A 139,684-nucleotide genomic window follows, 5' to 3' on the forward strand; every position below is an offset into this window, starting at 1 on the left:
AATCCACTATAAATTGAGAAGACATGATTTTCTTCAAGGTTTCCTTAGAGGGGTTCGCAAAATCACAGAAACTGTAGGCTAAGATACACAATGCTTAGATCAGACTATTATACCTATGACAACCCACTATATGGATTTATTTCAACTAAACTCAAGTTAAACTATAGTTCTTTAGGTCAGAAAGTGAAAGCTCTTCCTAAAGACCCCTCTTAATTGTTAGCAGTTTATGAAAAAAAAACCACATTTCTATTTCCTAAACTAATTCTAATAAGCAAAATACACAAAATATATACACATATGTGCACATATGATCATAGGAGCATAGATTTAGGGCTGGATAGACTTTAAAAGCCATCTATCATCTACCACTCATTTATGTCAACCTACTAAATTAACTTTCTACAAAGAGACCTGTACAGAGAATAGACTGAACTCTTCTAATTCCTCATTCCTTAAGAAGGATTACTTATTAAAGAACAGAATCACTGACATACTAACAGTAAGAAAAACACCACTACCAAAGTCCAGAAGGCTCCATGTATTGTCTTCCCTCTCCTTATGAGACAGGTAAAATGTGATACAGAAACCTAAGAATATCCCCCAAAATCAACGTGTCTTTGGAATTTTAGGTTATCTTTCCAAAATATTTATAAATGTTCAACCCCAAGGAAATAAATCATCTAAAAGTTCTGATATGTATCCCTGCAGAAATGACCTTCTGAAGTCTTTTTTTTTTCCAAGTTACATTCAGTAATTCTAAGTGGAAGTCAGTTCCACTCAGGGTTGTTTTTTTTTTTTAATCTATAGCCCTTTGCTGCAAACAACATTTTATACAATATGTCTGTCTTTCTGGACAGAATTTTTAAAAAATCTCTATCTTTTGGACTGCAAAGCTTTTCTTCCCAGGGGACACTTGTTTCTGGCTGAGAGGCCAAGAGTCTTTGTGCATGCTCCACCTCACCCCACCCCACCCCCCAACAACTGATAGTCCCTAAAAAGGCCCTGTGCCCACTGATGGCCTGTTTTTCCTCAGAAGAAAATAGAAATACTCCAGTAAGTGGCAGAGGCGTGGATCCAAGTCGTCTATTCTGATGCTTGTACACTCTTTGGGACTATTACTGCAGTATATTTAAACAGAAGTGTATCAGACTGTAGCCAGAGGAAGCAAACTTGATGGCCTGCTTCACACACACACACACACACACACACACACACACACACACACAGAGCATTTGATCGATTCCCCTGGCTGGCCTGGAGCTGCATACATTAGATGATGGCACTGCTTTTAAGTGAAATAAGCGACCCCTGTTTTCTCTTCAATCACTCGCTCCCCATCTTCTTCCATCCGTTCCACCCTCCCCCTTCCTTGCCTTTCTCTCTGGGAACGACAGCCAAAACCACTTTGAAAGTGACTAGTGAGTTATGTCCACTCACTCTTCCATCATTAGCCCCCACATGGGCAGACTGTGCTCCTCATTATGGGGACCACCTAACGGACATGGGAGCTATGCTCATCACAGCCCAAGGCCGAAGTCAAATCACTTTAAAACCCAACACCCGATCCCAAGGGGAAACTTTGGAAATCCTTTCTAAAGGCTGGAGAAGCACCTGCTCTGGAGCTCCCATCCCCCACCGCCCCCAGAACCGGAGCCCAGCATCCTCAAGAAAGCTGCTCTCCCCGGCTAACCCTGGGGCATTCCGAGTCCTCAACCTGCATGGCAGTCTCAGTGAGGCCACTAAGGAAGCGGCTTTCTAAATCTCTATCCCACACAGGAGGTTTCTAACCTCTATGCCGCAGCAGTACACCCCCCCGCCCCGGCTGCTCCCCCAACAGACTCATTAAGAGAATATTCTACACCCTAGTCGTAGGGAAAGTTTCCAGCCCTTAAAACCCACCGAGGTACTTCCCCCCACTTCTCTCGTCTCCACACACACACACACAAACCACCCCTGCCCCCGCGGGTGGTTTGCACAGCTTCCCCTTCGGGGCTACCTTGTGGGGTGCCCGGAGCAATCGGTGAATCCCAGCCAGTTGGGTAACGAGGGCGATGTCCTCCCGGAAAGTGTACAGCGGAGGCCGGCTAGGCTCGGGAAAGTTGGTGCTGTTGAAAGGGTCGGTATCATCTAGGAACTGCACCCTGCAAACAAGCGTAGCCATGATGTATCCATGCAAGAAGCTGAGCCGGGCCAGGAGGAGGCAAGCCCTCCTAAGTTAGAATAGCCCCGAGGGCACAGGGTCAGTCAGTCCAGGCCCCCAGCGCTGCCCCAAAGCCCCCAGCGTTAGGCGGGCAGCTTGGAGACGTACCGCCGCCTTCCCCAGCTTCCCGCCCCGTTTCAGCCTTGGGCTCTGCAGCCGCAGCAGCAGGAGCCGGACTCTCAGCGCAAAAAGAAAGGCACGGACTGGCGGAGGAGTCCCCTCCTCCCGCCAGCTCCTGCCGCCGCTCCAGACTCCACGAGTCCAGGACTGGGGGCGGGAGCGGGGGAGGGGCAAGCTGCCCTTTTCTCTCTCTCAGGGCACCCGAGGTGGCGGCGGCGGCAGCGGCGGGTCCGGCGTGGGGTGCACGGGGTGGGTCCCGACCTGGGTTAGAGGAGCAGAAGGACAGTGAAAGGAGAAGCACAGCGGGAGCGGCAGCGGGGGCGGCGGCGAGCCCGCAATACACTGCACCAAAATGGGAAACCCAGTCTCTGACCGGGCTGGCTGGTGAAAGAAAAGCCCCAAGCCTGGCTGGAGCCGGTCCCCACGGAGCCCGAGCTCCAAAGACAGGCTCGCCGACGCCCTCCAGTGGGTCCGCGGAGCCCGCCTGGCTGACCGCCCGCCCGCCAGCCCGCTGGACAGCCTGGCTCGGCCCTCCGCCGGCTACGCGAGCCAGCAAATGGGGCCTGAGCGCCTACTACGCGCCGAGGCTTGTGTGGGATACACAGCAATCGATAGGTATCTGGGAAAGTCTTGTCCTTGAGAGCTTCATGGTTCGATCACTCTAGGGTCTACTTGCCCCATCCTGGGAAAGAGAAGCTGGGGGGGAGGGGGGGGGCGGGCAGAGAAGGAGCCCAGTTAGAAATCTGCAAACTGCAGTCGGTTAGTTCCAGGCTGATAAACTCAGGGCTGCAAACGTCTCCCGGGCTACGGGAGCGAGAAGAAGGGAGGGACCGCTTCCAGGTGAGGGGCAGCAAGCATGGGGCTTAAAAGGAATGGCAGAGACAATTTAAAGGAGGTAGTGCGCCTCAGATTGGAACTGAACGGAGGACGATGGGAAGGTGAAACTCCTTTCTTTCCCGTAGGAAAGAGATACGGAGGGACCTGAGTCAGAGAGATTTTATAGGAGAGATGCTCCATGAACACTGCATTTCATCCCAGGGTCAGTCTGTATGCCTGCCTGCTTGTGTCTATCTACTGCCCCACTGATCTCCTCAGTGTGGCTGGGCCACTCCCTGATCATGGAAAAGCAGGATTCAGGATCCTGTCTTCTGTTTTCTCTTCCCCTGCTTGTAACAAGTGGTCCCCTTTTACCTGAAAAACTGATCTTTCCCTTCATTCTGTCCTCCACACCCTTACTGAAGCAAAGTATTCCATTCATTCGTCCTTGTCCTCAGGGATCACTCCTGGGGAGGGAAGGGAGGGTCTAGCCTGTACCCTATCCCCCAGGTCCTCACTCTTAGCTGTCATACACTCCCTTAAAGTTAGGTGATGGTGATTAGTGGCACTTCCAGAGGTATTTGCAGTTTAATAACTAGATTTTTCATCCTTTGTGGCCCAAACACTAATTCTCTAGTAATCAAATTAGAGATACTTTAACAGTCACATAGGAGATTTGGGGGTAGGAAGCTTTTGCAGCATAGTTTAGCTGTCTACTCTTCCTATATGCCTCATTTCCACCCACCACCATACCCACCCTATTATTTTGCTGTGCTCCCTTACCCCTGCTGAGACCCAGAGATATTGTATGAACACAGGCTCTAGTCCCAGTGTGACCCGCGTTCCATGGAGGGATAGAAATATCTCCTCTAGCCTAAACCCATTTTTTCCTCTCTTTCCACCATTTCCTCTCCTCATTTAAGCAGAAAGCGGCTCTCCTCTTGCCTCCTGTCTAAAACTAACCACATCCCTTGTTTCTTCCATGGAGGCCTCCACTTCTCCCATTCCCCATAACTCAGTATAAGAGAGGGATTGAGCTTCTCTTTGCTCCCCATTGATCCACACCTTCTCTGAGCTTTTCACCATTTAAAATGTATTCTAATTGTCATAGTTGTTGACTATACTTTACCCCCCTCCCCAAATGACCTCGCTCTGATTCATCTTTTTCCTCTCTATGACCAAGCATGACCACTTGGCTTATGACCAGTAGGCTGAATACTTGATGGTGAATTCTTTGGCCATGGCACTACATGAAACAAAGCAAGATATAAAATGGCCCTCAGTCATGTGCAGCCTTCTACTTCTGCTATGACAGAGGCAGAGAGGAGAAAAGAGGTACAGATGCTAAGGATCACAAGTTTTAGATAATCTAACTTAGCTCTACTCTGGATGTGAGATCCTTGACCAATAAGTCAAGGGACAGTAGACCTAAGTTCAAAGCTAGCCTTACACACTTAACAGTGGAAGAACCCTGAGCAAGTCACATAACCTTATTTGCCTCAGTTTCCTCAACTGTAAAAAGGGGATAATAATAGCACCTGTCTTGCAGGGCTTTTGTGAGGACTGAATAAGATATTTGTAAAATACCTAGGATAATGCCTGCTATATAATGGCACTTAATAAATGCTCCCCAATAAGAGACATAATGGAGGAAAACAACTGGATCAATCTTGAATTTCTCACTATAAATGAAATAAGAAGGAAGATGCGAATAAATAGAAGGATGACATCCAACTTCTCCTTGGAGAAGCAAATAAGAGAATCAATGGTGTTGATTTTATTGTACATACAGAGTCAACATAAAACATTTCATGGAACTTTTTACATCTCTTTTTGCAATGTTTATGATAAGTATTTGCCCAAAAAAGGCCACCATGAACTAATTGCAGCTTATCCATCACCCTCTGTTGCAGAAGATATGAGGAAATTCTGTTAAGTACTCAATAAAATCCTCCAAAGTGAGTGATAAACATGTTTTGATACTCAATTCTTTGAAAGCAAAACCATAAAAAAGGCAAAGGTGGCAACAATGAGTTGGAGAGAAAAATGGCAAAATAGCAAAGAGAACAAAGAGCTTCCCCACCCCCAACTCCTCCAAACAGATGTAGAAAACATACCAGACAAAATCCTGATGGGGAAATCCAAGGAAAAAAAATCACAGTGAGTTATTTTTCCAGCTCAGGTCATTAAAAGAAGATAGGGAGTTCTTTGGACAATGGGAACTCCCTGAAAATTAGAAAGGACCAAAGAGAAGCTAATGATTCCATGAGACAATAAGAAATATTAGAACAAAGTCAAAAGATTGAAAATATAGAAGGAAATGTAAGATGTGTCAAAGCAAAAACAACAGACCTGAAAAAGAGATTGAAGAGAAAAAAAATCAAGAAACATTTGACTACTTGAAAGTCATGACACCCCCCAAAAAAAAAACCTATATTATCTCAAGAAATATTAAAGTAAAACTGCCTAAATCTCTTAGCATTCCAGAATCCAGGGAGTGAAAGAGGACAGGGTGTGCACCAGGACAAGACGAGGTCCCAGAGCTATACAGGGCATCATAATCTGGGCAAGGTACAGGAAGGGGTGTGATATAGAATCATTGTCACCTGGTACCCAGTTTTAGATCATAGATCCAGAATGGACTGAAGAGAAGACTATGCCCAGGGTTAGCATTATGAGGTGAGGAGGAGCTCCAAGTCCTGGACTGTGTATAGAGAGAGGAATAAATTAAAAAGCAAATAGCAGCAGAATGGCTCAGATCCTCAGGAGCAAAGCTTTAGTCTCAGTTCCAATATCTTAAATCTACAAAAGAATAATAATAAAAACAGGAATACCACATCAAAAGGAAGCCTACATTTTTGTCATTCTGAACCAACAAAGCTTCCCACCTAGCAGATAGTGGCTGAATCTAGCACCAAGGTCAGGAACTAGCAGAGCTCAGACCAGGAGGGCAGCAATCAGATTTTGCCCTAGATCAGACCACTTTAAGAACACTGAAAGCTTCCTGGTCCCTAGTTTGAGCTGTCCCTGAGATCCTGGAATAACATAATATTCAGCATCCCAAGATAGCAGCAACAGGACCACCTTCCCTGCAGAAGTACATGAAACCCTTGGTCTTAGGCCGTGGAAGAGCTCAAAAAGGATTTTGAAAATCAAGTAAGAGAAGGAGAGGAAAATTTGGGAAGAAAAATGAGAGTGATGCAAGAAAATGATGAAAAATGAGTCACAGCTCGGTAAAGGAGACCCAAAAAAAATGCTGAAGAAAATAACACCTTAAAAAATAGACTAGAGGGGCAGCTAGGTGGCACAGTGGATAGAGCTCCAGCCTTGGAGTCAGGAGGACCTGAGTTCAAATGTGGCCTCAGACACATGACACTTACTATCTGTGTGACCCTGGGCAAGGTACTTAACTCCATTTGCCTCACCAAAAAGGCCAAAAGAAAAAGCATCAATAAAAAAAATTTTTTTTAAAAATAGACTAGACCAAATGGCAAAAGAGGTCCAAAAAGTCAATGAGGAAAAGAATGCCTTAAAAAGCAGAATTGGCCAAATGGAAAAGGAGGTCCAAAAGCTCACTGAAGAAAAAAATTAGAATGAAGCAAGTGGAAGCTAATGATTCTATGAGAAATCAAGAAATTATAAAACAAAACCAATAGACATCATATTTCAAGAATTTATCAAGGAAAACTGCCCTGATATTCTACAGCCAGAGGGTAAAATAGAAATTGAAAGAATCCACCTCCTGAAAGAGATCCCAAATTGAAAACTCCCAGGAGTATTGTAGCCAAATTCCAGAGTTCCCAGGTCAAGGAGAAAATATCAGAAGCAGCCAGAAAGAAACAATTCAAGTATTGTGGAATCATAATCAGGATAAATCAAGATTTAGTAGCTTCTATATTAAAGGATCAGAAGGCTTGGAATGTGATATTCTGGAGGCCAAAGGAGCTAGAATTAAAAACAAGAATTACCTGCACAGCAAAACTGAGTATAATCCATGAGGGGAAAAAAATGATATTCAATGAGATAGAGGAATTTCATGTATTCTTGAGAAAAGACCAGAGCTAAATAGAAAATTTGACTTTCAAATACTAGACTCAAGAGAAACATGAAAAGTAAACAGGAAAGAGAAATCTTAAGGGACTTATTAAAGTTAAACTGTTTACATTCCTACATGAAAGATGATATTTGTAACTCATAAGATCTTTCTCATTATTAGGGTAGTTAGGAAGGAATATATATAGACAGAGGGCACAGATGTGAGTTGCATATAAAGGGATGATATCTAAAAAGTAAAATTAAGGGGTAAGAAATGTACTGGGAGAAAGAGAAAGGGAGAGGTAGAATGGGGTAAATTATCTCACATAAAAGAAGCAAGAAAAAGTTTTTACAGTGGTGGGGAAGACGGAGGAGGTGAGAGGAAATGAGTGTACCTTACTCTGATCAGAATTGGTTTAAAGAGGGAATAACATACACACTCAATTGGATATAGAAATCTATCTTACCCAATAGGAAAGGGGGGGGAGGGGATAAGAGAAGGGAGAGTAATAGAAAGGAGGGCAGTTGGGGGAGGGAGAAATCAGAAGTAAATGGGATGTAGAGAGTTAGCAATAATAACTGTGAAAAAAAATTTGAAGCAAGATTCCCTGATAAAGGCCTCATTTCTCTAACATATAGAGAACTGTATCAAATTTATAAAAATAAGAGTCATTCCCCAATTGATAAATGACCAAAAGATATAATCATTTTATAGATGAAGTAATTAAAGCTATCTATAGTCAGATGAAAAAATATTCTAACTATTGATTGGAGAAATACAAATTAAAACAATTCTGAGGTACTACTTCATACCTATTAGATTGGCTAATAAGGATAGAAAAGGTAAATGACAAACATTGGAGAGGATGTGTGGAAAATGAGACATTAATGTACTGTTGTTAGAGTTGTGAACTGATTAAATCATTCTATAGAGTAATTTGGAACTATGCTCAAAGGGCTATAAAACCATGCATACATTTTGATCTAGCCCATCAATTGGGGAATGGCTGAACAAGTTATGGTATGTGATTATGATGGAATACTATTGTACTAACAAGAAATGATGAGCAGGATGATCTCAGAAAAACCTGGAAAGTCTTGCACGGGTGATGCAAAGTGAAATGTACTGGGTACAAAATAACAGCAATACGTAAAATGATCAGCTGTGAATGACTTAGCTATTCTCAACAATACAACTATCCATGACAACTCTGAAGAACTTACAATGAAAAATGCTATCCATCCCTAGAGAAAAAACTGATGGTGTCTGAATACAGATCATAGCATACTTTATTTTTCTTGAATTTTTTCCTATGTTTACTTTCACAACATGACTATTATGAATAGGTTGTGCATGGCTACATATATTTGACCTATATGAAGGGAGGAAGGGAGAGAATTTGGAACTCAAAGTTTTAAAAACAAACTTAAAAAATTGTTTTTACATATAACTGGGAAAAATCAAATACTGAATTTTTAAAAAGTACACGGAACCCAAACCTAACAAAGTCCAAAGTCAGGAAGCAGGCTGTAAGGATAAGCAAACAAACAAGCAAAAAATTCTACCAGAAAAGGCTATTTTGATGACAGGGACATTTAAGACCCAAACTCAGAAGAAGTTAATGACAATAAAACATCTACAAGCAAAGCCTCACAGAAACAAAAACTGGGACACAAACTTAATTAGAATTCCTGGAAGTAAGAGTATTTTTAAGAGTATAAAGTGTTTTTTTATAAATGAAATGAGAATACTAGAAGAAAAATTGGAAAAAGAATTGATGGCTATGGAAGAAAGAATTGGAAAGGGAATTAACTGCTTAGCACAAGAGGTATAAAATTTTGCCTAAGCCATAAATTCCCTGAAAATTAGAATGAACCAAATAGAAGCCAATGACTCCATGAAACAAGAAATACTAAAATTAAGTCTGAATATTGGAGGAAAAAAGGACAAAATATGAGGTATCATAGGAAAAAAAATACAAGCTGAAAAATAGATTGAGGAGAAAAAAATTAAGAAACATTGTACTACATGAAAGTTATAACCAAACTAAAAAGAGCCTAAACATCGTATGTGAAGAAATCTCAAAAGAAAATTGCATCCCTTGGAATAGTAGAGCAAAGTGGAAATAGAATCTGCTTGTCACTTCCTGAAAGAAACTTCCAAATGAAAACTCAGTTTTCCAAAATTCAGAGTTATTAGGCAAAAGGAAAAAATACTACAAGCAGACCGAGGAGCAACAATCAGGATCACATACTTGATTCTTAAGCCCAAGAAGATAAGAAAAGAAAAGAAATGGGGTGAAAATGTAAGTGTTCTGATCCTTCTCTTCTACTGCTTCACTCTTAACATAGCCTTGAAATCACTGTTTTTTACGTTTTTTCTTTCCTTTCAATTCCCCCTTTTATGATCTTCCCATCAAAGATGAAGTTTATTTTGTTCATGACTATTTCCCACTTCTTAAACCCCTCTCTTCTCCTTAACTGGGCTCTATAGCCTTGGCCTGAAGTGATTGGTAGGGTAGGACAGGGACTCAGTTCAGGGCAGTATTAGATCAAAAAACCAAAAGACTTGTTCATTGTACTATCCTTAAAAATATAAAAGCAGAAACTTACCTAACCCTGCTCTCTCTTCTAGCTCTTCTCTGTTCCTCTCCTTTTGCTGCCATACTCCTTGAATGAGGCATATGCACTTAGTCACAGATTTCCAGAAAGACCTTCTTCAACTTGCTACCAGTTTGTTAAACAAGGGACCTTTTATGCATGCTAAAATTATACAAGATTCCTTGGTAGATAAAACAGAGATAATCTTGTTTGATGGTCCCCCAATCACCAATATCAAGAGATGCATAAGACAGGGAAACATGATCACTGAAGGTGTTTGCCTTTGTCATGGGGAAGGTCTGGTGAAGTCCAAGTTGAAAAGCAATTATAAGTGGTGTTATCTTCTAAATACACCTATTTGCTGATAACATTATGATGATTGTATCAAGTCTAAGAACACTGAATAATGTCCCAGACAGGAGCTATATATGCATAAAAGTCTGGCCGAACTATCCACACCAGAAAAACAAAAAAAAAACAGACTGAAGAATACTATGCAATAGTATGCTCAATGCTATGCAGTTGAGTGGTTCAGCTATAGAGTTTCTCCTTCAGGATAAATCTAATGGTATATCTAAAGTGGATAGGGTGTTCAGGAAGACTAGCTCCTCTGATGTGAGGGCTTTTTAGGGCTGTCCACATGTCACCCAACTTTCACCTATGGCTCCATGGAGCTATAACAGGCACAGTGGCCATATCCAGGTAAAACTGTCTCGGCAGATGGGTTGAAGGTAACTGACAGGCCTCAAACCTGTCAATGAGTTAGGGGATGTCTACTCCAAGCATGTGAAGACTAACCCCAATAGAATGGGAGATAAGAACAATTTGTTCCAAAGGCCATGAAAGTGACTAAAGCAGGCTCTGTGGAGCGCTTAGAGCTTGGTCAAACATCAAAGAAGTCAAGGTCATTCACTGCATCCTGGGCCATTGCCAGTCATCTTGACTTTTGTCCTGCCACTGGACTTCAATAATTCTGCAAGAGAAAATGAAGTTGATGACTTTTACAATTCTGCCTTACTTAAATCCTATTTACTTGAGAGTCAAGATGTCACCCCATGATGTCATTGGTTCTCTTTGAAAACAAAGGACAAACAACAATAATTTGTGTATCTGTACTATTGATAGATGACTGATGGGTGCTCCATTGGTATCCTTGCAATATAAAAATGGAAAAAGGAGGACACCAGCATATTGAGCTGCGATGAACTTCTGGAAAGATGTGGAAAAGAATCCTACAGGATATGCAAGCATGGATATATTTCCATCTATGTGAATGAAGGGGAAGTCCACATTAATTAGATCACAGATCTCTTTGAGTATTTTCCTCTCTATCCCAGTCCTGATCATCTTCAGCAACTTCAGCATCCATATTGTTGACTGAAAAGATACTTTGCACTCATAGTTGTACCTTCCCCTCCCTAACTGATCATTTCCTTTCAACATTATCTATGAACAGGACCATGCTCATCCCTCTGAGATTCAAAACTTGGCACTGTCTTTCAACATCATATCTTCCAATTCCCTACACCTAGAACCTCAAAATACATCACCTAGAGTATGTCCCTCTCCCTAGATACATGCTGGACTCCTCTACTGTGGACACAATGGTAGTTCCTTCATTGCTTCTCTCTCCTACACATTTAACCTCCTCAACCTTTTTGTTATTCTACTGAGACAACATCTCTAATCCTGGATTGCTTTTGCTATCTGCCCAAGGACCCACAAGTAATGAGTAGCAGTGCTGATGTTTGAATTCAAGCCCATGTCTCCAGATCTAGTGCTCTTGCCAATTCAAGATGCTGTTCCCCCTCTTCACCTCAACATGTCATTGACTCTGTATCTATTAACCCATTCTTTGTTCTAGATTCCTCTTCTCTAAAACTAGCCCTGTTCATCTATACTCTGGGGTCTCATTCTTCAGCTTCTAGCCTCTGTTCCTACACTCCTCTATTTCTTCTCAGCTACTTTCATAGCTCGCTTTTGAATGTTTTTTTCTTGTCTTCAGGTTTATAAGTGTCCCCTCTTAAACCATTCAAAACCGTCCTCATCTTACCAAGAATAGAGAAGGAACAAGAATATAAACACACAAACAGTTGAGACCCACCAAAAGCTGGAGAGATATTATAACTAGAATGGTTTCCTAGTGAGTTAAATCAGTTTCTGGAAGCCATAGAGTCTTAGAGCCAGTGCTGATCTAGATTGGTGTGTTGCACCCCCATCCAAAACACCTCTATCTTTAAGCTAGATAGGGTTGAGAGAATAAGAGATATTGATATCCTTTTCCACACCCTCACCTACCCCCATATGTTCTATATTCATCATATCTGAAGGCAGGGCCATCAAGACAAGCCCAGATAATGGATCCCAGGGAATCTGGCTTCTTCAGCCAACACTTTACCTAAATTGAGTCCCTGTCTCACTCAATCCACAATACATAATTCAGGCCAAAACCCTGCGGCCCAATTAAGGGGACAGGGCAAGTAGAGAACGGTTTAAGGGGTGAGAAATAGTCACAAACAAAATAAACTTCATTGGAGTACAGATCATAAAAGGTGGGATTAAAAGAAAAGAAAAAATGTATGAAATAGTGATCCAGTTCAGGACTCTGTGAAGAGTGAAGAAGCAGAAGAGAAGTATTAGGACAACTTATGTTATTCATGTTTACCCCATTTCTTTTCTTTTCCTATCTTCTTTGTAAAGGAATAAAGAAAAAGGAAAATCATAAAGATATAATAGAGGGAAAAAAACACAATCATTACTAAAAATGTGAATAGAATAAACTCCCCACAAAGGACAGGAGGATACTATGTGCCAGGTACTCTGCTAAGTGCTTTATAGATATTATCTCATTTTTGGAAGAATTGATTATGAAACAGACTTCAATAATGTTGTTTACAAGAAATATACTTGAGAGAGGGAGGGATAGAATTTGGAACTCAAAACTTAAAAAAAATTTTAGTTAGTTTAACATGTAATTGGGGGAAAATAAAATATTATTTTAAAAATACACTTAAATCATAAAGATTCACATGGAATTAAAATAATACAGTAGAATTTATTATATCTCAGCTGAATTTTTAAAAATAACAGGAATGGCAGTTATGATCTCAGACAAGGCAGCAGTAAAAAGACATGGTTTAAGGGAAATTACATTATGCCTGCAGGCATCATAGATAATGAAATTATAGTAATACAATCTATCTACACACACACACACACATGCACACATACACAGTCACGTGAGGAAACTGAGGAACAAAGAAGCTAACTTGCTCAAAACAAACAAATTAATAAATATCAAGTGCCTAATATATGTCAGGAATTGTGCTAAGTTCTAAGTCACACAATAAGTGTCTGAAATAGGATTTGAATCCTGGTCTTCCTGACTATGTAGAAGTATGTATAGGATGATTTTACATATATATGTGTATGTGTATATGTATATGTATATGTGTGGATGCACATGAGTGTGCATAGGTATATTTATGCACGTGTATATATGTACGTGTATGCATGTGTATGCATGCATGTGTGTGTGTATAAACACACACATATACACATATATTTATGTCTGATAACAACCGTCTCTGGTGAGTAGGAGAAGGAAGAAAAAAGGGGAAAAAAGTTACATGATAAGTTTATTACATATTTTAAAGGAATAGCAAATTGTTTATAATAGATTTGTAGTTTCATATGCAATCAACTTTTTTTACTATACTATGTTATGGAAATGCTTGTTCTAGTCTGTAAATTTAAATTTTAATTAACTAATTTTTTAAAAAGAATATATATCAGAAAGGCAGAGTTGGTTTGATACTAAAAAACTAGAAATATAATAGACTATATCAATAACAAAAACAATAAAAATCACATGATTATATCAATAAATGCAGAAAAGCTGAGACAAAATACAACTTATTTCTCTTAAAAGATTATGTATTAAAGAAATATACCTTTATTCTTATACATTTTTAGATGCTATTAAATTAAAACCAAGAGCTTACATATAAGAAAGTTATAGTTAAAGAAATACCAAATAGAGTAACATTGAACCATTTGAACACAAAGGGAAAATATTAAACTTGGCTAAAAAAAAACCTATAAAAGTATTTTAAAAATAAAACCAGTTCAATTACATATAATAAGAGCTGGTATGTATATATCTCGTTAAGGTTTACAAAGTACTTTGTAAGAATAAAATGAGGAGCAGCTAGGTGGTGCAGTGGATAGAGCACTGGCTCTGAAGTCAGGAGAACCTGAGTTCAAATTCAGCCTCAGACCAAACAGCTAACACTTACTAGCTGTGTGACCCTGGGCAAGTCACTTAACCCCAATTGCCCAAAAATAAATCAAATAAAATAAAATGAGAAAATATATATTAGTAGCTCCTTAAAAATAGTGCTTTTATTATCCCCATTTTACAGATAAGGAAACTGAATCTGAAAGAGATTAAGTAGCTTGTCCAGAGTCACACAGCCAGTAAGTGCTTGAGGAAGGATTTGAACTTGGGTCATCCGGACTTCAAGCATAGCATTCTATTTACTGTGCCACTTAGCTACCACCAAGACCATTTTCTTTGAAAATAGAACTTACTTCCTAGAAAAACAAGATATGGTAGAATTTAATCAACAAATTTTTTTTAATTTTAAAATTTAGCAACAAATATCCACAACTAAAGAGATCCTTACATGCAATAAAAGCAAAAATCCAAACTAACTGAACAAAAAGTAATTAACAAATATATATATATATATATATATATATATATATATATATATATATATATATATGTATATATATATATATATTAGTCTGTTTTGCCTTGCATTAAGATATAATAGCTGGGCTTTCTGGAAATGCCTGTAACTCTTGCTAGCTGGGAGGCTGTGACTGGCAAATTACTTGAGTTTAAGAGTTCTAAGTTGGAGTAGGGATAAAGCTGATCATGTGTTAGCCCTAAGTCTGATGTCAACACAGCAAGCCCACAGGAGAGGGAGGACACCAGGCTGCCAAAAGTAGAGCAAACTGGCCCAGAACAAAAACAGAGCAGGTCAAAGTTTCTATGCTGATCAGCAGTAGAATTGGGTCTATGAGTGACCTCTCTTCCTGAGATAAAGAAATATAGTCTTATAATATAAATATGTGTATCTATATGTGTGTGTGTGTGTGTGTGTGTGTGTAATACATAGAGATATAAGAATGAAGTTTATAATATTTTGTAACCATAATAGGAATAATATTGTTTAGGATAAAAAAATCTGTATTATAATTTCATCACAAAAAAGGTACAAAATAGTAAAAAAAATCATATCTACTATTTTCAGAAAGCATTTAAAACAAAAAGGTAAGAGCATCAAAAAAAATTTTAAGGGGGAAATAGGAAAGGAATCCCCAAAGGAAAATATATCATGAAAGCTGAAGTTCCCCCACAAAAAGGCAAAGGGAATAGCAATGATATCTGATAAAATAGAATTCAAATTGGAAAAAATAGAAAAGGACAAAACAAAGGAACTACACAGTTAAAGGAAAAAATTGTGTGTCCATATTTTATATGTGTGTATATATATACATATATACATATATATGTACACACACACACACATACATATATATACACTTGATGAATCAAACCATTTTACCAGGTGAAAGAAAAATTATCCTATAAGAAGAAACAGGCAAAAACATTGAGTAAGGTAACTCGATACACCACAATCGGAGTTTGGCAAATAAAACTATGAAATTAGTAATTAAAAATTGCAGCCTTAAGTTAATAAGTTGGAATTCATGGCTATGTGAAAAAGGTTAAATAGAAGAAGCAAGAAATATGCATCTTTTTCAGGTACACATGGAATGATCATAAAAACAGATAATATACTTGGTCATAGAAAAATATACAAATTCAAAAAGGCAGAAATTATAGATACCACACTTTCTGACCATAAGCTAATGAAATTACAATTCAATAATGTGAAAAATATTTTGAAAATAAAATAACAATTAAATAACATGAATAAAAGCTATAAAATTAAATGAAAATTGACAAATGTATTGAACAATAAAATAAAGGAATAAGAACAATAATATGATATTTAATGGAGCAGTTGGATAGGTAGTAAGAGAACCAGGAAAGAGGAGTGTCATGAAAACCTAGAGAGAAGAGAATATCAAGGAAATGAGGGTGACCGACAGTGTTAAAGGCTACAGAGATGAATAAGAATTGAGCAAAGGCCTTTAGATTTGGCAATCAAAAAATCATTAGTAACTTTGGAAAGAGTAACTTTGGGTAGCCATTAAATGATAAGGTTGGATGCCAGACTGGAGAGAATGAAGAGGGAATGAAGTGGAGACATCTATCATAATAGCATTCTCAAGAAGTTTAGTGACAAAAGGCAGTAGAGATATGAGCTGACAGATAGGAGGGATGGATGGATCAAGTGATGGTTTTTTGAGGATGGAAGAAACATGGCCATGTGGGTAGGTATTAGGGAAGCAGCCAATAGACAGAGAGAGATTGAAGAGAAGTGAGAATAGAGAGGATAGAGGAGACCAATCTTTTGGAGAAGACAGGGTAGAATGGGATCACTTGTGCAGGTGGAGGAATTAGCTTTGGAAAGGTGAAGTGGTACTTCCTCATGTGAGACAAGGGTGAAGGAGGAAATAGTGGCAGAAGGCATTTGGGTGATGCAAAAGGAAGAGAAGGGAAGAAGAAGGAGCTCTCCATGTTTGGCCTCAATGTTTTTCCTACAATGTGATGCAAGGTTCTCAGCTAAGAGGGTAGGGGTGGGTGGAAAGGGTAGCCATGGAAGGTTAGAGAAGGGATGAAAAGGTTCGTCAGAGACTCTGTAGTGAGTGGGAGAGCAGATGAATTAGGGAGATGTAAAAGGATTGCCTTGAAGCAGTAAGGGCCCAGTTGAGGTTATGTAACATAAATTTGTAGTGGATTTAGTCAACACAGTTTTGTGATTTTCTCCACCTTTGTTCAGGAGAAGAGGCAGCAGATTGTGGGAATGATGCAGGGCTGATGTCTGACAAGACTAGATCACTTAATTGTAGATTAGTAACCAAGCAAGTATCCTTTTCATCAACATGTTGTAAATAGGCAAGCAATAGATAGAGCATAAATTTACATCCTCTGAAGAAGGAAAGAGAATGAGCATTTATAAAACACCTACTATGTGCCTGGCACTGTGCTAAACTTTTTTTTACAAATATTATCTCATTTGATCCTCACACAGTCTTGCAAAGTAGGTGATATTATCCCCATTTCACCATTGAGAAAACTGAGGCTAAATGATTTGCCCAGAATCACACAGCTAGTGAGTGTCTAAGGCTGGTTCTTTCTAACTCTAGGCCCAGAGCTCTACTCACAGTGCCACCAGCTGCCTTACTTTACTTTGAAATGAAGAGCAGAGCTCTCTTCCTTATGTGGCCATGCACTTCCAGAAACAGACTCATCAAGCCTTCCCACAGCTTCTCATCAAGCAGTCCACTGTATCATCAGCCCTTTTTAAAGGAGTGATAAAATTGTCAGGCCGTTAGCAAATTTAATCTTTTTAAAAGGGGAGAGCAAGCACAAATAAGCAGAATTACAACAGCAAGAAGTGAGATCACAATAAAATATAACAAAAATATGAGAGAATATTATACAACCATATTCTAACAAATTAAAGAATTAAAAGAAATAGGTGATCATCTACAAAAATATAAATTACCAAAGCTTACACAACAGAAAATAGTCCAATTTTAGAAAAAAGTATGAGGGAAGCCAAAAAAATCATACCATCAAAAAAAAAAATACCTGGCCCAGATAATACCTGGCACGATTCCTCCAAACTTTTCAAAAAGAAGTTGTCATTCTATTGCAGAGGCTATTCATAAGTAGAAAGAGATGGAATTATCCAACATCTTTTATGAGGAATATACAGTTTGGATTTTAAAACCAGATTTTAAAAAGCAAGAAAATTATAGAGAGATTTAAGTAGTAAAAAATAAATGTTGGGGGCGGCAGCTAGGTGGCGCAGTGGTTAGAGCACCAACCCTGAAGTCAGGAGGACCTGAGTTCAAATCCAGCCTCAGACCAAACACTTGACACTTACTAGCTATGTGACCCTGGGCAAGTCACTTAACCCCAATTGCCTAACAAAAATAAATAAATAAATGTTGGAAATATATTTTACATGACAGAATATGTATTAACTATATCAAACTGCCTCCTGTTTTCAGAAGGGGGAGGGGAGGGAAGGAATGCAATTTGGAACTCAAAATCTTGTAAAAACGAATGCTAAAAATCTTCTTGATTTGTAATTGTGGGAAAAAATAAAATACTATTTAAAGCAAAAAATGCAAAAATTCTAAATAAAATGTTAATTGATAAGATTCAACAATACACTGAACAAATGATTCATTATTACAAAGAAAAGCTGAAAAGAGGCATGGAAAATTGATTCAATACCAGTAAAACTATCAACATACTCAAATATATAAACAAACAAAAAACATCTTTTTGTTATATTATATTAGTCATGTTATTTTGTTATATTATAGGATCATAGATCCTTAGCTGAAAGGTATTTCAGAGATCATCCATCATAATATACTAGTTTTACGAATGAGAGAACTGCGGCCCCCAGAGGTTGATGTGTCCATGAGTAGTAAATGGAGGCAGGATTTAAACCCAAGTCCTTCAACTCCAGAGCTAGTATTCTTTCCAATGTACTAAAATTCAACATTAATTCATAATAATAAAAAATCCTAACAGTAATGGATAGAAGATTTTTCCCAAACTTAATAAAAAGTGCCTACTTTAAACAAATTGCCAATATAACATGTAATGGAGAAGCACTAGAAGTATTCCCACTAAACGTAGGTGCAAAGCAAAGATGTCACTTTTATTTACCATTTGTTGAAATTAGAAATTGACATTTATTGGAAATTTATTAGAGATGCAAGCAATTGCAATAAGATACCAAAAAAAAATATCAAAGGGATTAACATTTGAAGTCAAGACATAAGAATATCCTTAAGATGATATGATAATATATCTAGAAACTTTAGCCACCTCAGCCAAAAAAATTAATGAAAGCATGAATTCAGGATTATTTTAGAACATAAGGTAATATACAAAATCATCCACATCCATACTTACTAGTAATAAAAATCAAGAAAGTATCATTTTAAAAGGAACTCTATTAACAAGGACAAAAAAAATAAAATATTTGGGAATCGATGTACCAAGGAATACACAGGACTTCTGTAAGGACAACTGTTTGTAATGACTGAAATGATTAAGGACCTAAATAATTGAAGATATATTCAATATTAATATGTGAGCTAAGTTAATATAGCAAAAATGGCAACATTCCCTAAATTAGTTAATATATCCTGAAAATTCCCATTAAAAATTCCAAGGGTCTTCTTATAGAGCTAGACAAAGTAATGTACTAGTAGGCCCAAAGGGATGAAAGAGTAAAAGGACACATGCACAAAAATATTTGTAGCAGCTCTTTTTATAGCGCCAAAGTACTAGAAACCATAAGAGTGCCCATCAATTAGGAGGTAGTTGAATAAATTATTGCATGAGAATACAGTGGGATACTACCACACTGTTAGAATAACGAAAGGGACAGTTTCAGAGAAACTTGAGAAGAATAAATGAACTAATGCAGAGTGAAGTGAGGAGCACGAGAAGAATAATTTATATAATAACAACAACTATATAAAGACAAAAAACTTTGAAAGACTTAAAAACTCTGATCAATGCACTGGCCATACACGATTGCAGAAAACCAATGAAGATGCATTCTCCCTATTCCTAACAGATGGGATAGATTCACGATACAGTGTGAGACATACATTTTTGGATGTGGTCAATGTAGAAAATTTTTTCATTCGACATACATATTTGATACAATGGTTTGGTTCTTACTTCTTTGTCAATGGAGGGGAATGTAGGAGGAAAAAAATAAATGCTTGTTAATTTTAAAAAGAAAAGTTTATCATATGAAAAAGTAAGTACTCAATAATATCAATGGGCTTACTGAAGGTAAAAGCTAATATAGGTAGCATTTCAGTTCCAGACTTTAAAATATATTATAAAGCAGTTATCATCAACCATATCTGGTGCCAGGCAAAAAAATAGAGAAATAGGCCAACAGAGTAGACATACCAGACATCCAGCTAGATATATATTCACAAAAGATTACTATTTGGTAAACTGATAGAAAAATGATAAGGAAAAGATTCATTATTTAGCAAATTACTTGGGAAAACCAGTTGGCAAATCAAGGTAAAGAGATTTTGCACTCTATATCTCCAGCCAAAAGCAAGAAAAGCATAAAAAAAATGAACTATAGGTTTCTGGGTCGCTATCAACAAGATGGCAGACCAAACATTTTCTCTGATCCCCATGACCTCTCAAACCTCCCCCAATCAGAAATTATGTACCAAAGATAAAGTAACTTCGTCTATTTCCGTGCTCTAGAGGACCATGAATCCAAGAATCCAAAACAATATTAAAAAACAAAAAACAAAACCCAGTAATACTCACTGACCCTGTGCTTATTTAGCACCCCTACCCTACCTCCCATGCTACCAGCAGCAAAGCTACACTAGCAGACTCAAGGAGATGACACAAGCTTATATCAAAACCTATCCTTCTACCTGCTCCCCCCTCCCTCTTCCCAATGCCATAGACATACCCTGGCTCCAGTCTGTGGAAGTTTTCTTGGGCCTCAATAACCACCTTGGTCATAGCCTTTAAGGAGCAAAAGCCTGCCAGAGTCTACAACCTGGAAGCACCAATGCTGCTGAACTGCGGTAGCTCTGGACTGCTAGACTGGTGGGGAAAGCAAGCTCTGAACTGCCTGTGCTGGGCCAAAGAACTGAAAAACAGGAATGGGACAGGTCACCAGGACAGAACACTGTGAATGTGAGGAGCTGTGCAGCACTACTCCAAGTCTGAGGAAAGAGCATAGCAGTCTGTTGGGGTCAATTGGGGCAGAGACCTAAGCTGGTGAACTGTGAGTTGCATAGACTGATCGACTTTGAGATCCAGCCCCCAAAAAAACCACAGAGGGAAGATAGTCAATAAGGAATAAGGAATAAGGAAAATAAGGGGAGTAGGGTAGACTGAAAATACCAAAGATTCCAGGAAGAAGAAATCTCAGACTTTGAACATAAACATAAATCAACAACCCACCATGTTAACAGATAAAGCAAAAATAACAACAATAATAATAATTCAAAAATAAAAAGGGATAAAGAAGGAAAGAAATCTTATGCTCAAAGAAACCACAAACAATAAACCAACATCAGTAATAAACTTATATGCTCTAAATACCTAAGCATCCAAATTCATAAAGGAAACATTATCTGAGCTTCAAAAAGACATAGACAGTAACACAACTGTGACAGGAGACTTCAGTATTCCTCTATTACTTTTGGATAAGTAACAAAAAGATAAACAAAAAGTAACTATGGAACTGAACAAACTTCTGGAGAAACTAGAGTTTAAAAATTTGACTTTTAAATGGGAAGCAAAAAAATATACGTATTTCTCTGCACCACATGGAACTTTTACAAAAACTGTACTAGGGCACAGAAATGTTGCAAACAAATATAAAAAGGCAGAAATAATCAATACATCCTTCATAGACCATAATACAATAAGAATATAAATTGCTTCGGGGGCCACAAACAAAAGATATAGACCCAAATGGAGACTTAACAATGAAATCTTAAATAATAGTGAGCTAAATACCTAATCAGAAGACCAGACAGAGATCTTAAATAATCTCTTCTCAGAAAAGGAAATAGGCTCACTATAAAGGAACTATCAAGGAACAGGGTGTGTGGGGATGGGGGGGGTAGGGGGGTAATCTGCGGAACTTGATGGATTCACAGGACAGTTTTATCAAACTTTCAAAGAACAGTTAGAACCTATACTTCACAAGTTATTCTCAAAAATTGAAAAGTAAAAACCATAGCAGAATCCTTTTATAAGACAAATATAATCTTAATACTTAAACTGGGGTAAGATAAAACATAGAAAGAAAACCATAGAACAATATTATTAATGAACATTGACTCAAAAATTTTACACAAAATCTGATCAAACAGATTACAGTGATTTATTCAAGAAATCATTTAATATGATGAAGTTGAATATATGCCAGGGATGAAAGGATGGCTCAACATTAGGAAAACAATCAACATAATTAATCATACTAAAATCCAAAACATTCCACATCATATGATCATCTCAATATATGCTGAAAAGCCTTTGAAAAAGTACTAAACTCTTTTATGCTAAAAAACAAACAAAAAAAGCTTACAAATGATAGGCATAGAACCTTTTTTAATATCATGAAAAGAATCTCTCTAAAACAAAAGGCAAGCATCATATACAATGCGGATATACTAGAATCTTTTCCAACAAATATAGGAGGGAAGCAAAGATGCCCACTTTCCCCACTATTGTTTGTTATAGTACTGAAATATTAACAATAGCAATAAACAAAAGAAAGGGATTAAAGGAATAAAGATAGGTAAAAAGGGGATATCCTTTTTGCTGATGATATGATGGTTTATTGGGAATCAGCAAAGACACTAATTGAGACAATCAATAGCTTCAGCAAAGATGTAGGATACAAAATAAATCTGCATAAATTGACAGCATTTCTATATAATAACAAAAAATGCAAGAAGCAATAATAGGAGGGGAAATCCCTTTGCAAATTACTACAAAATGCACAAAATATTTGGGGATCAAGCTCCCAAAGCACACAACTTGTATAGATTAAATTACAAAGAACTCTTTAAAGAAATAAAGAATGACCTAAATAGCTGAAGGAATATTCAGTGTCATGGCTAGGCTGTGCCAATATAATGAAAATGATAATACTACCAAATAAAAATTTGTACTTTTAATGCTATACCAATCAAATTATCAAGGGGATACTTTGTAGAGCTTGATAAAATAACAGAATTCTTTTGGAAAAACAAAAGATCTAGAATATCAAGGGAAAGGATAAAAAGAAGAACAAAGGGAAAAAAGCAATTCCCAACCTCAAACTACATTATAAAGCAGCACTCATCAAAACCATCTGTTGGTTAAAGAATAGAGAGAAATAGATCAATGGAAGAGACTAGACAAGGGAGATTCAGAAACAATAGAATTCAATAACCCAGTATTTGATAAAGTGGAAAACATGAATTACTTCGGGATGTAAACTTCTGGAAAAACTAGAAAGAAGTTTGGTAGAAATAGTTTAGGAAAACATTTATGGCAAAAGACATTAAAAATTTGACATTTAAAATATAAAATCAACTTTAAAGTCATAGTGATAACTTTCAGTCCTCAACAGATAAATAATTAAAGTATATTGACAGACAATTTTTCAAAAGAGGAAACAAATATTTAACAATCAACTGAAAAATGCTCAACCTCACTAATAATCAAAGATATGCAAATTAAAATAACTCTGAAGTAATACCTCCCACCCACCAAGTTGGCAAAATTAATTAAAAACAATGAAATTCAACTGATCAATGTGTGGGAAAAATAACTACAATTTTTCATATGTAATCTGACAACACACAATAAAAGTTACAAAAATAAACCCTTTGATTTAATAATTTGATTGTTAGGTACATACCCTAAAAGTACTATTAAAAGCAAACAAAAAAACCCTTACTAGTTCAAAGTTTTCAATAGGACCTTATATATAATTGCAACAAAAAATTAATATGGAAGCAACCTAGATGTGCAATAATAGGGGAAAGATTAAATAAATTGTGTTACATTAACTAAGAAAATATAAAGGGAAAAGTGAATGAAAATGAAGAAAACCAAAGAATCCTGGTAGATTAGCAGGAGAGACTAAATTGTTGATATTACATGCTGAAATTAATGCCATCAATCTTTAGCAATCTCCACAAAGTCTTATCATGCTGTGGAGATGATCCTGACTTCTCAAATGCTTCACAAGTGAATCAAATCCTACCATAAAGGAATGGTTAACAGTTTGGCTGTAAGCAACCTAGCTAATCACAGAGAGCCATAACATCAGTAGGCTCGTTCCCTGGTAATGCATTTTTTGGCTACATCAACTCATGAAACAAAATCATCAACTACTTGCCTTATTTGCCAAGGGGATAGTTGTGGCAGCATAGATCAACACCATTTTAGAATATGAACTCATTTATAAAAGAAAATTTGTATTGTATAAGCAGGAGGAAATGGGAAAAAGTAGTCATTTTTACCAAATATAAACAGAAGAGGTCTGGGCAGAAAGGAACACATTTTTTTGAGAACATTGAAGGATCTCATATTAGTAGGAAGAACTAAATACAAAAAAGTATTGTAATACTAAAATGGTCTCTTTTTCAACCTATTCTCTGCTATTTTAATTGTAATAAAGCTCTAACACATGCCCAAGACAGTGTCAGCCACATGGAAAACTAAGGAGTTACTTCTAAGCAACAAGAGGACTGGAGTACGTGTGGACGTTCTGTACTGGCCTACCATGTGGTTGGGAGGAATTTCTTTCTTTTGGCTACATAGCCCGAATTGTCAGCATCTTCAAAGGGCTTGAGTCAATACCAGCTTTAGCTTTTGTGCCATTCACATCCCAGGATGGAAGTGACTTCTTCACACATATCAAGTAATGAAGTGGGGAAGCTTGTAGGCCTTCTTTTCTTGCCCCTCCCCAAAGACCACATTGCCCTTCCCCCATCCAAGAATGGGCTTGAGTCCTTGGCCTTTTCATTTATTGTTTTCTGTTCTAGATGGAATTTCCCATCTGGTCCTCTAATCACAGGAAACTAGAGTCCACAAATCTAGGCCAAGTGTTGTGGGCAACTCAGGAGCAATAAACTGAGGAACATATTCCTGGACTCCAGCTGGCATTGATGCCAGATTAATATCTGAACATGGCAGGGCCAATCCTATGCAGGAAATGAGCTAAGGCATAAGCCTAATCCCCGGCCCATCTCAGAGACTGAAATAATGTGTATGTTGTGGGGGGCAGGGGTAGAGTATGCTACCAAGGTATTAGGAAAATATTTTGTGGAGTGTATGGGGTATTCAAGAAGGACTATCGCCTCTGGGATGAGGGTTTGATGAACCCTTTTCAGGGCTGCTCATCCATCTTCAGTGTCCATGTGTCACCCAACTCTTACCTGCAGCTCCAACAAGCTATAGCATGCATCGTGGCCACACCTTGATAAAACCATCTTGGCAAATGGACTAAACCAAGTTGAGGGTAAGTGACAACTCAAACCTATCAGTGAGTTAGGAGATGTCCACCCCAAGCACGTGAAGACTTCCCCCAGTAGAATGGGAGATTAGAACAATTTGGTCCAAGGCAGCTGAAGCAGGCACTGTGGAGCTTTTCAGAGCTTGGTCAGACATCAAAGAAGCCAAGGTCATCCACTGCATCCTGGGCCATCACCAGTCATCTTGACTTTTGTCCTGCCACTGCACTTCGATGACTCTGTAAGAGAAAATGAAGTTGATGAATTTGTACAGCTCTGCCTCACTTAAATCCAATTCACACAAAAGTCAAGGCGTCACCCCATGGTGCCATTGGTCCTCTTCAAGACCAAAGGACAAACAACAGGGAAAATATTTGTACATTTGTTCTCACAGTGTTTTTGAAATAAATATTCCTTTATAAAAGCTAATCTGATACTAAGTGATTAAATGGCATTGGGGTGCCAGTCAATGAACTCCTTAAAGTGGGGGAGATGCAGCTGATAGGAGTTTGACCCAATTGCAGAGAAAAGAGACAGCTCCAATCCATCCAGTGTCTGTGAATGCTGAAGGGGTTGAAATGTAACTACCCTGGCAGTGGGAGGATGAGGACAGGGCAACCATGTTAAATAAATAAAATGATAATATTTAAATGAATATCACTTCCTGATAGTTTATGAAGAACCACATTGTCACAAATTCATCTAGCCTGTGTCTTTTTTTTTTTCAGAAAAGCCACCTTATGCTTAGCTTTGTCCTTCTTCCCAGAGCATTCCTCACTCCCTACCAATGCCCAGTTCCCCATACCCTATGGCAGACTGAAGCAGCCTTCTTTTACTGCTGACTTTCTTCTGCCTTTTATAGTGAAAGTATGTGATGGTAATCTCTCTCAACTGTTTTCAATTAAGATCCCCACAAGCTGGCTCTAAATAAATGATTCAGCATGATTCAGCAATCTAACTTTTTAAGGTGACTAATTTGTACCCAAACTGACATATATTAAATAAGGCTAAATCATTTTAATTAAAAATAAATAAATAAAAGTAAAATATAAGCAGGTGTTTGGGGGTGGTGGCTATGTATTACCAGTAGACTTTTGGTCTCTTTGTGTGTGTCTGATATTGTTCTTTTTTTATTGGGAGCACATTGCTTATGTAGGATTCCAGCAGTTTTTATACCTCATGTTTTTTCCATTCTTCTTCTCCCTCCCTCTTTCTACCTCTTCTCCCCTCCTCTCCAACCTTCCCCCTTTGAAATTGGGTCTCCCTATGTTACCCAGGCATTTGCAGTCACATACCACCCAGCCTGATCCCAATACTGATCAACACGAAATCTTTAAACTGCTCTGTTTTTCTATTGTAGGCTGGTTTGCCCCTCCTTAGGCAGCCTGGTGGGACCCTCCACTCCTGGAGGTTCACCATGTTGGTACTGGACTCATAATAGGCTTTAGCCTTACTCTACCTCAGAATTCCTGAACTCAAGCAATCCACCAATCTCAGCCTCTTGAGTAACAGAGACTATAGGGATATACTACCACATCTAGCTGACTTCCTTTCTTAAAGGATCCAAATTTCTTCCTTCTCTACTTTAAACATTTTAAGTACATTTGAACAGAGTGAAATAAAACCTAGGTGGAGGCAATCCCTGATTTGGGTTTGGGGGATTTGGGGTTTTGTTTTTGTTTTTGTTTTTGTTTTCTACCCTTACAAAGTGTTCTTGGAAGTTGCTTCAAAAAGCAAGACTTTGTAAAATAAATCATTTTTTCCCATGGGAATAAGTAATTTCCAGATATCACCAACAATATGCCATAAAAACAAGGATAATAATTAGAAACATCCATAAGCATTTAAACAGAAAGATTGAAAGATTTAAATAGCAAGTCACAGAATTTTAGAGCTGGGAGGAATCTTAGAGATGTATTCCAAATTTTCCCAAATGCATTTGGTAATATAATGCAGTAAGAGAAGTAGCAATAAAAATTTTACCCTTTAAATGTGGGGCATACCCTCCCACAAATACAAACACAATACATAGAAAAAGTGAATACACCTAAGGATTACTGTAGAGGGACAAATAAGTAGGGAACACATGTGCCTAGGGTGCCTCCATAAAGACAACTCACACCTCCGACATTTCACTGCTTCACTATCTTCTGTTATCACTGAACTCTCACTGGACCAGAACCTCACTGGTCTGGAATGATACATATTCTCTCCTGGACTCTGCATCCTACTAGTCTTGAATAGCCACTGTCAAAAGATGTTCCACTGGTCTTGCGTTCACTGCCAGAGTATGAGATAGTTGAGTTACTCTCTTCTTCTAGCTTTTAATTTCAGCTAGACTCCTCAAGTGGGATGCTACCTCTTTTCCACCCTACTCCATCCCCCCAAAAAACTCAACAATGGGCATGCAGAGACCAAAATCCAACCCCAACACAATCCCCCAAAACTGCCTATTTATATTTTCCTGTCTTAAAGGAATAGGCTCTACCATATCTCTTTTAGCTTAAAACCCAGAAACTTAAGGTACAACTCTTTTAGAAAAGCAAGGATCTTGAATATCCCGCTATGAGAAAAGGGGCAAGGGGGGGGGCAGGGGAGTTACTTTTTATCCCTACACCTACATTGAACCCAGATACCAAGGGAATTCCAGACAGTAGGAAATAACTTCCATCTATGTGGGTAAGAAACTTGGAAAACCTGAAACAGTCATAGAAATTCCAGTCAGGAATTGGGAAATATAGCTGGACAGGACCTACAGTTTAACATGCCCTTGTTACACATATATACAGACCCTACCTTCTTACAAGTCTTCCCCTTTTCAGAAGCAAAATAAAACATGTTTAGCATGTGCCAATTTGCAGTTAAAAGAATGTAACCCTTGCAACAGAGGACTGTATAAGACAAAAAGGGCCTAGATACAATTCTGGGGATTTGTCACATCTCTGGCTCAGTGTTCTCACCCAGAAGATGTGGGAAACACAGTATATGACACCATCTACTGTGTGGTCACACAGGTCACAAAAAAACAACTTTTCAAGTGCATGCCTGGGTTATGGAGAAGCATTGTCTTCTACCCCAGGCTAAAGGGGAGGGGGCTGAGTGAAAATAATCAGAAGGAAGACCCAATAGCTTTCAGGCTCTGACAATGAATTAATTTTGAGAGACAGGGACTAAGGAAAGGAGATTTCCACCACCCTTGATTGAGATGGGTCAAGGTGGTCCAGGAATTTTATAGACTTTGGTCAGCAGGGGGACAATGAAAGCATAGGCCGTCCCCACTGTCCCTCCACTCGGGCCTGCACATCTGGGATGGAAGCTCCTTGGGGCCTCACTCATTTTCCTCTACCCTGGTTCTATGCAGGATCTGGGGACTTGGTTCAGGTTGGGTGCCTGATACAAATTTGATAAGCATTCCTTCTGGCCCTTGACGTATTCATTGAGAAGACTGTTGACTAGCAGCAGAGAGGAAGCATAGATCCCTGAAATATTCCATTAGATACCTCCCTCCATGCTAATTTTCACCCATTAATAAAGATACTTTGGGTTGATCATTCTACCAATACTAAAGCTACCTAACTTTACTATCATCTAGACTATATCTCTCTAGCCTACAAGAATAATAAGCTGTTTTTGCCGAAAATCAGATACTACTATGAATACATTCTAATCTATTAATCTAATAAACTTATCAATAAAAGAAGTAAGGTCAGCCTGACATGACTTGTTCTTGACAAAGCTATGCTGGCTGTTTGTGATCACTACTTCCTTTTCTGAGTGTTCACAAACTACAACTTTAATAACCCAATCTAGAATTTTACCAGGAATCAATGCTAAACACACCTGAGTGTGGTCTGCAGATTCCACTTTCTCATTTTTCAGTATTAGAACATTTGCTCACCTTCAGTCCTGAGACACCTCCCCATGATTTTCAAAGATCACAGTGGCCATTCCTCTCATTTGGACCTGGTGACAAGCTCATTGAGATAAACCAGATGTTCTATTACCATCTCCTTACTTAGATGGGCTTTCAACTCCCTGTTAATTTTTTTTGTCCTATTCTTCTGAATTCAATGATTCAACTGCTCCAGATGCAATGATCACTTCTATGCAGATGCCTTCTAACATTAGAGTGCCTCAATATTCCATTGTAAGAATGTGACAAATAATAAAATTATTAGTAATAAAGAAATTATGGATTTGAGCTACTTACTTTAATAAATCTCTCCACTGAATCCCAGTCCTTGTCCCACCAGCAACATGGTATATCAAAAACAAAACAGAAAATACAAGACTTAAGCAGTAGAAATTTGAATTCCCACACTGCTGGTAGCTGTACAGCCCTAAGTCATTTAATCTTTCCAAGTCTCTGTAAATTGCACATAATCCTGCTTACGTGATTGATTTCATAGGTTCACTTCATAAACCTTAAAATGTTATAGTGGGGAGTAATGGTAATAACTAGTACTATAAACTTAACTGGCACAAAGTAAATTCATCACCTTCACCTCTAAACCTGTCCCTTCTCACAAGTTTTCACCTAGGTTCCTGATACACATTTAATAAGCATTTCAGGCAGCCTTTTTCCTATTCATTGGTAAGACTGTTGACTAGCAAAACAGGTGAAGCACACATCCCAGGAGGACTCCAGTAGAGACCTCTCTCCTTGCTGACGTTGACCCATTAATGAAGAAAATTTGGATTGAGAGAACCCCCGTCCTGACAGCCATTCAGGTTTTTAAATTTCAGAATCATCTTTTATTTTCCATTCTCCTTCATCCCCTATATCCGACCATTTGGAAAGTCTTGGACATTAAACTTCAGCAACATTTCTCTGAGGTATCCCCCTATCTCCAATCACATAGTCCTTAGCTTAGTGCAGATCCATATTACCTCTTGCTTAAACTATTTTGGTAATTTGCTAATTGTCTCCCTGCTTCCAGGATCTCTACTCTCCAGCTCATCCTTCTTACAGCCGCCAGAATCATTTTTCTAATGCACTGTTCTGTTCATGTCATATCCCTGCTCAAAAATCTCAAGAAGCTCATTATTGCCCGGAGGTCACAATAGAAACTCTTTAGCCTGGCACTAGAGGCCCTTCATAAACTACCTCTAACACATCTATTTAACTTCATTTCATGAGATTCCAATGAACCCATTCTCTGTTCCAGCCAAACTAGACTTCTACTGATTTTTCTCTGCTCTCTCTCTCACCTTGGTGTATTTGCACAGGCCATTCCCCATACTTAGAACTTACATCATCCCCAACTCTGCTTATTGAAATCTCTGTCTTCCTTCAAGGCTCAGCTCAGATATCATCTCCTCCATGAAGCCTTCCTCGTCTCCCCTGTACCTCAATTGAAAATTATCTATTTGTTGGTCATAGTTGTCTCAGATATGATGGCTTCAAGGTTATGGTGGGATGCTTTGGAGATGGTGGTTGGGCTCTGGCAGCCATTTGCTGCCATGGTGCCCAGAGGAAGTATACCTTCTGATGAGGAGAAAGCTATTGGCTTGAGGAGAGAGATAATGATAGCTGCAAAGAATGACTTGGATCCATACAATATACTGACCCAAAAGGCAACTCCAGGGACTAAGGAGAACCCAAACTGGCCTCTTCCACCACTGACAAGTGAATAATGGGCTGTATCTATGAACAGGACAATAGTGCAGTCATCTGGCTCTGGCTTCACATGGTGAGACACAGCATTTCCCAAGCTGTGGAACCCATTATGAGCTGGTGCCCCACAAGTTGAGTCACTGAGTCCCTGGATTAGTTTATTCAAGATGTGTTGTAATGTTTTCTTCCCTTCAGTAAAAGACTAGCCAATGCCCTGGCTGTAGGAAGGGAACGAAAGGGAAGGCAAGGGAAGGGAAGGCAAGGGAAGGGAAGGGAAGGCAAGGGAAGGGAAGGCAAGGGAAGGCAAGGGAAGGGAAGGGAAGGGAAGGGAAGGGAAGGGAAGGGAAGGGAAGGGAAGGGAAGGGAAAGGAAGGCAAAGGAAGGCAAGGCAAGGGGAGGCAAGGGAAGGGAAGGGAAGGGAAAGGAAGAGAATTATCTGTCCTTATTCAAAATTTTCCACAGCATTTTGGATAACTCCTTTGCCTCCATGACATCATTTCCTAAAATACTTATTTGCATATATGTATACATTCCACTTTGAGATAGCTCTAATTGTTAGGATTTTTTTCCTTATCTCAAACTTTAATTTTCCTTTCAGCAACTTCTACTCACTGCATATAGTTCCATTCTCTGGGGCCAAGGAGGAATGGAGGAATGAAGGAAAGAGGGAAACAAGCATTTATTAAGGAACTATTATGTGTCAGGCATTGTGCTAGGGGTTTTATGAATATTGTCTCATTTGATTCTCACAACAATCCCGGGAGGAAGGTATTGTTATTATTCCCATTTTACAGTTGAAGAAACTGAGACAGACAGAGGTTAAGAGACTTAGCCAGAGACCCACACCCAGTAAGTGTCTGAGGTGGGATTTGAACCCAAGTCATCTTGATCCCAGGCCCAGCACTCTATCCCTGTGCAGCCTAGGTGCCTCAGACAAGTCCAATCCATCTTCTACACAACCACCTTCAATACTTGAAGACATCTAAATGATCCTCCCCAACCCTTCTCTTCTTCAGGTTAAACATCTCCAGAACCTTTAGCCCATCATCATATGTTATGACTTCTACTTTTCTCACCATCCTAGCCACCCTTCTCTGAACCTTCTCCAACTTGTCATAGTCTTTCCTAAATGTGGCCTCTAGAAAAGAACACAGAACTCCAACCAGGAGAGAGATGAGGACTGTCCCACCATGTTGAATGCTGATGCTTTTAATACAGCCTAAGTGTGCATTAATTAGCTTTATTACCTGCGAACTCATACTGATGACTACCTAAATAGGTAGCAAAATGGATAGAACACTGGGATCAGGTCAGGGATACCTGAGTTCAAATCTGACCTCAGTCACTTAGTAGCTGTGTGACCCTCAGCAAGTTACTTTACTATTTGCCTCAGTTTCCTCATCTGGAAATATGGGGATAATAGAACCTACCTCCCAGGGTTGTTGCGAGGATCCAATGAGATAACAATGGTAAAGTGCTTGAACAATGCCTGGCACATAATAAATTCTCTATGAGTGTTAACTTATTATTATTTTATTATTATAGAGCCTGAAGTCTGCCAAAACTCTCAGGTGCTTTTCACACAAGCTATTGTGTAATGCTATGTTCCTCATATTGTTCTCATGAAGTTAATATTTTTTTTTAACTCAAGTTTAGACTCGACACTGATCTCTGTTAAATTTCCTTTCGTTGGATTCAGTCCATTCTTCTAATGTGTTGAGATCTTTTTGGATTCTGACTTTGTCACCCAAAACGTTAGCTATCCACTCTCTGAGTTTCATGTCATCTACAAACAGGATAACATGCCATGTGTAACCTGTGGACTAGAACTGAGGTGCTGAGTTTTCATGGGCCACGTTCAATTTTGTGAATTTCTCATTAATCATCTCTTTTGGCTTGCACAACAACCTATGGTAAATAGCTCATGGCCCAGAACAGAAATTCAGAGTTTACACAAAGGGGGTTCAATCTTGGGAGCTTTATACTCATCATCTTTTTTTTTGGCTCATGCCCCAACCCAGGGTTTCCCCTAGGAACATCAGAATTTGGTTCATTTTGCCTCCACCCAACCTCCTCCACCCTTCTCAAGGAACACTAAAACTTGGCTTGTATCTAGGTCCCTAGAGGAATGCAAAAATATTGTCATAGAACACATAGAAGAGAGGCCATTTAATCCAACAAAAACAATGCAAGGACTTACACAAAATCCCATAAAAAGTCAAAACAACTCTGCTTCTTTTCCCAATGAGCCTTACCTCTATCAGACTCTTATATAGTCCTCCAGACTTGTAATACTACCCTTGAAGCTGACAATTTCCTGACCCAATAGGAAAAGCATTTTGGGGTTGCTAGAGGCTTAAGCAAGTCACCCTCTTGTTGAACCCCACCTTCTACTTGGGGCAGACTTATAGTATTATCTTGAGGATAAGGAACTCATGCAAGAAGAAATCACTTGGGTTTGCTTAAGAGTCAGGAAATTCCCCTTCCTCCAGTGTGCTGCACCTCCCCCCAGAGACCTTTACAATCCTACAGATTTATAGTACTATCCTGGGGTTAACTCTCCCATCCCAGAAAGAATTTTGTGTTGCTAGATAGTCAAGCAAACCTCTTCCCCCAGAACATCATCATTCATATGATTCCCAGAACAAGAGTAATTAATGCAAGGTCTATGATTGCACTACTATTTGTTCTGTCTCTCTGTCTCTCTCTCCTTCGCTGATCCTCATCAACTTCTTCCAGAAGGCAAAAGATGAAACTTGGCAAAGGATAAACACCTATGAAAATACGAGAGTCAGGAAGGCCTTACACCCTCTATATGTCTATTCCTTCATCTACTCAATCAATAAACAAGCATTTCTTAAGCACCTGCTATGCACCAAGCACCAGGTTAGGCTAGACATTGGAAATACAAAGGCAAAAATGAAATAGTCCCTGCTGTCAAGGAACTTACAATCTATTGGGAGAAATATGTACCCAAATATGCATATATTTTAAAAATACAAGACAAATTTGTGGGAAGAAGTCTTAATAGCTAGGGGAATACTAATTTTTTTAGGAGACAGTCAGGGTTAAGTGACTTGCCCAGAGTCATACAACTAGTAAGTGTGTGAGGCCAGAAGGGACTAATTTTTAAAAATAATTTATGTCATTTTTACTTTGACAAATTTTAAGTACCTTCTATATGCAAAACACTGTGCTGAGTGCTGGGGAAATACACAATTAAATTAGATGTAATCCTTTGCTTTGTGGAGCTTACAAACTAGCAGGTCCCTAGAGTAAAGTTACATTTCCTTCCCCTTAGGATCCAAGGGGGACCTCTGAGGGATGAAGGTACCTTCAAATACTATCATTCTTCAGCCACCATCCAATGTATTCTTCTCAACAGCAGTCACTAGTTAATGTCCTCTCAATAGTGCCTCAGTATTGTTTTGACCAGTTTACATCTCCTTAATATCAATGATAACCAATTAAACTCAGCTTTAACAAAAGAATATTTACTGAAAGGATACAAGACCCAAAGTAAATCTAGGAAAACTTTTATGAACTAATAAAAGATGAAGTGAGGAAAACCAAGGAGAAAAAGCAATACAATAACATTATAGAGAAAAACAACTTTGAAAGACTTAAGAATTTTGATCAACATAATGACCAAACATGATTCCAGAGGATTGACGCTAAGATATACTACCCACTTACTGACAGAGAGCAGATGGACCTAAGGTGCCTAGTAAAACATACATTTGCAGATGTAGCCAATGGAGAGCTTGCTTCACTTGGGTTTTGCTTTCTTTTTTCTTTTTTTCTTTTTACCAATGGGAGGATCAGAGAGGGGGATAGGAATAGGATGGGGAAACAAGAGAAAAAAGGCTCTTTGAAGCATTTTTTAATGTTTTAAAGAGAACAGAAGGAAGGCAAAAAAGAACCACAGATAAGTAGGATAGTTTTGACAGTTGCACATTGAATTTATTATATTAAATTTACTTAATTATTAATTATTAAAATGTATATTAAAGGAAAAGTAAGCTGCACATGATAGAGATCTGAGGTTTCATATACAATCTTCTTCCTCTGTTATTTATGAATGTTGAAATGCCCATTTTATTTGGTTTGTTGAGAATACATAAATTAACCCCAACTACAAAAATGTGTGAAACCAAGAACTTACTTTTTTTAAGATCACCTCACTCTCTAGGGAGAATAGCCTCAAACTTAGTGAGCCCACTGACAAAGAGGTAACTCACAGCTCTGGCAAATCATTTTAGTAAAAGTTCCTTTCTCCCCTTCGTGATTCCCTCATGATTTAGACATAGTGGAGCTTTTCTGCTTGAGTCCTTTAAGAATATTGAAGTTTTTTTCCTTGGCATCTAGTTTGTCCTGGACTCCAAATGCAGACACTGCTGTTCATCACTGTTGTTCCAAAAAACACTTCTAGGTTGTCAGTGAAATTCACAAGATTGTCTTCTGGTCAAGAGGGTAGGGAGGAGGCAAAGATATTCTCCTCTTCCTCTCTTCCCACTGAAATGGTTCCTTCTCAGGGACTTGGCTAGGGCTGTTTTAATTCACTCCAATAAACATTTATTAAGCACCTATGACATGCTATGCACTGTGCTAAGTGCTGAGGATACAATTTATAAAAAGAAAGACAATCATCTAGCTTCTGTCCTCTATAAAGGAAGGCACTGTTTCCACTACTCACTGTCCAGACACTGGAATGATTGCATTTTGAACTATTTTATAGCAAATCTACAGAGCTGATGGGATCTGCTCAGCCAATACTAACATGTGTCCTTTTGATCTGTTCTTCACCTAACAGAAATGCTTTTGATTGATTCAATAAAGGTCATCTCACCTGATAAAGGAATCAGGGCTAAAGTATTTTATTGGTCACCTTAATTTTTATTGACTTTGATAATTGATTGACTCAATCAATTCCCACCCTTCCTTATATCTGTATAAGATGTCTCTTCTCAACAGAATATAAGCTCCTTAATGTCAGAGACTGGAATTTTTGTTTTTGTATTCCCAGTGCCTTGTATGGTACCTGACACAACAAACCACTATTGATTGACTAAATGAATGAATAAGCATTTTTTAGGTGCTTACTATTTGCCAAGCACTTTATTACTCACTGGAGATACAAAAACAAAAAGTAAAGACAGGCCCTGTCTTCAGAGAGCTTGCAGAGTCAGCCAGTAAATATTTATTAAGCACCTACTGTGTGGTAGGAACTGAGCAAAGCTGTGGGGATGCAAAGAAAGAAAAAAGACAATACCTGTTCTTGAGGAATTAACAATCAAATCAGGGAGAAAACATGCAGATAACTATGTACAAACAAGTTATATTAAATACAGGATAAGTTGGAAATAATCAAAAGAGGGAAGACTCTAGAATTAAGAGGATTGGAAAGAATTTCTGGAGAAGGTGGAATTTAAACAGACTTGAAGGAAAATGACTGACCGAAAACAATGCAGAGAGATTTTTTTAAGGGGCTTGGTCAAGAAATAGAGGAGAGATACAATATGACAGCTTAAGTGAATGGTAAGATCAAGTGAGAGTTGATTAAGGATGGAGGAATACTGAGAGTGTTTGTATGCAATAGGAAAGGAGCTAGTAGATAGAGAGAGATTGAATTTTAGAATGAGAAAGATGATGATTGAGGGGACAATCTGCTGGAGAAGACATGATGTAAGTGAAGATAAGGCTGGCATTGTCAAGGAGAAGGGCCACCTCTTCATCAAAGACTGGAGGAAAGGAAGAAATATTAGTGAGCAGTAGGGCAAAGTTGGGAAGGTGAGAGCAAGGGATTGAGTTGACTTGCTCTGCTTGATACCAGAGGAACGAACTACAAGGAATGAGTGAGAATTGCAAAGAAGTAAATTTAGTCTTGATGTCAGAAAGAACTTCTTAATAATCACAGCACTCAAAAACTGGAATTGGCTTACTTGGGAAGCAGTGGGTCCCCCCTCATTAAAAGTCTTAAAGCAAAGCTACAGGACTCCTTATGGATGTTGCAACGAGGATTTTTTTCTCCAGCTATAGCTAGGCAGCTTTTTAGGTGTTGTTTTTTTTTTTAGCTGTAAGATGGTGTGATTCTGTAACATACTTTAGGGCTAATGGCTATTGTTCTTTCCTTGTTCTGAATTACAGGAACAAATGACATCTTAATCTTGGTGTTGGGCCATTGGCCAAGTTTCAGTCCCTCTCTCATCAATTTGAATATCTAAGATCACTTGCTTTTATAATATACATAGAAAAATTGTTTGTATAATCTAACAACACTGTGTGTTCATACTGATTGGTATACTCTAATTATCTACCCTCACTGACATTCCTTAATCAACAACCAGGCTGAGTCTCAGCACTAAAGACTTAAATGGCAGAAATCAGCTCATCATATATGAAAAATGGCTCTCCATGTATTGAAATATTGGTTTTTCAGATGACACTGGATTTAATTTGTACTAAGTAGTATTTACCTAGGATTTCCTGTTATAAAGTTCTCCCTAGGAAATCTTACTAACAAAAGTATTAACTGGTGAACTGAAAACAGCTTGGGAAGTCTTCTTAAACCAGGAAATTTGGGTAAAAGTCCTGGACATCCAAGCTAGAAAACCTGGGTTCGAATCCTATCTCCAACACTTACTGGCAGTATGACTGTGAGGCTCAACTTTTCTGCACCTCAGTTTCCTCATCTGTAAAATGGGAGTGATAATGTTTGCACTATCTACCCATGGAATTACTGTGAGAAAACCACTTTATAAGCTACAGAGATTACAGTTGTGTGCTGTTAACTATTACTTTGAGTCTATTTTATGAAATAGACCAAGATAAGAAAAAATTAATCCTAAAACCTCTTGAGAAGAACAATAAAAAGCCTGCATTGTAAGCAAACATGGACATTTTGGGGAAAACAGTATCTTCTATAATGTAACATTGCATCAAGATTTTAAAATCTGATCTTTTAAAAATCACAGTAAGAAAATAAGTGACTATTGAAATGTCCGTAATGGATGTGGGGAAAAATACAAATGTGTTGTTCTTAATGTGTAAAACTGCTGACCCACTTTTTGTAGGATAAGCCCTCATCACTTAGTCTTCCTTGTACCAACTTAGGGTAGATATTTGTGAGACAGCTGGTCAAGGAAAAGAGTATATTGCACAACTAAGGAACAGTTTTCCTCCTCGTAAAGCTAATAGGCTAATAATTAAATCCATGACTGCTGGCCTCGATAGGCCAAGCCAATTACCTAACACAGATATACCCATATTAATTGTAATAGAATCAATGGATAAACATTTATTAAGTGCCTACTTTATGCCAGGTACTATGTTTAACTCTGAAGATATTTTCAAAAAGGTGAAAACAGTCCCTACCCTCAAGGAGCTTCCATTCTAAAAGGGTGAGACAAGTGAAAACTGAAAGATAATCTTAGAAGGGAAGGCTCTATATTGCCAAGATTTGAATGTAATTTTGTTTGTTGAATATTTCATTTCAATTTACAAAGGCAATAAATTTAATCTGGTTATGAAGGGTCTTTAAGACCAAAAAGTAGTGTTTGCATTGACATGGTAGGCTCTTGAGGAGGGAGTAACATGCTGAAAATAGTTTTTGGAATATTTATCTAGTAGGTATAAGATAGTTTAAAAATGGAAAGGCTAGAGTAACTAAGTTGTGTTCATCTCTGGTCAATATAAGTCAAAGAATTTGCCTTGGGCCTAATTTGCCTTTAGCCTAATTCTCTTCTCCATCTCATTCCCCTACTCTACCAGCATAAATCTACTCTGGATATCATTGGGGTATCATTCAGGAAAGGAAAAAGGGGAAACGCCCCTCAAGCTTCTATTCTTTGTAGGAGTAGAATAGTCCATTTTCTTCTTAAGAGCACTTCTTGAAGAACGGAGTTGACAGTATGTTTTTGTGAGTGATTTGCAAATTGTAATGAGGACCATGGCATCATCTAGGAAAGACTCAATTTGTGCCTGTAAATGTTGCCCTGAATATTATCATCCTGAAGTTAATTTGCTCCTCAAGAGCTTGGTGAAGAGTTGTTTTCTATATCTTTTAACACAGGAAGCAACTGTGATCCCACTGAGAGGAGATGTGTGGAAGATGAGTCTGAAGGCTCATGCATTAGGTATACCCCAAAGTTAACCTGGAAAATAAGAAAAAAGATTAGTTTTAATATTATTCTTATTAATAATAACAAAAAATCTCAAAGGAAGTAAATTAGAATCTTTAATAACCATTTTGGCGAGCAATCTGGAAATACATCCAAAGATTCATTAAAGTGCCTTTGACCCAGCAATACCACTGCTAGGTCTATTTCCAAAGACTATTAGGGAAAAAGAAAAAAGAAAGGAAAAATATATCCTAAAATATTTATAGCAGCTCTCTTTGTGGTGGCAAAGAACCAGAAATTTCGGGGATGACCTTCAGTTGAATAATGGCCGAACAAATTGTGCCATATGATCACAATGGAATGCTACTGTGCCATAAGAAATGATGAGCTCGATGATCTTAGAAAAACATGGGCAGGGGCAGCTAGGTGGCACAGTGGATAGAGCACCAGCCCTGGATTTAGGAGGACCTGAGTTCAAATCCGGCCTCAGACACATAACACTTACTAGCTATGTGACCCTGGGCAAGTCACTTAACCCCATTGCCTAGCCAAAAATAAATTAATTAATTTTAAAAAAACGAAAAGAAAAACACGGGCAGACTTGCACAAAAATAATGAAGAGCAAAATGAACAGAGCCAAGAGAACAACGTACACAGTAATAGTAATATTGTTTTAAGAACAACTTTGAGCAAATAAGTCATTTTGGTTATTATAAATACCCAAATTAACTACAAACAACCCAGGGAAGAAGATGCTCTCTGGATCCAGAAAAAGAACTGATAAATAGAAGCATGTATAGATTTTACATATATATATATATATATATATATATATATATATATATACACATATTTGTGTCTAATGGTAGCAGTCTCTAGGTAGGGTGGGGGTAGGGGAAGAAAGAAGGGAAAAAAAGTCACATGCTAACTTTATTATATATTTTAAAAGAATTGCAAGTTGTATATAATAGATTTACACTTTCATGCGCAATTATCTTTTTCTATTCTACTATGTTATAGAAATGCTTGCTTTGTTTCTGAAGTTCAGAATAATTCTTTTTAGATTTTTAAAAATTTTATTTAATATTTTTCCCCCAGTTACATGTAAAAACAATTTTTAACATTCATTTTTAAAACTTTAAGTTTCAAATTCTTTCCCTTCCTCCCCACTCCCACCCCCATTGAGAAGGCAAGCAATTTGATATAGGTAAAAATAATTTTAAAAAAATAATATATACTAGAAGTTTTCTATAACCCTACTTGGTACAAAGTAGAATTTAGTGTAAAGTAAGGAAGGCTCACTGCTTCATTACCAGAATTACCTGATTATGTGGCACCCCTTCCTAATAGCCCTCTAATCACAGAGTTGCAGAATTAGAAGGGACCTTACAGCTCATAGTCTAGCCTATTCCTCTGCTGCTCTGGGCAAAGAAGCCACCATTTATAGCTCTTCTTTGTGTCTTGGAGCAGACCCCTATGTCATCACTATTGTTTCTCCCTCTGTTGATCCTTACCCAAATACATCCTTAGAATCATAGGATCATAGATTTAGAATTTATCTAATCCAACTCACTCATTTTATGGTAAAGGAAACATGGGCTGGGAGAGGTTAAGTGACTTTGCCCAAGATCATTCAGGTAGTAGTAGATGGCAGAGACAGGATCTGAATCCAGGTCTTCTCTGTCCACCTCCAACACACTCTTCTACTGAGCCACAATTTCTTTACATCTCTTAAACCAGCCCTTCTACTCCTGTAGCCTTTTTATCTATTCTCTTCCTTTTGAATAAGGCATGTCCTTCCAGTGCCATTTTCCAATCGAGTTCCATCTCACAAAATTTCAGCAATAACTTTAAGGTCAAATTTGATTTTTTAAAAATTAGGATCTATAGGTTGCCTTGTATTAGCTATAGATTGTACATTTGTACATAGATACCTTAAGGCCATAAGTTTAACTTCTGTCTCTTGTCTTTGGATGTTGTTTCTTGTAAATTGCTAGTTCTCTCTTCTGCCATTCTTCCTCTCATGTTTTACTTGCTCCCGTCCCCGGTAGCAGGCTCGATAAATATATGTGGACACTGTTTCTCCTTTTCTTTTTCCCTTTCAGATTATAGACCTCTTGATTGGTTACCTCATTCCTCTTCTCTTTCTAATATATTCTTTTTCACTTCTGCACACCTAACCTCATCCCCTGGCTCTCCCACATCTACCACAGTTCAACTATTTTTTTTTCTTTCTCATCCTATAAAGTTTTCCCTGCTTGAATTGCTATGCTATTCCCAGAAATGAAAGCCATTCTGTGAAGATCAAAATGCTCCAAGTTCCTAGTGAATTGTGCATATGTGTTACACTCTGACTTTTTTGGGGGCGGGGAAGAGGACAGACTTAACATGAATAAAATGAGAAAAAAATTTAGTCAGAATTTTCTATCAGTTATGAGAATGGAGAGCATAAAAGAAAAGAATGTTGATGGAAACATAGAATAACTAAGACTATATTTTATGTATTGAAATGGATTTAAATGTAAGTAGATGATGTGAGCAACACTTGGAGGACTAGACATTTTCTCTGATCCCCACAACCTTCTCAAACCTCTCCAAGGCAGAAATAAGGTGCCAAAAACCTGCAAGGGACCATAACCCCTATAACCAGAGCTGCAAAGCTCTGAACTGCTGGAGCCAGACCAAAGAATTAAAGAATAGAAGGAGCAGGACAGGACACTGTGTGTGTGTGTGTGTGTGTGTGTGTGTGTGTGTGTGTGTGTATACACCACGCAGTGCTCTTCAGCATGGCACCCAGCTGGGGCCAGCTCTGACTATTCAAAAGTCACTTGTGACAGAGGCCTAGCCTGGTGAACTGCTTACTTCCTAGAATGGGAGGCCAAGATGCTTCAAGATCCAGACCCCAAGGAAACCACAATAAGAAGGGAGTCAGAAAGTGAGCAATATAGAAAATGGTGGGGGGAGGGGAAAGGAATGAAATTACCAAGAACTTCAGGAAGAAAACTCAAAGACCTTGAACATAAATAGATAAATCAACAGGAAAAACCATAACAATAGAAGAAAATATGTCCTCCAGATGTAGTAAACAAGTTCAGGCATCTATGAATAAATGTAAGTAGTTACTAAGAGAGTTTAATTAATTGCATTACTTTCAAGATTGTCTTAATGTATCACTTCATTAAAAACAAATTATGTTATATTTATTACTTTCATTTCCATAATGTATTTTCTCTTTCCCCAAAAGATCCAAGGCCAAGTAATTTTTTATTTGGAGGAAAAGGTAACTTGTTGACTGACTAGATCTATATAATTGTGGTGGTGGAGAAGTCAAGGACGACCCTCACGTGTCAAAGCTATTTGATTAGAATGAGGCTCCTAACACAAAAGGTGGGGATGCTATTGCAGAAGTACTAGGTTTGAGAGAAAGTTGCTGAATTTCACTTTCCCAAATCACTTTCCTAATTGCCTCTAAATCACCTTCACTGTTATTAAGGGAATTCTTTGACTTGTCAACAGCATTAAAAAACATTCTCTCTTCTTCCTGCATCACTGGCATTGTGGATCAAATTAATCTCACAGTCAGCTTCACCTCATTCTTTCTTTATCTACATTGTGATATCCAATTTCCCTCCCCAGACACTAGCGTTCCCCCAAACCAAAACTCTCTTCTATTAACATTGCAAATGTATTTACTTAGATGTGTTAAACTTTTTCCCATGACTGAACATAAACTCCTTCAGTGCGGGAACTGGTTTTTTTAGTCTCTGCATCTCCAACACCTAGCACAGTACCTGGAACATAGTAGGCATTTAATAAATGCTTGCTAATTGATTGAAATGGAATATTTGTCATAGCCAGGTAGGTCTTGTAATAGACAATGTGCTGGCTCAAAATCTGGCCCAGGAACTTACTAGATAATGACTCTGGCCAAGTCACTTAACCTCTACCTTAGTTTCTTCATCTAGAATGCAAATACATACATTATAGAGTTGTTGTAAAGATCAAATAAAATCATATATGTAAAGCTTTTTGCAAACCTCAAAGTGCTTTATAAATATAAACTATCATTTTATATGGTTGTAGAACTAAACCACCATATATAAAATGCAAGCTATTGTTATTTTTATGTCAAGAATTTGAGCTAGTTTATTTTGGAAAGAACTTACTCCAGAGCTATAAATTTTTCTTTATCACCACCATCATAAGAACATATTTCTGCAAGGATAACACCAGGCTACAATTTCCTGAGAGTTCTCCTTAATATTGGATATTTAATAGAATCCTAGGTACAAATAGCATTAAATATTGATACTTCATGTTTTAAAAGAAGCTGAAATGGATCAAATTTCTTATGAAATCTCTTCTCTAATAACATTTTGCAGTTTGAATAATACCCTTGTCCACAACTAGAAGTAATACCAGCAGACAGAAAGATGGTAAAAAATATTCCCATATACCAACCCTCAGGTCTTCTCTATTATTTTCTAGCATTGCAATAGTTTTGCTATCCTCAGTTAATCCTAACATATTTAACTATTCTTTTGTTAAAGGTAAAACTATAATATAGCCGATCAGAAGAAGTTATTTCTTCTTTCCATGTATTAGATGCATTCTATAAGTAGTACATAAATTTAAATGATTACAGTTTCCAATAATTAATATTTATATTTTATGAGTGTCTACAATATTAACAAATTCAAGATCAACCAGCTTTTATTCAGCCCTAACCATGAGGCACTTGATTCACCAGCACTCATGTTAAAATAGAATTTTGTAAGCATCACATTTAGCTTGGAGGGAACCAAGTCTCAAAGTCCAGTTAGGCTTCAAGGGTATGGAAGAGACAGTAGGTCTAGAGGCCAAGTTCTAGAAAGGCAGACAGAAGTCAATAAGGTAGATACTGCGAGTTTATGGTGATAGGGTTCATTATTAGAATAAGCAACACAAATGACCAGAAGACAGCAAAGACAAGTGGTGACAGTGACATCATTTGGGAGGAGCAAAGTCTTACAGAAGAAGCAACTTGCTCCTAATTAAGATAGGAAGAGATGAATGGGCTGCCTTGGGATATAATGAGTTCCTCCTCATCTGAAATCTTCAAAGAGAGATTTATGGTTGCTTGTCAGCCAAGTTGTAGCTTTTTTTTAAAAATCTTAATCACCTGTCATTTCATCACTCCCTTTACCTCAACCTTCTCCCTAAATCTACTCTTTGTGCTCATCACAATCTCTGGTCCTTCTACCCCTCCCTTTGTACGATCTCTGCTCTGGCTTCACTTTTCTTCCTTGATAGCCTTGACGCAATAATTGACCAGTTCAACTAATATACTGCCTTATATCCTTTAATCACTTCCCACTTTGTCCTTCAGCTTCTCACACCAGACTGATTCTCAATCCTTGGGTCATTCCACCCATCTACTTTCTCTGTTCTTACTAGACTGCTAAATGCCACTGACTAAAGCAGGGGTGGGGAGTGTGCAGCCTCGAGGCCACATGTGGCCCTCTAGGTCCTCAAGTGTGGCCCTTTGAATCCAAACTTCACAAAACAAATCCCCTAATAAAAGGGTTTGTTTTGTAAAACTTGGACTCGGTCAAAATGCCATATTCGAGAACATAGAAGGCCACATGTAGCCTCAAGGCTGAAGGTTCCTCACTCCCGGACTAAAGGAAGTCTCACAACCCTTCTGACTAGGTTCAATATAAATTCATGCTCTCTCAATTTGGAATTATACATAAAAAGCTACTAAACTGTCTAAGCTCATGACCCAGATCTGACTATTGAGATTTTACCCCCGGAGATAAATGATAGAAAGGAACAACCCATGTATACAAAAAGATTCATAGTAGTATTGTTTGTGATAACAAAAAGCTTAAAACCTTGAAGACAGGGCCATTTCTTTTTTGCTTTTTTTCATTGTACTCTGAATACAACTCTACAACACAATAAACATTTAATAAATGCTTGTTGATTAATATGCACAATGATAGGAATGGTTGAACAAATTGTGATTGAAGAATATAATTGGATCTAACTATGCTGGAAGGAATGACAAAAACAAAGAATTCAGAAAACATAAGGAAACTTGTACAAAGTGATATACGGTGAAGAAAACAGAGTTTAAAAAAAAAAAGAATAACAAGCAATTATTCCAGTTCTCCAATGGATCTATGACCTCACTGGTGGGCATATTCCCTCCAATGAGGCAGAGTGCAATCCATACATGCCTGCCCATCCTATGTGACTTTCATCTAGGTCTTCCAACGAATTCTCCGTTGGGATCGCACCAAAGGCACTTTATCTATCTTCTTTTGACACTGCAGGAATACCAACAGATCCATTGATCCTAACTCTCGCTACATGACCAGCACATCTTTCGTTCTGCTTCTTTGAGGGCATCCTTCACACCACTTCCCTTGCATAATTCCTTATTTGTAATGTGTTGATGTCTGCTCATGCTCACCATGCACCTTTCCACTTGCTGTTGTGTTGTTGTTCAGTTGTTTTCAGTAACGTCCAACTCTTTGTGACCAAATTTAGGGCTCTTTTGGTAAAGATACTAAAGTGGTTTGCCATTTCCTTCTCCAGCTCATTTTTCAGATGAGGAAACTGAGACAAACAGGATTAAGTGACTTGTCATCCATTACCATCAGAAGAATGATGGAATTAAAAATATGGGCCTTTCCAAAAAGAACCAGAAACTAGCAACGTACTTTTAAAAGCTACTTGTTGAACTTATTATTTATTTAAAAAGAAAAGCAAGTTTTATGTATTATAGATCTTCAGTTTTATGTACAATGCTTTCTTCTGTTCTTCTTTTTTTGGAAATGCCTATTTGATGTTTGTTAAGCTAGGAATAAAAGTATTTTTTTTCCAAAAGATTTTAGAACATGGGCTTTTACTTCAGAAAGAAATTTAAGGTTACGTGTCTAGTCCAGATGATATATGTACTGATAGACAAGTCCTAGAGTTTGGCCATCAAACTATATATGATAGTCTGGAAAACGGGCATTCTTCATACACTTGATCTTCAGTAATTGTCTTGAGCAAGACACCTAGTTGGTAAAGAGCCTTGAGGTGGCATTTCATTCTAACACATCAAAGTTGGTTTTTATAGTTGGTGTTCATCCTTTGTCCTCAAAGAGGACCAGGACATCAGGAAGGTGATGCCATGACTTGCAAGTGAATTGGATGTAAGTGAGGTAGAGCTGTGCAAAGTCACCAGCCTCACTTTCTCCTCCGGAGCCATCTAGGTCCAGTGGCAAGATACAGATGACTGGAAATGGCTCCGGATGCAGTGGGAGACCTTGGCTTTTTTAAGTTAAGATCTTTTCCAAGTCTCAAGCATAGTGGATCTTATACTCTCCATAGCTTTCAGTCAATCATGTTACTGTAAAGATGTGGAAAATCATGTGGAATATTACCTGCAAAAGCCTGTCTACTTCATTCTAATACTAATATCAAGGAATGCTCAGCATGTGCACAATTAGGGGAAAGGGGGGCAGAGGGTAGTGGTCTAGACCTGTGCTTTCATTGGTGCAGCTCAGCCACTGTTGTGTAACTTTTCTTCTTAGAGAGTTATGTAGGGTGCTGAGAGGTTAAGTCCTACAGCTAGAATTTGCATAGGTAGCATTTGAACCCAGGTTTTCATTCTTCTATCCGTTATCATTCTGCCTCTCCTCATGAAAATTTTGCATAGGTAGAAAAGTGGAAGTCTACATAATTCTACAACAATGTGGGGGCAGCTAGGTGGCACAGTGAATGAGTGCTGGGCCTAGAGTCAGGAAGACTCATCTTCTTGAGTTCAAATTTGGTCTCAAACACTTACTAGCTGTGTGACTCTGAGCAAGTCACTTAACCCTGTTTACCTCAGTTTCCTTATCTGTAAAATGAGCTGGAGAAGGAAATGGCAAACCACTCCAGTATCTTTTCCAAGAAAACCCCAAATAAGTTCATGAAGAGTTGAACACAACTGAAAATGACTGAACAACAATGTGAATAATGAGCACATAAAATGAGCATTAGCATCTCACTATCAGAGTTAAAGGCACACATCCTTCTTTACTGTTAACAACTGGTAAACTACAGAACATGTTTTAATCCCAATCACACTCCGAGAAGGTTTTGTTTGGCTGTTTTCAGGGAATGTACTTTGTTGGGAGAAAGTACATTGAGAATTATCTGTTGCATCACTGATAAATTGAATCAAAGAAGTAAAAATTCATATTATCTAATCTTAACTAAGCCTTCACTAAATAGTAATCTTTTGACTCTTCTCCAATTGACTCACTATCATGCCCTGCATAGCAGTTGCTCCTAACTTTCCCCTGCCTTTCTCCACATACCTCTACATCATTCCTTATCCCTACCTTTCAGAAGATCTTGCTTCCTACATTACTGAGAAAATAAAGGCCATCAGTCAAAAGTTCTATCTTTTGCCCTACTCTTCAGCTCAAAAATCTTCTACATTCTCTTTCAATTTTTGATTCAGTCTCTGCCAGTACCAACTGCAGAACTTGGACCCTTATTCTCATCTCCTCTAGGGGTTTGTCCAAACAATCTTTACTACCAGAAGAACCACCAGCACTCCCATTATCTTCAGTCTCTCCATATATACTGGTTTCTTCTCTACTGTCCACAAAAATAGTAAGCTGGATCCTTCAAAGATCTTCATTTGACCCTGCCATATCCCCAAGCTATCATACTATATCCATCCTCTCTTTCACTCTTTTTCAGGAGCCAAGTTCACTGCTTCTACTTCCTCACCAAGCATTTAATTTCTAACCCTTGCCATCTGGCTCCCAATCCCACCACTCAATGAATTTCCAAACTGCTACATCAAAAGTTACCAGTAAGAGAAAACATGTATGAACTGATTCAAAATGAGTGAGTAGAACTACAAGAATAGTTTATTCAATAACAGTATTATAAACAAAAACCATTTAAAAGACTTGATAACTCTGGTCAATTAAATGACCAATGATGATTCCAGAGAACTGATGATGAAATGTGCTACTACCTCTTGACAGAATGGTGATGGACTTGAGATGCAGAATAAGGCATGTATTTCCAGACATAGCCAATACAGCAGTCTGCTTTGCTTAATGATGCATATTAGCTACAAAGATCTTGTTCTCTTTCTTTCCAATGAAGGAGGGATGTAAAAGGGAGTAGGGATAAGGATAGGTAGAAAGGGAAGGAGGGAAGAAGGAAGGAAAGAACAAAAGAAAAGGAGGAAATGGAAAGGAAAGAAGGAGGGGAAGAAGTAGGGGTTAGTGAGGCATCTTTTTTTTTTTAATTCAGGGAACAAAAGGAAATCCAGAAAGAAACAGTGACAAGCAGGAGAGCTTTCAAAGTTACAAGTTGAGCTGAGTATATACTTTTTTTTTAAAAAAAAGCGAGCTGTACATAAAAGACATCTGCAGTTTCAGGTACAAGTCTCTTTAGATTCTACTATGTATATGAAAATGTCCATTTTCTTTGGTGTTTAAGTTCAAAATTTTTAAGAGTTATGAGTGATCCCTCAAGTACTTTTAAAAAATCTCAGTTTTCAGCCACTTTAATGACTCTGAAACCTTTGACAACTACATCCACGACTCATTTATACTTTGTCCACCCTTACCCCCATGACACTGATCTTTCCCCATTCTCTGCCTACCTGTCCCATCACTCCTCAGGCTCTTTTGCTGGATTGTCATCTATATCCCACCCTCTAAGCATGTTTATTCCCCTCAACACTCTATTCGGGACCTTCTTCTCTTCTACATTTTCTCAGAAGCAATGGGTTTAATTATCATCTCTACATATAACTCTCATAGCTATATATATAGTCCTCATCTCTCTCTTTAATTCCAGATCTTCCATTAGCACTTCTCTGTTGGATATTGCTACCTGGACAGCCCAGTGGCAGCTGAAATGCAACACATCTAGAAGGAACACAATCTTCTCTCAAATATACTGTTCTTAATACTATTGATAGTATCACTATTCTCCCAATTTCCCAGGTTTATAAACTTAACTCATTTCAATTTAAACATCTATTAAGTACCTACTATGTGCCAGGCGCTGTTCAAGAATCCCTACCCTCAAGGAGTTTACAATTTAATGAGAGGAGACACCACACAAAAGGAAACTGAAAAGTAGGGAAATGGAAAATGGTTGTGCCCACTGAGCCCTTTCTAAATGGTGGTTTGGGGAGGAGGTTTTTGCTCTGCCCTCCAATTAAAGAGGCAGAGGCTACTGATGGTATTGATTAGGTGTGAGAACCAAAGCTGATGCAGCCTCCATGATGATGAATTTCCTGGTGATGCACTTTCCCTGGGAGTTGAATTCATAAAGTTGCTTAGAAAAGATTGGCATGAATAAAGGAGCATCAGAATAGGTGGAAATGGATATGTTATACTCCCTGACATTGTTTTCCCTCATTTAGTCTACCCTTACATTACTAGCAGAGGTCTTTCCTTAAAGCAAGCTTCCCCAAATTGGGTGATCTTAACTCAAACCCACCCCTAGCTGACTGTGGAGCCAATAGCCACATCTATGGTCTCTCCTTATACCCGATTCTCACTGATGTCTCTCACTCATCATCATCCTCCCTGTCCTGTAGTGGCAATAGCCTGGGAAATGAAGAGGAGATATCCCTCTGGGAAAGACTGGAGATATTACTGAGATAGTGCAGGCCTCAAGATAACGTAGTGTGTGCACATGTGTTTTTGTGGTTATGCTACCCTATAACACAGTTTATGGCTATATCAAATATTTAGGTTCATTTTTGTTTAGATAGATTAAAATGAAATCCTGATTCACATCCAGAAAAGGAAGTAGCTATAGCAAAATTTGGCCTATGTCACTCATTTGGCATCTAATCATAAATGGCCTTATATAGTTATTTACATTTCTATGTGTGTCTTATCTTTGTTTCATGGGCTGCCATGAAGCATTCCAAACATTACAAGTATATGTGATAGAAGTCCACAACTTCTAATAAAATCCTTTTTCTTGTTCCTTTACATATATTACAATGTTTGTGTACATTGCTGATTAAGTTCATAATAAAAAGGATCTTATGAAAAATAATAGCTAAACATGGTGCAAAAGAATGTCTTCAGAGAGCCGGGAGGGGCAGTAAGGAGGGATGAAAGAGAAGAGAACAAGTCCCACAGTAAGAGTGAGGAGTTGCTGATGGACAGCCCGCATGCTCCAGTACCAAGAGATCTAAAGGAAGCTTGCCCCCACCCTCCTTCAGCAGGGCTGGTGGGGTGACCTGTGGAAGATACAAGAGAGGAGCACCACAGATGGACAGACAGGCATGGATAAGTTATGATCTGAAGCAATGGAGGCAAAGCTCAAGTTATCCATAGACACAGGTCCACAGAATCGAGTAATCAATAATCATTTACAAAGCACTTACCATGCACAAAGGCAAAAGTGAAACACTACCTGCCCTCAAGGAGCTTACATTCTAATGTGGGAAGCAATGGTATGAGTACGAGTATATGCAGAATACATACAAAATAGATACCAGGTAGTTTTGGGAGATACGGCATTAGAAGCAACAGGGATCAGGAAATGCTCTGAAGGTGGTGCTTCATCTAAATCTCATAGGAAATCAGGGATTCTCAAAGGTAGAGGGTAAAGACAGGGTGCATTATAGATAAATAGGAGGGAAGGTAGAGTTTAGTATCTATGGAACATCAACTTCCACAGGTAGTGGAGCACCAAGGCATATTTCATATACTCAACAAGACTGTAAGCTTCTTGAGGGCACTCTAAACACGTAGCATAGGACTATGGTGCCTTTACATACAGAAGCTGTTTGTAAAATGAATAGAAAACATGTAGAAAAAAGTACTGGCCTTGACATCAGAAGACCCAAGTCTGAGTTCTAGTTCTGATGTTTATTAGTCATATGACCACGGACAAGTCATTTAACCACAAGGATCAATTTGCTCACTAGTTAAATGAAATGATAATACCTACATTATCTGACAGTATTGCTGTGAGGAAAAAACTTTGTAAACAATAAAATGCTATATAAATGTGAATTACTATTATGAACAAAATATTTTTCATTAATCAAAGTTTCATATCTAAAATAATTCACATCAATGCAGATGCTTTCCATTTTAAAAGTCTCACTCCCTTGCTTTGCATTCCTCACTATATATAAATCCCACATTTACCAGCATAATTTCTCCTTTTCCCCACATGGGATATCTTTTTTACAGGTGGAATGAAGTAGAATCTCTTTCCCTTTAATCAAAAGTATGAGCTTTAAACCTATCAGCTCTGTGTTCACTTGTTTCACAACAATAAGCTGCACCTTCAGAAAACATAAGCTGGAATAGGGTACTGGAGGAGCAGTACCCTATGGGTACTATGGGTAGCCATTATGAGCCCTTGGAGTTAAGCAGTGGCATGTGAAAAGTAAAGTCACTGGACAGGAAAAAGTTGGCAGATGCTCATCTTTCTTTTCCTTCCATCCATTCATATATTTCACAAATATTTACTAAGTACCCATCATGTACACAACACTGTGATGCAAGGATGCAAAAATGAAGATCACATAATTCCTGTCAGTAAGGAGCTTGCCACCTAGTAAGGGAAATAATGCTTACACATAAATATAGTACAAAATAGCATGGGATAATTGCATGAGAGAAAGTGCTACGAGAGGTCAGGGGTGGGAGAGATTACTTCCAGCTAGTAAGATCAAGGATGTCCTCATGGAGGAAGTGGCCTGGAAATTGGGCAGAATTTCAACAGTCAGAAACAGAGGGAGGAATATTACCAAGAGGGAATGACAGACACAAGTAAAGGCACACAAGTAGGAAAGCTCAAGACATAGTCAGGAAATAACAAGTCACTGTGAGTAAAGCGGGCTGGTATGAGATGGCAGGAAAGGCCAGTTAGAGATAGAATATGGTGAGCCTTGAATGCCATGCTAAGGATTTTGGAATCCTATCCAACTGCTGGATTTGATCAGAGTTTTAAACCAATGAGGTCATCTTGTAAAAGTGCAAACCATGGTATATTTAGGATCTTATAAACAGGTAAAAAAGGGTAAGAAGTCTGTCTGATAGTCATTTGGGAAGATGGCACATGACTTCCAGAGGACAGCATGGCCAAAATTTACAAACAGCTCAGCTACAAGATTCTTTCATTCTTCTAGCAAAAAAATCAGAAGTTTTGAAAACTTGTTAGGCCAAACAAAATGAGGTCACTTCAAATACCACCAAAAAATCATAGATTGATGTCCTCCCTGGGTTAGTAATAACCACCTGCCAGGTTCAGGATTTGTTGTGGATTTAGAAATTGTCTCTTCAAACAAAAAGTATATTTCTCCTATCCTCAATTTAGTTTCCAAAGAATTTTCTACTTTCATCTACTGTCCTTTTTATTTACAGATCATATTCCTCTAGTTAAGCATTTATTTCCATAATGTCTAGGGCTAACTGGCTGTGTGACCTTACAAAAGTCACCTGACTCACAGATTTTCCACCTATAAAATGAAGAGCTTGGACTAGATGCTAACTGCTATTTGTAGGACACTTTACAAAGCATTTTCCTCACAACAACCTTAAGGGGTCATTGGTAGGTAGCTCAGGGATTATTACCTCCATTTTTCAAAGGAAACTGAAGCTCAGAGAGAGATTAAATGGCTTGCCCATTGTTCCACAGCTTGTAATTGTCAGACCTGGTTCTTCACACTCCATATTCAATGCTCTTTCCATAGTACAATACTGATTAAGTTTGGGCAAGTTGCCTGGAGAAGCTCATCAGGATTGTACATCAGTTCCACGTGGCATGCTTGCATGGGTTCTGGATAAGGAATGATGCTCTTGAGTTCCCAGTCACCAATGGAGTGAAACAAGGCTGCTTGCGCTCATGCTTTTTAGCATAATGTTTTCAGCAACGTTACCAGATGCCGTCAATGAGGATGAAAACGGCATCAAGGTCAGCTACCGCACTGATGGTAAATTATTTAACTTGAAAAGGCTACAAGCCAAGACTAAAGTGGAGGGTGAGTTGGTGAATGATTTTTTTTGTTCACTGATGACTGTGCACTCAATACAGCCTCTGAGGCTGAGATGCAATAAACTGTGGATTGATCCTCTGCTGCTTTGCAAATTATGGCCTAACAATTAACACCAAGAAAACAGAGATTCTCCACCAGCCAGCACTGTACTGTCCATATGTGGAACCATCAGGTACAGCAAATGGAGAAATAGTGCATGTTGGGGATGAGTTCACTTATCTTGGCAGGAATGTACACAAAGATGATGAGGTTGACACAGGCATTGCCAGAGCTAGCTTAGTGTCTGGGAGGCTCCAAAGGAAAGTTTGGGAGAGAAGAGGTATTAGACTGCCTCTGAAACTGAAGGTCTACACAGCCGTTGTGCTGACCTCATTATTGTATACCTGTGAAACCTGGACAGTCTACCAGTGCCATGCAAGGAAACGGAATTGCTTCCATTTGAATTGTCTTGAGAAGATTCTGAAGATGACCTGGAAAGATACTGGACACCTAGGTCTTTTCTCGAGATGAACTGCCAAGCATTCAAACTCTACTACAGAGAGTGTAACTCCAATGGGCCAGCCATGATTTTCAAATACCAGACATACATTTTTCTAAAAGATCATTTTATGGAAAACTCACACAAGGCAAATGCTTACATGAAGGTCAGAAGTGATACAAGATTTCTCTGAAGAACTTTGGAATCAATTGTGTGACACGGGAGATACTGACAACCACCCAGCGCGCTGTGCCTGCATCAAAGAAGGCGCTGTGCTCTATGTGAGAAACAGAATTGCAGTAGTTCAAATGAAACATGAGATGGGCAAATTTAGAGACATCTCCACTTCAAATGCTCATGTGAATTATTTTTGTGCCTGACCTGTGGTAGAGCCTTCCAAGATCGCAGTGGTCTGATCAGACAGGTTGGACACACTGTACTTTGACTCCAACATAGTGATGTCATTTTGGTCCTTTTCAAGAACAGACAGCAACCACCACTGAAGAGGTGATTTCTGATAAATCTCAACCCACACTGATTATTCCCTTTTCACTTTTCTGTACTTGTACACCATTCATACTAGCTTAATTTCTCCTTTCTCTCATGTGATATTTTCACTTTAAAGTGAGGGTACAGAAGAATTGTGGAGAATAATGTATACAGCCAGATCTTAGTCTGCCACCATCCTTATTAATATATGAGAATCCCACTCTCATTTACTAAAGAAGTGGCTAAATCAGATTTAAATAAATAGCAATTGGCAATAACGTTAATGAAAACATCATTCTCTCCTGATATTTCTTCTTCAGTAATTCCCAAACGCTAAGCATAAAAGACTTCTAATTTAGGCTCCACAGATCTGGTTATTCTTAATTTTGATCTTGACAAATATCAACAAGCATTAACAATTCCACATACAAATAAGAAAAAGAAGACAGTATATGAAAACACAAATCATAATTATGTACCTCTTATTTGTAAGTACATAGTAAATTTAATGTGTTAGTTCCAAATCTATCTTGCTCATCTGTATCTCCTTCTGAACTTCCTTCATTCTCTTCTGAGTATTTTAAAAATGCTTCATGCAAACTCTTTTTCCTTTTCTTCTTTTGGGCACCATTATCAATTGTCCTCCTATTCCCACTCATACACTCCCCCACTAATTTTTTTTAAGTTAAACTTTTTTTTTTACAAATCAGCAAAGCAAGTTCATATATTGGTTGTATCCAAAAATGCATGTCTCATTCTTCACCTCTAGTCCGTCACTTCTCTGTTAAGAGGTGGAAAACATGTTTTATGATTGGCTGTCTGGCATCATGATAGGTCATTGCGTTTCTAATGTGGCTATCCCATGTAACATGTGTAGAAGTGACCTCGCCTCCAGCAATGGATGGCAAAACAATTTTTTTTTAGGATAATGAGCCCATGAGTGCTTCTGGACACATTATGGTGCCACACCAAAAAAAAAACCAAACTCTAGAAATTTGGTATGAAGAAATAAATTCCAGCTGATCCTGTGGTCCTGTCTCTGCCCCCTGACAGCAGCAGGGGTAAGGAGGTTACTTTGTCAATTAAAAAGAAGAGACAGCTTCTGGATAATTTTATCTTTCTTCAACTGCTCCAAGAGGAGTGGGGGGGTAGGGGAGGGCAGCTTGCTCCATCCCCCATCTAAGCCATCCATGAGCATGCAGCAACTAAAACCAACTTCCAGTATAGGTAAGCCTGTTTCTGGGTTTGGGTTCGACTCTTCTTTGCTTTCGGGTGATGATCTTGTGAGTTCAAGATGTCCTGGGTTCATCAGATAGAGCCAATTGGTGGTAAGGGGAGTTTGTTCATGAAAGACAATGATCACTAGCACAGTAGGATGGGCCCAACCTCTTGCCTGGATTAATGAAAATTATGATAACAACAACAGCATTATATAGGACCTGCCAGGTGTCTGGCACTGCGCTCGGCATTTTACAGTTATCTCATTTGATCCTCACAACAACCCTGGGAGGTAGGTGCTATTATTATCCTCCCCATTTCACAGTTGAGGAAACTAAGGCAAACAGAGTTTAAATGCCTTACTCAGGGTCACCACAGCTAGTAAATATATAGGGAGAGATTTGAACTCAGGTCATCCAAACTCCAGAACCAACACTCTACCCACTGTGCCACTTAGCTACTTCTAATTAGCAGGAAACAGAGACCAGGAGTTGTTTAGACAGTACAGTATAGAACTAAAGTGAAACATGGTATGTCTATTAGATAGTCCCATTAAGCATTAGCCTCCTGAGAGATTATAATAGTAGTTATGTTATACATTTATTAATATGCAAATGTTAATATATCATGAATATTATTGCTTGCTAAAGTTTTGTCAATGCATACTATAAGTCTTGTGTTTCCTTTAACATTCTTTTTGTGTGTAGGAAATAAATTCCTGTCCCACGTCTGATTTGTGTAGTACAATGAGTACTTTGCCACTTCCCTTTGAGGAGACTTTAAACATGAGTCAAAACTTAAGTTTTGAATAGTTAAAGCAGGGTAGGAGACATGATGAGTCAAAGATCCAACTTCTTGGTTAGAGGTTTTTAATCTTTTTCATATCATGGGCATTTTTTGCAGTCTCGCTATATCTATAGGTCTCTTCTCAGTATACATTTTTAAATTGCATAAAATTAAATCCATAGAATTACAAAGGAAACCAATTATAATGGAATAGTTATCAAAATATTTAAAAACAAGTTCACAGATGCTAGGCTAAGAAACCCTAAGATCCCCCGTAAGACTGAACCTACTTGAAAGGAGCCCCTTAGGGAGATAGAACAGGTGCAGCATTCCATCCATTTGGCCTAGCAACAGATTAATAATATAAGAAAATGATCAGAGGTTTTATGTCTTTTTAAATTATTGGGATTTTTAAATGTTTTAGCCCTTGTTTAACTTGTTCTCCTGGTTCTGCTCATTTCATTCTAGATCAGCTTATACAAGTAAGTCTTCCCAAGTTTCTCTGAATCTATCCCTTTATCATTTCTTATACTGTAACAATATTTAATTATGTATGTGTATCATAATTTGCTTAGCCATTCCCAACTATGGGCACCCCTTAACCTTCCAGTTATTTCCTACAACAAAAAGAGCTATTAGAAATATTATATACACATGGGTATTTCCCCCCTTTCTTTCATTTCTTTGGAGTATGTGTCTAGTAATAGAATTATAGGGTCAAATTTCAATGACTTTTGGGTATATAGTTCCAAAATGCTTTTCAGAGTAGCTGGACCAATGGCTCCATATATTTGTGAAAAAGACATAATGAAGGTGGCTAATCAGTGGTATTTCCTTTCCATTCAAGTTTCAGAGCTTTAACAACTTTGATCCAAGGAATGAACTGTGCAAATGCTACAGCCCCTGGCTCAGTTCATAGCCACAAGGCTTGAGGTGTAATTGAAAACATATGACTGTCCATACCCGTCAAGAGAACTAGGAAGGAGCACCAGAAGTATCCCTAAGGAAGAGATTGTGGTATGAGGTCTCCAATATCCTACCCCTGCATTGGTTTGCCTGTCTCTTTAACCGACTCCTGCCAGTACAGGGCTCAATGACAGTAGCCCCTGTTAGCTGTCAGGTTGATGTTTCAAATAATAATAAGGTGGCAGAAAGAAAATTATGCATGAAAAACATTTTGAAAGTGTATGTGGTTATAGAATACAGGAGGGGAATAATACACTGGTAAAAACAGTATTTCATATTGTGTTGTTTTTAATTTGTTTACATACAGTTGCTTCATCTATGTTTTGTTTCTACAACTTTATTGCAAGCTCCCTGAGGACAAGGACAATGCTCAGGAAGGAGCTTGGTCTGTGTTTCAATCCTTGGTGGACTTTGTGCCCAGGGAATATACTCTGGAGGTACAAAACACAGCCCCATCTATAACTTTTCATTCTGTGTGATTCTTGCTCATGTAATTCCATAAACCTTCCATAAGAAGATCTACTTGCCACACTGGAAATCTTCCTCTGGACTTTTTAATATTTGGTAGATATTAGTATAGCACTTGATTTCCCCATGTCTCTTCCTACTTTTCCAGGTCCCAGCATCTACTTCAATAACTTTCCTGAGTTCTCAAAGGTCACATCAGCAGAGTGCAAACTTTGACAGATTCTACTGAACTGCAAAGACTCCCAATTTTGTCCTAGGAACAGGATAGGTAACTATAAATATCCTCATCACCAGCGAACTGGCCACTAAGCGATGACTTCTTCTACCGCAAAGACCCATGAAACACCTCATTCCCTAGTAATTTAATAAAAGCTGTTTGATTAAATGAATCAATAAACGATTGATTATTTATCTTCCTACCTCTGGAGGTAAATAAACCCATGGAAACTTTAAGTTATAATCCTTTTTTCCCTATAATTCCAGACTGTAAAGAAAATACCCAATCACAGTTAACAAGGATGTCTTAACACTGGATATGAACAAAGTACTGGCCACAGACAATTTGCACATCATCTTAAATATATACCACAGAGACACTTTTCAGTTCCACCTACCTTTCTTTCTCGAATAGAAGAAAGTGTTTGGAATACATCTTGGTTTCTTTGTCCATTTTGTTGATCAATGCAAATCATTTGGCACCTGTGACATGGTCCTAACACCTGAAGAAGCAGCAGAGACAAGAAGTAGGAGAGAACTTCATATAGTACAGGACTGCAATAAAATAGGCCTGTGACACCTGCGATGGCTAATTTCTTCATAGGCCTACACATTACTAACTACAGACCTTCCCAGTAAAACCAAACAGCCTGAACACCTATCACTGAAAGGACACCTGGCCCCAGGCCCTCCACACTTACAATACCGTACCTACCTGTGAATCATCCCTAGCTTATATCAGATGATCTCTCCCCTATTGTTCTACTGTTCCAAGAGAAGAATTAGCAGTTCAAAGTCTTTCTCTTTTCCTCCGCACAAGAAGTGTTCAATATATACACACACAGTTGCTAAGGCAAACTTGATATAGGGAAAAGGAAGAAGCATTTATTAAATTCACACTAGGTGCCAGGCCCTGTGCTAAATAAATAAATATCTCATTTGATATAAGCTAGGGATGATGAACACAGCCATAACCAGAAATCTTTGTACCTTGGGCAGCAGTCAGGAAAGTGTCCATAGCTAGGGAGATGAGGGGCAGGGAATAGAGGAGGTGCATGGACGATGAGTCTTAAAGGAGGCCAGGCACCTAGCTTGTCCCTAGTTCAGAGGCTTAAAGACTGGGTACCATTCATCCTTCCCAGACCCATTCCTCCCATCTTGGCCTTGTCTTGGGTTCTTATTGTTTTCCCCTAATAGAATGTAAGCTTATTGAGGGCATATTTATTTTATTTTTCCCTCATCCTCAGTACTTGGAACACAGTGGGTACTTACTACATGTTTATTACATTAAATTGAATTGAAGCCTTGACCTGAGGAAAAGGAGATCCCTGGTTCCAACTTCCCCACACTTAGTGGAGGGCTCACGAATGAACTGAGTTTGCATGAAGAGCCTCAAGTGGTGGTAGTCCTACCCCTTTCAAGTTACCCTCCCACGGATGAACCCCTAGCTACACACTCCCAACATATATGGCATCCTGCAAGTTTGTCTTTGCTTGGACAAAGCCCTGATTGTCCCATCCTGCTTATATTCATGAAGAAAATTAATAAACCTCCCCTACGTTGGAATATCATAATTGGAGAGTAGCAAATATGATGATGGATTAAGTCAGGGGTGGGAGGGAAAGTGGGCTGTGACTTTAAGCAACTGCTCTTAGAAAATAGGCCATCACTCCAGTGATGTGAGGGATAGGTATGTTGTATATGTGAAAGATATAAAGGTTAAACATCAGCTCCTTCTCTCCTCACTCACTCATTGAGCAAAAAGCCAATGGGATCTGACACTGTAAGTTAAGTCTGTACATATGCTGCCATCTTGGGATCAAATCTATTTCCATCATCACCCAAATCCCCAGGTGAAAGGTGTTGCTAAGTGAGAAGAAAAAGACACTATGTAGGCCCTTTGGTCAAAACACCCAAATCTCATCCTGCTAGGTTACTGCAAACTGAGGTGCTAGAAACAGTGTTCCCTCAGACAAATGAGGAAAACAACAGAACCAAAACTATGGTACTTGGCACCTACTGACCTGGAGGAAACCGTAAATGCACCTCTCTGAGGCTCTCCCTAGAGCAAAATCACATCAAGGCAACAATTGATCACAAGAACAAGTTTGCTTTTCTAGCTGTGCCTCAACTCTGTTATTCTGAGTGGACATGGTTTTCCAGATATCATCAATGCCACAAAAAAGGAAAAAAAGAATAAGCTAAAGCAATTATACTCTCAGACTTAATATCCCTCTATAGCACTGTGGAACAACCCTGTGCCAGGACATATTACCCCTACTCCATCCTCTGGTCCATAAGTGGTAGGTCTTGGATTCAAAAAGAATAATGAAATGCCTTTACTATTTTGTAGACTAAGAATTATTGTTAGTGCTGTCATCAACAGTATTATTAGCGTTTATCCAGGACACTTGGCACAGTGCTTTACACACAGGACATATTCAATAAATATTAGATAAGTAGCCTCCTAATTGCTCTCCCTGCCACAAGTGTCTCCCCATTCCAATCCATCCTCCACAAACTGTTAAAAGTCCAAGTATGACCAGGTCGAACTCCTCAATAAAGTCTAGCAGCAACCTATTGCCTCTAGGATCATACAGAAACACTTCTAGTTGACTTTCTTAAGTCCTAGACAACCTGTACCCAACTGATCTTTGCAGCCTCATTATACATTACTCTCCTCTCACTCTATGGTGCAGCCAAACTCACCTTTCCACTCTTCACTTCTCACATCTCTCTCCTCTCCCACACCTGAAATGTCCTCTCTCCTTAGCTCTACCTCTTAGAATCCCTCATCTTCCAAGCACTACTTCTACATGTACTTCTACCTTATCTCCCTAGTTATTAGTGCCTTCCCATCCAAATTATCCAGCATTTTAAAAATACATGTACATGTATACATATTGTCTCCTATACAATGTAAGCTCCTTGACAGCAGGTCCTATTTCATTTTTGTTTTGATATCCCCAAATATCTCCAAAGCCCATAGTAGGTGCTTAATAAATGCTTGTTGATTGAATAATTCTATAACTCTGAAGTTCAGTCCTGGGCAAGTTAACTCTGGCCAAATTCTTTGATTTCCATTGTATGCATCCTAATCACATCCAGATCCTAAAAATGGGGTGCAGAGGTATAGTAAGAATATGATGCATCCCAAAATTTTATACCTTAACCTTAGCCACAATCAGAGTGTGCCTGCTATCAGAGTATGATTAATTATTTCTTGCCATACACCTCAATCCCACACTACTGCCAATCACTCTGAGAAGGAAGTATAATATAGCCCCAAAGGGCCCTAGGATGAAGTTCACTCTTGCTTTTCAGTTGCTGGTAGTATCTTGCTCTACCTACCATCCTGAATCCTGGAGTCATGCTTGTCCTTTTGCACTTCAGTGTTTGTCCTCCTGGTTCTAAGATGATTGATTTATTTCTGGCAATTGAAAACTTTGGTTACTTCACTTCTATCTTGACCTCTTGGTTTCTAGACGTCAAGCCAGCCCTTTTTCACAGATGCCATAATTCCCTAGGTGCTATCTTAATCACTAGGCTTGTGGATGCTTGGCTTACTTTTGATTCCTAGCAACAATGGGAATCTTAACCATCTGTCTTAAAGGAATCAGGCCTGAACCTCTGCCCAGCCATCTCTAAAGACACTGACTATTGCTATTTCTCAGAGAACTTTAATCTCTGTAAAGAAATTAACAAAAGAAGCCTACTAAAAGACTCCCCTCCCTGACCCCAGCTCTAAAATCTCAGGCAAATGCTTAATGCCCTTGACAAATGCAGAAATACGGTCACCAAGGACAAGGTTGCAAACTCACTTCTAAAACACTGCAGAGAAGAGAGACAGGAAAATTATGAATTGTTTCACCTCAGGAGAAAAAACAGTACAGAGCAGTTGAAGAGAAAACAAGATTTAAACCTTACATAGATAAAAATTCCCTGGCAGAAGGAAAGTGTTGGCATAGTATCAAGATCTTCTTTGCTGCTGGTGTCCTGTACTCAATGCCCAGATTCCTTGCTTAGCTTCTGACTCCTCTTGCTCAGAATGTTCGCCTGGCTTCTGAATGCTCGTAACCAGGCTGTAACCCTGGATTCCAGACTAGGTTGTCTGTTTTGACCTTCAAGAACTGTGTGGTCTTTGATCCTGCCCTAATTCTTACCTACTGCTTGGCCCTGATCTTGGTACTTGTACATTTTCTCATTTCTGATGATCCACCTGGGTCCTAACCCAAAATGTTGGTCACCAGTTTGCTGGTCCTTCTCCGAACTGGACCCAATCTCATGTCTACACCCTCCTACTACCCCTCATCTTAGCTTAGATTCTCTGGTCTTGGCTCCTGAGTCTATGACTCATTTTCACCTATATTTCTGACGCTGATACAATCTCCACATAAAACTTCTAACAGACAATTGGGAATATGGAGACTAGTACAAGTGAAAAGACAGGGCTCTCAGAGCAGATTTTGGAGTCATTCCCAAGAGGTAATAGCTAAGATTGTGTATGTGGGTGGGATTTCTGAAGGAAAGAGTGGAAAGACCAAAAAAGGCTAAAGCAAAACTTTGGGTGAAACCGTAGTTAGGGACATGGGAAGAACAGGAAGCATCAGAAAAGATGGTGAAGGTATGGCCAAAAAGGAAGGACAGCCAGAAAAGGAGAAGGAATTAGGGGAGGGGGAGGTGTTAAAGAAAGGAGAGAGTAATTTTTAAAAAGAAGAAAAAAAAGGAGAGAGGCAATGAGCTTATGGGACTAATAATTAATAACTAGCACATAATAAGCACTAAATGAATGTATTCTCTCTCTATCTCCTGTTTACTATTTAGATAACCAGAGAGTTGAAATCAGAATCATTGACTACCTGGCCTTTAGAATCCTAAGTATAACCAACCACTTTATGTAGACTTTCTCCATCAAGAAATGCCAGATCAAATATGCTCTTTGTTCTCCCTTAGATGTCTAGCCACCCTCTCACTTGCCCTACATCTCTTTGAGCCCTTCTTTCTCCTCCTTTCTTTGATTGCCTTGAAGCCAAAAGCAACAGAAAAACAAAAAGTGAAGAATGGTTAGAATTGGTTGAGAGGAACTCATCTGGAATCTTTCTTTTCCACCCAAAATTCCAACCCTAACCTTCAAGAGCTGTTTGCTGTGCTGTCAGCCCAGGACCATGGCTGACAGTGAAAGGCAACTCCCTGGTAACCAAGCTTCAATTTCAGGTCGGTGGCAAAGATTGGTGGCCTGGAATTCTGGGAATTTTTTAGGAGAGGAGACCATCTCATACTTAAAAATATCTCTATTCTATTTTTTTTCATTGTCCTAGTGAATAGAGTTTTGCAAACTTTTTGGGAGACACAGAATACATTCCTGGAAGAAAGCAAAGAAGCTGAAATTTTGGGTAGCTCTTAAATTATCCATTGCTAAAGAAATGAAAGGCTTGGAAAATCTGGGGAAAAGATCACATACACTTAATAAATGGTTGTTGATTAATTGGTGTGAGCTGACTACTGAAACAGGGAGTAGACATTAAGGGAAGTAGAATGCACCAGATTTGTGAATTCCCTGCTATAGGGAATTCTTGGTAAGGAATTTCCCTCTGCCAGTGCACACTGGCATTTGCTCTGCAACTTTGAGCCTTAGAGAATTGCCTTTGGCATAGAGCTGACCAAGTGACTTGTTTAGGGTCAGACAGATAAAATGTGGTAGAGGTTGCCACCCTACTCACAATGCCAGACTGCCTCTTTGTGCAAGGTCATATCTTTACTGAGGATGGAGACAGATGACTGAAAATTTTGCGATGACCGATTACTCTGTTCCAAACCTGAATCTTCAAAATTGACCAGGTTTACGGAGATGATGCTGATAGTCTGGGAAGGAATTCCAACCAGTCAGACTTCTCAGAATCCCTAAATCCTCACAGTGGTCAGCAGTCACCTTCACTTCATTCAATCTAGCCCAACATATACCTGAAGGGAATCCCTTAAATGACATGCAACAAATACTCATCTAGTCTTTGCCTAAAATTTTCTAACTTCCTATCATTAGGAAGTTTTTTTTCCTGACATCAAGCATAAATGTGCCCCCACAACATGTGCTCATTCATTCATTGCTCCTAGTTTTGCCTTCTGGAGCCAAACAGAACAAGTTAATCCCCATTCTGAAGGACAGCCCTTCAAATAATTCAAGATATCACATCATCTAGACACTGACAGAAGCCACCGTCACCACGCTGACCCTCCTATCACACCTCAACAGCATTTTAGCTAGAAAGACTAGAAATCTACCAAGTAGGGTTGAGAGAAGCATGCTACCATTTACTACTAGACTACCATCCTTTTAGTTTGACTGAAAATGTTGACAAGGCAAGGGAAAGGGGGCATAGGATCCTTCCACATAAGGAAACTGAGTGAAGGTTAGGGAGGAGAAGTAACTTGCCTGAGGTCAAACACTGAGTAAAGGTCTGAGGCAGAATCTGAACACAGGTTCTTGGACTCTACAGTCAGTGTTCTTTTAACAGCACTATACAAAGCTTGGATCTATGTGGTAACCTCAGGGTATGAATAATAGAACTTTTTTGCTACTTACCAGAAAATGTAGGGAGCCAATGGAAATCTCATCCCATTTTTCTTCTTCAAAAGCCTTAGTTCCATTGATAACTATGTTGGCACGGAAACGTTCGAATTAGCTCTCTCATTGGCAATAATTCTTTGGTTCCATTTTCATCACTGTCAATACACAGATCCCCCCAGATTGGGAGTAATATGTTAATTGTACCATCAAAACTATTTATCTGTCTGACTAGATAGCTACTCATGTTTATTTATTGACACCTTACTTGTACTTGGGGCCTTGGTAAATAGTGGAAAATTGTTTACAAGACTTCATTACCAAGATTTTGGGGAACATATATTAATCTATAAATGGAAGACATTGGCCCACCTACAGCTTATGTTTAGACACAGAGTAAGTTCCTGGAAGAAGTAAAGAAGTTGAAATTTCATGTAGCTCTTAAATTATCCATTGTTAAAGAAATGAAAGGCTTGGGAAACCTGGGGGAAAGATCATATACACTTAATAAATGGTTGTTGATTAACTGATGTGAGGTGACTACTGAAAAGAACTAATTCTCCAAAAATAAAACAGAAGAAAGCTTTTAAATAATAATACTGAGCCCCAGTTGTCTAAGTACATCCACATCACCTAAAACCACTTACCTTTAAGCCATGAAAATATCACCAGGAGTTACAAATTCGATCTCAGTGACTTATCCTATTACCATGGAGAAAACCATCAAAAATCACCAGCATGACAAAAGTCTTGATAGGGTATAAAATGAAGTTGGAGTCGGCAACTGTGTCTCATGAAGACAAGATAAATTTTCAGCAGCATATGGTGAAAAAAAACCAGTGAACTGTCAGGAGGTCTAGGTCCTGCCTGGTTCTACCACCTAATAGTTTTGAGTGGATTGGATAGCAGTGGAGCTTCTTTATTTCTAGAGAAATGTTAGAATTCTTTTCTCTCTCAAGAAGGCAAAGTGACATATCTTTTTTCCTCGCCAGATGGTCCAATAGTGTGGGGAAATATCACCATCTAGTGGTGCAATAGGATACCGCTACCAAAGACTTCTAAAGCCAGAGGTCAGAAGGCCAATTCCATAAGGCAGATTGCCTTATAAGTTTCATAAGGTGATGGGCTTATTTATTTCTAAAGATGTGAAAATATGAGACATCTTTAAAAACAGTGGAAAGCCCTGAAAGGATAGAACACCCAAGAGTCAGTCACAGAATGTCAGTGTAACCTAAGCTGCCTTCAACCAACCCAAAGGAGAAGTATCATCAGGGAAGAAAAGAGGTAAACCAGATCCAGTGCCAGTCCAGAACCCTCTGCAACAGAACCCTTGGAGGGTGTGAGCTTCACTTTTCATGTGCAACTGGGTAATGTTCCTATAGCTAACAATCTCCCACCTCCTGGATCTCTCACTACCCTTGTATTAATCAATTAAGCAACTCTTACCTTCCATCGACCTCAATCCTATCCTACTCAACCCACTTCCACTTATATCCTACTCCATCCCCTCCTACCCCTTCCGCTGTGAACTCTGGAATTCCCTTAATTCAGGTTCCTTTTTTCTCACACTTCCTTCTATTGACTAGTTCTCACTGAATCCTGTCTCCCCCGACACTCCACCCATGGCCTCCTCTCTGGCAGCTTCTCTCACACCCTGCGTCTCCCTGACCACCCTGCATATACACGGATCCTAGAAGATTCAGAAAACTCTTTGCTTCCCAACGAAACTTCTACCCTCTCTCTTTGCTTCCATTACTCAGCTACCTCTCCTCCTTTAAAGTTCAATCACAATTTTCTTCCCAATTGAAATCATGGTGGCAACTGTACACTGGTCCCCGGCTCATTTTTCCTCCTTTGTCAAGATGCTCAGCATCACGCTCACATTCTTCTTCTCTTACATTAGGGGACTTCAACATTCACACTGTGACAGTCGCATTGATGATCCCATCCCCTCTACCTAACCTCCCAGTCCTTCAGCCTTCTTGAATCCTATGCCCTACTCCTCATGTACTGGATATCTCTACATTGTCCACAAGTATTCCACTTCTCTAATTAAGAAATGTGATATTCTTCTATCTAGCCACAAAGTCCTATCATTCCATTTGTCCCTATCCCTCACTCATCATTGTCCTCATTAAGGCCTTCAAGGTCCCCTTCAGGCCTTTTTCAGGACTCTATCTCTATTCTGAATTCATTTTCCTCACTTTCCAGTTTTGTAATTAGCCATTTCAACTCAAGCCAGCTAGGTGGCTCAGTGGATAGAGTTCTGGGCCTGGAGCCAAGAAAACCAGAGTTCAAATCCAACCTCAGACATTTAATAGCTGTGCAACCCTGGGCAAGTCACTTAACCTGTTTGCCTTAATCCCCTAGAAAAGGAAATGGCAAACCACTCCTTTGCCAAGAAAACACCATGGACATTATGGTTCATGGAGTCACAAAAGGTGGAACGCAACTGAACAACTGAACAATTTCAAGTCAACAATATCCTCTCAAATCCCTCACTCCTTTATCTTTCTTTTGTTCATCTTTCACCAAACCTCAGCCCTAGGTTATTCCATCCATCTACCTTTTCTACTCCTGGGAGATAAAGGAAGTCCACAACTGTGCTGACTTGGTACACTAAAATTTCATGTTATTCAACTTCAATTAGATCCTCATTCCAGTGGATGGAGAGCCCAGCCTCGGACACTTACTAGATGTGTGACCCTGGACAAGTCACTTAACATCTGTTTGTCTCAGTTTCCTCATATGTAAAATGGAGATAATTAGAGCACTTACCACCCAGGATTGTTTCAAAGATGAAACAAGATATTTGTAAAGCACTTAAGACAGTGCCTGGCACATAGTAAGTGCTATATAAGAGTTATCTGCTGCAGCTTTTATTCCTCACTAAATTATTTCCCATCTCATTCCTTATTTTAAACTTATTTTAAACCTTTTGGAGTCTGCTATAAATTCCTCCTCCCTCTCTCTCTCTCTGTCAGTTGAGGACCTTGCCTCTTACTTTAATGAGATAATTGAGATTATTCCGTGTGAATCCTCCCATCTCCCATTCTCTTCATCTGAAAACTGCTCAGCACTATCCCTTGTCATATCTCCACCCTGATAATGGAGTAGCCCTTTTCCTTCCCAAGGCTAACCTCTCTACATGTACACTTGATTCCATCCCCTCTCATCTTCTCCAAATTTCCCTGTCCTTAAAAATAAATTCTTACATTCTACCATCCCCATCAAGCTCTCATTCTGTATCTCCCTTCCCTTTCTCAGTCAAAATCCTTGAAAGAAAATTTGCCTTTCCTGATCTCCCCCACCGTTAATGCCCTCCACCCTTAATGGCCTTGTATTTATCCACTTCATATTTATGCAGTATATAATTATATATGTATTTGTTCCCCATTAGATTCTACACTCCTTGTGTTTGTTTTGTTCTTTGTACTTGCATCCCCAGCACCTAGCACTCTGCCTGGTGCACAGCAAGTACTTAATAAATGTGTGTTCATTGGTTAAAGATTAAAAAAAATCACATCCAGTCCTATTATTGATAAAAAAAAAAAAAGTTCCCTCTATAACATCCCCAACCAGTGCTGAGGCATTCTTGGCTTGAAGATGTTTTGTGAGAGGGTGTGCAATACCATCTGAAGCAGCCACTGAACCTCTGGATCACTCCGATGAGTAGGGAGACTTCCTTTACATTTGACTGAAAAAGGCCTGTCTATAATTTCCAAACAGTGTTCCTCTGTGGTCAAGTAATATAATCTCATGCCTTGTCCACTTGGTAGCCCTTCAATCCTGGAAGACATGGCCCCTTCAATTTCTTTCTTCTTTAGGCCAAACACCCCCAATCCTTTTGAGTGATCTTCACAGGGTATGAACTTGAAGACCTTGACTTTTCTAGTCATGCTCCTCTCATTGTTCTCTGGGTTATCAGTTTTGTTCTGGAAAGCATGACATCCATGCTGGGCTGATTTACCCTGAAGAATTTAAGTCATTGTGTTCTCCCTATGCTTTCTTTAAACCCTGTGAAGTCTGCTTTCCCAGTTCAACCCAGGGCAGAACTATGTTCTCAGAGCTGGCAAAGAATCAAGATCACGAATCAAGATACCCGCTATACCCAGCTGCCTATGCTGCCACAGACACTTCTTAAACTTTGTTTTTAATTGAATGCCTGACATGGTGCCTTGTACCTAGTAGGCATTTGATATATGTTGAATTGAAAATAATTGGATTAAGCTCCTTTCACTATTTCTAGCCTGTTCTTTTAAGCTAAGATAAAGAGTAAAATTAAGTTATAACCAGCATTTGAAAAGATTTTGACAAACTAGAACATAAAACAGGAGCCTAACAATATTCAGCTTAATAGAGATAAATGTAAAGTCTTACACTTGTGTCTAAAAAGTGAACTTCACAAGTACAAGATGAGTAATTATAGCTAGACAACAATTCATCTGAGAAGGGCTTTAGTAGATAGTAAGATTTACATGAGTAAACAGCTGCCCCAAAACCCTAAATTCTATGTGTAATTTTATCTATTTTTAAGAGAGATAGAGTGTTCAGGGTTAGGGATGTGACAGTCTCAGCGTACTATGCCCTAGTTAAACCATAACTGAGGTATTATATTTAGTCCAGACATCATGTTTTAGGAAGGACATAGCAAAGCCATTGAATACCCAAAGGAGTGGGGCAGCTAGGTGGTGCTATGGATAGAGTATCAGCCCTGAAGTCAGGAGGACCTGAGTTCAAATTCGGCCTCAGACACTTGACACTTACTAGCTGTGTGACCCTGGGCAAGTCACTTAACCCAATTGTCTAGCAAAAAATAAAGTAGAATATCCAAAAGGGGGCAACTAGGAAGGGATGATGAAGGGCATCAAGATCATGTCTAATAATAACATCTTTAGTAGCTATCACTTAACAAGTTTAAAACACCTTTGCAATATGAACAAACATTTCTTAAAATAAGAAATGTAAACAATTAACATTCTTATGAAGGATCCAAATTCCTAATCATAAAAGAAATGCACATGAAAGCAACCCTAAGGTTTCACCTCAGACCCAGTAAATTGGCAAAGATGACAACAAATGGGAATGACAACAAATGAAGGGGATGTAGAAAGATGGGTACATTAATTGTAGGTGGAGCTGTGAGTTAATGCAGCCATTATGGAAAGCAAGGAAAGTGATTAAAATGTTTCTACTCTTTGATTAGGAGATTCCATTGTTAAGCATAAACCCAAAAGAGGTCAATGACAAGACATCAAAATATTTATCTATGCCACAATGTTTACAGTAATGCATTCCTAATGCAAATATCATGTAGGCCACAGAATCACAGATTAGCAGCTGAGAGTGAGCTTAGAGATCCTCTAGTCCAACCCCTTATTTTACAGATGAGAAAACTGAGGCTCAGAGAAAGAAAAACACTTGCTCAAATTGTAGTTAATTAAGAAGTAGAACCAGGATTCACACCCTGGTCCTCTGGTTCCAAATCCTGAAAGCCTTTCCTGATCTCCCCTATTATTAATGATTACCTCAGACATTACAACCATTTTGCTTTACACCTGTCAAATTTACTTACAATTTAAAATTGTGTGTTATATTTGTATCTAATCTTCTCACAATACTATAAGATCTTTTGGAGAAGGAACTGTATCTTTAAATCTCCTCTACTTCCAGCAACTAACACAGTGTTCTACATTCTGTACAGGCTTAAAAATGCTTGTTGAATTAAATTGGATTTGGTTTCTTATTCATCATGGACCTTCAATTCCTACGGGTGATCCAGTCCCTTCCCCCATTGTTGGGAGGACTAAGGACTCATCTGAAACATCTATATACTGCCCTGCTTCCATCCTAAGCACATAAATAGATAAGAAGGTTTCTTCACAGATCCAATCTCAAGTATGACCATGAATTATATTTTAAGCTTGCTTTTTGACCCCATGAATCTTATAGGGTATAAATCTTGGGAAAAAGCCTGCTGAGAATTTTATAGCCCATGACAGGAAATGCCACCCATGTGCCAATCCCCACAAAACATTCATCTAAGGTGTTAGCACTTACATCAGAGGGAATGGCAGTAGCCTGAAACCAGAGACCCCCACAGGTCTGGAGGAACATGTTCTACCTGGAAAAGCTCCAAGAACCCATATTTCATCACGTTTGTTCCTCCACTCCCATCCACGATCAAGCACAAACCGAAACCCCGAATTTCATCACAATAAATTTGGCTTCTGATATGCACTTTTTATGAGATATCAGGGCTGTCTTTCATTTCTCTGCTGTGGCCATAAAGTCACCTCCTTAGAGAATATCTACTGCTAAGTGATTGGGAAAACAACACACTCTTGAGCTGCCAATTCACTAGCACAGTGCTTTGCACATAATAAGCATTTAATAAATATTTGTTAAGCATCAATGAGGGTGAGTCACATTTTGAAAGAAACAAGAGGACCATCCCAGAGAGTAGCAGAAGCTGCTAAGAAACAGTTGTCTACAAAATATCCATCATTTGCCAACAGCTTACATGGCTCTGGCTCTTCTTAAGAGAGTATTTCTTACCTTGCATTTAACAGCTGATGAAGCTCCAAAACACTAGCTCTGTTTATCAGGAGATACTGTGCTTCGTTTACCAAAGAAAGGGATGCTGTTGTGGCATGAGGTGGATCTAAAAAGAAATAATTCAGCATTTTAATGTCATAGTTAGAAGCAAAAATATGCTATGTCTTGTTTAGCTAAATACAGTCATTCCCACAAGGTCTGCTTTAAAGATTTTTGAAAAAAGTAAAGAAGCATTCGGATAGAAAAAAGTTGGGAGGCCTAGTCATAATGATCCTATGAAAATTCCCCTTAAAATGAATGAAACTCATAAATTGAAGGGCAAAACAATTATGATGATAAAATAATATGATTTTGTCATTAAAAGTATGTCCAAAATATTAACAATCAATGCAATACTATGCTGAAATTTTGCCGCAAAATAAAATCTTCCCAAGGGGAAAATAAACCACAGAACCAGAAATTCCAACCATCTCCTCTCTGTGTTTCACATTGTGTTCTCACCACAGAAGTAACAGCATCTTAGGGCTGGTCTTACATCAACTTAACCCTCAACTTTGTAATCATGGTGATTCTTTACTTCCCCCTCCACCACTTTTCCAATCAGTTGAATTTGCTGGTCTCCTTCCAAATACCTTTGTCCAGTCACACTCACTTTGTGTGACCCCTTATAAAGCTTACACTTAGTTTGAATACCCCTTATGAAGCTCACAAAAGGAAGACTCAACATTTCTAAACTTGCTTTGCAATGGAGGGTTATGCTAATGTGTTTTGGGATAGGTGAGTTTCTGGCTAATAATAACAATAATTCACACTTACATAGCACTTGGAGATTTATGAACTGCTTTCCTCCATGAGGGATATTGGTGCATATGCTGTTATCCCCATTTTTTCAAGCTGGCTTGGAGACATTAAATGATTTGCTTGAGATGCCACAGGTAGTGAGTATCAGAGGCCAGGATTCAAATCCAAGAAGCTCCTTTCATTAACATACATGAGGCTGTGAACATGGTGCAGTGGAAAGAGCTCCTGCACTGGAGTCAGAAGGACTTGAGTTCAAATCCAGCCTCAGACACTTACTAGTTGTGTGACACCCCCCCCAGACAAGTCACTTAATCCTGTTTGTCTCAGTGTTCTCATCTGTAAAATGAGCTGGAGAATAAAATGGTGAACCACTCCAGTGTCTTTGCCAAGAAAACCCCAAATGGGGTCACAGAAGAGTCAGACATGACTGAAACAACACAACAAGAACAAAAATAAATCATCTGCAGATTATTTAGATCACACTGCAGTCACTTCCGTTTGCAGAGCAGTCTGGTATAGAGCTAGGGGCTTCGTGGGTGTCCTTGACTTATCAAAACAGGCTTCATTATAACCACAAAAGGCTGACCATCACTGGGCATTGGCTGGTTGCCATGGTTCAGCTGTGGTCCACGTAGAGAAGCTGCAAAGAGCAGTTGGGAGCAGACAGTTGTAAGATGGTAGGCATGAATTAGTGTCACATGACTCCCAAATTCAGAAACTTTATGACACCCTAAAGTGAACTGGGGGCTTGATTTATGAATGCCTTAAGATCAGTTGTATAGTCAACCAAGTTTCAGTTACGTAAGTATGTTTGTATAGAAATATATTATATTTCTTCATAGTAGTGTAGGAGGAGGAGGAGGAGTAGTAGTAGTAGGATGATAGAGCTAGAGGTAGGAGGAACGTTGGACTCATCTAGTCCAACAACCCTCCTTTTGTTGCTGTTCAGTAGTTTCAGTCGTGTCTGACTCTGTGACTCTTCTTTGGGTTTTTCTTGGCAAAGATACTGGAGGGGTTTGCCATTTACTTCTCCAGCTCATTTTATGTTTGAGGAAACTGAGGCAAACAAGGTCAAGTGACTTACCCAGGATCACACAGCTAGTAAGTGTCTGAGACCAGATTTGAACTCAGGATGAGTCTTCCTGACTCCAGGCCCAGCACTTTATCCACCACATCACCTAGCTGCCTTAACCCTCCTTTTACAAATAAAGAAATGATGGTCCAGAAATTAAACAACTTCTCTTACATTACATGGGTAGCAAAAGGGCAAAGCCAGGATTTGAACTTGGGTCCTGTAACTTCCAATTCATGGTTATATCCAATGCACCACAATGCTTCCCCTGTAAGTCTATGCTTCATCATAATGTGGAAGATACCTTGGGTTCTGGAATACTGTACCAACAGAGCTATAGCTCTGGCAGCTGGAAATGCTTTAAATATGGCCTGAAGACAAAAGGAAGTTGTAGTTGAAAAGAAGGTGATTTACAGGTCCTCCTTGAAGAGGCAGATAAAAGAGTTGGTACAGTTGTTCTCATCAGGAATCAAAACACAAAAATAAAGATTTCATGGGAAATTTGATCCTTCTGTCTTACAGTGCTCATGAAAAGTAATTGCCAAAAAGAAAATGACTATAAAAAATAAACTTATGCAATAGCATCTTTTGGAGAAGATGAAAAAGTAGAGAAATTCTAAGATCCTGATAGTATCCAACTAAATCAACACAATGAATACACACTTGGTGTGAAGTCACTCTGTGATTTCAGTGCAAAGTTGGGAATAAGAGAAAAACAGCAAAGAATATGCCAGAAAACATAGACTCAAAGATCTAGAATTGGAAAAGAGCTCAGACCCATCTGATTCCACTCCCTCATTTTATATATGAAGAAACCAAGGCCCAGAAAGGTTAAATGACTTACCTATTGTCCCACAGTTAGTAAGTATCAGAATCAGCATATGAATCTAAATTCTCTGACTCCAGAGCCAATATTCTTCAAGGAAACAAATGGTTACCAATGTAAGAATAATTTCTAAATTATTGTTTATTATTTATAAACCATAAATTGATATATAATAATAATTATTAATTGTTAATTACTCATTAGTTCTTGGTGTATAGCCAGGCCACCAATTTGTAGGAGCAAAGATCAATTTCAAATTATACAATTAAATAAAAATCATAGGATAGGTCATTTTATTAAGACAACCCCTCATCTGTAAAATGAGAGAATTGGCCTCAATGGTGCCTCTAAGATCCCATCCACCTCTAAATCCATCATCTTGTGATCCTTGCTTAGAGAGCTATGGCAAAGAGTGGTTGCTTGTTTCGAATGTGAATTTAATGAATTCTTAAGGAAGAGGATAGCAAAAGGGTATGAGCTATACTACTTCATTAAGCATCAAGAAGCAAGAGGGGAAAAAAGCAAGTTTATAAAAAGCTTGCACTTACAGATAAAACTGGAAAGAGAGTAACAGAGAAAAATGGAAAATATATGCTAAGATTTATATAACAAATTATTTTCTTTATCAATGACCCCATTTCAATGACCAACATAGCCCTAGCATGCTACATGAAGAAGCAGCAGAAATGATACTAAAGAAAGAAAAAGGTAGAAATAGCAAGGACTATATCAAATATAGACAGAGAAGGTCTACATTGAAGGTAATATGATTTTGAGGGACTGAAATTCAAGATATACTAAAGAAGGAAATTAAAGCATAGATTTTATTAATACGACCCAAAAAGTAACAGATAAAATACTGATAACTGACTCATGTGACTACTTTTTGATTTCTCCACAATCTTCATAAGACATCCTCATTTATATCAAAGGCATCCTTCATGAAAACATAAGAGGAGGAAAGAAGCAAGTTTTTGCAAATACTATTCTACAGGGTATCACATCTTTACAGTCACATAATTGACATAAGGTATAAACAATAAAAGATGCTTCTAGATTTACTGTTGATTAACTACAAAAAAGTATTCAATTCTGTGGAATAAAATGCTGCCTCATCTCCCATGTTCTCAACCAACAAGGTGTCTCTATAGGTAAAATCATATAAGACTCCTTGAAAAATGTCACAACAAGCTTGTTTGATGACCACACACACACACATTAATGCCAAGTGAATCATAAAACAAGAAGATATGGTTTTCACAGATGTTTTCCACTTTTATCAAGAACATCCGGTGCAAAGAGCAAATCTGAAGATGAAGTCCCTCTTAATGTTCCCACTTGTGCATTGTACTATTTTCATCCATTTCGGGGGCAGCTAGGTGGTGCAGTGCATAGAGTACCAGCCTTGAAGTCAGGAAGACCTGAGTTCAAATCTGACCTCAGACCAAACACTTGACACTTACTAGCTGTGTGACCCTGGGCAAGTCACTTAACCCCAATTGCCTAAAAGAAAACAACAACAACAAACAAAAAAAAACTATTTTCATCCATTTCATTCAGTCCCAGATCATTATAGAACTTCCATAATGACTCAAAAGATGGCTCAATTATAGATAAAGAGGGGGGAAATGAAAATTGTAGATGAAGACGAAAATTATCTATTGTCCTGATTGTGAAATGTAACTAGATGAACAACCTTTACAACTAGTCTAACAGCACATGTATCTCATGACAGTCACTAAGAGAGGACAATTAAGTGGGCCCCAGATTGATTATGAGGAGAATGGCCTGGCTTGTCTTTGGAAAATCTCATCATGCCTTTAATAGCCTAAAGACAATCCAGCCTGCTTTTCTCCTACTGTTCAGTCCTGGATCCAACTTATTGTCCATCCTCAGCGTATTTCTCCAAGGTATGTGGACTAATGGACCATCTCCACAAGTTGTCCACATCACTGCAAATCACAGTCTGGACAACAGGCAATCTTCATCAAATGAGTTTAATCAAATGAAATGGTAATCATGAAGTATTTAGCACAGTGCCTGGCACATAGTAAATGCTATAAAAATGTTAGTTGTTATTATTAATCCACCTTTTTTCCCAGTAGACCAACCTCTTTAAAGTGATTATGCACATATGTTAGGAGGATTTGCACTGTTCTACACAGTCAATACAGCATCTCCTACCAAGAACATTTGGAAGACCTCACCACCTAGAGGGACTCTCTTCTCAACTTGGGCTCTGCCCTTGATTTTTTCCTCCATGACAGTAGCAAACATCTTGGAGTTTCCTTGCTTGATATTAACAGTCAGATGATTGAACAAAGTTGTCTCTGTGACCTCTGTCAGAGAATCATTTATAATACTGACATATGCATGAGAGATCTATTATTGGACAAGAGTCTTTAAGGTGGCATTTGGTTTTACAAAATCAGTCTTTTTTTTTTACACTTAAACACAGTGGCATCTTTTCATCTCTATGTCTTTCAGTCAGTTGTGTAATGGTAAAGATGTGATTTGCTATGGAATATGGCTTTCCAAGGCTTGACTATTTTACAAGGCCTCAATATATGTGTAGATTATTCTCATTGACATTTATATAAATTGGAAAGTGAGCTAAGAACTGGAAGTGATTCATGTTCTTTCAGTTGCTTCCTTGGGGCCGATAAAGAGTTGATACTTTTAGTATCTTGCCTTCCTTTAGATACCACGATGCCTTCTTAATTATGTTGGCTCTAGAACAGACCTCTTCTGCCTAGCAATTTTTCCCCATCTTTGTTTTCCTGTCTTCTGTCATTTCCATTTTCTCCACAAACAGGTCTAGAGCTGCGAGTTTGAGTCCAAATGGGATGGTTCTACTATCCTTGGTGGCGAAAAGAATTTTGTAGAAAAATATTTGCATTTCCATTTTTCACGTTTGTTCCCCTCCTTCCCTTTTCATCCTTAAATTCCTTCCAATTGACTTTGCTTATTTGGGTCTTGTGCCAAGCTTTATTTAAACTTGTTTTTTCTTTCATTGTTTCTTACTGTTTTATGAGGTGATTCTGCTCATAATTTTCTATTATACTTCTCCATAAAATTTTACAAATGAGTTTATATTTTAAACTGGGGTTGCCCTGGGCTATTCTATTTCTGTACTTTAAGAAGAACAAATATTTACTAACTAATGAGTCTTTTATGCTTTTCTTTTAAGTTCTTGTTATAGCAATTGATTTAAATCAGTTAAACTATTACATAAAATTGCTATCACCCCTGTCAATGTACTTTCCTATAACCATTTTCCACTTTAGATATCAAGAACCTGTTTGAATATGTCAGACTGGAGTTGTTTCAATTGTATGCCATAGCCTTTTCTCATTATCCTTTTTCTGCTAGTTTTACATCTGTTTTAATATTTGCCCTAAAAAGCTGATGGTTTCACCATACACATCACTATCACAGCAGCACAAAGTCATTTCCTGTACGTCAAAATACTTTCAGTTTCTTTTGTGATTATTACTTGGTGTTCACTGTATCTAGGACTTGCCAATCAATTCTCTAAGAAAATGCTGATAATTTATAGACAAAATTTCTGTGTAGTCTACAAACCTAGGTCCTACTCCTGATCATATTTTTGCCATTTCTGCATGAGTTACCAACTATCATAGCCTATGTTAATGCAATTTTTGAGGGTCTTCGAATGATTTCTTTGTAGAATTTGTCTACCTCAGCAACAGATGTTGGTAGATAAGCTACAATTATTTTCAAGGTGGTCTTTTTGCAAATAATGACCATAAGTCCTAAAATTCAACATAATCACAGGCCTCCATGAAATGACTTTTTTTTTCCTTTTGGATCCATTATAAAAAAACAATTTTTTTAGTATCTTTTGTAAAAATAAATATTAAGAAAGCATAATGTTTGACACCATTATTAGCAAATTGAATGAATGCATAAATGGAATTTCTTAATAAGCCAGCATTCTGGGTAAGATTAGACTTTTGGGCATTTAGTTATTGTAAATCAATGTACCAGAGCCTGATGCTCCATTGTATACTGATACTTATGTCAACACTTAAAGAAGCCATGATGTCATGACTATGCCTTTCTTTCTACCAATTAAGATTGAAACACTTCTGTGCTTTAGTAGATGGTCCTCATGAATTACAAAAGCTAAAAAAATCTGTCACCTGCTGCCATGTTTCTGGCAGTAATTCTCTTGAAACATAAGTAGGCTAGTGCTCAACTGATGAACACACAAGACAGCCCATCTCTAAGGCCATCCTTCCTGGTCTCTTAAGTCTCTAAGAACCAAGGTCACTTCCACATCACATTGAAGCACAGGAGGAGGACTTTAGGGTAAAAAGGTCACTGTACAAGGAATAATGCCTTATACTTAAATGATAGTTTTATTTTTAAAAAGGCTTCCCTTATACTGTCTCCTTTGAACCTCCAAACACTACTCATATACAGATGAAAAAACTGAAACTACAACACAGTAAGATTAAGCTATTTGCCAACGGGAAGAAGCAAGATTAGAACTGATGTCTTCTGACAGTAGCCTATATGCTTGATAATTTATCAGGTGCATTACATCAAAAACTTCTGTAAGCTTCATGCAAGTCTGACACCTGAACCTTTGAAGAAAGGGGTTGAGGTCAACCCTTGAAACCCTCTCAAATAGCCTATCTACCATTACACATCCACTAACCAATAATACATCACCTTGTCTGGAATAGGGTTGGTAATTTCTCCTTTCTTTTTTCTTTTCTTTTCTTTCTTTCTTTCTTTTTTTTTTTTTTTTTGCAATTGGGGTTAAGTGACTTGCCCAGGGTCACACAGCTAGTGTCAAGTGTCTTGGTCTGAGGCCAGATTTGAAGTCAGCTCTTCTATCCACTGCACCACCTAGCTGCCCCTAATTTCTCCTTTCTAATGTGAAAGATGGAACAGTCTCAGTTTTATGCATAAGAATATGTTTTCCCATAAATTAAGTCCACATGTAATACTGATGTTCACAAGGGCCAACATACTAGATAAGCCTAGATTCCAATTTTCCAAGCACCAGGTTAAATAGATTTACCTTTTCTATGTTTCTTATTTGCACTTCTTTTGAAATTTGAACTCTGTTTCATCAAACGACAATGATGACCAAAAAATTTTGACAACCATTCTGAAATTTTTTCCCCACAATCATACATATTTACCCTAAAAAGAAAAAGACACAGAGACTGTTAGTCTTTCTTTAAGCAATAATGTATAATCGCTCCCAATTTTCTTTTAATTTTCAAATCCAAGGACAATAAAATCTTGTTTAAGCAGCGCTCAGGTTAAGTGGAATCTCTAAGTAATACTCAAAAGCAAATGAGGTGGTGAGGAGGGGAAAGAATGAAGGTTTTTAAAGGCGGAGAGAATTGACAATTTTGATAAGATACTTAAAAGCTGCTGCCTGTGTGAACCCTGCAAGGAGAGAATAAAGCTTTAGAAATCATTTTGAAGAGCATTATATATGTAATTACAACCATCAAGAACCACAAAGCTTAGAATTTCACACTTTATAAGACTTACAGCCTTGCTATTTGAAAAAGCCCTAAGGTCATAGTTTTGACTTGTTTCTTGATCTGGTTTGTTTTGGTTTTTTTCCTTGAGGAGGGAAGGGAGAGAAGAGGAGATACAAGGAAGTCTCTGACAAGTAGGTAAACATTGCCAGATTTTGTTATACAATGTGCTAAATGTGATTTGGGAGGTACAAACACAGGTGTTCTTAAAATCCTCTTTACCTCTTTTTCTACTAAGGAAAAAAATAATACCTAACATCTTTCTCTGGAAAGGTGAGGCAAACACAAGATCTCATTATGTAGCTTTCCCTTTCTTGAGGGCTTTTAGGAGATTGCCCATAAAAGCCGTTTTTGTCACAAGTACAGAATAACACCAAACTAACTGGATTTTTTTTTTTACACAGAACATCCTACCCCTTTCCTATCCATGTGGTGATCTGAGGTGTTACTAAACAACTTCTGAAAATATTCAGTCCAATAATTTCTCAGTCTGTGAAGCACACAGAACCACAATTATTAAAATACAGACACATAAAATGAAGAAATTTTTTAAATGTTCAATTATATTCCAACATTCAATGGCTCTGTATGCTCCTTGATGGGGGGTGTTGCTCCCAGTGGTATAAATCTTAATCCATCCATGTCCTGCCCTTGTCCTCCTAGGAATACTACAAAGGATTTGCCCAGCCCTGCATGATGGAGACATTTCTGTAGAGTGACCAACAATCCACAAGTAACAGGGCTGCACTTGGGATGCCTATCTATTATCCTCTCCTTTTCCAATCATACATTTCCTACAAGATATCTTTTATGCTATTTTCCAGCTCACAAGTAATCTTTAGTAATATGAATAAGCAGGTTCAGCCTACTTACACTCACCATCCAGCTATCAACTAAGCCTAAATTACCCATGATTTCAACTCCTCAGAGATTGTAGTATATGTCATTTGTAGCCATTTGGTATCATTGGGAGATTACTGGTATTAAAAAGATGGCTTGCAGAGCAATAGCTTGTGATCAATAAACTTGCAGATCAATTTCCCCAAAGCAATCTAGTCTGAATTCTTCCAGTCCCTTATGTATTTGCAGTATTTGTCTAAGAGGTGTGTGTGTATATACCTATATGTGTGTATATAACGTATACATGTATGTGTGTATAAGTACATACATACATATATAGAGACAGACTCTGAATGGGCTGCCCATCCAACTATATTTAACAATCATTTATTTATATATTATTACCATATAAATACTGAAGCATATACAAGAATTATACAGAGTAGACAGAAGGTAAGGTGCAATCAGCTCCTATAGAATGCAGGAGCTGGGTCTTAAAGAAAGTCAGGGAAACTAAGAGATGAAGATGAGAGAGAAAGCTCCAAGGTGCCAAGCATGGGTTACAGCCAGTGTAAAGGTACAGAGAAAGAAATGAAGTGTCATGTTTGAGGAACAACTAGCAAGCCAGTTTAGGAAGATCACAGAATGTATGGAGGGGACAAAGTATGAGACCAGAAATATAGGCAAGGGACAGATTATAAAGAGCTTTAAGTGCCCAACAAAGGACTCTATATTTCATCCTGGAGGTAATACATAGCAACTGGAGTTTATTGATCAAGGAATGACATGGACAAATCTACACTTTGGGAAAAATCACTTGAGATAGGGAGACCAATTAGAAAATTAATGCAATAATCTAATTAAGAGGTGATGAAGGCTTGAACTAGGGTTGTGGCTGTGAGAGTGGAAAAAAGGGGTTGGATATGAAAGATGTTGTAAAGGTAGAAACAAGATTTGGCGATGGATTAGATATGTAGGTCAAGGGACAGCCAGGAGTGGAGGATGACATCAACTTTGCAAACTTGAGTGGCTAGGAAGATGGTGATGCCCTTCCCAATAACAGGGAAGTTCAGAAGGGAGAGATCTAGAGAAAAGATGAATTCTGTTTTGGACATGTAGAGTTAGAGATACCAATTAGGCATCCAGTTTGTTGAAAAAGCTTTTAATGATTGGAGACTGGAGCTCAGGAGAGAAACTCGCCTGGACAAGAAATATTCTTACATCCATTTGTATTTTCCTTTGTGGTCCAATCTCACTTCAGTGGTTGTAAATGTCCAAAGAAAAAGGAAAAGGATCTATATGTGCAAAAATATTTATAACAGCTCTTTCTGTGGTGACAAAGAATTGGAAAGTGAGAGAATGCTCATCACTTAGGGAAAGACTGAACAAATTATGGTGTGTGAATGTAAGATTAAATACTATTATTTGGGGGAGGTTGTTTGTTTTTTGGCTAGGTAATGGGGTTAAGTGACTTGCCCAGGGTCACATAGTGTTATGTGTCTGAGGCCGCATTTGAACTCAGGTCCTCCTGAATCCAGGGCCTGTCCTTTATCCACTGTATCACCTAGCTGCCCAATATTATTATTTTGTAACAAAGATGAAGGGATAGTATCAGAGAAAACTGGGAAGAGTTGTATGATACAAAGCAGAATGAAGTGAGTAGAGCCAGAAGAATAATTTATACAATTACCATATATAACAATTAATTATAACTATCATAATTATAATTATAAAAAACAGCTCTGGAACACTGGAATTCTGATCAACATAATGACTAGCCATAGTTTCAGAGAACTGATGATGAAATATGCTACCCACCTTCTGACAGAGAGGTAATGGACTTCAGGGAGCAGATTGAGACCTTTTTTTGGATATGACTAATGTAGGAATTTGTTTTGTGCGTGTTTATAATAGCAGTTTGTTTTTCTTGCTTTCTTGAAGGGAAGGATTTAAGGGAGATGAGAGGGAGAAAATTCATAACTTCGTGAAAATGAGATAAAACTGAATTTTAAAAAATAGTTGTAGATCTCATTGAGGAGACTTTATTCTATTTCAGAGTTTGATGCCATAAATACAATGTCATCAAGAATGGCACAGTGGAAAGAGCCCTGAATTTAGAGTCAGAGGATCTGGATTTGAATCCTCCTTTAGCCAGTTATTATCACCCATGAGACCTTGGGCAAATCATTTCACATCTCTGGGCCTCAGTTCTTTCATCTACAAAATAAGAGAGTTGCTCCAGATGATCTGAAAGGTCCCTTCCAAAGCTAAAATTTATGATCCTACAATCAGATGTTATTTGAGGAGGGAATTGGAAGTTCCTTCAAGCTCTAAAAATATGATTCTATGATCCCCAAAAGGAATATCAGGAAGGCCTCATTATCTATGGAAATTTCTCTTTGATTTGGACTCTACAGAGTGCATTATGATGATGTCTTTGGGGGCAGGGATGGTTACATATCCCCTTGTTTTATTCCTCTTTTGATGCTAATGATCAAAGGGTCGCTGAACAAAGTGACCTCTGTAGTTGTATCTATCAAAGAACCTTGTATGATTATAGCATGTGCATGGAACATAGTGTGTTAGGGAAGAATCCTTAAGGCTGCATTGTGTTCTGCTGAAGAAAAAACCCTTTTGTAATCTACAAATAAACACCTTTTAGTAAATTTTGTATCCATGAAGATATGGTCTGCTGGGGAACATAATTCGTAAAAGCCTATCTATTCCTTCCTCATATTCTCATCAAGGCTCATATTCTTTAGATCACTGTCATAAATATTCTACAGACCTAAGAAGGTAAGTGTTGCTGTTATTGTATCCTCATTATCTTTTTTCCTTTTCTTTTTTTTTTCTAAGAATTGATTTTTGCCCCCAAACATTTAGCATCGTTTCCTCTTTGGGATATCTTAAAAATCAGAATTAAATTTGTTACATATTCTTCTTTTCTAGAAATTTACTTTGATGTTTTCCCTTTATATTATCATACCAGATGCCTTTTTTTTAGCCTTGTATACTTGCCTGTTGATCCATCTCATAGATATAAGAAACCCTCAATTCCTCTAGTACTGAAAGAAAAAAGCTCTGAGTAAAATGTTAACATATATGTTGTTGCTTAGTCAATCAGTCGTGTCCAACCCCTTGTGACTCCATTTGGGATTTTCTTGACAAAGATACTGAAGTGGTTTGCCATTTCCTTGAACAGCTCATTTTATAGATGAAGAAAATGAGGCAAACAAGGTTAAGTGAATTGCCCAGGGTTACATATCCAAAACTACTGAAGTGAAATTGGATCACAAAGGAAAATACAAATGGATGCAAGAATACCTCTTGTCCAGGGGAGTTTCTCTCCGGTGGTCATATTTGAACTCAGGTGTTCCTGACTCCAGGCCCAGAGCTCTATTGTGCCACCTAGCTGCTGTTAACCTATTTATTGCATCTACATAGCACATTTTAAAGCATATTATCTGGCTCAAAAGAGTTAAGTCATGTACTCAGGCCATAGACAATGGCACTATTGTTCTTTTTATTATTTTCTGCCTGATCCAAGAAGCCTCAGGTTCTGACACCCAAGAAGTAATGCCCATACAGATAATAAACATCTGCACGGAAGTGTTGGAACCCTTGAATCTGGGAATGTACAGATACGAATGTCTAACACACCCCAACCCAAGGCTGTAGGAAGAGTCAGATACTATCCCCTTTCTTTTTCCCATTTTTCAAATCCCCCCTCAACAGTTTAAATATTCAAACAAGCTAAAATATAAATCTGGGAATAATTAAATTAAAACGCTAAAAAGCACAAAGCAAGATTGATAAGTTAGAAAACTGGGTAGGATTCTCTAGTCTACATGAGCAGCTGAGGTTTCTCCTGTGCATAGGAAAGGCCAGAAATCTTACTATGTTGCTTTCTTCATGTACCTACAATCCAGATGTTAGTAGTGGAGACCTTGCAGAGAGACAGAGAGACCTTACAAATCTTTTTTTATTATTTTATTTTTAATCTACGAATAAAAAAAGCATTTCCATAACACAGTATAATAAAAAAAATTGATCCTGTGGAACATTCACCCACCTAGAAATGCCTAAAGTCTCAATAAGAAGTCACACTCCTGTACCATGAGACTAAATGACAGGTGATGACACCTCAAATTTTCATCTCAATAAATTTAGCTTCAGATGAATGTTTGTACAAGAGTTATCTTTTAACCTTTCTGGATTGGCCACTAACCACAGAATTGCTCATTTGCTGGTAAATGTTAGCAAAAACAATAAATTCATTAAATACTATAGTTTAAACACTATAAATAATTTACCACTACCATTTAAAAAAAAAACCTTTTGCCCAATATCTACCATACACCACTAGGATATCTACATGCTTATAATGTACTTAGAAATCAAGATCAGAGATTCACATTGTAAAATGCTTACCTGTCTGCACAGACTTTGCTCTGACAAATCTGATACTCTTCACTATTTTCATCTAGAGGCACATCTATAGGTTCCATCCCTACATGAATAAAGATTAAAGACAATTATTATATCCAAAAAATATAACTGAGCAATTGTAAATTAGTTGAACTAAAAATTGCTTGTATAAAGGATATATGTGGACCTTGGTGATCTTTTTTGCCATAAAGAGATTTTTGTTCACTTTTTGTTCAACAGATTCTCTGACACCACAGCCAGCGCTCTTTTTATTACACCAAGCTGCAGATGTACACACCTGCCCTGGTTCGAAGTCACACTTGCTGTATCCACACATGAATCATGAGCCTCAGTTTCCTTATTTACAATACAAGGATAATAATATTTAGATTCCCTACTTCAATGAGCTATTGTTAAGAAAGTTTGTAAACCTTAAGGTTTTTATGGAGACAGAGCCTAGAACTGTGATTTCATTAGTGTAACAACCTCCTAGGTGAGGAAATTCCTTCTACCAGTGTAAGTCAGCTCCTTCTCTGCAATTAAGACCCTATAGCACTAAGAACTTAAATGACTTATCCAAAACCAGTATGCTGGTTTAGACTTGAACTCAAGTCTTCCTAGCTTCAAGGTTGGTTCCCTACCCATTATATCATGCTGCCTCTTCAAAGCATTATGTACATATGAATCATTGTTACTCTCAGCAGATAAGCTCTCCCTGTTGCTACTAATAGGTAGCTCCATGGTACAGCAGAAAGGACATTAAACAGAGAGGAAGGTAGGAAGAAGAGAATTTGGAACTGCAAATAAAATAAAATCGAATATCTAAAAAGAAAAGATGTTAACTTTGGAGTCAATGGACTTTGGTTCAAGTCCTGTGACTTCCACTTGTGACCTACACAAGACACTTTACCTCGTCTCAGTTTCCTCATCTAGAAAATGAGGAGGTTGGATTGCATGGCCTCTATGGTCCTTTTAAGATCTAAATCTATGATCCTATGACCCTCCTAATGCCAAACTTGAAACTCAGCAAGTGATGACATCTATTTTAGTCTCCTGAGAGCCATGTGCTTCTTAAGAGACAAAACGATGTCAGCAAAAATAGCAGAATTAAGAAGTTAAGAAAAGTTGTAGGATTTCCCTCCTTCTTAAGCAAGAAACTCTGAGAATAGAGATTCTAAGTAATATTACCAAATATAAATCCCACTCCTGCTCAGTTTAGATGGTCAGAGGGATAGCTTTATACTTCAAGTTACATACATGGATGGAAATATAATTCCTGATCGGCTGAAAAAATGCTGAATGCAATGTTGTGGGCCTAAGAAAGGAATAGACTGTTCAGACATACTTTAGGGTAGAGAGAAGAGGAAGAAAGGAGAAAGGGAAGAAGAGGGGGAGGAAAGGAGGAAGTGAAGGAAGAGGAGGAAGAGAAGAGGGAAGAAGAGAGGGGAAGAAAGAGGAAGAGAGAAGGAGAAGGAAGAGAGAAAGAGAGAATGGAAGAATAGAGAAAGGGGAGGCAGTCAAGGCAGAGAAGGAAGAGAGAAAAGAGGTTCAGGAGAGAAGAGAGGAAAGGTACAGACTTTGAATGGCAAACTAGAGCTTTAGAGCTACACATAAGTAGGGGAGCCAGCCTCCATCACGTCCCTGGACTTCTGGTACCCATAGCCATAGAGAGTGGACTCCCTTTAGTGAAATTATTTCCTCTCTCCTTGTTTGAGCTGAGATTTTATCTCACTCCCAGCTGATAAGTTCATTTACTCTTGTGTATTCTCTGGTATATTCTGTAGAACTTCAATTTCTATTCACTATTTTGCTTGGATAAATGGCTTTACTTGCTCTTTACTATTCACAATGGTCTTTTGTATAACCAATGTTTGGTGGAAAAGGGCTAAGCTGATGAGCATAGGCTAAGTCCCTTTGAGAAATGAGGGAATGGGCTTTCACTCTGAACTCCCCCCACCAGAGTATTTTTTTAAAATTTACTATCTTACCAAGTCTTCCACATCTCAAACTTGTAAAATCAGTATTTTTAGCCCGAGTCAATTTTACATTTATTCCTTTTCAATTTTGCCTTATCAAAATAGGTTTCATATTCTAACTTGTCAAGATTTTGTTAGCTACTGATTATGTTATCTGGTATGTCAACTATCCCTCGCATTTTTGTCATCTGACCATTTGATAAGCATGCCACGTCAGTGATAAAGATGTTACACAGCACAGGGTCAACCACAGATCACTAGAGCCCTTCAGTGGAAATCCCCAATTAATTTACACTTAATTTACATTAATTACCCTAAGAGACTTACAAGTTGTAGAAGCCAGCAAGATGGCAGATGAAACACATTCTTCAAAACCTTTAACTCTCTGTGAACTGAATCAACCATTCCGTAAAGCAATTTGGAACTATGCCCAAAGGGCTATAAAACTATACATACCCTTTGACTTTGTAGTACCACACTACTACATCTGTATCCCAAAAGAGATTTGAAGAAAAGGATAAGGACCTGTATGCACAAAAATATTTATAGTGGCTCTTTTCTGAGGCCAAAGAATTAGAAACTGAGGGGATGCCAATCAACTGGGGAATGGCTGAACAAACCATGGTATGTGATTATGATGGAATACTATTATAGTATAAGAAATTATGAGCAGGATGCTCTCAGAAAAACCTGGAAAGACTTGCATGGGCTGATGCAAGGTGAAATGTACTGTGTACAAAGTAACAGCAATCTTGTAAGATGACCAGCTGTGAATGACTTAGCTATTCTCAGAAATATAACTCTGAAAGACTTATCATGAAAAATGCTATCCATCCCCAGAGAAAGAACTGATGGTGTCTGAATACAGATTGAAGCATGCTTTTTTAAAACTTTGTTTTTCTTGAAAAAGAAACCTGTAACTGTCAAAAACCTTCCCCCAACCAAAAAAAGAGGAACAATACACCATATGTAGAACAATTACAGCTGAATCCACAGACTAAAGAGAATCCCTACAAGTTAAGATCTTCATGAATTAACAGCACAGAACAATAATCCTTTAAATCCTCATTCAGTGCCCCTTTCCCAGGAGATATTATGCACCCAGCAAAAAAGGTAACCTGAACCCCTGGAGCCTATACTAGGATCTCTTCAGCTGCAGAGACATTGTGGGCACATACAGCATATCGAGCAGCAGACACTGATTCCACCCAGCCATTTGAGGAACAGGGGAGAGGAGTCAAAATCATGCTGCCTTCTGACTGGACCTAGACTTAGTTTAGAGACCCCTAAAGCTTCAGAGACTACTTGGAACATACTGCCTGCTGTCTTCCCACTCTGTAGACAAGGATATAGCCCCCAAAAGGTGGAGAGTCAAGGGAGGAATTGGGATAGGCAGGGAAGAGCAATTTTGTGTGGTTGTGCTGGGTTTGAAGGAAAGGGGACTGAAACGCAGCTGGGATCAACCCTGCCCCCCTAAAGGTTACCCAGTGGAGAGAGAGAGAGAGAGAGAGAGAGAGAGAGAGAGAGAGAGAGAGAGAGAGAGAAACAGACAGAGAAACAGAGATGTGAAACCTATATCTCCTAATAGGTTCAGCAGGAAGTTGCTTTGCAGCTTAAACTCAGGACTATACCCATCAGCAAGGGGGAAAAGTCAGAAAGTAATAGGGAAATATAAGGAAAAAGAAAAAAAAGTACTCTGAAATGTGGTCATTCAATGAATCCTGAATCCACCTAAATGTACTGTAGCTGAGCCCACATCTAGCCATCTTTTCCATAAGAACAGTATGAATTAGTCAAGACTTTGATAAAATTTATGTATATTATATTTATAACATCTCCCTGATCTACCACTCAAGTGAACCTGTCAAAAAGGAAATAGGCTAGTCCAATATGACCTGTTCTTGTGTGTATGTGTATGAGATCAGTACTTCCTTCTACAGTTATTCACTAACCAGCTTCTTTAATAATCCATTCTAGATTTTCCCAAGAACCAAAGTCAAACTCATTGGTCTATAGTTCACAGGGCCTATTCTTTTCCATTAAAAAGAAATTAGGACATTTTTTGCCCTGCTCCAGACCTGCAGTATCATTCCCATTGTCCACAGCCTTCCAAATACTACCAATAGTAAAACTCAGGAATCACACTTTTCCATGGAGATCTTTCCCTTCTCTGAATTCCTTATAGTGTATACTATCCAGCCTTGAATTTGAGTCTATATTGCACTGTATTTTTCCTTAGATTGCCAAGTCCTTTAGGGCAGGGACCTTTACCCTTCTCTTTCCATTGTATCCCCCTTAAGGCTTAGAATAGTTCTCAACATCCATGAGACAACTTAATAAATAACCTTTTCAGTAACTGTTAAATTATCAACTATCTAGGTAAGTACAATGGATTTACATTAATATTAAACTACCATTAATCTTATGGTGCTGAGGTTCCATTCTAAAGGCACTTTCTGAATTATGAACACTCAGCTTTTACAAGGGATCTACATGCATGAGCAGCCAAGTGTTGTTCAATCTTCCTTCCCCCCTACTCCCCTTGTGGTGTTCCATGGTTAGCAGCTATAGAGTACAGAGAATATTGAAGAGATGGATTTTTTCTTGTTAGGGAATGGTGTTAGGTCACTGAGAGCACTTTTCAATTCTTCAGAGGCAAGCTAGACTAGTCACCTACTGCTCTGTTATGGGTGCAGTTCATTTATAGATTTACAGGGCTAGACTGCACATTCAATTGTATGTAACAGTCTGGGAAATGCATATACACATAATGTGAAAAGATAAAAATTTATATTACCTTGAATTTCTACTATTTTGATTCTATTCTGCAATTGATCCTATTTTCCATTTTGTTAAGCCACATTTCTCAGCTCTAGAGTTAAGCTCAAAAATGAAGTTGCCCCTCCTAACTAGTCTAAAGGTGTAGTTGAAAGGGAATGTTGACACTCATGCAGTTAGTCCCTGGAACATCTGCTTGTAGTCTATAAGCCACAACCAGGTTAATCTGGTGCCATCCCCCCACAAGACAAATCATCTGTCTTTGCCTGTCATTGCGCAATTAGGGGAGGTTTTATCTCCCCCACGAAAATCAAACCTGGTGGTTCTGATCTCCTAACCAAGATTACAAGAGGCAGATGAGTCCCTTAAACAGCTAATATTTTTTCATTGTCAGAGAAGGGTGTGATTAGCCACACCTGATGCTAACCCACTTTCCCCAGTGTAGCCAATTGTAATGTTCCCAGATTCCCTCCTTTCCTGTGCATCAATAAAGAGGATTTCCTCCCCCTTTTCATTAAGGTCATTGGCCTTGCTGAGGTGGCCAGTCTGACCTACTTGGTTAACAGTTATACACGTTACTGTTTTTGCTCAAAGAATATACCTCAGTTTACTTTTATTTCATTGACTCTTTACAGTACATACTTACACACACGTGCACATACACATATTTCTATAACAAGGAAAAGGAGAGGATTATATTTTGAAATGAAATCAAGCATAAAAAGAACCAATACTGTCAACCTCAGAAAGTCCTTGAAAGGGTCCAGAAGTCCCTTTCATAATCTCCATAAACACCTCCCTCCATTCCCTCATCATCTAATTAAAATTTTCTTTCTCGAACTCCAAATTTTGAGGGAAAAAAACTATCTATTTTGATTTGTCTCCTCCTAAGCCTCAGGCATCATGAGGAGTGAGATGGGAGTCTTGATGCCACTCAGAAGACAGAGGTAAGAGGCTTGAGACAGCGGAAAGAATCCTCTTCTGGATTCATAGGATCTGGGTGGGAATCCTACTTCTCCTTGCTTACCACACATGTGCCCTTGGTAAAGGAATTTAACCTCCCTGAGCTTCAGTGTCCTCATCTGTACAATGAGAGTGTTGGACTAGAAGTCTCCTAAGGCTCCTCCCAGTTCCTGATCTGATGCCATGAGCCTGACTTTACAAAGAACAGAGAACTGGCAAATAATCAGCATAAAACCCGGTCCTCAGGAGAAAGAGTTATCAGTTGGGTCCACAATAAATTAGTTCATGAAGCAGCACCAGGACTGTCCAAGGCTTAAATTGCGTCTGAGTCCAAGTACAAAGTCATAAACCATTCACAAAAAGATAATGGAACACGATCAAAGAAACAAGATTTCTGAGCTTCACTCCCTTTAAGTGCCATGCTTTGTTCAGATTCTAGCTGTCTAAGTGGCCCTTACTGGGCTACTCGGTCATGCTCATGCCAGCTTGAATAGAGGAAACTATTGGTGTATTTCTTATATTGTTTTCCTCATTTTTTTGAAACTATGCCCCTTCCTCTCCCCAGACCAATCCCTATGAATGCTCCAATCCAACCCTCTGCTAGTGTTGCAGCAGTGTTGTTTGCTATTGTTTTTCCATAGAAATTGAAATGTAGCCACTTAAAACATTTGTTTTCTATGGTAAAATGTGTTGCGAGTTCCAAATGCCCTAAGACATTTTGGAAGGCAGCCTATTTCTCAGCTGGGGATTTACTCTAAAATTGGTACGAATTTAGGAGGACATATTTATGGATAACTGTTACAATATTTTAAACAATTTGCTGTATTTATATCTTTTGTCTCTCTAGTACAGTAATTTCCCAACCCACCCCCAGGATTGAACTCTCACTTTTGATAAAGGAAAATCAATCAGAAAAGTGCATCTGATACAGAAACTTTGTATTATAGCATATATATTTTATTCTAATAGTCCTTGTCTTCTCTACTATAAGGGAGAAGATATGTATTGTTATCCCTTCTCCAAAACTTTCACTGTCTTCTCTATTTCTCAGAATTCAGCTTCCTTTTAGTGTTTTTTATTTACATATTTGTTGTCATTGTATATATTGTTTTCTTTATTTTGCTTATTTCACTATATCATTTTGTACAAATCATCTCAAATTTCTCCAAATATCTCATATTCATCTTTTCTTACTATATAGTCTATTACATTCACATGCCATAATTTTTTCATTTATTTTCCAATAGTCCCCTCCTCCCATTTTGTCTCTAGTCCTCTGCTATCATTAAAAGTGCTACTGTGACAATTTTGGCATACATTGGATATTTGTTTCTGCCTTTACTTCTTTGCGGTATATAGCCTATAATAGGATTGCTGGGTCAAAAGGTATGCACAGTTCGGTCGCTTTTCTTGCATAACTCTAAATTGAAATCCAAAATTGCTGGACCATTTCCCAACTTCATCAACAATGTGTACTATCATGTGATCTTATTATCATCTGTCAACTGCTTAACCCCCTGAAATCTGCCTTCTATCCTTACTACTCTACTGAAACTGTTTTCTCAAAAGTTGCTAGTGACTTCTAATAGCCAAATCCAAAGACCTTTTCTTGGGTGCTCTCTGTCTCTCTACATATACATACACACACACACACACCCCTTTAAATTCCCTGTAGCACTTGAAATGTTCCCCTCTCTTGACTTTCACAACAACACAGTCACCTGATTTTTTTCTACCTCTCTTCTCAGTTCCCTTTGTTGGATTCTGACCCTACATGTTCACCAAGGACAAGTGATATCAGCCCTATCCTCTTATCTTTCTCTACTACCCTTCCACAGAAAATGAATATACCTGAGTATGACTCCCAGTTCTCAAGCCTCAGCCATTTATTTCTTTTCCAAGGTCTAGTTCCCCATCTCCAATTACTGTCACTTCAAATACAATATGTCTAAAACCCAGCATATTATTATCTTCTACTCTAAACATTTTTCCTTATTTCTGACAACAGCATCACCATTCACCCAAGCACTCAGACTTGAAATCTCAATGTCACCTTTGACTTCCCCCTCTTCCACACTTTCCATATCCAATCTCCAAATCCCTTCATAATTGTTTTTGCATTTGAATGGGGATGATAACATAGCACCTACCTCACAGGGTTGTTATAAGGACCAAATGCGTTAATATATATGTGTGTGTGTATGTGTGTATATATACATATATATATATATATATATATATACATATATATATAGATGTATAAAACTTAGCAAACCTTAAACCAATATATAATTTTCAATTATTATAAATCTGAGTTGTCATGATTACTTCCACTCCTACCACAACCACACTACTTGAGCCTTCCTAGCTGGCTGCCCTATCCCTAGTCTTTCCTTTGCCTGACTACCTTATACAATTTTCTATCATTCAATCAATCACTTATTCAGTTATTTATTCAGATCTACCCTTACAACATGCAAATATAAATCCACGCAACACCAGAACCAATGACATTGTGGTCAATTTTCTTCAAACCCTGCTTTCATTGTGTTTCTCTCCTCAAAAACCATTAGAGGGCTCCACATGCCTGTAAGATAAAGTCCAGACTGATGCTTGATATTCAAAGACCTTCATAATCTGACTCAAATCTACTTTTCCAACTATCTGCTACTAACCCCTAGTAGAAAGATGTACCAGCCCCACTCCTTATTCTCAGACACCCTTACTATCCTTATCCTTTTCTCCTACCTACCTCTATGCCTTCCCCCAGACCCTTATACTGCTATCTTCTCTTTTTCTCTGCAACATAGGCAAATGTTTCTGCCCACCTATCCAAATTCTACTTAGCTTTGAAGACCCAGTTCAAATCCTACCTGGAAATATTCCTCCATCATGACAGTGCACAGTGATCATTCCTCCACAGAAGTCCTCTAACATTTTTGTCAGCACTAATCCAATCTTTTGGTGTTATATGCTGTCTTATATTATGTAACTGTTCTATGCATGTTTTATGTCTCCAACTGGTTTATAAATTTCTTAAGGTCAAGAGTCATGTAATTTTTTTTGCATGACACTTAGAATATGTTCATCCAATTAATACTTATACTGCATGCACTATATTGGGAGTGGCAAAGGTAGTGGGAACCCAAAGATGACAAACATATTATTATCTCACCAAAGTCCTATGAAATTTGGCATTTGGAAAATTCTTAGACTACCCTTTTAGAGCAAATGATACTCATGTAAATACAGAACATAATGAATAGCCTCATTTGAGTGCAGGAAGGCAGTAAACCATGTCCTAGTCCCAATAAGGAGGGAAGCAAGCCTTCCTTCCTTCCCTTTTGCTTTCTTTCATTCAAGAAACATGGAAAAACCAAAGGACTCTGTAGAAGAGGCTACATTTGAAGATGCAGCATTAATATCATGAGTCTACTTTGTTCCCCCTAGGGCTAAACTGTTCACAGTTTAAAAAAAAAAAGATGAAAACAAAGGCTTGCCAGATGCCAGAAAAGAAAATATTCAGAAATCTGTGGGTTTGGGGTTAAGGTTACATTATGTTATGTAACAGCAACACCCACTGGCCACACGAAGAACATCTCAGCACACCCTTAGTTTTGCTAAAAACAGTTTCCCTTAGGCCTGCCACACTGAATAGAATGACAGAACGCCTTTTTTCTCTTTTTCTTTTTTTTTTTTGGTCCAAGTTACTGTACTTCTCTGGGATGACCAGAGGAGGAATGAGAGGTAACAATGTCAAATATGGGATAGGATTTCCATTAAAAATTATCTCAGAAAAGTCAAAGCTGACTGTTCATGTCACAGGATTACGGCAGAAAGTTTTGGCAAATCAAAGGAATTCACTAGATCCACAGGGGAAGGTAACATTGTAAAATTCCAATATCAAATTCCTTCTATTTTCTCCCAGAAGCCCCAGATTCTCACCAGTCTCTGAACAGAGATACTCAGCTCACCAAACCTGCAGTGAAAATGAACCTTACCCTGTCTCTTTTCCTCTTTTGCTTATTTCAGATTATTTCCATAATCAGCAGGAGTTAAAGCTATCAGTTTGCTGATAGGGTTATAAAAATACCTTAATGGCTGCTAGGAAAAATGCTCAGTTATCTATTCATTAAAACATAAGCAATCCCTGACGCCTGCTCTACTAAAAAAAAATAATGTGATATATACATTGTGTTTTATACTTTAGGAAGTCAGTCAAGAAGTTCTTAAGTACATATTCTGTGCTGGGCACTGAGCTAGGCACTGGTAATGCAAAGACAAAAATGAAATAGTCCCCACCCTCAAGAAGCTTACAATCTAATGGGGAAAAAAACATGTACATGAATAATAAGATGCAAAATATATATAGATTAAATACAAGGTAATTGGAATTGGGGGATGACACCAGAAGCTAAAGGAATCAGCTCTAAAAGGAACCAAGGGTTCTATGAAATGGTGAGACATGAGGAGAAAATACATACCAAGCTTGAGTGACAGCATATACAAAGGCACAGTGACCAGAGATGGGAGGAATATGTGTGAAGAATGAACTGAACTGGAAAGTGTATGGAGAGTAACATACATGACCCACAGCCAATATGTGAACTTCTTACCAGAGTTGCTCTCTCCCTTCTGGGACCAGAAGGAATGGGGTTCCAGATTCTCTTCTCTATAGAACTTAGAAGCCAGAAAGACTGATTTTTCTTCTGTCAAGCTCTCACCAACCCTGCCTTTACACAGGAAGGGGATCATTAAATAATTAGTCTCCACTAATGAGGAGCCTTATGCAAATGGGCTTTGGGCCCTGGGTTACATTTGCAATAAGGCTGGAAGAGTAATTTTGAGCCAGGTTATGAAAGGCCTTAAATACCAAACAGAGGCATTTGTATTTGACCCTAGAAGTAATAGGAAGGCACTGGATTGTATCTAGTGGGAGAGTGATATAGTCAGAACTGTGCTTTCCTCCTCCATCATCTCATTGTTGTCTTCACAACAACCCTGTCAAGGAGGCTTGCTATGTGCCATTATCCCCATTTTACAGAAGAGGAAACCGAGGATCAAATAAATGAACTATTTTGCCTTTTTATTCTATTCATGCTGTTTCTAGATCTTTCATTTTGGCCCACAAGACCTAATAAACTCAACACAATGGGCTTGGCTGGAAAGTGGCACAACTGAGAACAGCTGAGGACTTTTTGTCTTGCAGCAGGCTCTCTCCATTGTACCACACTGCTTCGGACAAAGCAGGGAATGTGCATGAGAGCTGGTGATTGCTTCTTACCTTCAGCTGTGATGACCATAGTCTTTTGCTGCAGGTCAATTAAGGGTTTAATTAAGCAGAGACGAGGCTCCTGCTTCTGACTGAGGCAAATTCCATTGTGATTCACAACCATCCAGTTTCGGTCATATAACAATCCTTGGTTTCCAACCGGCCATTTGGTAACCTGAGAAAGAATCAAAATAAAAGTTAAAATTAAAAATGTAAGCTTGCTTTAGGCAAGAACCTTTTATATAAATTATTGCATAAATAAATATTTTTAGTATAGTTTGCACACTGACTTCTCAAAAGTAAGAGGATTATAACTTAATCATACAACATTATATAATTGCAATTATTTAATTATAATCTAAGAGCAGCTAGGTGGCTCAATGGATAGAATTCCAGGCCTGGAGTCAGGACCTCTCATCTTCCTGAGTTCAAATCTGGCCTCAGACACTTCCTAGCTGTATGACCCTGAACAAGTCACTTAACCCTGTTTGCCTCAGTTTCCTCATCTGCAAAATGAGCTGGAAAAGGAACCGGCAAACCACTCCAGCATTTTTGCCAAGAAATCCCCAAATGGGGTCACAACGAGTTGGACACAACTGGAAATGACTGAATAACCACAAATTTTAATTTAATAAACATTGAATTTAATGAATTCATAACATTTAAAGGAAGAAGAGGAGAGAAGATGGGGGGAAATTATAATGGATGGCATTTACATAGCCTTTAAAGGTTTAGAAAGTGTTTAGAAAGAGAGAGCGGGGACAAATACATGATTATGGAGCTAGTAAGAATAACAATCAGTATTCAAACTCAGCTCTCCAATCTCCAACTTTCCCACTTTTTCCATTATTCCATTCCATCTCCACACAGCCCTTTTCAAGATGGAGGATACCTGTTTCCCAAGTCAGTCACAGCTTTAGCCCAAATGATTATTCCAACTCTCAATGGCACTTCAAGGTAGCCTTCATTCAGGCTCCAACCCATTCAATCAAAATTTAACAAGAAGGAGGTAGTGTGGTTCATGAAAAGACCACTGGGTCTGGAGTCAGAGGACCTGTGTTCAAAACCTGCCTCTGGTGCTTACCAATTATGTGACCTCCAGCAAAGCACTTAACCTCCACGGCCTCAGTTTTCCCATCTGTAAGATGAGGGGGTTGGACCAGATGACCTCTGAAGTCTCTTGCAGCTCTAGAGCTATGATTCTATGATCTTAAGCATAGGATGAATTATTTGCAGTAGGATCATAGTGTCATAAAATTTAGAGTTGTAAGAGAAGTTAGAGTCCAACTCCCTCATTTTACAGATGAGGAAACCAAGGTAAAGAAAAGTTAGATGACTTGCCCATGGTCACATTGGTAGTAAATGCCTTCAGTAAGATTTGAACCCAGTAAAATATAAGCCCTTTGAGGTCAAGGACTGGTTTTTGTTGTGCCAATGTACCCCTAGAGCTTAACACAATGTCATGCACATCATGGGCACCTAGTAAATGTTGTTGGATTGGATTGCCCTGAAAGAATATTTGTCTATCAATCAACCAGTCAATAAGCATTTGTTAATCACCAGGCCTTGTGCTAGGCCTTGGGGATAGAAAAATGAACCAGGAGAAATGGACATAAAACAACCAATAAAATAAATTCTAATTACAGCAAGAATCTCTCCAGGTTAGAGAACTGGACACAACATATCATGAAAATTGAGTTCAGAAGAACTTCAGGAATATTCAGGAGACTCTGTGTCATCCAAAGGTCTTTTCAGTAACATCTGTACATGGTAAGCACTGGAAGTAAGGTAATCTTTGATCATAAGGGACAGAATCATACTACAGCAATAACAATAATAATAATAACAACTACTGACATTTGTGCAGTGGATATAAAGCTTTCAAAACACCTCACATGCATTATCTCATTAGCGCACCAGGCCTACCTTAATAGGCCTTGCTTGCAATTTTTTTCTTTGCTTTATGGTGAAGTTGCTGCATGGAGATAAAAACTATGCTAAAAGAGAAGCATTCCCAAGGCCATGTTTAAAATGCATACCTCAGGGCAGCTAGGTGGCACAGTGCATAGAGCACTGGCCCTGAAGTCAGGAGGACCTGAATTCAAATCTGGCCTCAGACCAAACACTAGACACTTACTAGCTGTGTGACCCTGGGCAAGTCACTTAACCTTAATTGCCTAAAAATAAATAAATAAATAAACAGACAAACAAATAAATAAATGAATGAATGGATGGATGGATGGATGGATGAATAAATAAATGAATTAATGAACGGATGAATTATGAATGAATGAATGAATTAATTAATTAAAATAAAATGCATACCTCCAAGGCGGCACAGGATTTGATAGGGTAAATATAGACATTGATGATTATAAGTGGTGGGAATCCTCCATCTACTGCTCCTGTACAGGTTAAGCCACCGCCTAGCTCAGTTTCAGGGGGACACACATCCATGGCATTTACAGTCACAGAGGAATTGTTCAGCTCAGCCTGTAGGAGGACATCTTCCTGAGGCAATTTCCCAGTTTCATGCTCGTTGACCCTTTCATCTTGTCCCACAGGTTCTACCGAAATGGCAGCAGTTTCCCCAGGAGTTATCTGAAAGGGAAGTTTTCTGTCTGCCTTACCTAACCTGGTTGCTATGATGAACTTCAGAAAGGTCTGTGCATCTTCAAAAGTGGACATGTAGCCAAATGATATTCTCACTGAGCCTGTAGGGTGACCATCAATGAGATCTATGTCATCCCCACAGATATGACCAGCCTAGGAATTAAAAAAAATTATGAGCCCATAGTAATATTTTTTCATTGTTTTATTTCTCAAGGATAATACTTAGAGCTAATTCTAAAAACATAAATAATTTAGGAAAACAGAATTGCCAAGTTGTCAAGTCAATAAGCATTTATTAATCATCTATTATTCCATTCAATTTAAGAAAAGGGGAAATCCAAGACTCGGGATCTGTGTTTTGGAATATTTACTGTGATCTCTCGTGACCCAACAGGGAACCCAAATACCTATTGATTCCTGATGCCCTTTATTCCTAGCCCCACATTTCGTAACAGCTACTGCTACTGCCTCCAAATAACTGGGCAAGGCCTGGAGCACATAGTTTGGTTACATCAGGAAATAAGGCGCAAAACTCTTATTGGAGACCATCGGAAATGACATTGTGTTAAAGACGTTTTTACCATTTAATTGAGACTTTCTCCCAGATGTAATCTGAAAAACTGAAAGAATAATGGCAAAAGGAAATCTTTGGAGAGGAAAGTGGGAAGAATCAATGCATTTCCATTCCAGGGACAAATCCTGGAGTGTAGCTCTATTTAATGGATCTTTAGAACCTGGTCCTCTTAGATACAGAAGAAGTTCTATATTTATTGAGCATCTGCAATATCCTCAGCAGTCCCAAGGTTAGGGGCGGGGGCTAAGAAAATGTGGAGATAAAATAAGACACATTCCCTGCCCTTGAGTTCACAATTTCAATGGAAAGAAAAGGCACGTATCCCCACAATTAGAAATCAGAGTTTTATGATTACTTGCAAGATGTGTGTTAGAGGGGCAGCTAGGTGGTACCATGGACAGAGCACCAACCCTGGAGTCAGGAGGACCTGAGTTCAAATCCAACCTCAGACACATGACACTTACTAGCCATGTGACCCTGGGCAAGTCACTTAACCCCATTGCCTAGCCAAAACAAAACAAAACAAAAAAACAAACAAAGATGTGTGTCACAGATGAGCTCTAAAGCAGAAAAAGGAGATACTAATGAAGGCTAGAGTTATTGGACAAGACTTCTGGAGTAGACAGGATTTGATATGAACTCTGAAGAATGAATGGCATTTATATCAGGAGGAATCAGGATGCTGGGTATTCTAGTCAAAGAGAACAACAGCACGTGTAAGGTGAGAATCAACATGGCATGTTTGGTAGGAGGGTCAAGGTCCCTGCTGTCCAGATCCCTTCCTCAGCTCTAGGAAGGGAATGGATCACAAAGGAAGATGACTCAGATGATGAAAATAAAGTATCTCCTCAGGGACCAGATCCTGCTCCAAAGATGATGGCAGACCCAATTTCCCTAAGCCAGGGTTTACCTGGAAGATTTATTTCTACTTCTTTACCTAAATGGCAAAGAGAATTCGTGTTAGTGATGCTGAAAAACATGACTACATAGAAGTGATAGAGACATAGTCCCAAAGGCTTCGAATGGCAAGCTGAAGAGTTTCATCTTGATTTAATAGCCAACAAGGAGCTACTGTGAGAGACATCATTGCATTGGGCCTAGAGGCCCAGCTTCTGAATCAAGAACACTGGGGCTCAACTTCTGCTTTTGACACATACAAGCTTTGTGTCATAATCCTTTGAGTTCCTGACAACTTTCAAAAATATGTTAGGGATGAATTGCCAATCTATGTTGGGAAAGGGAGTTTCCACACATGGAATGGTAGGAACAAAAAAAATTGATGGATAAAAAATACTGAAGATTTTAAAGTAGGGAATAAATTTGGAACCTGAGAACTTGATTTTGAATTGTGGCTCCAACTACTTACTATCTGTGTGACCCTGGAAAAATCACTAAACCTTCCTAGGCCTCAGTTTCCACACCTGCAAAATGAAAGACTAAAATAGATGACCTCTGAGGTTCATTCCAGCTCAAAGACTATGAATCTAGGATCTCATGAGGAAATCAGCACTTCAGAAAAATTAACCTGGCTATTCTGTGCTGGGTTTACAGGGTCTCAAGAGGCTATTGTGAAAATGCCAGAATATATAAGGGTCCAGGGAAATATGACACCAGTAAGAATGGAGTAGAAAGATGACCATTAGATTATTAGAGCTAAAATGCATCTCAGAGATTAGGTAGTCCAATCCTCTGATTTTACAGAGCTGAAAATTGAGACTTGGAGAGGTTAAGTGACTTACTCAACTCATACAATAAGCTAGTAGCAGAGAATCCTAGAGATATTTTTGAAGAATATTTAGCTAATTCTCCCTGAAGAGCAGAAGAGAAACAGATGAACTTAACATGCACAAGTATGTGATCACTAACCAAGACCATAGGAGCAGCCTTACTCTCCCCTCTAGGGGCAGAAGAGACCAGAAGCTAGCGATGCAGGAAAAGATGGAGGAAACCTCCAATGGATCCTTTCTGGTCTCGTAAGGGTTAGTTCAAACTGGTGATTCCGGCTTAGCAACTGCAAAGTCATATTCATAAGTACAAGATCTTAGATTATAGCATAAGCATTCTAAGTCACCTAAGGACATTGATTCTGAGACACATGGCTATATAAGTTCAGGCTGGTAGGTAAATCAGAATTAATGCAATGAGGCCCAAGGACAAAAAAAAATTCTGCTCCCAAGAGAGTCCAGGGATTTCATGCCAATCTTTCCATGTAGCAAGACTTACATGAATTGATGCTGAGTGAAGTGAGAAGAACCAGGAAAATACTGCACACAATAACAGCAACATTGTGTGATAAATCAACTCTGAGATTTAGCTCTTCTCAGCAATACAGTGATCCAAGACAGTTCCAAAAGACTGATGATGGAAAATGCTGTCTTCTTGCAGAGAAAGAACTATAGAGTCTGAATGCAGAAGAAGCGTGCTATTTTCACTTTAATTTTTTGTTTTGTTTTGCTTTTCTTTTGTTCTGATTCTTCTTTTACAACATGACTAATGCGGAAACACGTTTAACATGATTGTACATGTATAACCTATATCAGATCGCTTGCTTTCTTGGGGAGAGGGGAGGGAAAAGAGGGAGGGAAAAAAATTTGGAACTCAAAATCTCACAAAAGAAAAAAAATTTTCCAGGTAGCTAACTACAAGCTTTCCACCCAGAACAACAGGAAACATTTACATACCAGGAAATCTTGTGAAAAGTTTCTACTTGGGAACAGGCAGAAGTCAGTTGGCTAGAGCTAATGGTTGGATGAGGTAGGGGTGGGGGAACCTTAAAAAATGAGTGAATTCTGTTTGCATCTGAAAAGGGATCTGCTAGACTGAGAAGGGACCCAGGGTGACAGAGAGAACAATACAATTTTATGAGATATGATACTAGTTTTACAAGAAATGCAAAACATGAGAACATGCAGTGATAGGGACTGCATGAGGAGAGGACCACTGTATATACTTAATAACTATTTGACTTAATCACTATTTGGTGCTATCCAATACTTGAACAATAAAAATTCCATAAATGGGTAATCCTGTAATCTCCCAATAGTGATGTCCCTTTAACCTTTTTTGAGACACCATGTCACAAAAGGCTTGAAATTGCAGAGACACCATCCCTGTATCCGAGGAGGAAGATTCCAGCCTCCGGAAAGGAGAGATCAAAGGCACCTGGAGAGGTTTAAGGACAGAAGCTCATAGGATCATGAATTAGGGCTGAAAGGGTCCTCAGACGCCATCTAATTCAACATCCTCACTACAAATGAGGTGAAGTGATTGCCCAGAGTCACACAGATAATAAGTAGAAGGGATGGAATCTAACCCAGGATGTGTGACTCAAAATCGTCGTGACTTCTGCTGTAGCACACATTCTCTCTCATGGGTCTGTTCCTCTATCTCTCACTCTTTTGTAGGAGAAGGGAGGGTCAAAGGGTGTGTCCCTCCTGTAAAATGAGCATGGCCCACAGCAGCTTTTGTGTTGAGGATACCTTAATAGTGTGGGTCAATTCATTAGTTATTACCAAAAATCCTTGCCTTTCAGCAAAGAGGTGGTGGGCAACAGGTGAGGAATGGTTCTCATCTGTCCATTACTCTGGAAGAAGTCTTCACATGCTTGGGGTAGACATCTCCCTAACTCACTGAGGGTGGTAGTGCTGGGCGTGGTTAAGGCCTGTTGGCTACCCTCAACCTGATTCAGCCCATCTATCAAAATGGTTTACAGCCACAGGTGAGAGTTGGAAGAAGGTAGACACCAAAGGTGGATGAGCAGCTCTGAAAAAGGCTCAGTAAGCCCTCCCACCAGACATGCTAACCCTCCCTGAATGCCCCATGTATCTATTAGAGTATAACCACCTTGAGAGCAGGGACTGCCTTTCTTTTCTATTTGTTTCTACAGCACTTTGCACACTCTTGACCATAGTTAAGTGCTCAAAAAAAAATGCCTTATTCATGCAGTCATTTTGAATAGATTATAATTTAGGGACTTTTGTGGTTTATTTACTCCCCACCACTAACATATAGCCTTTCCTTAAAAATTAATTAGGGCGCAGTGGAGTCAGGAGGATCTGAGTTCAAATCTGACCTCAGACACTTGACACTTACTAGCTGTGTGACCCTGGGCAAGTCACTTAACCCCATTGCCTAGCCAAAAAAAAAAAATAATAATTAATTATAAATTACTGATACATACACAGATGTTATATGATTTTTTTGAAAAAACTCAAAGAGGAAACAACTTTTTAAAAACTTCCCTTCCTCTGCTATCCAAAGCCACTGCAATTTGCCAAAGCAAAATTAACTAATAAAGATAGGTGCCCACCCTCGGAAAGGAACCTAGACAGAATCAATTTACAACAGTGGTCTTCCCATGCCTGTGTCTCTGTCTTGTCTTGCTTCGTTCTTTAGGACGTGAGGCAGCATCAAGTGGGATCAGAACTCACCTGCAGGTTCTTTCTGACGGTTTCGTTGCTGATCCTCAGGTGCCTCTGGCACGCCCCTGTGTTACAGAAACATCCAGTCCGAACGTGTATATTGTGAAGGCTGGCCATTTTTTCTATCTGTGGATTAAATAAAATGTGAAAATAGCATAAGGAAACAAGTATATTATTTTAACATGTACATCCTGTGCTTCGAATGGCCTGAAATAGTGTATCTGACTCGATATTTTATCTCTCTAGGCCTTGTTTTCTTCATTTATAAATTATATATAAAATTTAAAATAAATTGATTAATTAAAATGTACAAATAATCTAGTTGGACTAAACAATTTCCAAGATCTAAGTTCTAAGAATCTATGATCCTGCATTAACCCATGGGTCCTTGGGAAAAATCACAACCTCTCTGGTTCTCTACTTCCCAGTCTTTAAAATGAAGGGATTAGATTGGATTATTTTTAAATCCCAGAATTCAGCTCTAACATTCCCAACTCTGCTTCTAGCCCCATCTAACCCTAACTCTGTCCATATCATGAATTCGTTACATTTGTGTTATTAAATATAAATGTATTTAAATATAAATTTATTAAGTGTAAATTAATTGGAGAATAGCTGTACATGTATATGTGTTTTTTATTATCTAACTAGTTTATATAAATTTATATTTATTGATAATACATGCTCTTTTCCACCCTTCCCCCAACACAATTAGAATTCAAGCACCTTCAGGGCAGAAATTCTTTTCTTAAAAAAAAAAAATTGTTAGGGGTAGCTAGGTGGTGCACTGAATAGAGCTCTGGCCTTGGAGACAGGAGGACCTGAGTTCAAATCCAGCCTCAGACACTTAACACTTAATGGCTGTGTGACCCTGGGCAACTTACTTAACCCCGATTGCCTCACCAAAAAAAAAGTTAAAAAAATTGTTACTCTAATCTGGTATAATACTTGATCTTAGCTAGAAGCTTAGCAAAGAGCCTACCTCAGAGTCAAGAAGGCCTGGCTTCATACCCTCCCTCTGACACATATTGGCTGTATGGCCCTGAGTAACTCACCACCTCTCAGTGGACCAGGCAGCTTTCAAACACCATAAACAGTAATACAGTTACTAATCTGCACTGCAAAGGTATATTCTTCATAGGGGAGTTCTCTACACCCATGAAATCACTGGTCTAGACAAAAATAAATCTCTAGCATCTAGCACTGTGCTTGGCACATGGGAAGCATTTAAAAGATAATTGTTGCATTAAGTTAAAGTGAAAGTATTTAACACATTAATCTGTATGACAAGAAATGACAATTACAACACAGCAACAGAATGAAATTTCCAAACAATGATCCACTGTTTTAGATAATATTCACAGAAAAATGCTAGTACCAATAAAGCTATTTTTGGAGTTTGCCATAATGAGATTAGACCTTTAGTCTTTCTTGAACATACCTATTATCCCTCAAAATTTTCCTACTGAATTATGGATAAATAACCATAAGTATTTAGTAAGAAGTATTTAAGTAAGAAGTAAGACCTATTTAACATTAGTGTGTTATATGTTACCCACCTCTGACAGAGAAATGATAGACCCAGGGTTCAAAATGAGACATACATTTTTTGACATGGTCAGTATGGGAATTTGTTTTGCTTGATTATGCATCTTTGTTATAAGGATTTGGGGTTTTTTGTGAGAAGTACAGAGAGAAAATAATTATTTATTCATTTAAAATTTTTATTTAATTTTTCAAAGAGAAAACAGGTGCATTAGTTTCGTAGGACCATAGATTTAGAGCTGGAAAGGACCTTAGAGGCCATAATGTCCAATGCCCTCATGTTACAGGTAAAGAATTGAGTTTCAAAGAACCTGTGAACTGAAAATGTAGAATTATGTTTTAAAGGTAAATAAATTTTGAAAAAAAATTTAGAATTATGTTTTAAAGGTAAATAAAACGTTCATACCTTAAGACACAGAAATCCCACTGCCATGCATGTACCCTAATGAGTTCAAATACTTCAAGTTTTTTTTAAATTATTTACAAAAACTATTTACAGCAGAACTTTTGGTGATACAAAAGAAACAGAAACAAGATGGGTACCTACAGATTGAAGGATGGCTAATCAAATTGTAGAATATGAATACAATGGAATATTATTATTCCATAAGAAATGGTGAATATAAAAAAAAGAAATGGTCAATATGAAGAATTATCTGATCTGATGCAAAATGAAGTACGTAGAACCAAGAAAACAATATACACAATTACAACAATGAAAATGGAAAGTACAATTAAATGAAATTGATCTCTCTGCAATTATAATGATAGCATGGCTTCAGAGAAGAATAGAGAAACTGTACTTCCTTCCCTTTGTTGCAGAGTTGAAGACACTTTGGGTAAGGAATACTGCATATACTGTCCTCATTAAATTTTGTTCTTATTTCTTCTAAGTCCTAAAAATCAACTCTTTGGTAGTTTTGATTGCTATAGAAGTGAATAAGTGAATCATTATTACAAGGGATAATTTACCAGATAGGCAGAGGAAAGGGATAATATAGACACACAAAATATAGTTTGTACACACACTAAGAGAAATAAATATGATACATAAAATCAAAAGGGAGCAAAAATATTTTTAAAGAGTAAATAGCAGCCAAGTGAGGGCCTGAGGGCAGGAAAGGTTCCTGTACAGTAAACTGCATAGGCTTTAGTTAATGAGTTTTGTGAGGGTAACTTTAGCAGCTCAAAGTCTTGTGATTACTAAAGCATTTAGGGGCTGTTCTCTGAATGGTTTAAAATTGCCATCTAACTGTGACCTTCCAGATTGGGGAAGAGGGGACGAGGAGTGTGTATATTATAGTTTTAAGATCAGTCAGGTGAGAAAGAGAAAAAACCCAGCTACCTGGGAATAACCAATGATAACTCCATTGTCGTCCAATACATTAAAGTTAATGATTGGACCCTGGGTCTCGGGACTGTTGAACTCTGTATCACTGTAAATCTGAAGCACAGGTGCTCCATTTGGGTATCGGAGAGCAACCAGCACCGTGTAGGTGTAGTGAGCCAAGGCGAAAGTATGTTGTTTTATGTTTTCCATTCCACCTGGCAAAGAAAAAGTTTGTAAGTTATTCTCTTGTTGGCAAAAAAAATTGAACATATACACAAATGAAATTAAATACAACTTATTTATAAAATAACTTCTAAGGAGCAAAATACATGTGGCAGAAGTAAATCCACATAGATAGAAAGGAAAATCTTTCCACTGACCTGTCAGTCTTTCTAGAACATCAAATCCATGTTTCAATGCTATAATGTCAAGAAAAGAAATCGTACCATCTTCAAACCTACAAAAATCAAATTAAAACAAAAAAAACCCTAAGTTAAGAGAACAAATAGTTTCATGGGTAGTTTATTGGCTGTGTTTATCTGGGATCTCAATAAATGCTTTACATCTTCCTCCACGTTAGGATATTAGTTTAGGTTAGAGATTTGGTCCTTGTTCAGTCATGACTCCTCATTCTGTGACTTTGAGTCACTTCCTATAGTTCTAGAATCGTATGGTGATGATGGCAAAGGGATAAAATATCAGAATTGCCAAGCGGATACTCTTTTTACCTGCCAGAACAAAACTCTACCCTTGCGAAACAAAAAAAAAAATAATTAATTTTGCTCTTAAAATGCTGCTTTTGTAAGAAACTTCTAAGTGAGGAAGTTCCCTCCACATGTGCAAATCAGCTACTGCTCCAGAATGTATTGTTAGAGCATTATCTAGAACACTGAAAGGTGAATAGGGATCTGACCTCAAATCAAGGAGATCTCAAAGACACACTGGCTGGGTAACTCTGGGCAAGGCACCCTCCTGACATTTGGTAATTTTGTTGGTGGCAAAAAAAAATACAAAAGAACGTTCAGAGTTCATCAGCCCTAGTCACTAGCACCATGGTTGTTAAAACTTCTCACCTCTAAGATGATAAATAGAATGTGAGGTCCTTGAAGGAGGACTGTTACATATTTGTCTTAGTGAAAAGAAGGGCTGGCTAATGAATGGCTAGTCTTCATGAGCATGTCTAGAAGGTTCTGTTTGGCACAATCTCCCACATGGACTTGCAAGCATACACAGGTATTCTATGACTGCTTTCTATCTGCTTACCTTGTGGTAAAGAAAAAAGCCTCTTAGCTGGCTTCTAACCTAGAACTAAGCATGCATTCAGAAGGGCCCTAACCTGCCAAAGCAAATCCTTTTTTTTTTCCTAGTGTGAAGAGGGGCAAGTATGGATGGAAGCCTCTGAGTGAGGACAGCAGTCACTTAGCAAAGTGCCTGGCACCTAGTGGGATCTAAATAAATGCTTGTTGATTGATTCTTGGATCTATAATTCTTGCCCATTCCTTCCTGCTTTAGCCATGCTCCCTGGATTCAGCCAAAGGACTGGACAGCTCCTTGTTTCCCTTGATATTAAGCCTAGACCAGATGCTTCCTACACAGGTGGGCTCCAATCCTGGCTCCCAGGCTAATCTTGTCCCTTGCAGCCTACCCTCTGGTGTAAACTATTACCTTTCAGATACAGATTTTCTGGGGACGTAGAAATCTTCTCCAGCAAGGTATGCAGCAGCTGTTCCTCCACCAAAGTAAGTTTTCCGGAGGAAGTGAGCAACTCGATTGTTTACCAACAGTGCTCCTAAGCCAGTGGGAAACCCAAAGATTTTGTAAAATGAAATGGGGATAAAATCCGCTGGGTGGGCTGCCAGGTCTAAAGAAGAGGTGCTGACATAGGCAGCTGCATCGAGCAACACAAACCATTCCCCTGGAGTGGTCATGGGGCTCAGACGTCCAGACTTCAGCACTTCTATCCAAGAAAGGGGGTACCTAGTTCCTGAAAAATTACTCTGAGCTGGATAGCAGAAGAGATGAGGGGTCTTGCAGGCTGGTTGATAAACTGCTCCATTGCTTTTCTCTGATAACAAAATGTCCTCTGGTTTCACAGCAATTGATGACCCTTGCATTGCCTGAACTATCTTCCTGATGCCCACCACGGATGTGTGGCTGTCCGTTAGGTAACAAAATCTGCTCCCCCCATCCTCTGAGCTTGCCGGTTTCCATGGGAAGGCCTCTGCTACCAGTTTGAATGCAGCTGTGCTCCCCGAGGTAAAAATGATGCTGTAGTCTTCAGAAGTGGTATTGAAGTGTTCTAAGACCCTGAAAGAAAAATGAAAGGTTCTTGGTTGATTTCTTGCTTTGACTTTAAACATCATCTATATCTCCTTGCCACGAGTCACCTAGTCCTAAAATGTCAACCTTAGTTTAAAGACAAAACACCATTAGTATTAGCTGTGATTTGAGGTAGAAAGTGGGCATGGCAATGTAAAATCGACAGTAATGCCACCAAGTTTAAATTTCTCCAGCCTTAACATGTCTCATATGAATTTGAGGCAGGACAGAACAAATCTTAATTAAATCCAAGTATATAATTATAAATTTAAATACAATCTTACAGCAGTCACTTAATAAGGGCCTGTTTGTTGAAATATATAAAAAAGTGATACCTTTTCCCCATCATCCTGCACGGCATGGCACAGTACAGTGTGAGGTTGCCTGGGCTACATGTCATGTTGGTTTCTTCAGCTTGGCCAGAAGGTAACAAAATTTACATTTCTTAAAATGAAGTTGTCACTTCATGACTTGATGCCTCTCTCACTCTTCCTCCTAAATTACCTTGAATTTACTTTGTATATGTTTATCTGCGCATATCGTCTCTCCCCCAAACTCCAGCAGAATGTAAACTCTTTGAAAGCAAGAATTTTCTTTTTTTTTTCTTTGCATCTCCAGTACCTAACACAGAGTAGATACTAACTACATGTTGTGTATTGATTTTGATTAATAAATATCAGATTTGACATGTGCTCCTCTATTACTCTAAGAAATGTCTGTTTTCTATGTCCTGTAATGTGCATAAAGCTTGTCATTGCAAGTAATCTGTATTAAGCAGCTGGGATTTTGGGGAAAGCTTGATTAAAAAGTGAAAATGAGATTTATGAGAAATTAACATTACTGCTTCAAAATTAATAGAATCTCTCAAATTTTCAAACACAGAATAATCACTCTCAGTTTCTAACACTTCATTGCACACCTTTTTCTTAGATTGGTGAAGAATTCTCCTATTATAGACTGAATATATTCCTTCAGGTCTATATTTTATTGTTATGGGTTTCTCCCCAGCTGTGCGTGATTCTCTCCTGTATATACTTCTGCTTGAAGACTGGGTTGAATGTCTATTCCTATTCTTGTGAGTTTCATGCACACTACCTATCTTGGAAGTTGCCTACCTATTGGTCTTAGATCAATGTTTTTAAAAAGTAGAGTTCTTATTTTTGATTGGAATGTCTTATCTTGGATTCCAGGCTGTCCTGAATAGATGGCTTTCTGGCTTGATGCTTTAAGTACAATTGTTAGGTCTACTGGGTCAGCCATATGCTGCTGAAGTTTTTCAATGACCCTTGATCAAACCGTCATCTTTTCCTGTTGGTATTTAACTGATTTTTGTAAATATTATTTGTGTTTTCTATGCAGACACCACAAATCCAGTCCTGACAAATGTCTTTTCTAGTTTACCTTCACTATCAAATAGCCAGGCTGGTCTGTTATCTTGTACTTTCTCTGTGATTTTTTTTCAATTCCTTTTCTCTTCTGCTCTCTTTTGGAAATACCATGTACATTATAAAAACAAGCAATTCCAAAATTTTAAAATTCTGATAAACTCAATGAGCAAACATGACTCCAGAAGACTGATGATGAAGCATACCACTCCCCTAATGACCTCAGGGTATAGACATATTTCTTAGACATGACCAATTTGAGAATTTATTTTACTTGACTATAGCTATTTGTTACAAGGATTTTGGTTTTTCTTTTTCAAAGGGAGGTAGGAGGTTAGACAGAAAGAAAACAAATTTGTCTTATTGAAAAAAATTAAGGTCATACAACAGTTTTCCTTGGAATATTTTGGTCTAATGGGTACAGAAATATTTTACACATTTCCAAAGTTAGATATAAATAAAGAATTAGAAATAATATCTGGTTCAAATGAAGAAAATTAGTAAATCCAAATAAATTAAATAGATTCAAAAGCTATGAAAGAAAGTTGAAAGGACAAAATAAACCATGAAAGAAAGGTGGTGGTACACTAGTGCTTTGATCCTTTCTTCCAGACTTTTCTGGCCAACAATCTTATTGACACTTGAGGCTATCTGACATTTGTTTTGGCCTCTCAGTATTATTCTGTTATCATGTTAACTAAGCATAATACTAGCTTAACTGCTAAGGTAAGCTTGTGAGGTTGTAACACTGGTGGATATGATGACACTACACAGACCTGTTATGAAATAGGGAATAGGGACTGGATCTGTACTTTCACTGGTATACAGGGGACTCTCAGGTGAGGAAACTCCCTCAACAAATTTAAATTGGCACATTCTCAATAACTTAACCCTGGAGAGTTGCCTAGAGTAGTGAAAAGTTGTGCAAGTAAGTATGTGTGAGAAAGGAGACTTGAACCCAGGTCTTCGTGGCTTCAAGGCTGGATCTCTATCCACTACCCTTTTGGGGCAGGGGGGGGAGAATCTGTAGCAAATTGAAGAGTCTGCTACTCTTGCATCAAAAGTTGGAAAATAGGGGGAAGCTAGGTGGCTCAGTGAATAGAGTACCGGCCCTGGAGTCAGGAGGACCAGAGTTCAAATCCGACCTCAGACACATAACACTCACTAACTGTGTGACTCTGGGCAAGTCACTTAACCCCAGTGCCTAGCAAAAAATAGAAGAAGGAAAAAAAGTTGACAAATATTGGCATTAAAATCAAATTGCTTCCTTAGCTACTTGATTTGTTCTTGCTAGTCTTTCTCTTCTTTGTAAGACTTCACAGGACACACCCCCACAAAAATCTTCCTGCCATCTCATACCAATATTTTGTTGCTTGGTTTCATCTACAGGATAGCAGATAGAACCTCATCTGGGATAGGCAGTGTTGCATAGTGGATTGAGAGGCAACTTTGAAGTCTTGAATCCAGGACTGTCTCTGATAGGCTATGTGACCTTGGGTTAGTCATTTGACCACTCTGTGCTCCAGATAACTTTACAAGACTTCAATATGCAATCTTCTTTGGTGAAATCACAGATCCAGGGAGCAACTAGGTGGTGCAGGAGATAGAGCACCAGCCCTGGATTCAGAGGACCTGAGTTCAAATCCGGCCTCAGACCAAACACTTGACACTTACTAGCTGTGTGACCCTGGGCAAGTCGCTTAACCCCAACTGCCTAAAAATTAAAAAAAAAGAAAGAAAGAAAAAAGAAAAAAAAAGAAATCACAGATCCAGATCAACAAATTATCAGATGGTACCTAATGTATGGTCAAAGTGCTTCAAACCTCAGAATAACAAGAGAAAACACGGATATGCCGTTCACATAAAAGACAAACTAATCAAAGACAAAATGTCATAACCAGAGAAATATGAAGAATAAGTACCAAATAGTAACATGGATGAAAATATATTTCTCCTACCTATACCGCACATGTTCAATGGTGTCATAAGTAAGTTTGCTGCTGATATGCTGGCTATGAGGATTACCTAGGGGAAAAAAAATAAGGCTGTCAAATCACAAATATATACTCTCCTTTTGTGCTTCATCAAAATACAATCTCTGACTAGTCTGGAGAGATGGAAAAGGTAGAAATGTAGACCTCTGAGATTGGATTCCCCAGGTCATTCAGTTAAATCCTTACCCAAGCCAAGATTCTCTTCTTTAGTATCTTTAGTAGATACTCATTTGCTACCCTACTCTTCCCAGGGATAAGGTACGTGTTCATAAGGCAACCTATTCATTACTGGGCAGCTCTAACTACTGGTCAAGTTCTTTGTCAAGTTGAACTGAAATTTACCTCTCTATCACTGACTCATTGGTCCTACTTTTCCTTTCTATGATCTCATATAACAAATCTACTTCTTTCTGAATATATTCTCTATACACAATACTCCCAGGATCAGAGACTTAGCTCCTCCCCCTCATACCTAATGGAGAGAGGGATAATTCAATCAACATCAGAGCTGGAACAGTCTCTGCTAGCTCAGGAGGGTGAATGAACCCACTGCCCTCTAACCTACAAGGGCCTGAACAGCAGAATTCTCATAACCAGGCCCCCAGCTTCCTTAAATGCAGATAACACCCTGTTACTCCCATACTCAATCAATGCCATTGACTTCCTATTGCCTCTAGGATAAAATATACACTCCTCTTTTTGGCTTTTAAAGCTCTTGCAACCTTGCCCCTACCTCTCTTTCTAGACTGGACATTCCTCTCCTTCCCCTACACTATGATCCAGCCAGTCTGGCCTTCCTTCTGTTCGTCACACTTGAAACTCCATCTACCCTCTCTGTTCTTCTGAAGTTGGTGTTGTTGAATTGTTTTAGTCGTATCTGACTCTTCATGATCCCATTTTGGAGTTTTCTTGGCAAATATGCTAGAGTGGTTTGCTGGCAGTGGCTATCCCACAAACTCATAATGTGCTTCATTCTCACCTGTCACAGAGCCCTCTCTTCCTTTAATATGCAGCTCAAGAACTATCTCCATATGAAGACTTTTCTGATCCTCACCCCCAACTGCTAGTGTTCTGCCTTTCAAATTATCTTGTACTTAACTTGTTATGTTTCTCTGCATTCACTTTATATGAATGCCATATTTATATGTGTACTTGTTTCCCTATTAATTTGGAAGTTCCTTGAAAGTAGAGATTATTAAATCCTTGGTATCCATATCTCCTGTGCCTAGCAGAGCTCCTGACACATAGTAGATATTTAATAAGTGTTTTATTGTCTAGTTGGTCCTAAAACAGAACGGCACACATTCCACACTTGCTCAGAACTTTGGTTGCCAGAGGCCTATACAATGTACCACTTCCATGTTCAAGAATTCCAAAATCCTGTTTTCTAGCCATAATCTATTGGCTTTTCGCCTCTCTCTCTGCCTTTCCTTACAAAACCCTATTCTTCATCTCTACTGTGACTTCCCATTTCCTGACCCCTCAATTCTCTTCCAGGCCATCTCCCCTGCACTAGCTGCTCTCTCCTCTTCTTCCTACTTGGACTCTTTGACGAGCTAATTCAACTCTGTACTCTTCTCCTTTCTTGAATCCTCAGCCTTCTTGTCAAGTCACTAATTCTGCCCTGCCAAGCCTCAACTTAGATCATACTCCTGCCATTCATTGCCTTTGCTCCTTCACGTGTGCTGCAGAACAAAGGTAGAGAGAATCATGCAACTGTTCTGACTGGCTTCACTGCCCAACCTCAACTGGACCCTTCCCGTTGCGAGGCAATCCTCCTACACCTTCCTTATCCACTCATTATCCCATTCTCCACCGTGGCTCTTCCAAACCTTTTTATCACTCCTCAAACCTCCCTTGGATACCCTTCCATCCACTCTGTCAGCTGATAACCTTGCCTCATTGTTTACAGAAAAAAAATAAAGGCATTTACTGTGAACTCCTCCTTCTCTTCTCTTCCTCATCTCCTGTAATTCAGATGCCCTCCTTCACCCGTCTCACATGATGAAGTGGCCTTATTCCTTGCCAAAGCTAACCCCTCTATTGGTTCAAGCAATCCTATTCCACCCCATCTACTTCATCAAATTGCCCTCCCCACAACATCTATACTACTCTTTCACTTATTTTCAATTTCTCCTTCTCTAGTGGCTCACTTCCTACTGCCTACAAACATTCCCATATCTCTCTCATCCTGAAAAAACCCTCACTTGATCCTTCTATCCCCACTATCATCCTATATCTCTTTTGCCCTCTGCAGCTAAACTCCTTGAAAGGGTCTTCTAATATAGGTGCCTCTACTTTCTCTCCTCTCACTCCCAACCTCTTAAATATGGCTTCCAAACTTATCTGTCATTCCACCAAAACTCTCTCTCCAAAGTTACTAAAGATCACTTGGTTGCCAAATTCACATGCTTTTTCTCACTCCTTCCTCTCCTTGACGTTGCAGCCTTTGACACTGTTGATCCCTCTCCATGATATTCTCTTCTCTCTAGGTTTACATGACACCATTCTTTCCTGCTTCCCCTCCTTTCTATATGATGGCTCCTTTTCTGTCTCCTTTGCTGGATCTTCTTCCAGATCATACCCTCTAACCATAGGTGTTCCCAGGTTTCTGTCCTGGGCCCTCTGCTCTCCTACCTTTATATTACTTCTCTTGGTATATCATCAACTCCCGTGGATTTAATACTATCTCTATGCTGATAATTCTCAAATCTATCCTGCTCCAAATTCTGTGCTGACCTCCAATCTCACATCCCCAACTGTCATTCAGATATCTCCATCTGGATATCCAGTAGATATCTTAAACATGATGCATCCAAAATGGAACTGATTATCTCCCCCCAAAACCTTTTCCCCTCCTCCACTTTCCCTATTACTGCAGAGGATGTCACCATCCTCCCAGTTCCTCAGGCTTGCAACCTAGGAGTCATTTTAAATTCTTTAACATCTCTCATTCCTGCCCCACACCCTATCCAATCTGCTTCCAAGGCCTGATGGTTTCACCCTTGCAATATCCCTCAAATACACCCCCTTCTCTCTTTTGACACTGCCATCACTCTAGAGCAGGCCTTCATCACCTCATGCGTAGATTATTGCAATAGCCTACTGGTGGGTCTGCCTACCTCAAATCTCTCCCTATTCCAATTCATCTTATACTCGGCCACCAAAGTGATTTTCCTAAAGCATGTTCTGATGATGTCTTGCCCTATTCACTAAACTCCAATAGCTTTCTATTGCCTCTAGGATCAAATCCAAGATGTTCTGTTTGGCATTAAAAGCCTTTCATAACCCAGCCCCTGCTCTACCTTTCCAGTCTTCATACACCTTACTCCCCAACATGTACTCCTCAATCCAGTGACACTGGCTTTTCGGTGTCCCATGAACCAGACACTCCATCTCTCAGCTCCAGGAATTCTCTCCAGCTGTCCCCCATCCCCCGAAATGTTTTCCCTTCCCAACTCTGACTACTGACCTCCTTGATTTCTTTTAAGTCCCAGTGAAAATCCTACCTTCTACAGGAAGCCTTCTCCATTCCCTTTGATTTTAAACCAATGCTTTCTCTCTTTAATTATCTCCTATTTATCCTATATGCAGTTTGTTCTGTATGTATTTGTTTGCACGGTGTCTCCTCCATTAAAGTGTAAGTTCCTTGAGGGCAAGGATTGTCTTTTGCCTCTTTTATATCTGTACTGCTTAACACAGTGACGGCACCTAGTAAGCACTTAATAAATCATTATTTATTGATTGATTAATTAATTTAGTTGTTGAAGACAACAATCATGTCCCCCTATAATCTCTGATTCTTCATAAGATCCTTCCTCAGATCTATCTCTGTGAATGCTAATCCTGTACTGAGTTTTATTTGTAAAATAGCAGTTACTCAATAAAGAGTTAATTGATTGCTCAAGGATACACACTCTCTGACTCACATATTTGGCACACCTGCATCTCTTCCAGTTCTCTTCCAGGTATTCATCTAAATCCCACTTCAAGTCAAACACCGTTCAATGCCATCAACTCATCAAATATGTAAATATACCCACTATGTTCTCAAAACTATGTTGGTCCCTATGACAGTTCATTTGGCTAAATTTTGAGAAAAAGAACAAATGAAAGTTTCTTGGCATTTACCATAAATATTTTTGGTTAAATCATCCATAAACTTTGTAAGCTGACTTTGTGGAAACAGAGTTGTTCCTGCATGGTCAAGGTATGTAATTCCTAAAAGAAAACACATGACAAAAGTTACATTTCTGGATATCAAATTCAGAGTTCAGCAATCCAGCACATTTCATTTCACCATGTACCTTCTTGATCTTTCTACATTTGATTTCACAGTCACTGGAATTCTATTCCTTACATTAATTTTCTTTGAAACTGGAACTTAATCCTATATATTTAATTTCACAGAAGGTTGGAGCTGGAAGGGACCTTAGAGAATTTATTTGTTAGGTTCCATTTTTCTAGATAATTTCAAAATGTTGATGTCAAAGACAACATTGTACATTGAATTATTTTTAAAATACTGAGGTTTCTTTAATGCTCTCTCAGGTTTTAAAACTGGAAATGTCATGTTACCTGGTAAAGTATGAATCTCATAAATCCCTTTTTCTTGGAGAAGTAATGACTTTTACCTTCTTATAGTCGAACAGTTTCAAAAGCTAGAAAAGAAGGCCTCCCCACCCAGTGGCCATGTCTGGAGAAGAGAATGAACAATAGAAATACTTCCTCCTCCTACTTGCTGATACGGAAAGAAGGAAGGAGGATGAAGGGAAGTAATTCATCATTCTTCCACCTTAGGCCCTACTCTATCTCTGTTACAGAGAACTGAGGGAGAGGTAGGAAAGAAGACAGACAAGTTTCAAACATACAGTTCAAATTCTTTTGTCTGCCCTTCAAGGTCTTCCACAGACTGGTACCACCATCCCTCTCGCCTCATTTTGTACTCCACACAGCGGCGGCGTTGTTTAGTCATGTCAGTCATGTCTGACTCTTTGTGACCGCTTTGAGGGTTTTCTTGGCAAAGATACTGGAGTGGTTTTCCATTTCCTTCTCCAGCTCATTTTACAGATGAGGAAACTGAGGCAAGCAGTGGTGAGTGACTTGCCCAGGGTCACACAGCTAAGAAGTGTCTGAGGCTGGATTTAAACTCAGGTCTTACTGATGCCAGGCCTGGTGTACTATCCACTGTGCTACTTAGTAGCCCATTTATGTATATACATGCATTTTTAGCAAAAACGGGAGTACTGCTCACTCACTTCCAACCAAAATATCTTACCCTTGTACATACTACTTAATTTGTTCAATTTCTACTCATCTTTTAAAAGTTAACTCAAATGATACCTCTTCTAAGCAGCCTCCTTGGATCTACTCAGTCAGAAATTACCTTTCCTTGCCTCAGACTTCACGTGGCATTTTGCTCCCCACTGGTGAACTTTTCTTGTAGCATTTTTGTACAGTAGTCATTCGTGTGTGTATTACAGAGGGAAAAGCCCTGCCTCCAGAGTCAGAAGACTTAGGGTTGCATCCTGCCTCTGCTGCTTACAAGGGGGCAAGTAGGTAATGCCATGATAGAGCACCAGTCCTACAGTCAGAAGGACTCAGTTCAAATCCAGACATGGACATTTCTTAGCCATGTGACCCTGGGCAAGTCACCTAACCCTGTTTGCCTCAGTTTCCTCATCTATAAAATGAGCTGTTCAAGGAAACAGCAAACCATTTCAGTTTCTTTGCCAAGAGAACCCCAAATGGGGTCACAAAGAGTTAGATACAACTGAACAATAACCAAGCTATTTATAACATAAGTGACCTTGGGTAAATCACAACTTTTGTGCCTATGTTTTCTCCTTTGTAAGATGAAGAAGTTGGATCAAAAGGCATTTGCGGTAAGGGAGGCAGCATAGTATAGTGGAAAGAATGCCAAAACCTGAGATCAAATCCCAGTTCTGCCACTCTGCCATCATTCATTCATTGATGCCTACATGCTTTACCTTTGTGTGAAGAATGTAATGAACACAAAGGCAAACTGTCTTCAGGCACTTAAAAAAAAAAAGACTTCCAGAATCCATTTAATTTTATGTTCTACATGCATGGTTCCCAATCTGTATACCATGGACCCATGCAGTGTCATTTTTGTATTTAAATGTTTCCCTTGGTTTCTGGTTTATTTGTTTGTTTTTACCCAGAAAATTTGTATATGCTTTCAAATGAGGAAATCATAGGGCTCAGAGAGGTCAAGTCACCTAATGAAGGCCACAGAGCTAGTGTCTGAATTTGAATCCAGGTCTTCATGACTCAAAGTCATGAACTACCAGTGCCAAAGGGTCCATCTCAAGTTGTTAGTTCTGACTCTTCCCACAACAAAGGCTCGTGGCAGCAAAATTTTAGTACTTGTTGCATTGGTGCAGAGGATAGAGCACTGGCCCTGAAGTCAGGAGGACCTGAGTTCAAATCTGGCCTCAGACCAAACATTTGACACTTACTAGCTGTGCAACCCTGGGCAAGTCACTTAACCCCAATTGCCTAAAAAAAAATGTGGTCAGCAACCTAATTCAACTTCAACCAGATTAAAATGTAATTGGGAAATATTTAACAAAATAAGTAAAAATACAATCAACATAGATAATGTTAATTGGTAGTTTTCTAAATCAGCATGTGGGCCCCAGGCATCACTTCTATCTGAGTCTGTTACCACTATCCTAGAGTATCACAGGATTTTCCCATCATACCTATTTTACCCACAAAGCAGTTGAAATGGATGATGTAAATAATGCAGCACAGTGGATACAGTACTGGGCCTAAGGTCAGGAAAGCTTAAGTGCAAATCCAGCATCAGACGCTTGCTAGCTGTATGGCCCGGAGCAAGTAACCTACCCTCTGTGTGGTTCAGTTTCCTCAAATGAGAAATGGGAATAATAATAGCACCTACTTTACAAGGTGGTTGTGAGGACCAAATGAGATGATATTTGTGAAAGTGCTTAGGACAGCATCTGGCACATAGTAGATACTAACTAACATAAACGCTAACTTTTTTATTATTAATACTACGTTTCAACGTGAAAACGATATTTCTGAAACTACCCTAAGAGTCTAAGTTCCATATATATAAGACATCATTTCTATGGTTTGAGGAGAGAAGGGAATGCAAAAATGCTAGAAACACATTACGTTACGTGGGACTCGTGGGAACTGAGGGAACCACATTGAATCCATCTTGTGATTCTATTCTAGATCTAGCTCAGTTCCTTTTCTATTCAATTATAGACCTAGTCCAATTCCTAACTTGTTAGAAAACTTTATTAAGTTATGGGAATTGTGAAAAACTTTATTGCATTGTTTGAACCTAGCTCTATGTGGCTGGGAAGCTGGACCACCTCTACCTACTGCTTAGAGACCCTTAACTAAGGGCCTAGGTTAGGCTGACCAGAAACTCAATCAGATCCAAAGACTGATGCAAGGAATTGTCTACCAGTTATACATCTTAAGCAACCATATGTCTTATCTGAAAATTGGCCCCAAACTGGCCAATGTTTCTTTGATTGAATTACCTGTATGCTCTCCCCCTCCTAACTCAGAAAGCCCCTACTCTTTCCTCCAATTAGAAATCAGATGATCTAATCTTGCATCCTGATTTATATCCTATTGTTTTCTTCTAATGCATAAAAATCTGTATTCCTCATCTTGAGGGCCCAATGCCAAACTGAAGAGGCCTGGTCCCAATGTGTTATGCAATTGGCATGCAACTATTAATAAATCATTAGGCTTGGAAGCTGGAACCTCTGTTTCCTCAGTTATTTCAACTTTCACCTGCCACACACATAACACATGTTCATTCTCTCTCTCTCCCTCTCCCTCCCTCCTTCCTTCTTCTTCCTTCCTGCTTCCCCTTTCTCACTTTGGAGACTAAAGGCTACCTAAAAAGTTTGAGGATACTAGAAGGGGCTGACTGCCCTGAAAGGACTGGGAAAGAAAAAGAGGGGACCACCAAGGCCATGGAAGGGACCAAGAGGGTGACAGAAATGACTGGGGATTGAAAGAAGGAAGAAGAGACAAGAAAGTTAAGTGGAAATAGAGGTATCATTCCCTTCTCCCCTTACTGTACTGTAAACCTCTAAATGTCCCTCACTAACTGGGCACAATGCTCTGAGGTACACAGCAGAGAGAAATGTTTGTTTAATTAAATTAAATTATAGGTGCATATGTGGATCCTGGGGTAAATGGTAAAGCTAGATTCCCCTATCCTCTCCTGTGGAGGAAAAAAAAAACACAAGAGTTCAAGGAACATTTTTAAATTTCCATGGCTAGGGACAAGGGGAGGGGACTCCCATTGCTGCCCTCCATGTGCGCAGTCATAAATTGGTTATCTGATAAGTCAGGGAGTGTCCAGATCAGGCTGAACTCAGAAGGTTCAGGAGGCTGTGACAGGGCCATTCTTGACCTAGGCAAGAGGATGTCCTATTCCCAACAACTTACTATAATTTGTGGCATAGCCCCCCCAACTAAGTTGGAACTGATTGTGAATTCCATTTTAATAAGACTGCTCTTTCACAGAGAACCTTTCATCCAGAAAGGTCAAAAGTAATGGGTGAGGCAGAGAAGTCTTGAGCTTCTATCCTTAACTACTTTCAATTTAGGCACATTTGGAGCATGGAGTCACTTTGGACTTAGAACGCAGATTTCACCAATCAGTCCTCTAAACTTTCGTACTGGGCTAGTTAGTTAGAAAATATTAACTTTTTTTTTCAAACAAATGAGAAATTAAAGCTCAAAAAAATTTAAATGACATGAGTCACATAGTAAATCTGGAAGAGAATAGACAAGATTTCAGAGCCATTTAGTCACATTCACTTAACATTCACTTTCCTTCTCGTTTTCCAGAACTTGCTCTCTGGATAGCTACTGTTATGGTATCTTCCCTGTAGCATAAGGGACATTAAAGAGTCATCATCACAGGATCACATAATTTGGGGTTGCCTTTCCAATCTGTTCATATAGAAGCTTATCATATTCTCTCCTAATCTCTGAGAGCTTGTGAAATGGGTAGGCAGTGGCTATAGGTGTAGAGAATTTCTATGGGAAGTTAATTGGACTCATTAAAGCCACCTAAGCTAACTAGGCCAAGCTAATAATTGCTGACTTAGAAAATTCTTGCATTTCACTAATTAATCAAATCAGAAAGTTCTGTCTTTGAGCTTATGGTGCTCAGTAAAAAGAGAAATTGCAAGAGCATGCAATAGTATAGGTTGAAGCATGAGATAAACTCTCACTGTGCCAGGAAAATAGGGTAAGTCTGACTTAGTTTAGGTTACTTCATTTCTGTGTCATGAAAACTCAAATTCACTGTCCTGAGCAGGTCATTCTGACCTTTCCAAAGAACTTCAGGTGCAGAGTCCCTATATACTTTGTTTAGAGGAAAAAACCCAAGGCATTGACAAGATGTCTTTGGGTCTGACCTGGCAAAAGCATTAGACAGCCACCTTTCCACCCTTTTCACCTTCAGACAGAGAGGTAAGAGAGTCAGGATGCAGACTGAGAACTACCTATTTTCTGAAATATCCAGTGAGAGAATTTGTTTTACTTGACTATGTATAGCTGTTACAAGATTTTGGTTTTTTTTCCCCCCGATGGGGATGGGAGGGGGGAAATTAATTTTAAAAATTTAAAGATAGTTTCCATGGAAATGAGGGGCCTTCAGGGCTCACTGATAATTTGCTTACTGCAAAAATCATCACCGAAAAGGCTCATAGGAACTTAAAGATAAGTTAGTCCAACGCTCTCATTTTACTGATGAGAAAACTGAGTCTAGGAGATAATAAAAAGCAGAGACAGAATTCAAACTTTGTTCCTCTGACTTCAGATCCAGTGTATCACTTTATGGTCAAGAGATTAATTTGAAAGAGTTAAATACTACGTTATTTCATTTTTAAATTAAAATACATGAATGTCTGTCATCAAGAAAACAACGGTTTGCCACCTTCTCCACAGCTTTCTCTTCACCTTTACACTCACCTCCCTCCTCTCCCCAGACACCCACAGGTTCTCTTGGTTCCGTGTTAATTACCTCTCAGTCTGCTGAATTCACTCTCTATCAGTGCTTTCATGCTGCCTTGGACATAACCATAGCTGTGCTTTGAGAGAGAAGTGGTCTGGAAATGCTGGAAGGTAAGCAGTTTGTCCCATCGCCGCTGCTGCTGCTCTGGCTGGGGCTGCTGCGGCTGCGGCGGCGGCGGCGGGGTCTGTGGCCTTCTTCCAGGTTTACTAGCCATAGGAAAGGGTCTGACTCTCGACAGAGTAAGAAATTCAGTCACTTAAACCTTCATTAAATGGGTTAACAGGGACTGCCCAGCAGGAAGTGCATTCACTAGTTAAATCAGCAGTTCCATTTGACCCCTCCCACCGTGAGAAAACCAAGACCTCCTAGCTCTCTGTTTGCACAAACTTACTTTCTCTTTCAGTTGTCTCCTAAGGAACCGGCAGTAAGACCTTCATTTCTTTTACGAAGATTAAGAGATTCTAGATTTCTTGGTGGAGAATCCTATGAGAAAAGGAAAATGGACTGGTCACCAAGAGCATGAGAGAAAAGGTCATCTGCCATGGATCTTCTTGCCTTCATCGTCTCCTACTAAATGCAGAAGCCTACTCAACTGGCTTTTCTGCATTTTCTTCCTCAAGTACTCAGAAATCCACCTTGATTCATACTCAGGGAGTAGCTTTCCTGCATCATGTTTTTCCAAATAACCTCTTAGTTTATTTTAGAGAGGAAAGGAGAAGAGAGGAAAAGAGAGGAGAGGAGAGGAGTTGAAGAACTGTTGCTTTTTAAAGCAATTCCAAACTGAAAGCTATTCAGATGTGAAAGAAAACGACGGCAGAACACCATGTCTTGTTTTATCTAATTGTTCCAAGAAGTGGAACAGAATGAAATAAAGTTATTTTTCTTACTAGCTCAGAAAAACATAAACTTTTTTTTGTTTTTAAAGCAGCGGACTCCCTGAAAAGCATCCTGACGCTGCCAACAGCTGCTGCAGCTGCTGACAGCTGGAACTAAAAAATTATTAGAGGCTAGAACTAGAAGGCAAAGTGGTTAATGTATACAATGCTGTTTTTTTAAGGATCTCCGGGACTTGCCCTTGTTCATGAAGTGGGTTGGGTGCAGCGGGTACTTCTGAGAACCGATTGAGCAAAAGTGTCCTTCCCAACAAACGGCAAAACATATTGGGAAACGGGGCACTTGGCAAATAAGATCTAAAGTTACCAAGCACCGCCCCAAGGAGGGACTCAGCTTGCAACTGAAGAACAGGGACCCTAAGCCCCGGCCACAGAGACAAACTCTCCCTCCTATTTGCGGAGCACCAGGTGCGCCAGTCAGCTCTGTAGCTATTTCGCAAGGTTCTGAAAGGAAAAGTGGCTTTTGTCTGTTCCTGTACTGAAAGGGATAAGCATTATTATGTTACCTCTCAATGACTCTGTGAGGGCCTGAGGAAAGCAAAGGCTTTTCTGAGCACAGGTACTATTTCTGCATGTGAAGACATGGTTGTAATGCTGGGACCTGTATAAGCCGCAACTTAGAACTGTCGTCTGTCTCCACTCACCAACTGCCTGCTGGTCTCTTGCTCTCAGTCTGCAGCTGGAAGGGAACTTGGGCTTCAGTTTTTATGTCAATAAAATCAGGAATTTGGACCTCTTTGGAAGGGGTTAGGAAGTGTATATCATAGCACATTTTAGAAAAATAGCCAAGAAAACCACTAAAAACCAAGTAATGCCAGCACTTAAAAGTGTTAACCATCAACTACCAGGTTCTAATCTGATAAAAAAAAAAAAAACAAGCAGTTATTAGGAACCTGCTATATGACACACACTGTGCGAGATGCTAGAGATATAGGAACAAAAAAAGAAACACCCCCTGTCCTCAAAGGGCTTACATCTGTTTTTATGTTTTGTGAACTGTATTCCCAAATAGTTGTAATTCCCTCAAGGGCCGATACCATTGCTTAAGCTTTTTTTTTTAATATCCAAAATGCCTAGGACAGTGCTGTATATTCATATCTATATGAATGTAAATATGTATGTGTGTGTATACATACATATAACATTCAATAAATATTTATGATTGCAATGTGATGATTTGAAAGTTTCCATATGATTCAGACTTATTTAAATGTATGGGCTTTCTGAAAAGAAATAGCAGGCTTGTGAAAGTAAAACTTATTTTAATAATGAGAAAGACAGTGAGCCTCCTTCTTGCCCAATATCGAACAATATTGGTTTGTAGGCTTTTATTGGTCCATAATCATGCCTCCAAGGGTTTTAAAAATGTAGAGTAGAGGGGCAGCTAAGTGGCACAGTGAATAGAGCACCAGCTCTGAAGGCAGGAGGACCTGAGTTCAAATCCGGCCTCAGGCCAAACACTTGACACAACTAGCTGTGTGACCCTGGGCAAGTCACTTAACCCCAACTGCCTAGAAAAAAAAAAAAAAAAATGTAGAGTAGGTGTGGTAATTCTTCCTTGCTCTTTTTCCTTTTAGTCTCTTCTGTCTCCTGTGTGGAGATTCTCACATTTCCTTAGTGTGGGTACTTCCTCTAGCTTGAGATAATAAGCTTTCTATAATGTCATCCTTTTGACTGGATTCGCTCTCAAGTAGCTCTCAATCTTCTGATGATGAGCTCCCATGAACTTAGCTAGGCTGGTCCTCAGATGACGGCTCACAGTTTGTCACCAAGTCCATAGGAGCTGTCTTGCAACTTCGTAGACTCCTACAGAGTTAGCTAACAAAATACAAGTAATAATAACAATAGTTCACATTTATATGGCACTTTAAGATTTAAAAATAGTATACCTACAATAACTCATTTGAATCACACAACAACCCTGGTAGGTAGACACTAAAGATATTATTATCCACATCTTACAGGTTAGGAAATTGAGGCTCTGAGAAACTTGCTCACAGGCAACTATCTAGTCAGTATCAGAGACAGGATTTGAACCCTGAGGCTGGGACCAGTACTCTATCCCCTAGGCCAAGCTGTCCTTCATAGAGATGTATGAGTGTTTCAGTTTTGTGTGACTGTGTGCATGTGTAAGTTTTGGATTGGGCACATTAAATCATGTATGCAAAGTGCTCCAAAAATATTAAAGTATTATTTAAATGCTGGTTTTTATTAATAGCAATAATGGAAACCAGCTCATGGTACCCAAACTCATGCCGGCTCAGTTTGTAGCAGAAAGACAGCTTATTCATGTATAATGAGATTTGAAGATAAATATTTAGGTCGACTGAATCAAATGGATATCAAATCCTGAATATCCAGGTTGGCTGGCCCCAGAAAGAACAAGGAAATAAGAATAGGACCCATTCATATAAAAATATTTATATTGTCTCTTTTTGTGCTTGCAAAGAACTAAACCCAAAGGGGTACCCATCAATTGGGAAAGCACTAACCAAATTGTGCTGTATGAATGGAATGGAATACTATTGTGCTGTAAGAAATAATGAAAGACTTTCAGAGAAACTTTGGAAGACTTGCATGAACTAATAGAAAGTGAAATGAGCAGAACCAATAGAATAATTTGTACAATGACAACGTCATAAAGACAAATATTTGAAAGACTTAAGAGCTCTAATCAATGTTATGACCGATCATAATTCCAAAGAACCAATGATGAACCATGATACCTGTCTCTTCACAGACTCAAGATGTAGAATGAAAAATATTTTTGACTGGTCCAATGAAGGAATTTGTTTTGTTGACTGTGCATATTTGTTATGAGTTTTGTTATATTTTTTTCAGTTGGAAGAGGGGAGATGGAAGGGAGAGAATCATTTTTTTGTTAACTGACAATTTAATTCTAAATACAAGGTGTCTGGAAAACCAAATCAGTAATCAGAAAGAGGCTTGCTTGGACATTGAATTATAAGCAAAGGAAACTGATTGTCCATATTCAAATTTTGTCACTTGATAATTTGGAATTACGCAAATAAAGTGACTTAAAAAAATCCAAATTCTTTGACCCAGATACTCCATTACTGACTTATACCCCAAGGAGGCCATTGACAAGAAGAAATCGTCATATACGCCAAAATATTTATAGCACCATTTTTTCTGATGACACAGAATTAGAAACACATGAGCTGCTCATTAGTTGGGAATGGCTAACCACACATACATGAATGTAATGGAATATTACTGTGCTATAAGAAATAGTGAATATGAGAATTATGGAAAAATCTATGTGACCTAATGCCAAGCAGATCCAAGAAGACAATACAAACAAAAACCAATGGAAGAACAACCATGAAAAATATCAAAGTGAATTTTTCAAAATTATAAAGAACAATCATGGCTGGAAAGAAGAAAGATGAGAAGACAGCCCCACCTCACCCCTTTGCAGAGATGGGAGGGCCACAAAAACTGTACGTTGCACATGTCTTCAGACTTTTTCTGATGTATTGATCAGTTATGCTCATTTTTTCTTTTTCTTTTTTGTCTTAAAAATGGTATTTTTATATGAGATGGCTTTCCAGGATAGAAAGGCAGGAGAGATGTTGAGGGAAAATATAGTGATCAAATAAAAACAAAATATATCAGTAAAACATGTTTAAAATAATTTTGTCACTTGGTTGGTATTTACCAATGCCCGATAACCTATTGAGTTCTGGGGGTGAGGGATGAAGGCAGAACTTTCTTGAAAAGTGACCAAGATGTAATTGGGGAGAAAATAAAATAGTATTTCAAAAAATGAAAGTGACTAAGAATATTAAAAGAAAGACTAGCAGCCACTGGGCACTTTCTCCCTAAAGCAAAAAAGGATTTTTGATTGAATCACAACTCCTAAGAGCAGCCTGGCATCTGGTGAAGTTGACCTATGCCTGTCATGCGGGTCAGCTTTCCAGATCAAGAATCTCCCAAGTGTGACTTTTATTTGTCTTTGTAGTTGAATACAAATAGGGCTGACCTTTGATAAAATTGTGAAGTCAGTGAAGTTTGTCCCCAAGGTCCTCTTTCTTTGTTCACCTCTCCTCTCTCTCAGTGTTGGCTCCTTCCTTGCTTAAGTTACCCACTGCCCTTCTGCTCTCTAATTCTCTTTCTAGTGATGCTGGGGAGAGAGCCCAGGACTTAAAGTCAGAAGACGTAGGTTTGAGGTCCATCTCTGCCACTTAGCCCTGCCACCTCAAGCAAGTCACTTAACCTCTACTGGTCTCATTTTCAAGGTTCCTTCTCGGGATCCTTCTAGCTGAGATACATCCTTTGATCCTCCTGCATCAGTCAAAAGAAATGGACCCACTTGAAAAACACCATTGGCAGAGGCCTCCTTTACACCATGATGTTAATTAGAACCTTAGGGATAATTTAATCTTCAAACTTGTCTATACCTGGTATTGCCCTACCCTTTGGTCTTCCAATCCCTATAATTCAGAATAAGTCTGACAGGTTGGCATACTCTGAGCTCCTTTTTACCACTTCTATGACCATCATTCAGCAGCCTCTCCTCCTTTAAAGTCCATATCTTCCTACCATATCATTCTGTCCTTATAGCCTATGTATACTCTGATGATCCTTATCCCAACTCCCATGTTCACATAGGAGTCTCGGTTCCTGGAGCAAGGCTACCTCTTTTGCTCAGGTCCTGGAAGTACTCCCTGAGGAATTGGAGGGGATTCTTTAATGTAATTGGCTCAAGCTCCCACCAAAATACTTCTCCCTAAGATGGCCAGTTGAAAATTAATTTAGTCACACAAACTTAAATAGATTTTAGAAAGGGATGTTTACTAAGATGATACAGTGAGAATAATTGGTACAAAACATCTCCTCCCCTACAGATTGGTAACATACTTTCCTGAAAGTACATAGAGAGAATTGTGAGAAAAACTTTATTTTGCATTGTTTGAATCTTGTCCTGTGTGGTTAGGAAACTGGATCATCTCCATGTGCTGTTTAGAGATTCTTAACTAAGGACTTATGTTTTGCTGACCAGAAACTCAGATTCAAAGATTGATGCAAGGAGTTTTCTCTAAGGGCCCCTACCAGGTTCTTTGGACTACTCCCATAGCTGTCAAACATGTAGGTGTGTACTCCTGGATCATCTGGAGAAAGCCCCTGACACACAGACGAAACAATTATCCTAGGATTCCAGATGAGGGTTGATTATACCGTCCTCTTCCTTTTTGTTATATGTCCAACCACCAAAGCCCTGATTCAAACGTGTGTTGGCATTCTACACACATTCCCTCTACATTCTTCTCCCTCCTTTTCTGCTTGCAAGCAAACAATGGCTGGCAATGATACCTGGGACACACTTCCTGGATAGGTTCCCTCAAGGAACTAACCCCCCTGAGCAATATCTCATCCTGGCCCAGCTGGTCTCTGTTGGCATTTTGGCTTATATCTGCCTCTCTTTTATTGGCCGGAAGGCTAGGGGTTCTTCCAGATTCCCTCCCTTTTGCCAAAAGGGGGAAATATCAAGATATTAGGAGATACCCTATTTTCCAGAGCTAAGGCCCAGCCAGCAAGTGTGTCCTGAGCTTGGCATAACAATAATCCTTTGCACTCACCCTCCAGATGATCTCACCCTCTGGCAAAATCACATAGTTACTACATTGCTTTGACCAGTACCATGTGTTCTCTGAGCTCAGACAAGCACCAGACAAGTATTCAAGTTTCAGTCATGAAGTCCTGCTATGAACCAAACTTGTCTCATCGTTGCTCTTACCCTTTACTGCCTACCCCGGCACATGTGTCTGATCTGCCTCCTTGCTTGCAAGCCAGTTACCTCACTTTGAAATTAAACTTCTATTTGATTCCTGACTCCCCTGTCTTTGGCCTGCTCTTCTATTTGATTCCTGACTCCCCTGTCTTTGGCCTGCTCTTCTATTTGATTCCTGACTCCCCTGTCTTTGGCCTGCTCTGTTTAGCTCTGGCCACCCGCAGATTAGAGGTCCATTCCTTCCCGGTTGACAGTAGATTTGCTGTCAGTTCAGCCAGTAATGATGCTAGGATATCAATGAAAAGAGGAGCAATCCAACATCCTTCAGCCACTTTGAAGCTTACAGGATACTCCTCTACCAAAGGGGATATATTGAGACTGAAGCTGAGACCTTTCCCCATACCGACAGTTCTATTTTATCTGGAATACCATATACTTGCTCAAATTTCTGGAAGAACTCTGGTTCTAACAAGTTCTACTGAGTGTAGCAGCTTTCACTGTTACTTGCTTATATTCATCTCTGATTAATTCCTATCACTGTTACAATGCTTATATTCGTCTCTAATTAATTCCCATCACATTCTCCACAGTGGTAATTATAAGACTCTTCCTCTCCCCTAAAACTCCCAATGCTTCTTTAACCCCTTCACTAATGCTCTTGCCTTCTGCCTTACTGAGATTAAGACGATACATTTTAAATTCTCTTGCCTCCCTTATTCTACATCTCAAAAGCTCTCTACATCTTTACTAATCCTTGTTTTACTCCTTTACTACTCCTCTTTTGTCCCAGTTTTAGAGAATGAAGTAGTCTAATGCTAAAATAACGTAAGACAAACCAGTGCTAAAATAAAATACAAGAATAAAAGCAGGAGGAGGTTTGGGGGCATGTGGCTGGAGGTAGAGGCTCCACAGAATTGCTCTTGCATTTTTGTTATTTCCAGTAAATCTTGTGGCCATGGTAAGTCGATTGAATGCACCCCCATAGCATATAGAGGTCGTTGATCCATAAGGAAAAAATCAGACGTGGGGAGAGGCAGATCCATAGACTTTATATTTTAATAATTTTGAATATTTCATTTTTCATTACCTAGTTTAAATCAAAACTCAATCCTTGCCACCTCAAGAAGTCCCGCAGTGATGGAGTGATGATGAAGTTTGAGTACTTGTGGGCCAAGAGCCCTCTGGTGGTCAATGGGGATACTACAATTTTTTTCCAAAAGGCTAAGGGCAGCTAGGTAGCGAAGCAATTAGAGTGTTGGGACTGAGGTCAGAGGAATGCTCATCTTCTTGAGTTCAAATCTGGCCTCAGACACTTCCTAGCTATGTCACCCTGGGTAAGTCACTTCACCCTGTTTGTCTCAGTTTCCTGATCTGTAAAATGAGCCGGAGAAGGAAATAGCAAACCACTCCAGTATCTTTGCCAAGAAAACCCCAAATGGGTCATGAAGAGTCGGACACAACTTAAAACAACCAAAGCAACTATAATAGGACCACTTGGCCAGTAACTTGAGCACATTGGCACCTAGTTAGTCATCTCAGATATTGCACTCTCTCTTTGGATGATGGATATAAATGACCTACTATCTTCCTGTAGAGTTAAGGAAAACAGAAAACTGTACAACCTGATGCGGGCTGCCTTCACTTCTGAGGTATTGTGAGGAAAGTGTTTTACAAATTAAAACGATACCTAAATATTAGTTATTATTGTTATGGTAAACACATGACCTGGCCCCAATACTCTCTTAATCCTATCAGCTAGTGCCATAAATGAAACCTATCAGTCCAGATTTCTGCCCTAATATCAAATGATCTTATGTCTCATGAGTATTTATTAAGTATCTACTAGGTGCCAAGCACCGGAGATACAGAAAAAAATTCAACCATCCCAGCCTTCAAAGATTTTCTATCCTACTAAAGAAAAAAGCAACATGTACACAGATATGCACATAAGAAATATATATGGTAAATCCAATATAATTTCCAAGGGGAGCACTAATAATTAGTGATATCAAGAAGGACCTTCTCTCCTGTAGATGGTAGCACCAAGCTGTGCTTTTAAAGAAGCAAGTAACAGGGTAGAGATGAAGAGAGGACGTTCTAGGCAAAGACACTGAAAGAGAGGACATTCTGGACAAAGACACTGAGGGAAGATGTAGAATCCCATGTATAAGAAAGACCAAGTAGGGTCAGTCCAGTTACAATGTAGAGGGTAGGGAAGGTAATGTGAAATCGGTCTGGGAAGATATCTTGAAGCCAGATTATGAAGGACTTTAAAAATCAAACAAATATGCTGGAATTTTTAATCCTAGGGGAAATAAGAAACTATTGAAGCTTCTTGTTCAGACTTGGATTTTATAACTATCAAGTTGGCAGCTTTGTGGATGACAGACTGGTGAAGGGAGAAACTTGCTATTTCAATGGGAAGACCAATTAGGAGGCTATTGCAATGATATAGGTGAGAGAGGATAAGGCACTGAATCAAGGTGGTGATGGTTGAAATAGAGACAACAGGATGGATACAAGAGATATTGTGGAATTATAGAATCAAAAAGCATTTGGCAACTGATTGATATGTTGGGTGGAAAAGAGTAAGATTCTAAGGTTATAAACCTGGAAGACTAGAAGGATGGTCATACTATTGATGGAAACAGGACAGTTAGAGAAAGTGGTGTATTTTGAGGGTACAATAATGAATTCTGTTTTGGACATGTTGAACCTGAGATGCCTATGGAATATTCGTATAAATGTCCAACAAGCAGTTAGTAATCTGGGGTTATAGGCTCAGGATAAGAATGAGAGTTGGAAACATACATATGAGAACTATCTGTTTTACCCATGGCCCAGGGTACCTACCAAGGGAGAGTGCTCTCTATACTCATATGGACTTTGATTCATTGGCTAGGAGATGAAGGGCAGGCTTTTCTCTCTGCCCATGTCTGATTTATTATCCTCACATTGCAATAACTTTAGGACAGTCTCCAAAACAAAGCTTAAGTATGCTCATTCCAGTTTATCTGTCAGATCTATGGATAAGTGAAGAATGTATTGACCAAACATGAGATAGAGAGCATTACAAAATATAAAATAGATTATTTTGATTACATAAAATTAAAAAGTTTTTTGCACAAACAAAACCAATGCAACCAAAATTAGAAGGAAAGCAGAAAACTGGGGAAAAATTTTTTTACAGCCAGTGTCTCTGCTAAAGGCCTCATTTCTCAACTATACAGAGAACTGAGTCTAATTTATAAAAATATAAGTCATTCCCCAATTGATAAATGATCAAAAGATTTGAACAGTTTTCAGACAAAGAAATCAAAGCTATTAATTGTCACATAAAATTGCTCTAAATCACTATTGATTAGAGAAATGAAAATTAAAACAACTTTGAGGTACCACCTCACACCTTGGCTAATATGACAAAAAAGAAAAATGATGGATGTTGGAGGGGATGTGGGAAAACTGGGATACTTACGCACTGTTGGTGGAGTTGTGAACTGATCCAACCATTCTGGAGAGCAATTTGGAACTATGCCCAAAGGGCTATAAAAATGTGCATACCCTTCAATCCAGCAATACCATTGCTAGGTCTATATCCCAAAGACATCAAAAGGGGGGAGAAGGACCCACATATACAAAAATATTTATAGCAGCTCTTTTTGTGGTGGCAAAGAATTGAAAATTGAGGGAATGCCCATCAATTGGGGAATGGCTGAACAAGTTGTGATATATGAATGTAATGGAATACTATTGTGCTATAAAAAATGATGAGCAGGCACATTTCAGAAAAACCTGGAAAGACTTACAAGAACTGATGCTGAGTGAAGTGAGCAGAACCAGGAGAACATTGTACACAATAACAGCAACATTGTGTGATGACCAACTTTGATAGACTTGGCTCTTCCCAGCAATGCAAGGATCTAAAACAATTCCAAAAGACTCATGATGGAAAATTCTATCCACATACAGAAAAAGAACTATAAAATCTGAATGCAGATCAAAGCACGCCATTTTCTCTTTTTTTTTTCTTTCTTGTGGTTTTTCCTTTTTGTTCTGAGTCTTCTTTCATAACATGACTAATGTGGAAATATGTTTAATATGGAAAAAAAAAGAACTACTTCAGTTGAGTAGTGAGAATCTAAAGCCAGATTGCAAAGGGCTGAAAATGGATAGTGAAGTGTGAATGATTAGTGAAGAAAGTGGAGGAACTGAGAATAGAAAACTTCATGGGAACTTGGCAATGAAAAGGAAGAGAGATCTGGGAAGATAGCTTGAAGAGATGGGAGGGTCAAGTGAAGGTTTCTAATTATGAGAGATTCCTGAGTATGCCTGCAGATTGCAAAGGGAACAATTAGAAAGCTGGACCTGAATTTGAATAGCTGTGTGACTCTTAGCAAGTCACTTAGCCTCTGTTTATCCCACTTTCCTCATCTGTAAAATGGGTATAATAATAGCAGCTACCTGCCTGGGTCATTGTGAGAGTTAAAGGAGCTAATTATTGTAAAGCACTTAGCACAATGCCTGGCACATAATTGGAGCTACATAAATATTAGTTATTGTTATCATTAGGGAAGGAGCCTGTGGAAAGGGAGAGCTTGAAGATGAAAAAGGATAGAATGACAAGCTTCCAGAGGAGGTGGGAAGAAATGGGCTGAGAACACGAGGAGAGCAGGTCAGTCTTGAGAATAGCCACTTTTCACGGCCAAACTTCCAGAAAACGCTCTTTGTTGTTCAATCTTGGCAAAGATACTGGAGTAGTTTGCTATCTCCTTCTCAGCTCACTTTACAGATGAGGAAACTGAGGCAAGAGTGACTTGCCCAGGGTCACACAGCTAGGAAGTGTCTGAGGCCTTCCTAACCCAGGCCTGGTGCTCTATCCATTGAGCCACTGAGCTTTCCTCCACCTCTTCTTCTCTCATTCAGTTCTCCACCAGTTGCAATCTGTCCTTTGACCTCATCACTTCACTGAAATTCACAGCCTGGATCCACCTAGTCTTTCCAGGGTTATTACACTTTACTACTCTTCACACACACATTATAATCTAATCAAACTGGTTGTCTTATTGTTTCTCATAAATATCCTATGTCTCTCTCACCACTTACTATCTGCCATTTTCTTTTTCTGATAGCCAGAACAGAGATTCTGTCACTCCTTCCTCTCTATGCAAAGGCTGCATCGCTCCTCTCTTTGACACTCAAGTGACCTTGTGCCAAGTAAGAGAATAATTTAATCTTCATCTTTTTTGTAGGAACACTTGTATATTTGTGTCTTAAAATCATATTCTTAATTTTCAAAAGTAATTTTTTATTCATTTGAATGTTAAGAGAAAATTTTCCCTGAAAGCCCATGTATGTGCAGGTCTTCATTAAATAATCCTCCCTCTCCTATTCACCCATTTGTTAAAAGTCTTGGAAATTTTGTTGGCTGGTAGTTGAGTTTTTTTAAGCTAATTAGAGAAGGGATTTAGTGGGCCTCCTTCAAAAAAAAAATTAACTTGCTCCCAGGAAGTAATGTTCACATAGAGATCTTGCCTTTATATCCATGAAACATTTGCAGTGGGAGTGGTACAGCAATCAGTCATTAGGATGTGCACAAACAATAAATGCATTGTCAAAATGAAGAGGGAGGGGCGGGGTGGTGGTCCTTGGGGAACAGGGAAAAGATGTAGGCATAGGCAGCTGGTCAATGGCACGAAACTCAGAGTAAATGATTTGTACCTGATCAAAAGAACAAAGAGCCAATGGGTGGTATCACTGGAGGACCATGAGAATATTTCCTCTGGCCACCTGTTTAAGTCAGCTTTTAGATTTAATGGAAGGGATTTAAGCTTAAGAGAAAGGCAAAAAAAAAAAAAAAGAATGGGAAAGAAAACAAATAGGCTGAAAATACCTAAAATGTAAGGCTCAAGAATGATCATTATTACCCTGGAGAATGGGGAAAGTTCATTCCAACAATGGGTTGTGACTTTAGTGAAGATAATAACTTTTTTTTTAAGTACAGCAATGCCCATATTCTTCCACTAAAAATCTATTTACAATGCCTCATCATGCATGGCAAGGAGGTGAAACATCAGTTTCCCGTGCACTGCCAGTAAACCACAAGCTATGGCAGGGTCTACCAAACTGTATGAGCTTCATCTGGGCCTTATCATCTACGTGAGACATCACCACTAGGCTGGCTAATAGGTGATGGTTTTTTGGTTATAGCAACTCATGAAAGAGTCTACTGAGTTTCTTCTTCTGTTACTTCTCTTCACTCTATACTTTAGCTAAACTAGACAGCAAACAAATCATGGACTTTTCCCCTCTCCTCTCTCTCTCTCATGCCCTACCTCCAGCAAATTAGGCTCATCTTTGAAGAAGATACCTAAGTATTCTGAAGTGATCTTTTGTGCAGCTATCCAATTTGTATATCTAGAGAAAACTCAAATGTTAGCAAGGCTAGATTGAATATAGAAATATGCTAGAACAAAGAATTAAAAAAAAATTCTTACCATGGGAAAGTGAGTGCCAATAATATCTATGTACTATGAAGTTTGAAAATTTTATTTATGTTGAAGAATTGAAGCAATTTGAGGCAGGGAATGATGGTGAAGAGTAGACTTTTCCCTTTTTATTGATGCTTGTTTGGGGAGAGTGGTTGGATGGATGTTTTGTTGTTTTGTTTTGTTTTTTCCTTTTTCCTCAATGACTTGGAAAGAAACCCAAAGTCACTAACCTTCTCTCTTTACCGAGAGCTTAGAGACTCAAAAACTCTCTTTTTCTGCCTACCCATGAGCTCCACTATATCTCGTCAAGAGTATCCAAGAATAACCTGGGAAAGGTGTCTATTATTCTGTTCAGTCTTCTAGTAGGTATTTTCACTGCATTCACACATATGTCCTACTTGTCATCAGTATTCTCTAAAGCTGTGGGTGTGTGTATATCTTAGAAACTGAAAAATCTAAGTTCCTAATACAAAATAGTAGCTATCTGATTTAACTTATTTTAAAAAAAATTGTATTTAATTTTCATTTTTTTTAAATTACATGTAAACAAAATTTTTAACATTCATTAAAATTTTGAGTTCCAGATTCTCTCTCTCCTTCCCTCTCCTCTCCCCTCATTGAAAAGGCTGGCAATTTGATATAGGTTTACAGGTGCAGTCATGAAAAACATTTCCATATTAGTTATGTTGTAAAAGAAAACTCAGACCAAAAATCAAGAAAAGCAAAGGAAAATGTAAAAGTATGCTTCAATCTGCATTCAGACTCCATCCATTTTTTCTCTGGAGGTGGATAGCATTTTTCATCATAAGTCCTTTAGAACTGTCTGGGTCTGATCAAACATATTAATAATAATAGCTAATAGTTATATAGTGCTTACTGTTTGCCAGGAATGGTGCTAAGCACTTTATAACTATCATCTCATTTGGTCCTCACAACAGCCCTTAGAGGTGGATGCTATTATTATGCCAATTTTACAGACGAGGAAATTGAGGCAAACAGAAGGAAACTGAACAACTTTTTAGCTCTTCCTGTGTAAAGTTTTCCAAGTATGGCTCTTTTTTAGAAGTTTTTTTTAATTAATCTAATTTTCCCATTACACCCCATCCACTAAGTGAACCTGGAAACAAAAACAAAACCTGAAAAATAAAGTCCTCAATATATAGCTACATAGTCTGGCAAAACAAATTCCCACATTAGCCATGTCTACAAATGTATGTGTTTTTGCATTTAAGTTCATCACCTCTGTCAGGAAGGGACCGATATGCTTCATCTTCAATCTTCTGGACTTATGACTAATATTGCACTAATCAGAGTTCTAAAGTCTTTCAAAGTTGTTTTTCTCTACAATGTTATCCTGGTCTCCTACTTCTGTTCACTTCAATCTACATCAATTCAGAGGTCTTCCCAGTTTCTTCTGAAGTTGTCCATTTCATTATTTCTTATGGCACAATATTATTCCATTACATGCATATACCACAATTGTTTAGTCATCCTCCAAAAGAGAATACCCCTTGAGCTTTCAATTTGGGGCTTCCATGAAAGACCGCTATAAATGCTTTTAAACAAATGGGGGTCCTTTTCCTCTTTCTTTGATTTCTTTGGAGCACAAACCTAGTAGTGGTTGGTTAATTGTTGTTCTTTGTGCTCAAAGAGGACCAAAATGACATCTCTATGTTGGGGTCAAGGTACAGTGTGTGCAACTGTGGCTGATCAGACCAATATAAGGTAGGAAGGCTCTACCACAAATCAGGCACAAATAGTCCGTATAAAGTCAGAATGGAGATGTCTAAATTTGCACATTTCAGGTTTCATATGGTATAGCTGAGTCAAGGGGAATGTATAGCTTGGTAATTTTCTGAGCATAGTTCCAAACTGCTTTCTAGAGTCGCTGGGCCAATTCATGACTCCAAATGTGGCTGTTTTATTTTCTTTGAAATGTTATGAATGCCCAGAACATGAGACGCATCATATTTAAAGCAGAAGTACAAAGCAACATTTCCAAACCAAATATAAGTGATCCGATATGCTTGGATCAAATGTGATAATGGATGAAAAGTGGTCTGTAACCATAATGTACTTATAAAAATGTGATTTTTTAAAGTTTATTTTTAGTTTTCAACATTCACTTCCATAAGATTTTGAGCTTTAGGTTTTACTCCTCCTCTCTTTCCTCTCCCCTCCCCAAGACAGCATGCAATCTGATATAGGCTCTACATATACATATTAAGCATATTTTCCCATTGGTCATGATGTAAAGAAGAATTAGAATTGATGAGGAACCATGAGAATGAAGCAATAAATCAAAACAACAAAAGGAGAGCAAATAGTATACTTCCATATGCATTCAGACTCCATGGTTCTTTCTCTGTATATAGATAGCATTTTCTATTGCGAGTCTTTTGAAGTTGTCTTAGATCTTGCATTGCCGAGAACAGCCAAGTCTATCAAAGTCAGTCATCACACAATGTGGCTGTCACTATGTTCTCCTGGTTCTGCTCATTTCACTCAGCATCAGTTCATACAAGTCTTTCCAGGTTTTTCAGAAGTCTACCTGCTCATCATTTCTTGTAGCATAATAGTATATTATATTACATTCATATACCACAACTTATTCAGCCATTCCCCAATTGATGGGCATCCCCTCAATTTCTAATTCTTTACCAGCACAGAAAGAGCTGCTATAAATATTTTTGTACATGTAAGTCCTTTTCCCATTTGTATGATCTCTTTGGGATATAACCCTAGAAGTACTATTGCTGAGTATGCACAATTTTATAGCCCTTTGGGTATAGTTCCAAATTACTCCCCAGAATGGTAGGATCAGTTCACAACTCCATCAACAATGCACCAGTGTTCCAATTTTCCCACATCTTCTCCAGCATTTATCATTTTTCTGTTTTGTCATATTAGTCAATCTGACTGGGAGGTGGTACCTCCAAGTTGTTTTAATTTGTATTTCTCAAATCAATAGTGATTTAGAGCATTTTTATATGACAATAAATAGCTTTATTTGTCTGAAAACTGTTCATATTTTTTGGCCATTTATCTACTTGGGAATGATTTGCATTCTTATAAATTAGACTCAGTTCTCTATATATTTTAGAAATGAGGCCTTTATCAGAGACACTGGTTGTAAAAATTCTTTCCCAGTTTTCTTCTTCCCTCCTAATCTTGGTTGCATTGACTTTATTTGTGCTAAGACCTTTCAATTTAATGGAATCAAAATTATCCATTTTGTATTTCATAATGTTCACTATCTCTTGTTTGGTCATAAATTCTTCCTTTCTCCATAAATCTGACAGGTAAACTATTCCTCGCTCTCCCAGTTTGCTTATGATATTCAGTCTTTATATCTAACTCATGACTTTATTTTGGCGTTTGTGTAAGATTTTGATCTATGCCTAGTTTCTGCCATACTCTTTTCCAGTTTTCCCAACAGTTTTTGTCAAATAGTGAGTTCTTATCCCAGAAGCTGGGGTCTTTGGGTTTATCAAACAGTAGATTATTATAGTCATTGACTACTGTATCTTGTGTATCTAACCTATTCCACTGATCCACCACTCTATTTCTTAGCCAGTACCAAGTAGTTCTGATGATTGCTTGCTTTATATACAATTTAAGATCTGGTATGGCTAGGCCACCTTCCCTAGCAAGAAATGTGATTTTTAAAAAAAAAATTTATTTCATTTATTTATTTTTTTTTGGTGAGGCAATTGATGTTAAGTTACTTGTCCAGGGTCACATAGCTAGTGAATATCATGTGTCAGGCCACATTTGAACTCAGGTCCTCCTGACTCCAGGGCCTGAGCTCTATCCACTGCGCCACCTAGCTGTTCCTAAAGTTTGTTTTTAACATTTTTTTATAAATGCTTATCTCTCCCTTCCACACCTCCTCTGTAGAACAATTTTTAAAAAGCCTCACAAATGAAAAAACCCACCATGAATAAAATTTAAAAAAAAACTACACTTCAGTCTGCATTCAGACTACATCAGTTCTTTTTCTGGAGGTGGATAGCATTTTTCATCACAAGTCCTTCAGAATTATCTTGGTCTGATCAAACTTATTAATAACAATAGCTTTATATATTATTTATTTCTATAGCACTTACTACATGCCAGGCATAGTGCTAAGCTCGTTACAATTAATTATTATCTCATTTGGTCCTCATAATAACCCTGGGAGGTAGGCATTATTATTATTATACCCATTTTACAGGTGAGGAAACGGAGTCAAAACTAATTCACACACTAGCCATGCTCAGATATTCACATCTCATTCTGGGAAAGGCAGCTAAGTGGTGCAGTGGGTAGATTGCTGGCTTGAAGCTTAGAGTCAGGAAGACTCATCTTCTTGAGTTCAAATCCCGTCTCAGATACTTACTAGCTGTGTGACCTCAGTTTCCTCTTCTGCGAAATGAGTTAGAGTAGGAAATGGCAAACCACTCCAGTATTTTTGCTAAGAAAACCCCAAATGGGGTCACAAAGTGAAACACCACTGAAAAGACAACATTCTTGGAAATGTGAAATTTTTTTTAAAAAAATCAAAATTCTATTATATATGTGATATATATATACACAGATATGTGTGTATGTGTGTGTATATATGCATATACACACACATACACACACACATACACACATATATATATTTAGCTAGATGCATATTAAGTCTCATTGACTAGAATGGATGATAATCCAACAAAGAATTTCCGGACAGCTTACAGTGGGTAGAAATAAATAAATCTGAGAACCTGATGTAATAGCAAAGTATTCATTAACCAAGTATAAGTTAGATTTCAACCTTCCAATCAAGAGGCTGTTTACCTTGAGAAAACCTTAGAGATTTGTATTCTACCTTGGGTCTATTCTGGAATATACTCAATATTAGTGAATAATAGTGGAATGAATTCAACATAATACAAGCCCTTGAGGCTAGACCAGAAAGAAACTGAGATCAGACCAAATCCAAACAACCCAGCTCACTTTGAATCCACATTCCTCATAAGACATACAAAGAAATTTCAGGTCCATATGGTCTGTGTAGGATAAGGAAGGCTCTGGGATCAGTGGCTTGGCAAACTTACTGATCTATACCAGATTTATGAAGACGATTGCCTAAAGTCTCCATTTGGGTTATTATTCAATTTGCATTCACCAGACCATCTTGTTGTCTCATCAGGAGGCAGAATATCATCCTATCATATAAACTGAAGCTCACAACTAAGAAAACCTCCAACTTTTCCTGTTGTTGTTGTTTGCTCTTCCTTTTCAAAGAGGACCAACGACATC

At 38.6% G+C, this 139,684-nt stretch overlaps 2 protein-coding genes across 8 annotated transcripts in view; both read right to left on the reverse strand.

Annotated features, from left to right (window-relative positions):
- Window positions 1-2,689, reverse strand: part of FHOD3 (formin homology 2 domain containing 3) — a 717,939-nt gene extending 715,250 nt beyond the window's left edge. For 3 of the 7 annotated variants that reach the window (XM_020985700.2, XM_020985699.2, XM_020985698.2), the window contains exon 1: window positions 1,997-2,688. In XM_020985700.2, coding sequence (XP_020841359.1) covers window positions 1,997-2,161 — 165 coding nt within the window. In that variant the 5' untranslated portion in view covers window positions 2,162-2,688. Of the gene's footprint in view, window positions 1-1,996 lie in introns of all 7 variants that reach the window. The other 4 variants (XM_020985704.2, XM_020985702.2, XM_020985701.2 and 1 more) reach the window with 3 other exon arrangements.
- A 31,893-nt stretch (window positions 2,690-34,582) lies between these two features.
- Window positions 34,583-121,630, reverse strand: MOCOS (molybdenum cofactor sulfurase). Its single transcript, XM_020985697.2, is given in 16 exon segments — window positions 34,583-38,797; window positions 57,819-57,923; window positions 64,001-64,090; window positions 64,092-64,140; window positions 70,541-70,646; window positions 78,296-78,420; window positions 84,042-84,120; window positions 95,040-95,202; window positions 97,353-97,793; window positions 102,645-102,761; window positions 105,526-105,725; window positions 105,891-105,967; window positions 107,176-107,817; window positions 111,173-111,239; window positions 115,340-115,429; window positions 121,269-121,630. Coding segments are annotated over 16 exon segments (2,682 nt in total). The 5' UTR covers window positions 121,474-121,630; the 3' UTR covers window positions 34,583-38,671.
- Window positions 121,631-139,684: the final 18,054 nt, after the last annotated feature.

This window comes from Phascolarctos cinereus, unplaced genomic scaffold, assembly GCF_003287225.1.
Source record: "Phascolarctos cinereus isolate Bilbo 61053 unplaced genomic scaffold, phaCin_HiC Scaffold_4;HRSCAF=312, whole genome shotgun sequence".
Lineage (NCBI taxonomy): Eukaryota > Metazoa > Chordata > Mammalia > Diprotodontia > Phascolarctidae > Phascolarctos > Phascolarctos cinereus.